This window comes from Trichosurus vulpecula, chromosome 2 (genome assembly GCF_011100635.1).
Source record: "Trichosurus vulpecula isolate mTriVul1 chromosome 2, mTriVul1.pri, whole genome shotgun sequence".
Lineage (NCBI taxonomy): Eukaryota > Metazoa > Chordata > Mammalia > Diprotodontia > Phalangeridae > Trichosurus > Trichosurus vulpecula.
In genome coordinates this window covers 36,859,337-36,995,210 of record NC_050574.1, presented here as the reverse complement: position 1 = coordinate 36,995,210, position 135,874 = coordinate 36,859,337, and the positions used below count along the sequence as shown (strand labels likewise).

The window sequence follows — 135,874 nt, the reverse complement described above, 5'->3', positions numbered from 1 at the left end:
AATCTGAAATTATGGCAGAAAAAATCACTAAACAGTTTACGCCCTTTGACCCAGCGATTTCACGCTGAGCACATGGCTCAGTAAAGTTATCTTTCTTATTCAAAGAGGTCCAAAACGACATCATGATGTTGGGGTCAAAATACCATGTGTCCAACTGGGGCCGATCAGACCGACACCAGCTCATCCCCTTTGCCCACAAACTGAACTCTTTGCAACAAGGAGCACAGAGCTGGAGCACCATGACAGGAAAAAAGAGATGTTATCTGTATTTCTTTTGGACTTCTGAATGGAGTCAAGAGCTGCCCTGAACCCTGGGGACAACGGGGCAGCTAATGGGGCATGGGGAGAGGGGTAGGAGGGGGGAAAAGGAAAGGAGGTTATCGTTACCCACAAGATCATGGATCCAGAGTGGGAGGGGGTCTTGTGCGCTTTCTAGTCCATCCCACTCCCCACCCCCATTTTAAAGATGAGAAAACTGAAGCCCATGGACATGATATGATGTGACCTGCACAAGGTACACTCGTTGCAAGCATCCAAGGAAGGATTTGAACCTGAATCTCTAACTGGAGCATTCTTTAGTTGGAGAATAAGGAAAGTAAGTGGGTAAAAATACTGCTACGCTTGTGTGGGTGGGATAGCAGAAAGGCATAGTTTTGCTGGCTTCGCTCTCCCTCTTGTGGCCTAAAGCAATATTGCACCCTGATAAAAAGTGTCAATCTCTCCAAAGACACGCAGGCACCTACAGGGAGGAACAAGCTTGAGTCAAGCGCCATCTGGTGACTACCTCTGTTATTTCATCTTGAGTTGATTCAAACCCATTTCTTGAATTTTTACCTATGTATCAATGCCCATAAACCAATGCTCTAAGTTAGCACTTCTCAAGCTTTTTTGGTCTCAGTAACCCATTACTCTTAAAAATTGCTGAAGACTCAAAAGAACTTTTGTCTACGGGATATATATGTGTACATATACACATAAACACGTGTGCATGTGTGTGTGTGTGTCTCTGTGTGTGTAGTGGGTTACATTGTTGTTCAGTTGTTTCAGTTATGTCCGAGTCTCCATGACCCCATCGGGGGTTTTCTTGGCAAAGATATTGGAGTGGTTTGCCATTTCCTTCTGAAGCAAGCAGAGTTAGATGACTTGCCCAGGGTCACACAGTAGTAAGTGTCAGGCCGGATCCAAACTCATGAAGATGAGTCTTCCTTACTCCAGGCCCTGCTCTATCCACTTTGCCATCTAGGAAGATCAGTTTGACAACTGAGTTCTACTCAGCTGGATGGATTGGAATGGGGAGAGACTTGAGGGAGGGAAACCAACCCCAAAAACTATTGAAATAGTCCAGGATTGAGGCGATGAGGACCTGCACCAGAGTGACTGCGTTGTCAGAGAAGGAAAGCGGGTGACTGGAGAGATGCTATGAGGGTACACTCGGCAACTGACAGGATATGAGGAGTGAGAGAGGAGTCAAGTGAGGTTTGAGCCTGGATGACCAGAAAGATGGTGGTACCCTCAACAGTAATATGGAAATCAGGAAGAAGGGAAGGGTTGGGGGGGGGGGAGAAGATAATGAATTTAATTTTGGACATGGCCAGTTTAAAATGTCTACAAGATATCTGGTTCAAGATGTCTGAGAGGAAGTAGGAAAAGCAAGATTGGAGGTCAGAAGAGAGGTGAGGACTGAATCCATAGGTCTGACAAGAGATCTATTGAAGCTGATGATGGGAGGACTAAATGAGAGAAAGGGAGAAGAGAAGAGAGCCCAAGACAGAGCTTTGGGCAACGCTCACCATCATTGCATGTGACCTGGATGAAGATTCAGCAAAAGACCGAGAAGGAGCAATCAGGCAGGTAGAAGGAGAACCAGGAAGAGCATGAAAACCTAGAGATAATTCATATCAGAAGTGGCATCTGAAGCCATCTCTTCCAGACTCCCTGAGTACAACGCTCAATCCTATACACTCTGACTCTTTTCTGGAGAGCTCCTGCTCTGGATCTCACATCCCAGACTGAAAGCAATCTCCCCTCACTCACGGAATCAAAATTCAGAATCAGAAGAGTTTTAAAGGTTATCTAATCCACAACCTCCTTATTTTAAAGAAATTATCAGTATCTTTTTTTTACATCACCTCCATTTCCCAATATATCTCTTCCTCCTCTGGCCATCCTCCACAGCTATCAGCTTGGCAAAACCAACCTACTGTTTCAACAATCCAGGTAGCAGCTTCTGTGGTGGTATAAGATTCACCCACAGCCAGCACCCAGAAAGCTGCCAACAGCACAGGTTCTTTTGATCTGCTTAATTAAGGGAAGCAAGGTTGAAGGGGTTGACAAGCTTACTTTTAATTCAGCATTCAAATATTATTCAGTTAGTTCAGGGGAAAAAAAACACAGCACCCTGAACTTCAAAACAAAATGCAAACAAATTACAAATATCAACAGACTTTGTCTGATTCAATCCCAACACATAGTTACCAGAGTTCAACAAAGTTTCAACATCCGGGTTGACAAGCTGGAGGGCTCCTTAGCTACAGCTGCCCGGAGTCTCCTCATCAACACCATCTCCAAAGCCCCGCACCAATGGCTCTGTCCTCCCTTCTTATAGGGCTTCAGACATCAAACATCATCTGAATTACCAGAGCTCAAGCTCTGGTGATTGGTTCTTGAGTTGGCCCCTCCCCTCAGGACCCTGGGAGGTTCACATCCACATGGATTACATTAACACCTAATGGGGTTTGGGTCTGGGGCTTAGCACCTAGTAAAGCTCACTGAGATAAATTGAGTCGCTCAAAGAAAACAAAGGCCATTCTGGTTACACCTACACATCAATCGAGTTCACTCCCTCACTCCATCACTTCTGCACAGAAAGGAAGGGGGTCCATTGTTCTCTCCCATGTTTAAGCTTTACTGTTTTTCATTTATTTCAGTCATGTCCAACTCTTCATGACCCCTTTTGGGGAGGGGGTTCTTGACAAAGATACTGGAGTGATTTGCCATTTCCTTCTCCAGCTCATTTGACAGATGAGGAAACTGAGGCAAGCAAGGTTAAGTGACTTGCCCAGGGTCACACAGCTAGTAAATGTCTGAGGCTGGATTTGAACTCAGGAAGAGGAGTCTTCCTGATTCCCAGCCCAGTGTTCTATCCACTGCACCACCCAGCTGCCTAGAGCTTTACTGTTATACAGCATTTTTCCTGTGTTTGTTGCTGTTCTTTGCCTTTACATTGTTGTAGTCACTTTGTAAGACCTAAGGTTTACTGACCTCTATTTAGTTCATACTATTTCAGTTGACACGTCCTCCCATGACTCTCTTATGGTCTATATTCATCGCCTCTTCCCAGACAGTAGTATTCCATCTCATTCAGATATCACAACTTATATAACCATTCCCCAACCAATGGGCATCTACAGCATTTCCAGCTCTTGCTACTACAAAAAGGTCTTCTCTGAATATTTTGGGGGGATACTGGAGTTTTGACCTTCTTGGGATAGATGTCTAGCAACGGGATATCTGGGTCAAAGTCTATCATCACTCACTTAGCAAAATTGTTTCATTGTATTTTATCATCTGTGCCTGTAATATAATAGGAACTTAATAAATATTTGTCTATTAACTGGTCATTCCACATTGCTTTCCAGAATCATAGAAAAAATTCACAACTCCATCAGCAATGTATTGGTATGCCTGTCTTTCCACAGCCCCTGCAACATGAACTATTCTCATCCTTCATTGTCTTTGCCAATTTTCTGGCTGTGAAGAAAAAACTCAGAATTATTTAGATTTGCATTTCTCTTATCATTAGTGATTTAGAGTAGTCTTCCATAAAATTACTAATAGTTTGACTTTAAAAAAAATTTACGCATTTTCTTTGACCACTTATCCGCTGGAGAATACTTTTGTGTTGTGAAGTGGGTGAAATGACTTATGTGGATTCAGATCTCCCCCCCCCCACCCTGATCTCCACCAAATACTCTGGGTTCACATGGACTGGAGCTAACCAAAAGATGGTCAGTTTCTGTCTTTGGATCATTGCTTCCATCTGGAAATCTCAAGAAAAATCTCTAAATATTCTCACAGTGTAGCTTTAGAGCCAATAAGGCATAGAGGACAGAAAGCCAGCCTTAGAATCAGGAAGGCCTGAGTTCAAGTCCTCCACATACTGAGTCAGTGACACGGTGGAAGACAATTAACTTTTCAGAGCCCCCCAACCAACTCCCTAAGATTATAAATTGCTGAACAGTTGCTAATCTAAATTGAAAGAAGGAGGTTCTTCACCAGGAGTTCGTTGCATCGGTAAAATTACAGGTCTGGGCTTATTTATTTCCAAAATGAATGTAGCAAGTGTTCCCAAGTCCTTTACAGGCACTGAATGTCCTAGATGCGTGTCAGGTATAGGACAGCCTTTATTTGCTGTCCAAATAAAATATATAAAGTTGCAAAGGAATCACAAGAAGCTGTGAACACATAAACTCTATAAACACTATATAGCTAATGAATGTATAAAAGCACTAAAACATCCAGTTAGACTCCCTCCCCCTCCATGTGTGAACAAAAAGATCTTTATTAAATGCTCACTGTGTGTGCTAAGCTCAGAGATAAGGAATTCCAAAGTAAATAACCTGCCCATTCTAACAGGGGGAAGACAACTTATATAGGGGAGTGATAGCTAGGGAGATTTTGGTTCAGAAATTTAGAGATGGTGAGAGGTTCTATGAGGAAGCAGAATGACATACCCTTTCCGAAGGCAGTGACAGAGTAGATTCAGTTATGGTCCCAGAACTGCAATGCTTTGGGCTGGAGCAGGCAGCAGGTGAGAAGATGTCCCAAGCATGAAGAGAATCCCAGAGGGACCCTCGCACTATATGTAGTCAGTGACTAAGACAAACAGCAATCAGGGCAGCTGGTGCACAGGGCAGGAGTTCTGGGCATGAAAGGGTAGGGGTGGGGCTGCTGTACATGCCCTCCCCTTCACATCCGACCTGTACTGACAAAACAACTCATGGCAACAGCAGGGAGCCTCGGAGAGGTCCAGATCAGAGGTCCCCTTGGACACCAATGAATCGATTGACAATCAAGAAAGCATTTATGAAGTCCCTACTATGTGATCACTACCGAGCTGCTAAAGATACAAATACAAAACGAGGCAGTTCCTGCCCTCAAGAAGCTTCCATTCTCAAATAAATACACAGTGATGGGAGGAAACAAGAGGCAATAGAACCATTGGATGAATCAGGAAAGGCCTTTTTAAGGGTAGGGAAAAGAAATAAACATTTATCTAGTGCCTACTACATACCAGGCACTGCACTGAGCACTTTATAAATATCATCTCATTTGATCATCAAAACCACCCTGGGAGGTGGGTGCCATTACTATCCCATTTTACATTTAAGAAAACCAAGGTAAACAGAGGTTAAATGACTTGCCAAGGGTCACACCACTACTACCTGTCTGAGGCTAGATTTTTCTGACACTCTAACCACTGCCCCACCAGTTGCCCTTAAGCCAAGTCTAGAAGTGAGGTAGGGGTTACAAGAGGCACAGGTGATGAAGAAGAGGATGAATGACAGCCTTCTCAAAGGTGGGAGATAGACTGTCATGTATAAGGAATGACAAGTGTGTCTTGATGAGGAATGTCATCAACCTGGTAAAAGAAACTCTAGCCAGAGTGGGAAGGGTTTGAACCCTAATTCCAAGGACTTTCCACCTTATCCTATGGGCAGTGGGGAGCTACATGAGTTTCTAGAGGAAAAGAAGGGCATGGTCAGGAGTGTACTTCAGGAATGCCAATCTGGCAGCTTTGCAGAGGGCACATTGAAGAGAGGGAGAGACAGAGGCAAGTTCAGTTAGGAGGCCATTGCCAGAGTCCAGGCCTGCTGTGATCAAAAAGAGGGGACAAATGGAAAGGATGTTGAGGACTTATAAGATGTTGATTAGAGTCAAAAGCTGAAGATGAATCGGGAGTTCTGAGCATGGGTGACTAGAAGAGTGGTGGTGTCCTCAACAGCAATCAGGAAGGTACCTGGGAAGTGAGTTTAGGAAGATAGGTGATTCCAATGTCTTCTGGACTCACTGAGTTCATGTTGGTTCTCCCTCCAATGTCCTGGCCATCCAGTTCCTTAAGCACCTCAAATCCCATGACCTCCTCTTCTACACCACACAGGGATGGTCACACCCTAAACCTCATCATCAAACCCAAGTGCCCCACAGCCTTGATCAAAAATGCTGCCATTCTTCTCCCAATCAGAACTCCTTCTCCTTCTTTCTCTACCTGTGTGGGTCTCACCCCTCCCCAAAACCTATTCTCCTTTCCCATCCCTTCACTCCAAGGCATCTTCTCAATCCATATCCCTGCTCTGACGTCCCTCTCAACCCAAAGTTAACCAGGTCAACTCCCCACTGCCCTCCACTATGGAATCCTTCACTCCCTTATCCAAATACAACTAATCCATCCCTGTATGACTCCCACAACGGCCTCCTCCCCTCCTATTCACATTCTGTACCAAGCCAACAAATATTGCACAACTGTACTGACCAGATCAACTATAAATCCATGTTATCTCTTCTCCCTTCTTCCTTTACTGGAAAAAGAAATTTTGTCCAGTCACGATGACTCTTTAAGCCTTCTTCTCTATCTCACAACCCCTTGACCCCACCCCCAGTCTTTCCTGCTTTTCCAAGCCTCTAATATTGGGGTGGCCATTCCTGCCACGGCTAACCCCTCTACCTGTGTCTTTGATCCTGGCCCTTCCATCTGCTCCAGCCGACTACCTCCATAATCACCGGCAAGCTAATCACCAACCTCTATGTATGTTGCCTATAAGCATGTCCAACTCTCTACTAGCCTTTAAAAAAATCCTTACAGTAGACCCTGCCATCACCTCAAGCTACCAACCTATAACTCTCCTCCCCTTCTTAGCCAAAGTCCTTGAAAAAGCTGAATAAAAAAGCCTTGGGACTGGAGTCAAGAAGTTTTGAGTTCAAATGTAGCCTCACTCACTAGCTATGTTACCCTAGGCAAGTCACTTCACCCACTTGCCTCGGTTTCCTCAGATGTAAAATAGGGATAATAATAACACCTACCTCCCAGGGTGATTATGAGGACCAGATGTGATAATGTTTGTAAAATGCTTAGCACAGTGCCTGGCACATGGTAGCCTCTTAATTCCTGCCTCCTACCATCTACACCGTCTGTAGTTCCTCTTCTCTTGCTCACTCTTTACTCCTTTGCTTTGCACTTCATCATTCTGCTGAAACTGCTCCCCCCAAAAATCTCATCATTGTTAAATTTGATGGTCTTTTTTCAGTCCTCATCCTTCTTGACCTCCCTCTCTCTACTGCCTTTGACACTGACCACTTCCTCTTTTTCTCCTTTTGGGTTCTCTCTCTCTCTCTCTCTCTTTCTCTCTCTCTCTCTCTCTCTCTCTCTCTCTCTCTCTCTCTCTCTCTCTCTCTCTCTCTCCCCCCCCCTCTCTCTATTTCTCTACCTCCCTCCCTCTTCTGTTCTCTTCTTTTCTCTTTTTCTCTCCACTCTCTTTCCTTTCCTCTCTCACTGCTGACTTGTTTTCCCTCTCTCCCATTCCATTTCTCTCTTCTCTCTCTTTATCTCCTTCTCTTTCTCTTCCCCTCTCTTTTTTTCTCTCTACTCCTTTCTTTCTCTCCTCTCTTCTTCTCTCTTTCTCTTTCCCTCTATCTGTCTCTCTCCCTCCCCTTTTTTCTCCCTCTCCTTCTTTTCCTTCTCCTCCTTCTTCTTTCTCTTCCTCTATTTCTCTACCTTTCTCCCTCTTCTGTTCTCTTCTTCTTCTCTCTTTCTCTCTCCTTCTCTCTCTTTCCTCCCCTCTCTCCCTCTCTTTCTCTCTCTTTATCCCCCTCTCTCTTCTTCTCTCTCTCCTCTTCCTATTTTTCTCCCACTCTCTTTCTTTCTTCTCTCTCAGTCTCCTATCTCTTTTTCTCTCCCTCTCTCTTTTTTCTCTCTCTACCCCTCTCTTTCTTTCTCTCCTTTGCTTTTTGCTTCTTCTCTCTCTCTCACATACACACACATACACATACATATGCATATACATACAGTTGTGTACAGAAATAAATTTCATTCAACAGGGAAAAAACAGGGAAATTGGAGAGAGGAGGTGGAATTAGAGAAAGGGTAGATCAAGAGAGGGATTCATCTTAAGAAAAACAAAATCTAAAGATGCACAAAATTATTTCTAGATCCTTTGAGGTGGCAAAGAATGGGAATCTCATGGGATACCTATAAATTGAGAAATGGATTAACAAATTAATATATGTAAATGTGATAAATACTGTTGTCTTATAAGAAATAATAAAGGGGATGGTTTCAAAAAACTGGGATAATGTCTGTGTGTGTACATATATATGTATATTATATGTATATGTATAGAGAGAGACAGAGACAGAGAGACAACATGGTAAAGACAAACAATGTTGAAAGACTTGGGAATTCTGATCAGCATGAGGACCAGCCATGATTCCAGAGGAATAATGGTGAAACAAGCTGCCTACTTCCTCACAGAGAGGTTAAGGACTCAGAGTACAGAAAAAGACAAATATTGTTTTGGAACATGACCAGGGTGGAAATTGGTTTTGATGGATTGATTTGTCTTGATATGTGTTTGTAAGAGGGCTCGTTTTTAGTCTTCAAAAGGTCCTAGTTTTGGGGTGGGAAGGTGAGAAAGCAGATTTTTATTGATTGAAAAAAATGTGTAATTTAAAACCAACAAAGGGACCAGAAGGGCCTGGGACTGGAGCCCCAGAAGTTCAGGAGCTGGGCTCAGAGGCTGGATTTTATGCCAGGAGGCTGGGCAGGAAAAAGTCGTATTAAGCAGGGCTGAGTTGCTTCCAACACACACTTGTGGCCTCAGGTCTTGCAATGCTGCTCCTAATCTTTCTTTCTCTCCTGCTCTTTGTTCTGGCCCTTCATAGCAGGGGCTCAAAGGGCTCTTGCGGCCAGCTGCCCCCTGGCCCCACCATTGCTTGGAAACCTGCTACAGCTTGGCCTTTCCAGTCTGGACAAAAGACTCATGGAGGTAGGAGATAGCACCAGGAAGGCAAGAGATGGATTGCAAGGGGTCCCAGATAACGGGGACCTGAGGACAGATTCCTCTGAAAGGAAACAGGAAAACACCAAGTTAGGTGGAGCAGAGGCAGACACTGAAAGCCACGGAAACAGGAGAAGGAATATTTTAAGGGTCCTAGAAGTTGGGACTGGAAGACCCAGATCCAAGTGGGGGCAGGAATTGGAAAGTCAGGACATGGTAACCCCTGGGGAGTAGGATTGGAGATAGTGTTGTGGCGAAAAAAAAGCAAGCGAGACCAGGATATAAATTTAGATGTGGATTTATTGAAGAGCGCGACTGTTCGGAGTAATTACTCAAATCGAACAGCAGTGAGCAAAGGAAGAGAAAGGGTACTTAAAGGGAAAGAACACAATTAGATTTCCATGGAGATGGGGACACAAACAGTGGGACAAGCTGAGGCAGGATTATTTCCGTGGAGAAGGGAACACAAATAGTGGGGTCCATGGAGATGAGACTACAAACAGTGGGGTCCGTGGAGATGGGAGTAAAAACAGTGGGGTAAGCTGGGGCAAGATGGAGAAACTGAAAAAGGGGGGGGGTAGGGCATAACATTCCCCACTTTTTTTTCCAAAGTGTGTCAATTCTTTGACACATTCTCAGGGGATCTGTCACAAGAATCAGGGGGACTGGGATTTGCAAATCGGTAATGGAGATCCTTAACCAATAGCAGTTTAACAGAGTTTATGCGGGACTTGACAAATTGCAGAAAATGATTAATGAGGCAGGGGCCCACAACCAGAGCTATAATGAGGAGGAGGAGGGGGCCAGCCAGGGTCGTCACCAAGGTAGTGAGCCAAGGGGATCTACAGAACAGGGACTGATACCAGTTCTCAGAGTTTTCCAGGTCCCTTTGTCTACTGGCAATATTTTGGCATACCAACCTCAGGCTTTCCTGCACCACCCCAGAGTTGTTAGCATAGAAACAATAAGCCTCTCCCAGGGCCACACATAGACCACCCTGCTTGAGAAAAAAGAAGGTCAAGGCCTCTGCGGTTCTGGAGGGCCGCCTCTGCCAATGAGTCCATTTGCTTTTCTAGGACTGAGATGGACTGCTCTATGTGGGAGAGGTCAGTGTTTACCTGTGCACTTAAGGCCTTGTGGTTGAGATTCCCTTTGACTAGGGCTGCCGTTCCACTGGCGGCAGAGCCCACAAGCCCCACGCCCACTAAGATGGGGATGAGGAGTGGTATTGCTCGCCTTTGGTGGTAACTTGGTTGCCTTTTGGGGAAAAAGAGCGCCAGTCTTCCTCACCTGGGAGGTGGGAAACCCAGGGAATTGTGGCCACCAAGATGCACAGGGAGCCCTCTGGATGTTGTTAGTGTCTGAGGAACACAGTAGCAGAGGCGCACTGTGTAAGGCTGTCGGCTCACCAGGCTCCTCGAGGGGCTGGGAAGTAGTCTGAGCTGGAGGCCTGAATCTCCTGAGTTTGTTTGCAAATGGAGCCATACTTAGAACTGGATAAAGTGGTGTTAGATGATGTAGGGCAAAGGCCTGTTCCCTGCACATCCCCAAGGGTGAGCCGTGGTTGGCTCCACTCGCAGTTCTCCATGTTGGAGGTAGGGGTGATGGAGGCATTTGGTGCCACCACTACATAGTAAGGAGGCTGGGGTTTAGCGTAGATCCAACAATTTTTGCCCAGTATGTGGTTAGAGCTGTTAAGTGTCTTATGAACAGCCGATAAAAGGGCAAGCAAGGAAACCTAATAGGTGTGGGGTTCCTGAGTAATAGGTGTTGGGGCAGGGATGGCTAGGTTCCCTAACGGGGCAGGGATGGTCAGGTCCCCTATTGGGCCAATGGGATGGGGACCTGGTAAAGGCTTCTTGGTCGCAGTCAGGGTCATGTCTCTCCCACATGTGGCAACCCCATAGTCACCCAAGGGATAATAATGAGTCCCAGTACCCGAGAGACCAGGCTTCTCCAGGCAGGGTCGAAAGGATTGAGGACAGTAAGATCGGGTTTGGGGTGCCAGGGGTCAGACTTGATTGTATGGATACAGAGTAACAGGTCAAGGGTTGGTCCAAGCCCCTAATGCTGCCCGGTGGGACACACAGGGAGTCACTAAGGTCAGTTGAGGGGAGGTTGTAGGCCGTGATACAAGAGCAGGCACATGTGGTTGGGCATCTTGAAGTAGAACAGAGCAGGTAGCCTGAGTCTGCTGGTGGGCCCTCAAAAAGGGTATTGAGGGGGAGATGTAGGTCTTGGTGACTTTGGGAAGTCCAGGACTGTTTATTCCCTGTAGTGATTACCCAAGTAGAGCTTAACTTGGGGGCATGGGGATTGTGAGGGACCATGGAAGGGGTTAATAGGAAGATTAAGAAGGGGGGTCAGAACAGTCTAAGCTTTAGGGGGTCGTCGAGGGGCTCTGCCTTCCATTGTACAGATGTAGCTGCTTTCATACGGCTGTGGTGGAACCAGACAGGAATGGAGTTAACCTTGAATGCAGATGGTGTGGTCAGGATGACAGTGTAAGGGCCTTTCTACTTAGGCTTGAGACCAGAGGCTGTATGTTTTCGGACTAGGACAGAGTCCCCAGGTGGTCAGAAGTTGGAGTAGGCGGGGCTTCCTGGACAGATTTATGAAGCTGAGACCGGGTATGTTGCAGACCCTGTAGGAACTTAATGAGGGAAGCATTAATAGGAGGGGGCTGGCCAAAAAGAATTTCAGAGGGGGTTCAAACCTAGTTTATTAGGGGTACATCGGCTGCAGAGCAAGGTCAGAGGGAATAGAGTGACCCAGTTCTCCTGGGTTTCCAGGACAAGTTTAGACAGAAACTCTTTAAGGGTGCGATTTGCTCATTCAACCTGACCAGAGCTCTGGGACCATGGGCGCACCTTAAGATACTTTGGCAACAAAGCTAGGGCCATTATCTGAGCCAAAGCTAAGGGGAAGGCCGAAAAGGGGGATCAATTCATTCAAGAGTTTCTTTACAACCACCAGGGCTGTCTCTTTCTTTAGCAAAAACCAAGAGACATTTAAAACCTGCGGCTGGTGGTTTGACTTCAGCAAAATCCATTTCCCAATGTTTCCCTGGTTGCGCCCCTGGCAGCCCCACCCCCAGTGGAACTGTCTTTGTCTGTTTGGCGTTCACTTGGGCGCAGGACCGCATCTGGTGATTGTGCTGGTAAGGATGTTGTCTAAGTGGGGGATGTAATATCTGTCCCTGAGTAGCTTCCCCTGCCCTGGGGTCTGATCTGATGGAGTCTTCCCACCCAACCCCTCCCCAAGACCTCAGGAACAAAAGTTTGGCCATCTCCCAAAACCTCACCACCCAGACTCCTTCTTCCCCCCACCCTTTTTTTTTGGCCGCAAAGGAATCATCCAAGGGTGAATAGCAGGGAGGAGGGGTGGCAGAGGGGAGGGGGTCTGAAACAAGAAGAAGGGGGATGGCTTCCAAGAGGGGTGCTGCCCAGGCAGCAGCATCGGCTGCGCGGTTGCCAATTGCTTCAGGGGAGTCGCCAAGTTGATGGCCCAGGCAGTGGACAAGAGAAACTTGAGAGGGGAACCAAACAGAGTCTAGGAGGGTGAGGATCTCCCCCCTGCCTCCGACTGTCCTACCGAAAGATGTGAGGGGGCCATGTTCTTTGTAAATAGACAGAAAAATCGTCGGAGTCAGGAAGGAGCGTGGCAGGGTTAAAGGGCAGAAGACTTAGAAAGGGTAGGGCAGGGGCTGATCTGCCACAAAAAGATGAATGAGCTTAGTGATATTAGGGAGAGCAAACGAAGGGGCAGAGGCGAGGGTGCTTTGTAGGAGGTCAAGGGAGTTTTGTTCTGCCGGAGTCCAGACTAGAGGGCCAGACCCAGCAGGAGAAGAGTAAAGGGGTTTTAGCAAGGTCAGCAAACCCAAGGATCCAGCAGTTCACAGACCTGCTTCTCAGTAGAAGGAACAGGAATGTTTAGGATGGCCTGGATACCAGCTTGAGAGACAGCGATTTCTGGCCTCAAGGCGGTGCCCAAGGTAGGAAACAGAGGTGCTATAGATCTGCAGGGGAGCTGAGGGAATTTAAAAGAGACAGGAGAGAGTGAGTGGCTTGAAAGCAACCACCCTCGGTGGATGTAACTAACAAGAGATCATTAACATACTGAATGAGGGAGCAAGAAGGGTTAGATTGCCAGAAAGGCAAGAGATCACAGTGAAGGGCTTCATAAAAGAGGGTGGGAGAATTCTGAAACCCTGAGGCAACCTTGTTCAGGTCACCTGGCCAGAGAAGCCCGAAGAAGGGTTGACTCAGGTAAAAGTGAAAGGGGCTGACTTGCCAGAGCCAAAGGAATGGAGAAGAAAGCATCCTTAAGGTCCAAGACAGTGTACGCAGTGTGGGTGGGTGGCAAGAGGCTGAGGAGGGTGTAAGAATGGCTTATTGACCTCCCGAAGATCTTGCACTGGCCGAAAGACAGGAGTGCCAGGCTTTTTAACAGGAAGCAGAGGGGTGTTCCAGGGGGACCGGCGGGAAATATGGAGAGCTACTGAGGAAAGAGAACAGATCTGTCTGGAGGCTAGAAAAGCAGTTTTGGTCCTGGGGGAGGGTCACTGGAGGAGAGAAAAGGGGAGAGCTATGCCCTTGTGGGCTTCAGAAGATATGGGATACTGATGAATAGAAACCGGAGAGGCCATTGCTAGGAGCCAGGAGGGTTAGATTCAGCCCAAACCCCAGGGACCAGGAAAAAAGGTGGTCCAGGTGGGGGCTGGCAGAAGCTGACTCAGTTGGCTCACAAAGGAGGAACTCAGCATAAGAAGGGCAGGTCAGGAGCAGAGGGCATGGGGGGGGGGGGCGGCGGGGGAAGGTTGGGGCTAGGTCCAGGGAAGCTGACTCACCGTGGTCTTTGGGTATCACAACTTGACAATAGCAGTTTTTTTGACAAATACCTTTTCTTTTTAAAGCTTTTACCAGGACCTCACAATCAAATTTTAATTTTAAAAGAATATCCTAAAAGTCAATTATTAAAAATTAGTCCTACTGACTTTAAAAGCCAGGTTCAGAGGTCAGCTATTTTCTGACTCCACTGTTCTCTTTCAGTAAAAACTTCCACTTCCAGGCTTTTCCCAACTTATTGTACAAATAGGGATCCCAGTACTGCTGCTACAAAACCTGGAAGTTTATAACTTCTTAAATTAAACTTCTTTAAAAGACATGGTCATATGAAATGACTTAACAGTTTCCTAATCCATTCATTATTTTAACGGTACAATTGTCAATCTAACAACACTTAGAGAAATTGTTTCTCTAACAACACAGATGAACCTGACAGTTGTTACCAGGCAATATGAACTTCAATTGTTACCAGGCAATATAACAAAATTTTAGAAATACAACAATACCATAAACAGATGTAAACCTTTAGAATCATAATTAATTAATTACCAATCTGGCTGGATGTATTTCCACCTTCATCTTATCACCATTTACATAAACTTCACATCTCAGAAAATTCACATATGAAGCAATTCTATTTAACCTGAACGTTTGTTTTTGCCAATCAATATACTAAATACTTTTACACTTTAGAATACTATTACAATTTGGAATCACCTGTTATAACCAGGTCAGTTTAAAGTGACATACTGGACCAATATTCATGTTAAATTTAATAGAACCTACTCATAGATCTAGTCCAAAGGGTGGGTGGGCATAATCCCTTCCATCTCTCTATAACTTTATCTATTGGATTTTTAACTCAAGCTATCAAGCCTTTTACTCTAAGCTGCTTGCTCAAGATTTTAATTTACTAATCTTCCACTATTTATCACAGTCTCTCTTTTCCTTTTCCCATAAACTCTAGTGACAAGCAGTAAAATGAACTCTAATTTATCTTAAGCATTAAATTAGGAATGACACATCTTCACTTTTCACTTTTCACTTCCTTTCTGGTTGTGTCCCATTACACAAAAAACTTTTTCTCATTTATGTAGGCAGAAAAAGGGTTAAAATACTTCTCTAGCTGTTTCCCTTTTGATCTTTAGGGAAGAGTTGACCCTTCCTTATCTTGAAACTTTTTTAGTGCAGAGAAGTTCAAAGGAACTTTTCCCATGTACCTTTAAGTTTTTCTCCTGAGCGGTTACCTTTAAGTCTTTCTGTTCAGATAACTCTGCCTTTTTCTGAGCGAAGGTTATGCCAGAGCCCTGAGAACTCGGTCTTAACACTTATCAGGCTTTCTTTTCTCACATACCCTGTTTTCTCTGGTCTTCTATATAAATCAATCTCCCCCCACAACTTGACTTTAACTTGTGTGGTTTTTTTTCCTTATGATGTTAAACTTTAACCAGACTATGGACACATAGCCTGCTCTGCTCCCTCCTCAGGAATGCCAGTGTGATAGGGAGGGACAAGGGGGGAGTTTACTGCCCACTGCTGCAGCAGCTGACAGGCTACTCTAACTCATTCACAAATGGACACACACACACGCACAGGCACAAACAAACAGATAAAACACACAAACACAAAACAGAAAGACACCCCAGGACAGATACCAGAAACCAGAACAGGCAGAGGCTAGATGTCTCTAGCATGCCTGGGAGACTGTGCTTCTTCAGAAGGCCTGTCAGACTAATTAGGTCTGTCTCCCAGCCTTACTGACTGCTTAAGCCACGTCTGGCCCAGAATCTCCACCAGAACCAGAAGGGAATTCCCACCAGAAACCAGAAAACAGAAACCTGACTCAACTTACCCTCTGGGGCTCTGGAACGTCTGAGAGATTGATTCCCCTAAAGGTTTTTTGCTTTTTTTTTTTTTGATCCATAAAAGTCTGAATAGAGGGCAGGTCGGCATCGGGGGATGGGTTAGTTCTCCTCCCTCTCGAGCTCCAGGGGCTCTGAAACGTTTGGCCTAAAAGCCAATTATTAATGTCTCAGAGGCCAGCTCCCCTAGAAGTCGGGACAAGGAGACGCCCACTACCCGAGGACGAGACCCTACCTGGCCCAGGTGTCAGCGGTGGGGGGGGGGGGTACCACAGGCCACCCCCAAATCTTGCTAGGGTCTCCAGAAATGTTGTGCTGAAAAAAAGCGAGTGAGACCCGGATATAAATTTAGATGTGGATTTATTGAAGAGTGTGACTGTTAAGAGTAATTACTCAAATCGAACAGCAGTGATCAAGGGAAGAGAAAGGGTACTTAAAGGGAAAGAACACAATTAGATTTCCATGAAGATGGGGACACAAACAGTGGGACAAGCTGAGGCAGGATTATTTCCATGGAGAAGGGAACACAAACAGTGTTCGTGGAGATGGGAGTAAAAACAGTGGGGTGAGCCGGGGCAAGATGGAGAAACTGAACAGGGGGGGCAGGGCATAACAATAGCCATGAGGAATCAGGGTCCCACCCAGATAGCAGAATGGGAGGAGCTAGAAGACCCAGACTTCTTTGTCTCAGGACATGGGTTGCTTCCTAGAGGTCATACTGGTGGGGAGAGTCAAGGACTAGGCTGAGGGCTTGGCACATCCAGAGGCTGGATGCGAGTGAAGGCTGGGGTCTCCAACATTGAGGTATCAGGGGTCAGAAGGTTCCTGGGCAGCTAGGTGATGCCATAGTGTATAGAATGTAGGCCTGAAGTCAGGAAGATTCATCTGAGTTTGATCTGACACTTACTAACTGTGCTACCCTGGGCAAGTCACTTACTCTGTCTGCCCCAGTTCCGCAACTGTACAATGAGTTGGAAAAGAAAATGGCAAACCACTGCAAGTATCTCTGCCAAGAAAACCCCAGTTGGGGGGAATATGATTCCTAGAGGGGCTGTGGGGACTGGGTGCAGATAAGCTAGGGGCCCTCAGGCTGTAAGCTGGGAGTCTGATTCGGGTCCCTCTCCCTCCTGCAGCTGAGCAGGCACTTTGGATCCGTGTTCACAGTGCACTTGGGCCCACAGCCATTCGTGGTGGTGAGTGGAGCCAGCACTGTCAGGGAAGCTCTGCTTCTACAGGCAGACACCTTCAGTGGTCATGGTGCCATGGCCTCTTTTGACCACGGCACCCAAGGCAAAGGTGAGGGGGGTCGAGTCCAGAGCCTCCCTTCATGCTGAGTCCCTGGCCTCAGGTTTTCATCCCTCCCCATATCTCTCTGTTCCCCCTCCAAGAATCACAGTCTCTCTTGGGTCTTCGTGACTCACATCACCCCATTTCCCTCAGCCTCCATCTGTTTTCCACGTGCACATCTCCATGTCTCCATCTTTGCTGTACAGAGATTTTCTAAATCAAAGTCAGATTACAGGCCTGTGATAGGGACTTTGATTCTGCTCAGCCTTAGGAAACTTTTTAAAGACAGATTCAAATACCTGGGGACTCTACTTACCTGTCTGGGCTGGTCTGTGTTCTAAAGGAACTTGGCTCATAAGGCCAAGACTCTGGTAGTTGAGAGAACTCTTGCCTTAAGAAGGGAACTCTGTCTTCCCTAGTCTAAAGACTGGTTGCCTTTGCCTTGAAAAGAGCATACACAGCTTTTGGGTTTCAGAAAAAAAAATATGGCAGAGCTTCCATTTATGGGTATTTCCAATGGGGATATCTTGGTACCACACCCAAATGGCTCCAGAGGAAAAAGTGAGGCTGGTGACCTTGCACAGCCCTCTCTCATTTAAATCTGCTTTAACCTCTCTGATGTCATGGTCCTCTTGCAGAATGAAGGACAAACAACAATGCCCAATGGAAAGCCACAGAAGGGAGCAGGAGCAGTAGAAGCAGGGTGATAACATTGACAGAAGATGTCTTCATACCTTTAGCATTAATGGGCATGACTCCTGGCTAAATGTGCTTCCTATCTGTGTGCCCTGGCCTTGTGGTCCTCATGTGCATGCCTCTCCACAACTGCTGTTGGCCACATGTTTCCTCCAGATGTGTTCTCATTCATTGTCCTTACTTTGCTTTGAACTAATTGCATTCTCTGGATGACTAGTAAAGGGAAACACATCAGTGGAGGCTTCTCAGATTTGGCTCTTGAATATGGCCCCAGATAAATTACCAGGGGTAGTTTCTTTTGGAGACCTAAGTGTGGGATTGATGTATGTGCATTGATGCTGCATAGAGCTTCCTTCAGAATCTCCACCATCATTCACTCCTACCCCCTCCTCCCCTCTCCCCACCCTCAATGAGTAACCAACCCTTTGCTCAAACTCTGTGGTTTTATTGGATAAAAGACACAAGAGCTGGTGAGGTGGGGGAGTTGTGTGTGACAGATCCCCCCTTGGGCAGGGGCTCAACGGATCTTCAGGCAGAGCTCATAGGGTGGGGACAGGGTGAAACGCTGCAGGATGGTGGTGAGGAAGAGGAAGATCTCCATACGAGCCAGGCCTGCTCCTAGGCAGATGCACTTGGTGGACACCAGGCAGCATCTATCAGTGACACAGCCTGCCTGCCCCTTCCTTAAAATCCCTTCCCATCTTATTTCCCAGAATCGTCATCCTCTTATTCCTCAATTCTCCTTTACACCCTTGTGGATAGACATGCCCAATGTGGGCAATACAAAACTTACTTTTAAATCCTCTTCCCCATTAATGATAATAGTAGCTCACATTTATAAAACACTTTGAATCTTTCAAAGCATTTTTTGAAAATCTTCCTGTGAACTGATATGAAGAGGAGGAAACTGAGGTTCAGAGATTTTCCCATTGTCTAAGGTCACATATTTAGATCATTCTGTGACTCCTCTTCCACTTTCCCTAGAGATACTCATGTCCTTTGTCAGATTCTTTGCTCTTTCCCAATCTCTCCCACCTCTCCCCCACCCCACTGCCACCATCACCATGCCAACCCTGTTCCAACCTAGAGCAAAGGGCATGAAGGCTTCATTGTTTTGAAAGGCTCCCTTATCATCCAGGAAGTTGTTGGGGTTGAAGTTTTCTGGGTCCTTGAACTGGGTTGGGTCCCGATGTGCAGAGATCAGTAATGAAAGGATGGTGGTGCCCTGCGGGTAGGGTGTAGATATTGTAAGCCTTAGCAGATCCAGACTAGTTTGGGACATCAGGGGCACAAAGGCACTCCCATTCAGACTGGGTGGAGCTTGTGGGGATTGTTTGGAATCAGAGCATTCAGCTTTCTCCCTTCCCTCAGCAAACTGACTGCTACAAGACCCATCTATCAAGATGGGGACAGGTCTGGGATCCCAGGATGCCTGACTCCACCATATTGCCAATTCAGTCTCTTCCTGTCAGCCCTCTCTTCCTCCCTTCCACCAATAGAGTACAGATTTGAGCTGGGCACCTTGAGTAGGAAGTGGCCATGAAAGTGGGTGTCCTGGGTGAGAATGTGGGGAAGACCCATAGGAACCACACTGATGAAACGTTGGATCTCATGGATAACGGCATTTTTATAGGGTAGACTGTCTCTGTCTTGCAGGCAGGGAAGCCGTTCTCGACCCACCACAGTGTCTGGGAAAGTGGAGGGAGAAAGAGGAAGGCAATCCTCTGAAGGGGCCCCAATCCTCCTGTGGCCTCTGTTCCCACCATTATGTCATGGAATGTAGACCTGGAAAGACCTCCAACTCCTACCCCCTCCTTTCATATGTAAAGAAGCTTCAAAGCCTGGATAGGTTTTGCTGGTATATGTATATAGGATACTCCAGGAATGCGGCCATAAAAAGACAATAACCTGGCACCTCTGGGCTTAGTTTTGTTTCTGATCCCTTCCCTCTCCATATATATGTGTGTGTGTGTGTGTGTGTGTGTGTGTGTGTGTGTGTGTGTGTATAATGTATGTATGTGTGTGTATATATGTGTATGTGCATGTGTGTATATATGTACATGCATGTATATGTATGTATGTGTATATGTACATGCATGTATATGTATGTATATATGTATGTGTGTATGTATATATGTGTATATATGTGTATGTGTATACGTGTATTTTTGTGTATGCATGCACATAATGTATATATGTGTATATGTGTGTACATGTGTGTATATATGTGTATGTATATGTGTGTATGTGTGCATATATGTATATGTGTACACACACACACACACACAGGGAAAAGAAAGAGGGAAGGGAACAAGTACTTACCAAGTACCTACTATGTGCAAAGCACTGTGCTAAGCACTTTACAAATATTCTCCCATTTGATTCTCACAACAATCCCAGGAAAAATGCTATTATTAGTCCCATTTCACAGTTGAGGACACTAGGTAGATAGAGGTTAAGTGATCTGCCCAGGATCATAAAGCCATTAAGTGTTTGAGACCAGATTTGAACTCAGATCTTCCTGACTCCAGGTCTGACACTCTCTCCACTGAGACATCTAGCTACTTTGAGAGAGGAAAGGAGTTTTAGAATTGAGAAACTGGGAAATGCTAGAGCCCAAGAGCTCTACTCAGTTTTCCTATTTCAAGATATATAAGGAATTGAGTCAAATATAAAAGAATAAGAGCCATTCCTCAATAAATAAATGGTCAAAGTATACAGTCAATTTTCAAAGGAATAAATTCGAGCTATCAATAATTATATGAAAATATTATGAAATATCTAGGAATTAAAGAGGTACAAATTAAAACAATTCTGAGGTTCCAGGTCACACTTTTCCGGTTGGTAGAGATGACAAAAAACAAAGATGACAAATGCTGGAGGGGCTGTGGGAAAACAGGTACATTGATGCCCTGTTGGTGGAACTGTGTACTGGTCCAACCATTCTGGAAAACAATTTGGAATGATGCGCCCCAAATTACTAAGCTATGCCTACCCTTTGACCTAGCAATAGTGCTGTTAGTCATATATCCCAAGGAGATGAGAGGTAAAAGGAGGTAGGAAAGAACTGGAAACTAATGGAAAATCCGTCTATTGGGGAGTAGAGGAATAAATTTTGGTACATTAACATGATGGAACATTATTATGCCATAAAAAATGATGATGTGGATTGTTTCAATGAAACCTGGGAAAAGCTGAATGAACAGGTGCAAAGTGAAGTGAAAAGAGCCAGGAGAATAATTTACATCGTAACACATATTATAAAGAAAAACAGTTTAGAAAGATTTTAGAACTCTGATCAACACAATGACCAGCCATAATGCAAAGGGCCAAAGATGAAGTGTGTTACCCACCTCCTGACATAGAAGCAATGGAATTAGAATGCACTTGAAGAGATATGTTTTTGGACATGGCCAATGAATGAATTTGCTTACTTGATTATATATATTTGTTATGAAGCTTTCTTTGTCTTTTCTTTTTTGTTCAGTTTAGGTGAGAAGTGAGGAGAGAAAAAATGCTTGTTGTTTAAAAAAAAAAGTCTTCAAGGCTTTAAACCAAAGCAGTATTGGTACCTCCTACTCTTCTCCTGAAGAGTTAATACCACACCTGGGGAGTCCAGTTAAAGCTAGAAGGAGGGAATAGCTCTATGATCTCATAGATTATGCCCAGTAGAACACCTGAGGATGAGTAGGGAAAGGGGAAGAGATTACACATTCATATGGCGCTTATTCTGTGCCAGGCACTATGCCAAATGCCTTACAATTCTTAACTCATTTGATCCTCACAACAATCCTGGGAGGAAGGTGCTATTATTATCCCCATTTGAGGAAACTGAGGCAAACCAGAGGTTAAGTGACTTGCCCAGGTAGTAAGTCTCTGAGATCTGATTTGAACTCAGGTCTTCCTGACTCCAGGTCTAATGCTCTATGCACTAAGCCCCCAGATGAGATGCAATGCTGAACATGATCCCTTCAAAGCCATCAGGCAGCAACACCCAGAAACAACTAAGTATCCAACCAAGGCTACATGCTTTCCAGAGACTGCACAGTATAGGCATGGGTCTGGAGCAGTCCTGGGGGGAGAAGCAGAATGATATTATCAGAAGTCATCAGCAGCCCTGCATTGTCAAGAGTGATGAATTGACCCTTTGTGTGGGTGATCTAGCCAAGTCTTCCCTAGCTACACCTATTCCCCAAGTGTGTTCACTTTTTCTCCTGAGATCTATATTTTCAGGATAATGTGCTAAGTATGAGGAGAAAACGTTTTCTTGATACTTTTCTTACCATGTTATTTCATTAAAATGCCTCTGTTAGGAAGTAATTGTGTCCTCTGTCTATCTAGTAAAAGTAAACACATTGTTGGGGGCTCACAAGCTATTGTTTTGAATGGATACAGACACATAAAATACCTTGATCCTGGGACAAGTATGGGTGGTGGGGTGCCCCTAGGCAATATACCCATGGGGCTTAAGTGACTGCTGTGGTGTGGGTTAGGTGGTCTCAGGCTTTGGCATGGGGACTCTTGTGCCCTATAAATGGGAATATCTCTTCATAGTCCTTTTCTGAGAAAGGTGAAAGGAGGAAGAAGAAAGAAGAAAGAAGAAAGTTCTTTGAGGGCATCCTCTTTCTCCTACTCCCATGGTCCGCTGATTATTGCCCTGAGATTTGGAAGGACCCCTAGAGATCATCCCGATCAATCCCCTTCTTTTTTGAAAGTCCGAACCAGGCTCAGTAGTATGAAGTGATTTGCCCAAGGTTACATACCTGTCACACTGGAATATTTGAGGAGTCCATAATGGATGGTGGTACTCATGGTCTCGGTGCCACCAAAGAATAGGTTATGGGTTGTCATCACCAGGGTCTCCATGTAGAAGTGGCTCCTGGGGTCCTGCTTCTCCTAAGGCAGGAAAATGGGACCATAGCTTGTAAGAGAAGTGGCTATTTGGTGGAAGATCTGGGCCTTTTAGCATTTTTGTTGGGTATTTAGGGGTGAGGGCAGGGAAGATATAGGGAAGGGACCAACCCTTCTCCATTTGGTCCAGGAAGAAGTCAATGAAGTTTTAGTGCTCTTCAGGCTGTCTGTTCTCCTCATGTTTTTTGATCTCCTCAGAAATGAAAGCCTGTAACTTCTTGAAATTACTGAAGATGCGATGGTGGGGACCGGGGATCCAGTCCAGGAAGGAGGGGAAAATGTTGTACATCTGGGCAAGGGGATAGGAAAAAAGAAGATGAGGAATTGTAAACATAAGCAAAGTGAATTTTTTTTGTTGGTATCTTTGGGATTTTTGTTTTCCAGGATCCATTGCCACAACAATCTCATTCCTAGGTGTTAGATATGAGTTCTATGGTTTAAAACATCTCTACCACTACCTGTGTAGACCATAAGGGCTGGGTGTCACCTATTTAGATTGTAAAGGTCAGGACCCTGGAGCGGTGGAGTGTAAGTATAAAGCAGGTGGGCATTGGTCAGTGAGTGGGGAACCTTTAGGGTTGAAATGCACAAGCTAGGATGCTGTGTGTGCCTTGATTGGCCCCAATCAAGGCTCGGGGGGAATCTGTGTTTGCCTCAACTGGTCCCCATTGAGGCTTGAGGGGATTTAGGGGAATACACAAGTTGTCCCCGTCTCTATTGAACCCATTGAGAAGTAGGGGGAGTTGTTGTATTGGGGATCCTTGAAGAGTTTGGTTTTTGTTTCCTTTGATTAATTCAGTGTATTTCATTTCTTTTCTTACTAGGTGCTAAGCCCCAGACCCAAACCCCTATTAGGTGCTAAACCTATGTGGGTGTGAATTGGCAACTAAGGTGGGGCCAACTAAGGGAGGCCTGATTAGATCTTTGCTTCTAAGTTTGCCCCAAACCCCTAATTACTAGGTGCTAAGCCTATGTGGGTGTGAAGCTCCCAGGGTACTAAGGAGAGTTGCTAAGACCAGAGCCAATAGTAGGCACCTGAGTTCTGGTGGCTCAGATGACATTTGATGAGATCCAAAGACTGTATAAAAAGAGAGAACAGAGCTGTTTGCTGGAAGCTCTCACTCTTGGAGGTGTGGTGATAAGGAGACTCTGGGCAGCTGTAGTTAAGAGCCCTCCAGCTTATAAACCCGGATGTTGGGACTTTGTTAAACCCTAGTAACTATGCATTGAGATTTGAATCAGACAAGGTCTGTCTGTTGATGTTTGTAATTTGTTTGTATTTGCTCTGAAGTTCAGGGTGCTGGCTTTTTTCCCTGAACTAAGTGAATGATATTTGTATGCTGGATTAAACCCCTTAATGCTGCTTTCCTTAGTAAAGCTGATCAAAAGAACCTGCGCTGGCAGTGTTCTTGTTGTTGGGCTTGTGTTGGTCTTTCACCCCCACAGCAGCTGCTAGCCAAATTGTTGCAACAGCCAGGCAAAGGGAGATTAGGCCATGGAGCCTAAGAGGCTCCTCTTAGGCCGCCTCTGCTGCTGCTTTGGGATTCCTTCCCAGAGCATAAGTGACTAAATGTTGATTCTGAGATCAATGTTGTCTAACTTTGGAGGCAACACCGTGAGTCTGAGACGTTGGGAGATTCTGGGTCCTTTAGTCGAGGCATTAGAGAAGATGAAGGAGCCGAACCCTTGATCAGGCTTAGCAGAAGACACAGACCTGGAAAGAATTATTTAAATAGTACAGAGGTGAGATGAAATGTAAAATGCTTATTCAGCAGTTCCACATCATGTCTTGATAGTAAATATCAACCCCCAGGAGAGAATAAAAGTAGTTATTGTAGGCCATTATAAGTCTTTGTTAATATGTGTTTCTGAGAGTCTTTTGTGTTTAACATTTCTTTTGTGTGAAGGAAATAAATAGCTGTCTTATACCTGATTTATATTGTACTTTGAGTACCTTTCCATTCTTCTTTTGTGAAGATCCCAGACATGAGACAAAACCTAAGCTTCAAGTAATTTCCCTTGGGGCACTGGAATGGCATATGGGATAAAGAGCATGAGACAAAAGAGCCTGACCCCCTTTTCTTTGGATGGTCAGGCTCCCCCAGGGCAGTTAGGTGGCACAGTGTATAGAGTGCTGGCACTGGAGTCAGGAGGACCTGAGTTTAAATCCAGTCTCAGACACTTACTAGCTGTGTGACCCTGGGTAAGTCATTTAACCTGTTTGCCTCAGTTTCTCATCTGTAAAGTAAGCTGGAGAAGGAAATGGCAAATCACTCTAGTATCTCTGCCAAGAAAACCCCACATAGGGTCACAGAGAGGTGGGCATGACTGAAATGACTCAACCACAACAGGCTCCCCCAGGACTGAACCTCCTCACCAATCATGCTTGGGTCCAGAGCCAAGAGGGGCCCCTTAATGGAGAGGGGAAGGGTTTAGCACCAGAGCTCCCTCACTTTGGCAACAGTTGTTGTTAGATTAGAATCTTGACAGGCTGGGGAGTGTCATGGCCTCTATCTGGCAAGGGGTTGGATGGAGGGGGCTGCCTCCCCTGCCCTAAAGTGGAATGTGAAGGGAGCCCTTCCAAGCTTTTGGACTCTGGTATGCTTTGGGCTAACCCTCCTTTGGAGATTGAGGGTGGTAGCAGCAGAACCTTTGGGTCCACACTTGTATCCTCTCTGGAGATAAGTGAAGAGCATCTCAAAGCCAGGGAAGTTTGTTGCCAGTTACATTTGCATGTGAAAGTCAGAAATTTAGGTCAGAGGGTTTGAAGTAGGGGGCCTTGGAGGTGGGGAGTGAGGGAAGTCCTGGTGCCTCTGTACTATCTAAATAATTCTCTCCAGGTCTTTGTCTTCTGCTAAGCGTGGTCAAGGGTTCAGCTCCTTCATCTTCTCTAATGACTTCACTAAAGGACCCAGAATCTCCCAACCTCTCAAACTCATGGTGTTGCCTCCAAAGTTACACAACATTCATCTCAGAATCAACATTTAGTCATTTATGCTCTGGCAAGGAATCCCAAAGCAGCAGCAGAGGCAGCCAGATGCTCCATGGCCTAAGCTCCCTTTGCCTGGTCAAGTCTCTGCTCTTGCTGACACTTCAGAAAGAAGGTTGACCCCTACTCTCCCCCCAAAAATAGAGTTTAGAATAGTCCTGGCAGAATTTCCAGATGAGAAGAGGAGGGAATGAGAGCGGCTACATCACACTTTATTTTAAAGAGCCACCAAGTCAGTCCTGCTCAGCATCCAGTAAGAGAACTGTTATATCATCCCAAAAGCCTCCATTCTTTCAGCACTGAGTTTTTTCCCAGAAGTGACCAGCACACAGGCTCAGGGCTCTGTGGGGCAGCTCTATTCACTACCCCACCTAATGAATGTTGTCTAACTTTGGAGGCAACACTATGAGTTTGAGAGGTCATGAGTTTCTGATGAAGCAGCATGTGCAGATACACTGGGACCTGTAGTTACAATCCTGTACACAGGCAGCCCAGGCCATAGGGTCATCTTCTCACTGGAAGCAGCAGTGGAATTCAGCAGCTTCCTGGGTGAGCAGCCTTTCAAGGATTGCACTGCTCACCTCCTGATATGAGGAAAGGGCTAGAAAAGGTGCCATAAAAATTATCTGCTTGCCCAACCCTGGCCTGATTACCACAACAGGTGGAGATCCCACCTTTCAGTTGAAACACACACAAAAAAATGTACAAAAACTTCTACAAAGATGCTTCCACTCACCATCAGTACATGGAATGTGTGCACACTTATAGACAACACAAAATCCAGTAGACCTGAAAGGCCAGCAGTTCTTGTTGTGAGAGAACTCAGCAGGTATCACATCCAAATAGCAACCCTGAGTGAAGCAAGACTGACAAATGAAGGCCAGCTTACCAAAGTCAGAGATGGATACATGTTTTTCTGGAGTGGTCACAGTGAAAGGGAGCTCCATGAAGCTGGCATGGGTTTTGCAATCAAAACTAATCTCATCAAAAAGCTTGTATGCCTACCAAAAGGAATGAAGGACAAGCTCATGACAATTCAATTGCCACTTTCAAGAAAACGCCACACCACCATCATCAGTGCCTATACTCCCGCCACGACAAACCCTGATGAGGTCAAAGAAAAATTTTGTGAAGACCTGGAGACCTGGAGACCCTTATCATTATGTGCCAAAAGGGGACAAGCTCATAATTCTGGGTGACATTAATGCTAGAGTAGGCTCAGACTACCAGACTTGGCAGGGAGTTCTAGGGAGGAATGGAGTTGGAAACAGAAACAGCAATGGTCACTTCCTACTCAAGACTTGTGCATCTCATGACCTTCTCATCACCAACCCTATCTTCCATTTATCTAAACACAATAAACTTCATGGATGCACCCTTGCAGCAAACATTGGAATTTAATAGACTATGTGACAGTAAGAAGAAGAGATAGAAAAGATGTGAGAGTAACAAAGGCAATATGTGGCACAGAATGCTGGACTGATCATAGACTTATCCTCTCCAGGCTTTCACATTCACGTTCAACAAAAGTGGTGTCCCCAAAGCAAAATGACTACCAGAAGAATTAAGGTCAACAGATTAGAGAACTTCTCTGAGCAGAAACAGTGTTGCCAACTTGGAGGGAAAGGTGAGCCAACACACAGTTGGCAACAGTGGAGCAGAAAAGGAGTGGGCAGCTTTCAGAGATTTGGTGTGTAGCACTGCATTTACTCATCTGGGCCAGAACACTCAAAATCACCAAGACTGGTTTGATGAAAATAATGGAGAAATTCAGAAGCTGCTAAATGAAAACTGGAAACTCCACAAAGTTTACCAGGAGTATAGTTCATCAATCTCTAAGAAGGCAGCATTTAATTCCATCAAAAGTAAAGTACAAGCAAAGCTTAGAGAGATGCAGGATTCTTGGCTCAGTAAGAAGGCAAATGAAATTCAGTTTTAAGCTGATAGTAACAATCCAAAGTGCTTTTATGATGCCCTGAAGGCTATTTATGGACCAAAGGCTTATGGTGTATCTCAACTGCTTAGTGCTGATGGAGCCACATTGATTAGTGATAAGAACATGTTCCTAGAGAGATGGGCTGAACATTTCCAATAGTGTTCTCAACAGACCATCATCAATCAATGCTGAGGCCACTGACCTGGCCACTTTACCTCAGGTTGGAGTCAATCCCTCCCAGGTTAAGTTCCAACTGAAGAAGAGGTTTTGAATGCCATTAGGAATTCTTTTGCAAAGCACCTGGTGCTGATTCTATTCCAGCTGAGATTTACAAAGTAGGGGGTCCATTGCTCATTCAGAAGCTGACTAAAATATTCCAGGCTGTATGGCAAGAGGAGGTTATCCCCCAAGAGTTCAAGGATGCCTCCATTGTCCATCTCTATAAAGGTAAAGGAAATAGATTGTCCTGTGACAATCACAAGGGGGGTCTCTCTCTTAGTCATTGCTGGCAAGATTCTTCTCCTTAATAGACTGATCCTTCACCTGAAAGATGGCCATCTATGTGAGAGACAGTGTGGCTTCAGAAAGAGCCAAGGAATAGTTTGTTTGCTGCCCAACAACTCTAGGAGAAATGTCAGGAGCAGAACACAGATCTGTACACAACATTTATAGATCTGACCAAGGCCATCAGTCATGAGGGCTTACGGAAAATTATGTCAAAATTTGGTTGCCCAGAGAAGTTCATCAGCATTGTACCTCAATTTCATGGTAGCACTCTTGCCCAGGCTCTAGATAATGGACAATGCTCTCATGCCTTCCCACTCACCAATGGAGTGAAAACAAGGCTGTTTGCTTGCTCCCATGCTTTTTAGGAAGATGTTTTCAGCCACGTTGTCAAACGCCTTCAGTGAGGATGAACACGACATCAAAGTCAGCTACCATACTGATGGCGAATTCTTCAACTTGAAAAGACAACAAGCCAAGACCAAAATGGAGGGAGTGTTGGTACATGATTTTTTGTTCGCAGATGATTGTGCAATGGAGCCTCTGAAGCTGAGATGTAACAAAGTATGGATTGATTCTCTGCTGCTTGTCCTCATTTTGGCTTAATAATTAACACCAAGAAAACAGAGGTGCTCCATCAGCCAGCACCACACCATCCACACGTGGAACCATTGGTTACAGCAAATGGAGAAGTTTTGAATGCTGTGAATAAATTCACTTCCCTTGGCAGTGTACTTTCCAGGGATGTACACAGAGACTGAGACTAACATATGCATTGCCAGAGCTAGCTCAATGTTTGGGAGGCTCTGAAGGAAAGTGTGGGAGAGAAGAGGTATTAGGCTGCAAACTGAAGGTCTACAGAGAGCTGTTGTGCTGACCTCGTTGTTGTATGCCAGTGAAAGCTGGACGGTCTACCAGCACCATGCCAGAAAACTGAATCGCTTCCATCTGAATTGTCTTGGGAAGATTCCGAACATTACCTGGTAGGATAAGATTCCAGGCACGGAGGTGCTTTCTTGAACTAAACAGCCAAGCATACAAACTCTGCTTCAGAGATCACAACTCTGATGGGCTGGCCATGTTGTTTGAATGCCAAATGTATACTTGCCAAAAAGACTATTTTATGGAAAACTCATACAGGGGAAGTGCTCACATGGTGGTGAGAAAAAGTGATACAAGGACACTCTCAAAGTCTCTCTTAAGAACTTTGGCATTGATTGTGTGACATGGGAGACACTGGCACAGGACTGCTCAGCGTGGTGTGCCCACATCAGAGAAGGTGCTGTGCTCTATGAGCAACGCAGAAGTGAAGTAGTTCAAAAGAAATTTGAGATGTGCAAATTTAGTGAATCCACCCCAAATGTTCACATGGACTATTTGTGCCCAACCTGTGGTAGAGCATTCCGAGCTTATATAGGTCTGATCAGCCATAGTTGGACACATCGTACTTTGCCTCTAGCATAATGATGTCATTTTTGTCCTCTGAGAATGGACAAGAGCCCAGCCTACCCTCACTTTCTGTTATCAAAGCAAATAGACTGAGTGACTCAAAGTAGTTTATGTTTTTGTTAGTTAAAACAAACAGCTCTTTGGAAGTCAACTGCCCCATAGAGACCCCTCTTTATTGACCAAGTGTCCCAGTCCAACACAAAACATCTAGACTTATATACCCTTGCTGAAGTCTTTACAGGAAGCTCTAGAAATCCCTTTATGTTGTAGGATTTACATTACAGTTACAACCTGAAGACAGAATATTAATCAAATCAAAATGGAAAGGAGCTTATTATAGTTTCAAAAACTCCTGGGACAAGGTAGAGCTGCTGCAAATCTCAAAGATTCAAACAATTGTGGCCTTAGGAGGACAGACTGAATTTTGTCCAGTTACATAAAAATGTGAATCCTATCTTCTGATATCTTAAAAGCATTTTCATGTGAGCTATTTGGCTTTGATCAATAACTAGCAACTTTTAAATAAATGCTGATGATAATTTAGTTTTAACTCAGACTTATGCATAAATTAATTTGGTGGTTTGGGGGTTTTTTTTTGGAGGCAATTCAGGTTAAATAACTTGGCCAGGGTTACTTCATTTCAATTATCTATGAATTTCAGACCCAGATACTTTGCTTCCAAACTCTCCTGAATCTGATCTGATTTGGAGCTGACCAAGTTAAGGAACCGATACCTAGCTCCACATTCTCTGTCTCTCTGTGTCTCTATTTCTACTGTCATTCTACTGTCATTTCCCTGTCGTTCTACATCTCTGTTTTTTTCTCTCCTCTCTCCTCTGCCTCTATTTCCATCTCTGTCTCCACCTCTCTTACACTATCTCTATCTCCCTGTTTTTATGTGTCTGTCTGTCCCTCACCCTGGTCTTCCCTCCTCTCCTTTTCTCTCCCCTTCTCTCTCTCCCTTTTTCTCTCCTCTCTCCCACTCCTGGCTCCCCCACCTCTGCTTTTGTCTCTGTTTCTCTGTCTCTTTGTCTCAATCTCTGTCTCTCTCTCTCTGACTCTCTGTTTCTCTCTATCTGTTTGGCAGTTTCTGTGTGTCTATCCTTTTCCTTCTCCCTCTTTCCTCATTCTCTCTCCTCTCTCCTCTCTCTCTCTCTCTCTCTCTCTCTCTCTCTCTCTCTCCTCTCTCTTGCTCGCTCTCTCGCTCTCTCCCTCCCTCCCTCCCTCTCTTCCTCTCTTTCTCCTCCTCCTCCTTCTTTTTCTTCTTCTTGTCTTCTTCTTTCTCTCTCTCCCTTCCTACTTCCCTCTTCTTTCTTCTTCTTTCTCTCTCCCTCCCTCTTCTGTTCTCTTCTTCTTCCTCTTATCTCTCTCCCTCCCTCCCTCTCTCCCTCTCTTTCTCCTCCTTCTCCTCCTTCTACTTCTTCTTCTTCTTCTTTCTCTCTCCCTTTCTCTCTCTCCCTCCCTCCCTCTTCTGTTCTCTTCTTCCTTCTCTTCTCTTCTCTCTCTCTCTCTCTCTTTCTCTCTCTCTCTCTTCACTTTCTTTCAATGACCTCATCAGCTAATTTGGGTTTAATTATCTCCCATCCATCCCATCCTTGCGTGATCTTTGGTCCATATCATCAACTTTCTTTTGGACATTTCAAACTAGATGTCCTACGGATGTGTCAAACTCCACATGTCAAAACAGAACTCATTATCTTCCCCACCACCCTCCCCATCCCTGCTAACCTTCCCTTCTCCCAAATGTCCTCACTTCCATGAAAGGCAGGACCATACTTCCAGTCACTCACATTTGTAACCTTGGCTTTATCCCAGACTCCTCACTCACCCTCTGTGTCACCTATCCAGATATTTGCCAAATCCTGCCATTTCCACCATCATAACATTGGTCATGTCTGGCTCCTCTAACTCACGTGGACACTGCTTTGGTTCAGGGCCTCATCACCTCTTTCCTGGATCATTGAGACAGCCTCCTCATTGGTCTTCTTCCCTCTCGCCTGACCCCTGTCCCTCCTCCTCACAGCTTCCAAAGTGATTGTCCTTAAGTACATATCTGAATATGTAGCCCTCACTCAACTCCACTGGTTCCCTATCATCTCTAGGACAAAGTATCAACTCTCTTATTTAGCTTTTAAAGTCCTACCTGGCCCCAGTCTACACTTCCAGATTCAGTGTACATTACTGTGCAACCATATCCACATTCTACAACCCAGCAAAACTGGACTTCTCCTTAAATAAATGGGGCAGCTAAGTGGCATGTTGGACAGGGCTCAGAGCCAGAAGTCAGGAAGACCTGAGTTCAAATCCACCCTCAAACACTTACTAACTGTGTGACCCTAGGCAAGTCATTTAGCCCTGTTTGCCTCAGTTCCTCATCAATGAAATGAGCTGGAGAAGAAAATGGCAAACCACTCCAGTATCTTTGCCAAGGAAACCCCAAATGGGGTCACGAAGAGTTGGACATGACTGAAATGACTGAACAACACACATTACTTATACATAGCTGTTCGCATGTTATCTTCCCATTAGGCTGTGAGCTCCTTGAGAGCAAGGGCCATTTTTTGCCTTTCTCTCTGTCCCCTGCAAAGTGCCTGATACATAGGTCCAGCCCATAAGAGCCTGGCACTTGATTAATGCTCAGTGACTGACTGGCTGACAGAGTGTCCCCAATGCCAGTGCCCTCCTCAAACTACTTATATTTAACAACCTCATATATACTTATATTTATTCAGTATATGTTTATTTTGTTTACACACATGCACTTCTCCCCCAATAGAATGCCAGCTCCTTAAGAATAAACATTTTCCTTTTTTTGTTCTCATTTTCTTAGTTCCTGGCACATCGTAGATATTAATAAATATTGTTGATTGATTCAGTGAGTTTGAGAGACCTTAGGGGACTGTTAGACATCCAGTAAATAGAGCGCTGAACCTGGAATCAGGAAGACGTGAGTTCAAATCCAGCCTCCGAAACTCACAAATGACGTGATCCTGGGCAACTCAACTAGTCTTCCTCCATTTCCTTGGCTGTATAATGGAGATGATAAAAGCGCCGAGCTCCCAGGGTTGTTGAGAGGGTCATGTGAGAGGATTTATGTAAAGTACTTTGCAAACCTATGTAAATGTGAAATATTATTATTTTGGGACATCCAAGGGGAGGTGTCCTTAAGGGGTTGGAGACGTGGTGCTGGAGCTCGATTAAGATGAGAGATGGAAAGGTGGATTAAGGGAGGGGTGGGGGGAGGAGGAGGAGGAGGAGGAGGAGCAGAAAGAGAGAGATGGGAAGACGTCTGCTCAGAGACCATACTTAATTTCATGAGAAGCGATGAGATCCTTGAGAGAAAAGAGAGATGGAGGTGAGACCAGGGCTCAGGATAGAGCCCTTGGTTACACCCATATACAGAGAGAGGGCCTGGATCACGATGGCCAAATGGATAGGAGAATCACCGTGGGGATTATAATTGCCCAAACTGCAAGAAAAGCCACTGAGGCAGAGCTCTGAGTCAATGGCACTTTATTAAAGGGTCCATGGTCCCTTCTAATGAAGTGGACCTTAGCTCTTCCTCATGATCTGAGATGTCCCCTTCCTCCAGGGCCTTGTTTTTATAAGGTCTGATACCTGGACACTCTAAAAGGGCTACACAAAATACAGAATCCCATTGGTTGATAGACCTTGCTTTGAGGGCAAAAAATGATGTATCAGCCAAAAAATGGTCTTAGGTTGGACAAAGCACAGGGCATCTCTACTAACTAAGCGGTCATAAGATGGTCACTTGCTCATGTTGGACAATAGAGAATGGTCCGGAGGTTCAAAAATAAGTTGGGGGACTTTCCATGCAATTGAGTCAACTCTGCAATGCTGGGTTTGGACACCACAACAAGGAAAAACAAGAATGGAAGTCCTCTAGTTAGCTTCCTATGATCAAGCAAGTGAACTTACAACCTGCTCTGGGGTCTAATATACAGAACTTGTAATCACTACCCCTACAGAATCATATCAAACTTATTAATACTGATTGGAACAGAGTAGGGGTTCAAATAAATCATTTCTCATACCACAGCAGAGAAAACTAAGGAGGAGAGAGTGGGGAGGGAGGGGAATTGGCAGCATCAGGCACTACAGGAAGGTCAAGAAGTATAATGAGGAAAAGGCATTGGATTTTTAGCAAGAAAAAAAGAGATGGTTAGTTATATAAAGAATGAACACAAACATGTAAGACCAAAAGTCACTCCCCAGGGAGTTTGATTAAAGGTTCTACACAAACAGTTCTCAAGGGAAGAATTGAAAACTATTAATGACCAAATGAAAGATCGCTCTTAATCACATATAAGACAAAACAACTCCGGAAGGTTTTACCTCACACCCAGAAAATTGGCAAAGAGGAAAAAACATTGGAATAGTCAACGTGGGGGGTGGGGAGGACAGGCACATTAATATACTGTTAATAGAGATGTGAACTGATCTAGCCATTCTAGAAAGCAACTTCAAATTATGCCACTAAAAAACAGCTAAGATGTTCAAACTCTTTTACACAGAGATCCCATTGTTACTAGGCTCATACCCCAGTGCTGTCAAAGACAAAGAAGCCACATTTGCACCAAAATAAGGAACTTTGTGAACAGGTAAGTCAAGTGGATGCCTTGTGGATTGCCTTTTGCCTGAGAGCTTTGGGATGTTTTTAATAAAATGACTGTTTATTTGAACGTTTTGGTTCTGTGTGATCCTTTGCATTTGATGCTGAACCATCATTGGGAAAAAGTCCAAGAGGCTGAGTAGAGACGATAAACATTCCAGGCATAGGAACAGCTGGTGCAAAAACAGAAAGGATAAATAGAATGTCTTGTTTGAGAAAGGAGAGAGAAGGCCAGTTTGACTGGGCTCTGGGGTATGTGAAAGCAAGTAACGTGTGATGAAGTTGGAAAGGTGGGAAGGGGCTGAGGCCACGAAGAGGTTTTAAATGCCAAAAAGAGGATTTTATATTTGGTTCTGTATGTAACAGAGAGCCACTGGAAGTAATTGAGTAGGGGAATGATATGGTCAGACCTGCACTTCAGGAAGATTCCTTTAAAAGCTGTGTGGAGCATGGGTTGGAGTAGAGAGGAGGGGAAGAAGACCACATTGAAATAATCCAGCCAAGAGGTGATGATGCCCTGAACTAAGACATTTGCTCAAAAAAAACTCCAAAGCTCTGATCAACATGATCACCCACCACAATTTCAAAATACACAGGATAATAAGCTAGCATTTGCGTAGCTCCTTAAGATTTGCAAAGCACTTTACACATATTATTGCATTTTATCCTTACAATAACCTTCGGAAGGCATGTGTTATTATAATCCCTATTTAACAACTGAAGAAACTGAGACTGACGGAGATGAGGTGATTTGCATGAGGTCCTACAATTAGAAAATGACTAAGACTGAATTTGAACTCAGATCTTCTTGACCCCAAATTCAGAACTATATCAACTAGGCCACCTAGCTGCCTTTAGGCATGATGAAGCGTGCTACTCACCTCCTGATGCAGAAGTAATGGACTCAGTGGAGAGAGAGACAGAGAGAAGAGAGGAGGGGAGAGGAAGGGAGGGGAGGAGAAAGACAGAGAGAGAAAGAGACAGATAGAGAGACAGAAGAGGAGAGAGAAAGAGAAAGAGAAGAGGAGAGATACAGAAACAAAAACAGAGAGACAGAGAAAGAGACAGAGAGAAACAGAGAAAGAGTGTGAGAAAGAGAGATGAGGAGAGAGAAAGAGAAGAGGAGAGATACAGAGCCAGAGAGACAGAGAAAGAGACAGAGGGAGGGGGGAGGGAGGGAGGGAGAGAGAGATTTGAACAAGATCAATGTATTATTTGTTTTGCTTTATTACACATATTTGTTCCAAGAGTTTTGTTTTTCTTTAATTTTTCACACTGGGAGCAGAGGGGAGATGGGAAGAAGAGAAGGGGAACTTTTATTCGTTGAAAAAAATAAATTTAATTTAAAAAAAAAGATCGGATCTTTGATAACTTTGGAGAGAGTAGCTTCACTTAAGTGACGAGGCTGAAAGCTATACTGAAGAGGATTGAGCAAGAAGAGAAGGGGAAGCGGAAGCAACAAGTGTAGGCAGTGCATAGATAGCTTTTTTGAGGGGATGGCAGGGTCTAGTTAGAAGTATTTAAGGATGAGTGAGACTTGGGCATGTTTAAAGGCAGCAGGGAAGATGTCAACAGAAGTGGAGAATGACTCGGAGGGTGTGGGGGGAGTGATCTGCTGGAGGAGGTGAGAGGCACTGGGATTCAGGACACGTGTAAAGGCGTTGGCCTTGCCAAGGAGAAAAGCCACCTCTTTGTCAGAAACTAAGGAAAAGAAGAAGAGCATGAGAGAAGATGTCAACGTGTTGTGTAATGAAGAGAGTACAACAAGAAGCATGCTGTGAATGACCTCAATTTTCTCAGTAAAATGAAAGGTCTTCATTTGAGAGGGAGAGAGGTCAGGGAAAGGGGATGCCTGGGAGACTTGAGGGGAGAAAAGAAGGCCTGTAAAAGCCATTGTGATGAGAGGGATAGAGAAACAATTAGGGACGAATAGAAGGATTTCCCTGCTGCAGGTGGGGCCTGGTTGAGATTAAATACAGCTAGCCTCTGTGAGCACATATAATGAATCCCATGCAGTGGTTGCATGATGTAAATTCATACTGCACATTGCCATTGCACTGGAACCAGTTACCGTACTTTACGTGATCCTAACTTCAAATAGGGAGAACTTCAAGGGATTCCTCCTTTCTTATGTTATAGGCCTATCCATGACATAAATTCATGGCGGACCCAATCAACAGGATGGTGTGACTTTCTACAGCTCTGTTCAAAGTCAAAGTGGAGGAGGCAGCTTGTGGGAATAACCTAGCAGTGTTGTTTGGCAAGAAGAAAATGTGCCTGCCTCCCTTCACTCCTGGGGTGGGGAACACTGGGTGTGGGATAGCTCATGCCCTGTCAGACACAGTCCATATGTTGGCTAGCTTTGCCAAACTTCTTTTTAACCCTTGTTCGAGGGATGGTTCATTGAGTGAAAGAGAAAAGAGGAATATATTCAGAAAATAACATCATCTCCTATCAAAAACTATCAGTAGAAACAGACTAATTTTTTTTAAATAAAGCAATAATAAATAAATTTTTAAAAATAAAGCAATAAGAACAATTCTCAACTTCTAATAAAAGAACAAGATCTTTTTAAGTACCTGATGCTCTCAGGTCCCCTCTTCTCCAGGCTAAAAGTGCTTTCAGCTGACCTTCATTTGTTATGAACTCAAGGCCCTACATTGTCTGGTTGCCCTCTTCCGGACCCTCTCCAGCTAATCAATTTCCTTCCTATACCGACCTGAACACAATACTCCTGTTGAGGTTTAATGAGGATAGACTGCGGTAGGCCTCCTGCCTTCCTTTTCCTGGAAGCTGTCCTTCTTTTGATGCAGGAGTTGGGCTGGGACAGGGAGGGGAGATTTAGGGTCAAGTGAACTTTTTTTTTTTTTTAAGAATTGAAGACATCTAAGCATGTTTATAGGCAGCAAGGAAGGAGCCAGGAGATAAGGAGAGGCTGAAAATTAGGGCAAGATAGAAGTGACAATTGAAGGAGCAGGCATTTGGAGGACACAAGGAGGAGGGGGTGAACCCAAGGGCCTGGGTAAAGGGGCTTGTGGTTGGCAAGGAAACGGGTCACCTTACCCTCTAAGACTGGATCAAAAAGATGGGTTGTAGCCTACATGGCTTAAAATGTGGGACTGGGGAGGAAGGAGCTTGGGACAGATGAGTCCTCCATTTTTTCATAGAAGGATGAAGCTAGTTTTTCAGCTGAGAGAGATGGGGTAGGGGCAGGTATAGGGGACTTAAGAGATGAGAAGGTTTCTAGCAGCCACTGTGGGGAATACAATAAAGAATCATCATGGAAAGATAAGAGAGCTGTCACCAACCAGCAAAGGCCCAGCGGAGAGAGGAATGCCTACATTTATAGTTGACCGCATCCCAGAATCACAGAATTTGACAGTTAGCAGAAACTCATGTCCACCAGATCATGCCCCACAGTGGTCATTCAGCCTCTGCCTGAAGACCTCCAGTTCCTTCAACGAGTCTTCATGGACTCTTCAGGGACTCGAGAACCTTCACCAAGCTGATCATCATCCTCTGGACACTGTCCAGTTTATCAATGCCCTTAAACTGTACTCGTAGCTGAACACTATATTTCAGAAGATAAGGTCTCACAAAACCAGAGTAATAAGAAGAATGATAGGTAGCCATTATTTAGTACTTACTGTGTGCCAGGCACTCTGCTAAGCACTTTACAAATATTATCTCATTTGACCCTATCACCCCCCCATTGTTGAAAGTTGCGTCCCTTAATGGGACTCAAGACTGCACTAGCTTTTTTGCTGCTGCATACCACTGCTGACTCCCACTGAGCTTGTAGTCCACTGAAACCACCAGATCTTTTTCACAACAACTACTGTCTAGTTGCCTCTTCCCTACCTTAGACTAGTAATGTTGATTTTTTGCACCCAGTGTAAAACTTTACATTGTTCCCTGATGAATTTCATCTTGACAGATTCTATCCAATTTGGCCTATCCTTTGGATCCTGACCTCTGTCATCCACGGAATTAGCTGTCATGGGCACCCCATTTACTCTTTTATTCAAGACTCTTGATTGTTTGAAAGATATATATTAAACAGCATGGAGATCCCTGTGACCCTCCACTGGAGATGTCCTGATACACTGACGTTGAAACCTTAACAATTCTACTCTTTCACTCTGACCATCCAACTAGCTCTGAATCCATCTAATTGTTTTAGCATCTAGTCTGTTTCCATCTCTCCACAAGAAGAGCATGAGGTACTTTAGCAAAACCTTTGCTAAAATCTAAGTAAACTATCTCCTAATTTAGTGATCCAATCAAAAAGGGGAATAATGTTGGTCTGGCCTGACCTGTGCTTCCTAAAGGCAGGCTGGCTCTTTGTGACGTTCATCCACCATCTCTTTAGTGATCCGCTCTAGAATTTCCCCAACAGTCAAAGTCAAACTCCCTGCCCTATATTTTGCTGGCTCTGTTCTCTCCTTTTAAAAAATCAGAGAATTTGTCCTTCTCCCAATTTTTGGCACCTCTCCCACCTTTTCCATGATGTTTCAAATGTCACTTACCATGGTTCAGCCATCACATCCACCAGTTCTCTGAGGACCTAAAGACATAGTTCTTCCAGACCAGGTGACTTGAATTCATCCAGGCAGATAAGTGTCTCTTTCTAATGCCTTAATTATCTCGAACATCAGCTCCCTGTTAGTCACTTTCCTTTCATTGTTTCCAGTGTAAAGGTCATTCTCCTTTGCAGAAAATAGAACATAAGATTTAAAGCTTTGACTTCTCTAGGTTGTCATTTATCATCATCCCATCATCCACCCCAAGCAAATCCCCTCTCTCTCCAATGAGCCTCCTTTCTATAGCCAACAACAAACAAACAATGCTCTTTTGGTTTTCCTTTGCTCCGCTTCCTTGACAGGCTCAGCTCATTCCAAGCATTACCTTTTTCAACTGTGTTCTTACAGCATCATAATCTCATATTCATTTTGCTTTTGTTTTCTGTATCTTTGGGGTTTGGGGATCTAAGTTGGTTGGCCAGTCTCCCGTTCTAAAGGGACCACCATCACTTTCCTTTGTGGCTTCAGAATTTTATCTTTGGGCATCTCCCATCCTCCTGTACTGACTTCCCCAGTAACCTCTTCTTCCATGAGCTATAGGATAGAAAGAAGAGTGCAAAGGTTAAGGTCAGTGTCTTGGGACACGCCCAAAGTTAGTGGAAGTGATATGGATGAAGATGTGGCAAATGAAAGGGATTTGGGGAAAACGGGTAATCCAGTATTCCTAGAAGTGGAGTCATTTATTAATTGTCCTTAAGTGATCTGTGACTTTGTCCAAGTGGGTACTCCATCCCATAACACATATGTTGCTGTGGCTGAAAATATTAAGTCATCTGATTGCCAGCGTGGTGGTAAAGTTGGGCTCCTCAGGATAGATGCACAGTCACTGGGATCATCCTAAAAGCCTTTCTGAGCTCACTGGGACCTGCCTGAGCTTCTGTTCTGCTGGTATAGGTGTCTGATACTAAGGGTCCCTGCCATGCCACCACAAGGCATCAGTGAAGGGCTTTGATGCAGGGTAAATGTGTCCTTTATAAGACTCAAACCATGCCACAGATTTTCTGGGTGGCAGTGGGTGAGCCACCAATCTTTTGTGGGTCTCACGAGCACATGGTTGAAAAAGTTGTGAAATGGCCCAGCCATTCTGGAAAGCACTTTGGAACAATAACCCAAAAGTTACTTAAAAAAAAGGCATGTTCTTGACCCAGTTATACCACTACTAGGTCTCTACCCCAAAGAGATCAAAGAAAAAGGAAAAACACTTATATATACTAAATTATTTATAGTATTTCTTTTCATATTAGCCCAAACCTGAAAATTAGGAAGGAGTCCATCTATTGGGGAATGGCTAACAAACTGTGGTATATAAATGTAATGGAACACTACTGTGCCATGTTCTTGTCATTCAATCATGTCTGATTCTTCATAATCCCATTTGAGGTTTTCTTGGCAGAGGTACTGGAGTGGTTTGCATTTTCTTCTCTAGCTCATTTTATAGGTGATGAAACTGGGGCAAGCAGGGTGATGTGGCTCGCCCAAGGTCACACAGATAGTGTCTGAGGCCGGATTTGAATTTAGGAACATGAGTCTTCTCAGCTGCGCCATCCAGCTGCCCAACTATAACATAAGAAATGGAAAAATAGTGTCAGAGGAAACTGAGAAGATCTCTATGAAATGATACAGAGCAAAGTGATCAGAATTAGGAGAACAATTTATACAGTGATAACCACATTACAGAGAAAAACAAGTTTGAAAGACTTTGGAACTGTGACAAATCTGACAAAACATGAGTCCGAAGGACTGAAGATGAAACTAGACGTTTGTCTTCAGCCAGAAAGGTGAGGTTGAAATGCAAAAAGAGACATACATTTTTTAATATGGCCAATGGGAGGACTTTTCCTTTTTTGCCAGACTATGTATCTTTGTTATAAGGGTTTTACTTTTGCCTAATTGTTCAATTGGAAAGGGACAATGTGAGGGGGAGATAATAAATGCCTATAAAAATGAATGAATAAATAATTTGCAAAATATTATGCAACAACAACAACAAAGGTCCAGTAAATAATACTGAAGAGAAGCAGATGGAGAAATAGAAAAATAATGGGGAGAGAGAGGGACAGAGACAGAGAAATGGAGAGAGAGAGAGAAGAAAAGAGAAGAGAAGAGAAGGGAAGGGAAGAGAAGAACAAGAACAAGAAGAGGAGGAGGAAGAAGAGGAGGTGGAGGGGGAGAGGAGAGAAAGAAGAGAAGAGATGAGAGAGAAAAAAGAAGAGAGAAAGAAGAGGAGAGAGAGAAGGAAGAAGAGGAAGAAGAGGAGGAGGAGGAAGAGGAGGAGAAGTAAGAGGAGGAGGAGGAAGAGGAGGAGGAGGAAGAGGAGAGAGAAGAGGAGAGAAAGAAGAGAAGAGGCAAGAGAAAGAGAAGAGAGAAAGAAGAGGAGAGAGAGAGACACACAGAGAGAGAGACACAGAGAGAAAGAGAGAGACAAGGAGAGAGAGAGAGAGAGACAGGGAGAGAGAGAGAGAGAGAGAGAGAGAGAGAGAGAGAGAGAGAGAGAGAGAGAGAGAGACAGGGAGAGAGACAGGGAGAGAGAGACAGGGAGAGAGAAAGAGAATGTGGGGACAACCCAGAGAGAAGAAAGATGGTCAAAAGTGCCAGATGCTACAAGGAGATCCCAAAGCATAAGGATGGGGAAAGGCCACACCATTTGGTAGCAAAAAGATAATTGGTAAGTTAGAAGAGTAGTTTCAGTTAATGCTGAGTGAGGAAGCCAGCTTGCAGAGGGAGGGAGAATGAGAAGTGTGCTCAGGGACCATGTAGAGACTGGGTGGGTCCTGCCTCCTAAACCAGGAAAGACACCACCAGCAACACCATGAGTAGAGAAGCTGCCTCCAGGCAAAGATGGGCTATTACCCCCAGAGAAACCAAGAAAGCTGTGCAAAGACAAAAGCCTAGAGAGGCAGAGACACTGGTAAAGAAAGAGACTCAAAGCTAGGCATGGAGGCAAAGAGACAGAAAAAGGGAGAGACAGAAACAAAAATATGAGAAGCAGATAGGAATGTTTGGAGAGACATTTCTTTGAGGAAGCTGATGGAGCTGCAGAGACAGAGATGTGAGGCTGGAAGGAAGTGGCCAAGAACCTGCTGGGCCAGGGCCGCTGGGTGGTTCACTGGATAGAGCACCAGCCCCAGAGTCAGGAGAACCCACGTTGAAATCTGGCCTGTGACACTTCCTAGCTGTGTGACCCTGGGCAAGTCACTTAACCCTGATTGTCTTCCCTCACCCCCAAAAAAAACCCCAAAGAAACCAAATACATAAGAACCCTCTGGGTCTGGAGCTAGGGAACAGCAGGCTGTAGCCTGTGCCCTGCCCTGACTCCCTGTGTCACCTTTGAGTCCCTGCCCCTCTCTTTACCTCAGTTTCCCAGCAAATAAGGCTGACTTAGATAAGCCTGATAGTTCTAGAAGAAAGAGACCACAGAGAAAAGCTGACACTTGACTTCTCCTTCACCTTCCTGGCCTCTTCCAGTCCAAGGTAGAGGGAGCAGAGTCAGGATCCCAGGGATCCAGTGGAGGAGGAGTGAGCATTCCAGCTGTCCTCCCGCAGGCCAGGGCCTTCACTAGAAATATGGATGGAAGCGTTCCAGACCTCCCAGACCTAACCTAACTCCTTGGTTATTGTTTCTGCCAGAGAACAAGCCCAGAATGAGAGACCCAGGGCAGGACTCCCAGTACAGTCAAGGGTAGCTAGGACTGGTTAACAGAGATCAGGGTACAGAAGGGCCTGGCTCCCCCAGAGCAGGGATCAGGCTCAGAGGGGCGAACTCCCTCACAATGGGGGCCAGGCTCAAGGGGGCCAGGCTCAGAGGCCCCCAGGCTCCAGTGTCTGCTGCCAGGGGGCTGGGCAGGGAGGGGCCTTATAAGGCATGGGCAGGTTGTGTCTGACACACACTTTGGGGTTCAAATCTTGAAATGTTCCTACTTCTCTTACTCTGTCTCTTGCTCTTGACTCTGGCCCTCCGAAGCAGGAGCTCTCAGGGGTCTCAGGGCAAGCTGCCCCCTGGTCCCACACCACTACCGCTGCTTGGGAACCTGCTACAGCTTGGCTCTTCCAAGATGGACCAACGACTCATTGAGGTGGGAGGAGGTGGCAGTGGAGTGGGTGCTCAGTCCTGGGGCTAGGGGCTGGGAGGCCCAGATGCTAGGGTCCTGATGGCAAAGCTCACTGGAACAGAGAGACACCCTAAAGGTTGGAGAAACAGAGACAGAGACACATGGTGGGGGACAAAGCCAAGGCCAAACCATCCTGGAGCCCCAGAGATGACGGGGGTGGGGAGGCGGTGGCGGGGGGGGGGAAGAAAGAGACTAAACTCAGATGGACCTTAGAGCTAGAAAGGGCCTTTGAGGTCATCTAGTGTCCAATCTCCCCCTTTTTTACAGCTGGAGAAATTGAGGCCCAGGTAGGTGAAGAGACTTGCCCAGAGTCATATACAAAAGCCACAGAGGCAAATCCAAGTCTTTGAGCATTTTTTCCACTGTACCCCATTGGATTTAAGATCTGGTTTTGCCGATTGTCATCCTCCTGACAGTGGCAAGTCTCTTTCATTCTTTGGGTCTTGGTTTCCCCAATTGTAAAAAGAGGCTATTGGAGAAGCTCCTATCTGGTCTGCCAGAATGCAATTCTGGGTCCTGGACACAGGTGTCAAAGGATTAGTGGACTGGGATGTTGGGGCCTCATATGGACTGGGACCAGGATTCCAATGAAATATAATGTTTTTTCTGTCTCCCTGACTTCTAGCACAAGGCCTCGTCCACAGTAGGGACGTAATGAAAGCTTGTTGACTGGGACATCCGTGTCCTTCCAGAGTAGAGTGGGGAAAGGAAGGGGTTAAAGGGCCTGGGTGGAAGGAAGTTGGGAGCCCCAGAGACTGGGGTTTCAGGGGGTAGGGGCTGGCTTCCTGGAAGCAGTGAGGGAAGAGTGTGCATCTAAAGGGGTAATGGGGCCAGGACTGGGGGAGGGGAAGAACAGAGGATAGAGGAGACATGCAGGGGCTAGCAGTGTCCCAGAGTGAAGGAGTTGGCTGGAGGTGGGGGAAGGGAGGAATGAGGACTGGGCTAGGAGACCCCTGTTAGTGTCCCAGGGCTGAGAGCTGGGGGCTGGGGTCCTAGATACTGGGATCTCAGGACTCAGAGGCTGAACTGCAGAGGGTGATGAGAGAATGGGAAGGCAGGGGACACTCAGAGACCAAAATGCTTGAGTCTCCAGGATGAAAGTCAGAGGCCCAGGACTCCAACATCCCAGGAGGTGGGGGTTGTGGCCTCAGGGCTCAGGGACTGGGTTTCCAAAAGCTGGGCTGCAAAGAATGGGGGCCCCAGATGCTGAATTATAGGTAGGGTGCCTGACTCTCATTGGTCAGCATATCGGATGCCTGGATCCCTTCAGTTGAAGGGTCCAGGATCCCACTGTCCCAGGGAGTTGGAGCTGGAGCGCTCAGGGTCCATGGGTCTGGGTTGCAAGGGTGTGGTGGAGTAAAGTGCTTAGCTCCCATTGGTCAGGATGTGAGATGCCTGGATCCCTTCAGTTGGAGGGGGGTTCAGGATCCCATTGTCCCAGTTTTCAGAGTTCATGGGTCTGGGTTGCATCTGCAGATTCCTAGCTTTCACTGCTCAGGATGTGGGATGCCTGAATCCCCTCTACTGGAGGGAGGAGGGATCCAGGATCCCAGTGCATCTGGAGATGGAGATGCCTAACTCTCTTTGCTCAGGATGTGGGGTGCCTGGATCCCCGAAGTTCTAGGCTAGGGGTCCAGGCCCCCGTGTACTGGGGGGCGGGGGAGGTCCGGGGCTGGATACCGGCTCCCGCTAAGGCGGCGCTCCTGTCGCCCACCTTCCCTACCCTCCATCCCGCAGCTGAGCCCCCGCTACGGGCTGGTGTTCACCGTGCACCTGGGCCCACAGCCGGCGGTGGTGCTGAGTGGCTCGGCCGCGCTGCGGGAGGCGCTTCTGCTGCAGGGCGATGCTTTCAGCGGTCGCGGGGCCATGCCCACGTTCGAGCGTTTCACCCGGGGCAACGGTGAGCGAGCGAGCTAGGGAACGAGCTAAAGCGGGTGGCGAGTTGGGGGGGGGCCTTTGTCCCGCGTGTGTCTGTCCGTTCGTATCTGTCTCTCCACTCCTCGTGTCTCTGCTCCCGTCTGTGTCCCCAGCGTCTTTTCCCCATGTCTCTCTGCTCCTCCCTGTGTTCCTATGACTGTCTGTACCCCTGTTCGTACCGGTGTTACCCCCGCTACTCCCTGTCCTCGTGTATCTACCCGTTGTGTCTCCCTCCCCCTCTGTCCCTGTGTCTCCCCCGTCGCCGTCGCCCCCTGTGCTCCCGCCTGTGTTCCCCTTTCTGTTACCCCCGGTGCCCCTTCCCTCGTCTGACCTGCTCCCTCTTCCCCCGCCTCTCCATCGCCTCTTCCATCTGCTCCTCCTACTCCATCTGCTCCCCCTGTTCCCCCTGTTCGTCCTATGTCTGTTCCGCGTGCTGTCCTTCGTGTTAAGAGCCATCTGGGATCTTAGGGCCAAAGCAGACCCCTGGCCCCCAGTCGTTGCCGTCGCCGTCGTCGTCCCCCACCCGTTGTCCTAGTCTCCCAGTTCCCCATGTCTCTTGGCGTCTGTACATCCCCTTGGGCAGGGATCGCTTTCTCCAACGGCCCCCGATGGCACACGCTTCGAACGTTCACGATGAGCACCCTGAAGGACATGGGCCTGGGGACACGCAGCATAGAGGAGCGGATTCAGGAAGAAGCGGCCGCTCTCTGCAAAGAACTCGGCCAAGCCCGCGGTGCGGCTCCCCACCCCGCCCCAGGCCGGGACTGGAGACCGGAGAGGCCGGCGTGGGGGCGGGGGGAGCCTTAGAGTGTTCAGGGTGGGCTGGGAAACGGCCACACGGAGGGACATGGAGGGATAGGGGCAAGGCCCAGACACAGAATCGGGGTAGGGAGAGGGCCAGAGAGACATCGAGGGACAGGGGACGGGGGCAGGGCCCAGACACAGAATGGGGGTAGGGAGAGGGCCAGACACCCAGAGAGAAAGATCGGAAGAGACATTGGAGGGCAAAGACACCAAAGGATCGTTGGGGGAGGGTGGAGGGGCAGCGACACCCAGAAACAAGGACAGAGAGACACTGGGGACAAAGAAATAGAGAAACTGGAGGACAGGACAGGGGACAGAGACAGAATCTGGGTAGGAAGGACAGAGACAGGAAGAGACACCGGAGCAAAAACACTGAAAAACTGGAGGACTGGACAGGAGACAGAGACAGATATGGAGCCTCACAGAAAGACAGATACATGGTGGAACAGAGATGCTGAAGGACATTGGTGGCAAAAATATAGTCTGGAGGCAAGAGGGGATGGAGAGAGGCAGAGAAACAGTGAGACAGAGACATCCAGAGATAGAGAGACATGGGTGGGGGTAGACTCACAAACTGGGAGGGGAAGGGCAGAGAAACCCAGAGATAGAGAAAGGGAGAGACACTGGGGTAGGGGCAGAGACACTGGGAAGGGAAGGGACAGAGAAAGACAATGTGGTGGGCAGAGGCACGAGTGGACCCCAAAATGGACAGAAGAAGGGGACAAAGAGATATGGGGAGGGATGTGGTGGTGGGAGGGAGGCAGAGAGACGCAGAGGAGAGTGGACAGGGATCCAGGGCCGGCAGACGTGGGAGATAACACCAGAATCACGTTCCCTCCCCTGGGGAAGCCCTGGATTGACCCTCAACCTCCTCCATTTCCTCCAGATGCTCCCCTTAACCCCCGTCAGCTCCTAAGCAACGCCGTGGCCAATGTCATTTGTGCTGTGGTGTTTGGACACCGTTACAGTTATGACGACCCTGATTTCAAAACATTGCTGGATCTGCTGAATGACAACTTCAAGCTTATGAGTTCCCAATGGGGCCAGGTGAGCCCCCCACCCCTGGGCCCTCCCATGGCGGACCTCATCTAGGAGACATCACTAAATCAGGAGAGAAGCCAGGGCTGGGGGTTGGCCACCTAGGGGAGGTAGCATTTCTGGGGACCCAAACTGAAAGGGCATCTTAGAAAGGGATGGGACCCCAGCAGTCACATAGCCCACAGGGAGAATAGAAGGCCAGAACAAATGAGGCATCGAATGCCAAGGAGAAAGGTAAAAATGGGGATCCTGTGGGCTTCAGGGAACATGAGAAAGACCCTGAACTGGGGAAAGTGGAGCACAGGGCTGAGCTTTAGAGGCCTGGGCTCTAATCCTGCCTCTCTTACTTGGTAGCTGTGTCACCCTGGACAAGTCACTTAACCTCTCAGTTTCCTCATTTGCAAAATGGAGATAATTGTACCAGTAGTGCCTACCTCACAAGGTTTTTGTGAGGCCCAAAATGCCCCCTTCTCTGGGCTTCGTTGTTTTCACCTGCAAAATCTAAGATTTTTACAAGACAGCGATAACAGTTGTGATCACTAGGTAGCGCCATAGCGTGTGGAGCATTGGGCCTGGAGTCAGGAAGACTCATCTTCTTGAGTTCAAATCCAGCCTCAGACACTTACTAGCTGTGTGACCCTGGGCAAGTCACTTCACCCTGTTTGCCTCAGTTTCCTATCTGTAAAATGAGCTGGAGAAGGAAAGGGAAAACCAATCCGGTATCTCTTCCAAGAAAACCCGAAGTGGGGTCATGGAGAGTTGGACACAACCCGGGGAAAACAAAAAGTTAGAGAAAGGGAAGAACAAGAGCAAGCATTGATTAGTCCTCTAAGGCTTGCAAAGCATCTTAACCACTGTCATCTCATTTCATCTTTCCAAAACCCTGGGAGGTAGGGTTTGTTATCATTCCCATTTTAGAGATGAGGAAGCTGAGTCTGAGGTTAAGTGACTTAACTAGTGTTTGAGGCAGAATTAGAACTCAGCTTTTCCTGACTCTTAAGTCCCCAGTGCTGCCTCATGGCCAGTAGATAGTCATGCAGCGCTCCCTTCCTCCCCACCTGAGCCTCTTCCTTCCTGTCCCTCACTGCAGATGTACGACATGTGCCCCTCTGTTATGGACTGGGTTCCTGGTCCCCACCAGCGAATTTACCACAACTTTGAGTTGCTACGGGCCTTCATCTATGATCAGATTTGGAAACACCAGAAGAGTAGGAAGCCAGGAGAGCCGCGGGACTTCATTGACTGTTTCCTAGATCAGATAGAAAAGGTTGGGTCCCTTCCCCATGCCCATCCCTTCCCTGCCCTGTGCCTGATCTCACCACCTCCCCCCCATCTCCTGCCATAAGCAGCAGCTTCCTTCCTCTGCCACAGGAAAAGCAGGACCCCTGGAGTCATTTCTACATGGATACACTAGTGATGACGACCCACAATCTATTCTTCGGGGGCACTGAGACCACAAGTACCACCCTTCGCTACGGGCTGCTGATCTTGCTCAAGTATCCCGAAGTGACAAGTGGGTGCCCTTCACCTCCATGAGTCCCCCATCTGTAGGAGGGAGTTGGGGCCCACTGGAGGCTTCCCTAGGGGACATGGTACCATGGGAAAGCCCAAATCCCACCCCTGGCACTTGGCACCTGAGTGACCCCCGGGAACTTCATTTCTCTAGGCCTTGGTTTCCTTGTATGTAAAACAAAGGGTTGGACTGAATGGCCTCTGAGGTGCTTTCTATCCTGTGAGCTGAGGATGGGAACAAGAGAGGACAGTCTCCTCAGAGTCCTCTCTTCTTTCCTCTACTTCCCCAGAAAAAGCCCAAGAAGAGATAGACCGCGTAGTGGGCCGGGACAGGGCTCCTCGCCTGGAGGACAGAGAAAATCTGCCCTACACCAACGCAGTCCTGCATGAGATCCAGAGACTCATCAGTGTCTTACCCATGGCCCTGCCCCGAGCTGTCACACAGGACACCCATTTTCGTGGTTACATCCTGCCCAAGGTGCTCAGTTTGGATCCACACCATATATGGAGGGCTGGGGAGACCCAGTAGGACAGGCAGAAGGAGGAGGAAGATGCAGGTGATCTGAGGAGGAGAAGCCTGGCATCCTGGGATTCTAGACAGTCAACAATCATATATTAAGCTCTTACTATGTGCCAGGCACTGTGCTAAAGGCTGGGGCTATTTAAAAAAAAGTGAAATCTCCCAGGCTAATTGGGGAGACAACATGCAACCAACCATGTAGAGAGAGACAGACAGACAGAGACCCAAACACAGACAGGTAAGTGGGTAGGATAGATAGACAGACAGATGGAGGTAGGTAAGTAGATAGGGAGGGAGGGAGAGAGAGAGAGAGAGAGAGAAACAGATAGCTACATAGATAGATAGATAGATAGACAAATGAAAAGACAGATACATAGATAGAATGGAAATGGAAAGACAGAGAGATAGGTAGGTAGAAACACATATAGATGATAGACAGGCAGAAACACAGATAGATGATAGATAGACAAATAGATAGACAAATGGAAAGACAGATACATAGATAGAAACACAGATAGATGATAGATAGATAGATGGAAAGAGAGAGAGAGAGGCAGAAACACATATAGATAATAGACTGATAGAAACACAGATGATAGATAGACAGACAGACAAATGGAAAGACAGATAGATATGATAGGTAGGTAGGCAGGATAAATAGATACTGATATCTGTGTCACAAGCAAGACAAAAGGACCACAAAAGGCCTCTTGCTACCCAAGATTGGCTTTGATGTGAATACTGAAGGAAGACAGTGAAGCCAGGAGGCCAAACTGAGGAGGGAGAGCCTTCCAGGCATAGGGGACAACCAGGGGAAAGGCCTGGAGTTTGGGGGATGAGGGACAGTCCTTGTTCAAGGACCTGCAAGGCAGGCCAGCATTGCTGGATCATGGAGTATGCTGAGGAAAGGTAGGAGGGGGCCAGGTTGTGAAGTGTTTCCAAAGCAAAAAAGAGCACTTTCTATTTGATCCTGGAGGCAATGGGGAACCACCAGGGTTTATTGAGCAGAGGAGTAACACTCAAATTTACACTTGAGGAAGATCACTTTGACATCTCAGTCAAGGATAGATTGGAATTGGAGACAAGACCAATCAGAAGGCTCCAGCTGAGGCATGAGCTATTAAGGGCCTGCAGCCCTCTATCCTGAAAGCTGTTACCCTCTATCCCCTAGTATCCTCAATCACAAACCCTCTGCAATCTGGTTTCTGACCTCAACATTCAGCTAAAGTTGCTCTTTCTTCCTAATGGCCAAATCCAATGCCCTTTTCTCAATTCTCACTCTCCTTGATCTCTCAGCCACCTTTGACACTGTGGATCATCCTCTCCTCGCGGGCACTCTCCACTCTCTCCTGGTTCTCCTCCTGGGTCTGGAGTCACCAACACCTGCTCCTTCTCAGTCTCCTTGGCTGAACTCTCCTCCAGGTCATACCCTCTGACCCATCTTCCCAGGCTCAAAACCTCTATGTTAGACTCAACTCACTTCACCAATCCATTGCTGTCTTGTTATTTGTACCTTCACATCATCTCTCCTAATAGCTCCCCTTCTTTCCACTCGTACACTCACATAGCCAACCCCCTGGTACAGCCCCACATCACCTCTCACCTGGACCATTGAGTTAACCTTTCCATCGGTCTCCTGCCTCATCTCTTCCTACTCTGGGCCACCCTCCACTCAGCTGCCAAACCAATTTTCCTAAAGCACACGTCTCACCATGTCATCCACACCTCTTACTCAATAAATTCCAGTGGCTGCCTATTAACTCCAGGATCAATTCTCAAGAGTTTTCTTTGGCTTTTAAAGCCCATAATCCCTCTTCTTCATCAGCAACACCAGTTGACCCTCAAACACAACCCTCCCATCTCCCTCCTGACTTTTCACTGAAAGACACAGGAACATTGGTAGGCAGCAGGAAAGGAGACTGAAGATTAGAGAGAGTGGCAGTCATTTTCCCTGGTGGGTCCTCTTCCCTAGGATGCTCTCTCCTCCACTGGACTTCCCTATCTTCAAGATTCAGCTCGAATCCCACTTTCTGCAAGAGAACTTTTCTGCACCACCTACCTTGTTAACTGAGATAGACAGACAGAGACAGACATTGTTGTTTTTTGTCCTTCATCCTCAAGGAGGACCATGACATTAGGAAAATGATGCCATGATTTGCAAGTGAATTGAAGTGAGGGAGGGCTGTGCAAGGTCATCAGCTTTGCTTTCTCCTCCGGAGCCATCTGGGTCCAGTGGCCAGATGTAGATCAGGACTACTGGAGAGGGCCCCCACATAAACAGATAGGAAATGGCCTGAAGGTAGAGATACAACTTTGAGAACAGGTTAGATAATACTGAGTTTAGGTGAAGAGTTACGGATGGCACTGGGTGACTGAGAGAATGGTGGTAGCCTCAACAGTAAGAGCAAAATTTGGATCTAGTTTTGGGCCTGGAGTCACCAAGACTTGAATCCAATCCAGCCTCACATACTTTTAAGATCTGTAACCTTGGGCAAGTTAACCTAAGTCGCTCTGTCTGCCTCAGATTCTTCATCTCTAAAACGGGGGCAAATAGCATTTACTAGATTGCAGTGAGAATCCAACGAGATGGCTAGTGTAAAATGCTTTGAGAACCTCAAAGTGCTACATCACTGTTAGCTATTATTATTAGTTCTGATACAGACACGTTGAGTTTGAGGTGTTTATGTGGTACCCAGTTGGAAACGTCCAGGAGGCAGTTAGAGATGCAGTTCTCTAATGCCAAACGAAGGATCATCGAGAGTTTAGGGGCTAGCTAAGTTAGTTTGGGAATCAGCCGAGTGGGAAAGGAACTGAATCCGTGGAAGCTGATGAGAGCAGTCAGAGAAGTGGTATGGAAGGAGAAGAGAAGGGGGAGCTGGGCAGAGCCCTGGGAGACACCCACTGTCAGTGGACATGCTCTGCATGAGGATCCAGCGAAGGAGACTGGGGAGGAATCAGACACTTAAGAGGGAAACCGGGAGAGAAAAATTTATCAGAAGAGGGATGGACAGAGAAAAGGCCATCGCCCTTGACAATTAAGAGATGGCCGATGATGATGAAATGCAGTTTCAGGAGGATGACAGTTGAAAGTCAGACTGAAAAAGGTTTAGAATGGAGAGAAGGGACAGCACCTAGAACAGATAGCCCCTAGAACCAGATGGCTTTCTCCTGGAGGTTAGCCACAAAGAGGGAGGATGATAGCTAGTTGGGATGGTCAGATCAGTGAAGGATTGGGGGTGGGAGACATGGGAGATTAAAGATTAAAGTGGGGTTGATTGGTAAGACAGAATGGGACCAAGGATGCATGTTGAAGGGTTGCCTCTTCATGAGGCAGAGGTAGGTAGAGTCAATGGTGGAGGGAGTCATCTGATGTGAGATGCACAAGGGCATCTACTTTTCTTATGACATTTGAGGTTCTTGGCAGCATGGAAGAGGTGGTGGCATCATAGGAGGCTGGAGCAGGGATGAAAGGGAAGGTGATGCCACCTGAGAGGTGGTCGATGACTGCCCCGATGCAGCGAGGGCCCACAGGTTTCATGGTTTTCCTCTGGCTCCTAAGCTGGTCCTGGGGCTGCTGGACAGAGGACAGTCCATCTGCCAGCTCTTCACTCTGGCAACAGGACTCATTGAGGCTGGCACTAACTGTTTTCCCACTCCAATTAGGGCACCCATATCATCCCACTCCTGGTCTCCACACACCGGGACTCAATCCAGTTCAAGGACCCACAATGCTTTGACCCAACCAACTTTCTGGATGAGAAAGGGGCCTTCCGACCAAACAAGGCTTTCATGCCCTCCACTACAGGTAAGGGCCATCCAGGGCATGGTTACAGAGGTGATGGAGAGAATTGGGGAAGTGGAAAAATGCCAAATTTGAGTCACAGCTCTTCAGACTCCCATTACACCCTTAGAAGTAGGAGGCTTTGCATGGGCTCCCAGGAAGATGTGAGGGACATTAGCACTACCCAACCTGAGATCCAACCCTGGCAGCTCTCTGGCCAGGCCCCAGGGCCACCAACAGCCTCTGCCCTCCCTGCAGGGAAACGCATGTGCCTAGGGGCAAGCCTGGCCCGAATGGAGATCTTTCTCTTCCTCACCACCATCCTCCAGCGTTTCAAACTGAGCCCAGTGGATAAGCCTGAGGACATAGACCTGACCCCTCAGCTCACAGGCCTGGGAAACGTGCCCCCGACTTACGAGCTCCGCGTGCTGGCCCGCTGAGCTCCTGTCCAAGGGGACACCGGCGATCCCTCCCACCCCTACCCATGTCTTTTGTTGAATAAACCCCACCCCCAAAGGCACTGTGTGTGTGTGTATGAGCTGCTCATCGGGGTGCGGCGGGCAGGACAACAAAAGGCAGCACACACGGGATCTGAGGTAAACTTTATTTGGGGGTGGGCGGCAAGTCTGCAGCCAAGGCTCCGCTGAGCACCCCTACCCCCACAGGAGGCTCAGTCCAGAGGAGGCCAGGGCCAAGGTGGGGGGGCACTTCACATTCCAGGCTGGAGGGGGGGAGCCAGAGTCCCCCCTATCTTCCCACTGCCAGCAAGAGGCCATGACCCTCCCCACCCCCAACAATTCCAATCTTGTATCCTGGTTAGAGGGGGCAGTGCCGGAGGGGCCCGCTGTGGGGCAAGCCCATAGGAGGCTCACTCCTTACGGAGCTGGGGGAAGGGCCACGTGCATGGGATGCTGCCTGTCCCTGCCCAGCTCCTGTTGTGCCAGGAATGGGCACTCCTGCTCCTCTCCAGGGCTGGCAGTAACCCCTCCACCCACATGGGGAGGGGGAAGGCAGGCAGGCAAAGGCAGAAGCAGCAGTAGAGAGAACTCCAGGGTGTCAGGACAGCCCAGCCTGGCAGCCAGCAGAGCAGCACAGGGTGGGGGAGCCGGCAGCCCCACCCAGGGGCCGGCCATCTGGCTGGTTCCAAGTGCTCTCCACTAGGTAGGCTGGCCTGGCTGGGACACTGGCACCTGAATGCCCTTCTGGCCTGAGGCTAGAGAGACACAGAAATAAGCAGCTGTTAACTGGAGGCCAAGAATGAGTCACCTGACTGATCCCAGGGAAGGGAGGAAGGATGTGGTGGAGAGGAGGGGGCCAGGAGGCTGGAGGGAAGCGGAATGGCCACAAACTGAAGGAGAGAGAGGGGAGGCTGGGGAGAGGACAATGCAAGGGTGGGGCCATGGAAAGCCCCATGGGGCGGAGGACAGTGGGGGAGGGAATATCAGGGGCCCCACAGGATGACCAGGAAGCAGGTACCTAGTTGATACTTGTCCTTGGCTGCAGCCCGTTCCTTGGCATCAAAATACCAGACAGTGATGGCGTACCTGGGCACACAAAGAATGCCCACCGCGTGACCCCCTGGGGTCAGACTCTCTTGGGTCCTGGCTCTAAACAGGACCCAAGGGGGTACTGAGCTCCCATCCCCACAGCAGGGATGAGCCCCCAAACCCACACTTGAGCTGTTATGGACCAATCCTAGATCTAGAGATGAAAAAGAACTGAGAAGTCATCTAGCAAATGAGTAAAGGAAAGCCCGGGGAGGAGGGAGCGACTGGCCTGAGGTCACACACGGAGCCAGGATTCAAACCCTGGAGAGATTGCAGGGGTCTGGGCTTTGGCTATCTGCAGAGCTGGACTGAGACATACTGGGTTTCCTTGGGGCCCTGCACATTTTACTTGGTGCACCTGAGGCCACACATAAACGTCAGCACCCCTTCTCCCTGGAGAAGCAGGGGTCCGAGGGGCTGCCAGATTTGCCCAAGGTGCCCCTGTCCAGACCCAAGCAGCTGGAGGTGAGGGAGGAGGGTGGGCAAGGGCGCACCTGGTGGCGTAGGCTGGCTTCACCTCGTGGGGGTTCCTGCGGTCCGACCAGAAGATCAGCAGCCGATCAAACAGAGGCTCGATATTGGCCACCACAGGCCGACCCTCGGGGAAGATCTGCAGCAAGCCACCGTGGGTCTGTGCCCGGGAACAAGCCAGCCAAGTCAGACGCCAGAGCGAAACTGGCCCCACCTCCAGCCTCTGCATCCCCGTGGACTTCCCACTAGGGGGCGGGTGACACCCGGAGGGGTTTCCATGCTCCAGGACTTCCCACCAGGGGGCGCAGAACTCAGAGGTTGGGGATATTTACTGCCCCGCCCCACTCAGCTGCAGAAGGGGAGGGATGATATCCCATCCCCAAACCCGTTGCCATAGAGATGTCCAGGAAGCCACCAAAGACAGGAAGTGGGGGGGAAGGGAAGATGTTTATTACGGACCGAGGTGGACTGCACCAATCTGTGCATGGGGTAGGGGAGGAATGGAAGCTGCCAAGGGAGGGGGAAGCCAGGACAGAACTCGCCATTTCAGGTGTGGGAAGGAGGAGGGCCGGTGGACGGCACCATTCTGTGCACTGGGTGGGGGAGGCATGGAAGGGGCCATACGGAAGGAAGGGGAGGAGATGGGAAGGACTGCACCATCTTCACACGGAGGAATGCTGAACTAAACCACAGCTGGGCATACCCCCCCCAAGGGCAACCCCACATACATGCACCCCACTTCCCTCTCAGGGGCCCTACCTTGATGTCCCAGTTCTGGTTCAGGTAATAGATACAGGTGATGCAGCGCCCATCCCCGTGGGGGTTGTCCACATGCCGCACATAGCCCAGCCCGTTGCCAGGGTAACAAGCCACCATGGCCTGCGGGAGGCACAGAGGGGCAGGGCCGTCAGGAGGCACCTCCCTCCAGAAAACCAGGCAAGTTAAACGCAGGCTCGAGAAAGAAACTGGTGCCCAAGCCCAGGCCGTGCTGGCAGGGCTGTGGAAAGGCAGGCATCCCCGCGCCTGGGGCCTATTGAGCCTTAAGAAAACAGGGCCCACCTCTGAGCCATCCAAGCCCCGGGGGTCAAGGGCAGAGGGAGAGGCGCCTGCTGGAGGCAAAGAACTGTGAGGAAGGGTGGGTGCCCAGCTCTCAGGGAGTGTGAGAGCAATGCCATGTTCCAGGTTACTGCTGTTTATACAGCACTTTAAGATTGGCCACGTGCTTTACAAACACCACTGGATCCACACGACTCTGAGGGGCAGGTGCTGGTGTGACCCCATTTTACCGATGAGGAAACTGAGGCAGACTGAGGTTAAGGGACTTGCCCCAGGGTCACAACCAGTAAGAGCCTGAGGCAGGGTTTGAACTCAGGTTTTCCCAAAAGCAGGTCCAAGGATATATCCACTCTACCATCGAGTTTCCTTTTAGAAAATGTGATTTTTAAATTAAGATGAAGAAATGATGAACAGAAAGAATTCAGAGTAGCCTGAAAACTCATGTGAAGTGATTCTACAAAAATGGGCAGGGATTGGAATCGATGCTGAGCCTGGGGCCTCCCCGATGAGGCTGTTCCCTCCACAAAAGCAAGCCTGCCCTCTGCAGACACTTTAGGCTGAGAAGGCGGCCTACAAGGTGTCCCTGGCTCCTGGGCCAGGTGTCTGATTATAAAGACCACACCTGGCCCTGGACATGAATCACCAACTCCTTTCCAGAGAGAGGGGGACCATGGGTTGGTGAGGGTTGGCTGTCACAAGGGGCAGTTCTCTGGAGATGCAAAGAACATATTCTGAAAGTGGTAGAATAATGGAACTTTTTAAGTGACAAATATGAAGCAGCCTAGAAAGCAGGGTGGCCCAGTGGATAGAGCCTTGGACCAACCTGAGCTCAAATCTTTACCGTATGACCCTGAGTAAGTCACGTTATTCCTGCCTGCCTCCGTTTCTTCATCTGTAAACCAAACTTAACAATAAATCAAGCTAACAGGATTGTTGGGAGGGTCAAATGAGATCTATTTGTAAAGCACTATATAAATGCTGCTATTTTTAACCCAGGAAAACTTAGTCTAAGACAAACTACAGCTCCCCACTGACCACAAAAACAGGGCAACCACCCTGAATGACTTCCTGACTTGATCAAGCAGCATCTAAGCAGGGCTTCCAAGAGAGGTGAGAGGTGTGGACACGGGGAGCCAAGGGAAGTCTTGGCCCATGGGTGGCTGTCCTTAGGGGATGCTGAAGAGGGAGAGGGGGCTGTTGTGCCACAGTGACCCGATATGACCAAATTCAGATGGGGGAGGAGCGCCCCCATTCGACTCCACAAACACTTCTCAATAGCTCCACAAAGGTGGTGCTGGCCTAGGCACTGGCCCTACCCTCAGCCCTCCAGCTTCTTCAATCCAAGAATACCATCCCCCAGGCCCGGTCCCACTGACCCTCCCACCACCTCAGCTGGCAGGTCCATTTCCCACCAACTCACTCAACTCAGAGAAGCCCAACACCCCCCAACCATCAGCAGGTGAGAGTGGTCCTCTACAGGCCCCTGGCCTGCCTGGGCTAAGAGATGCTCTGATTCAGAACATCATCTCTTCCCACCCCCAGGGACAACTTCTCTGACTTTGGTACTCATTTCACACTTTGTACATGTATCCCCAGTGCCTAGCATCGTGCTTAGGACACAGTAGGTGACTAATAAATACTTGGTGCTTGACTGCTTGGTTCCCTGCGCCTTTGCCAAATCTCCATTTCCTGGCTGCTCAGCGGTTCCCAATCAAAGACAGGTGGAAAGGTCCAGGGCCTAGTTCTGAGATGCCTGTCTGTCCAGACCCACTCCTGCTCTGCCTGCCTCCAGGATTCCTTAAGAACAGGAAGCATTTAGAGAATGCTTGGAGGCTTGCAAAGCACTTGACAATGGCTACCTCATCTGATCCTCATAACCACCTTGGCAAGTAGGCGTTATCATCTTCATTTTAAAAAGGAGGAAAACTGGGGCTGAGATAGGTCAAGTGACTTGCTGGGGACGCCACAAGGAATGTCTTCTTGATGCCAGGTGCAGGGCTCTAACCACTGGGCCACCTTGGTTTCCTTGAATGTCAAATGGGGGTGTTTGGGAGGTGTCACATATGACATGGTGAAGATTAAGCTGAAGGTGGATCCAGAAAAGGATAAAGGAACTGGGAATATGCCATCCTTCAGCCCCTTACATCAGTTCCATCCAGGCTCAGCATACAGACGGTGCCCACCTTGTGACCCTGGACATCTGGCCATGGGACATGCCAAATTCACTGACAACCCTGGGGCCTGGGGGTAGCCACAACTGAGAGACCAGCTATCCTCACCGCACCTACCACCACAGCTCCTCTGGAGAACTGCCCACATGCCCTGACCTCTCTCCCTGGCACTGCCTGGCTCCCAGGTCTGCTGCCTCTTCAGCTCCCTGGCACCTGAGCCCTCACCACCTCCAGCACAGAATCTCAAGAGTCGGCAGGGGCAGAAGAGACCGCCACACTTGGTTGCCATCTCCCTCCTCGATGAGGACACCACCTCCATGCCCTAAAGGATTCCACCCATATGACAACTCCTAACCCTGTCAGGGATCTCTTCAGAGGCCATCTAACCCAACACATGAGAAGGCAGCAAGGGGAGCCCACGGTTAGCTGCTGAGTGTCAGAGGCAGATCTGGCACCTCTGACTCCACCAGGCCCCAGAACGTGGGAGCTGCCTGGGGCCGCCGTACCCAGGTGCTCACTAACTCCAAGGCCATGGCCAAATCACAGCACCTCTCTGTTTCCCCATCTGTCATATAGGGAAAATGCCTGCACCCTAGAGCTCAGAGCTGCTGCCCACTTTAGAAGAGTCTGCTGCCTTGAGAATTCCCTCCCTCAAGCTAATTGCTGAGGGTTAAAGGTGGGATATGAACCAGGCCTTCCTGACTCCCAGCCCTCTCCATAAAGGAACTCTGTCTTCAAGGGGAAATCTCATTGTACCCCAACTGAGGCCAGTACAAATTGAAACCAGGGGCCTCCCTCATTAGACTGTGAGCTTCCTGGAAAGCATGGCCTGCCTTCTGCCGTTCTCTGGATCCCCAATGATTAGCACTGTGCCTGGCACACAGTGAGCACTTAATAAATGCTTCCTCAGAGGTAGAGCTCATGTCTTAAAGATAGAACTAGAACGCTAGAGCTGGAACAGGCCTATGAAACCATCAGGTCCAACCCTGTTTTACAAATAGAGAAACTGAGGCCCAGAGAAAGACCAAACAGCTGATAATCAACAGCAGAGTCAGATCTGGCTCCAACTTGGGTCTGGGACTCTTCAGACCAGGTCAGGGTCCGGCCCACGGGGACACGGACACAGATAACCCTCCTCTACTTCCAAAAGGCCTTCAAGCCTCAGCCTCCCCTTGTGCCACATAAGGAGGTAAAGGATGGACTGGGAAGGTCCCCCCCACCCCACCCCGCTCTGGTGAGGATGAGGCTGTCTCACACATGGTCCCCCCGACTAAAGTACAAGGTGGGCAGGCAGCTCTACCACTTCCCTACACTTCCCATCCCAGACCTGGCACCACGCAGGGGAGTAAAGAGGGCCTTCCTGTGGCACGCCAACCTTGCCAACCTTGGAAAGGGCCTGATCCAGGGCTTCAGACTCTGGGGAAATCTGATTTCCTGCTCCTGACCCCAGTAGCTTGGACAGGGCCTTGGGCATAAGGTAAGAAGGCCCCTCTCCCAGGTCACCCCCAGCCCTAGGCTGACTGGGAGCCAAATGTCCAGAAAGGAAAGAGTTAAGGGCCTCCTAGAGACTAGGGCCAAAGGCAGTGATGGTAGGCCCCACCCACTGAGAGCTCTTAAGAAAGTATCCAAGGAACCTGGGTCCCTCTGGCCCAGCCTCACGCCCACAGTGACAGCCCGAGCAGAAGGCTCAGGGGTACACACAGGGATCGGGGGAGGGAGGAGAGGGGCAGGACACTCACAGGAAGAAGCCCAGGACAGACCAACCAACATCTGCCCTTTCGGTGCCCTCTCTGCTAGCCACACCGGGTCAGTCTCTTGCCTCCTGAGAGCTTGGAGAGACACCCCCAGCCCCACCCTCAGCCCCTCCCCCAGCGAGTGCCCTTTTAAGCCAGGAAAAGCCCACAGATGCTGTCTCTGGGGAAAGGAGGAGGGCCTGGGAGGGGCCAGTGGCCCATCCTAGCCTATCCTCTCCCCTCCCTCATTCCTACAAGGTGGATTCTTACACCTGGTCAAGAAAAGGCCCCTAGAGATGGCCAAGAAAAGCTCCCCTCTCCACACCCCTCCCGACCTCCATGAGCATCTATCCTTCCCAGGTATAGTGCTGAGAGCACCTAAGTTTAACCCTCTTATCTGACAGATAAGAAAACTGAGTCTCAAGAGGGTAAGGGACTGGCCCAAGGTCACTTGACACCTGAAGAGTCAGGATTGGCACAGACTCCAAATGAGGGCCACTGATGTCCTGAGCCTTGTCATCCCCATCTGACAGAGGAGGCCCAGAGACTGAGGACACACAGCTTGGGGCTGGTTCCAAGGGGCAGAGGGTAGGGTCAGCCAGGATCCATCCACTAGCTGGGGCCAGTCCAAGGGAGGGACGGGCCAGGCGCTATCAAGTAACAGGAGGGACCAGGAAGAGAAAGAAGCCTTCAAGGCCTGGCCCAGGTGGGGGTTGGGGAGCAGCCTTCACCTCCCCAGCAGGGGTTCCCAGTTACATAACCCCTGCCCAGGGAGAGTTACAGAGGGAGGGAAGGGGAGAGACGGGAAGAGAGATGTGAAGGAGGGGAGGAGAAGGAGGAATACAGGGTTATGAGAAGAAAGATGAAGAAACAGGAAAGAGGGAGAATGAAATGGGAGGAAAGAAGGCAGAGAGATGGGCAGTGTGGGAGGGAGAGGAAACAGAGTCAAAGAGGGAGAGAGAGAAGGAAGAACAAACCCCTAAGAGGAAAGAGAGAGCCAGTGGGGGCCAGACACACACACATGCACAGGCACAAATGCTCCTCAAATCCCAGGATTCCAAATTTTTACAGAGAGGAAAAGAAACAAGTCACAAACCCGCCGGGGGCCACAGTGCCCAGCTGGCTCCAACAAGGCAGAATCTGCCTTGTGCCCACCAAGCCCCCTAAGGCCACCATGGAAAAGGAGAAGAGCCTCGGAGCCCCGAAGAGCTGGGCAGCCCCTGGGCCTGGGCCTCACCTTGGTCCGGCCATTGATGACGTAGCTGCCCAGGCGCCCAGCACAGTGCAGGATCACCTCGTCCACGTGGGCCATCAGGGCCCCAATGCTCTCGCAGCCAGGCTCACGGCCCTCCACCCAGGCGATCTGGTCTCCCCGGATGCTACGCGAGGGGATGGCCCGCTGGCTCACAAGCTGTCCATCCCGAAAGCGCCCGTCTCGGTTCAAGGCCTCCACCTCCGCCAGCACTTGGCCACCCAAGGCTGCCCCAAGGAAACCGTCCTTCACACAGATGCCATAGCACCGCATGCAAGGCACGATGTAGTCCACAGCCAGCCTCTCGGCGGCAGAGACCACAGCCTCCCTCTGCACCGACGTCTCACTGCCCTCCTCCGCCCAGCGCCGCTTGCCTGGTGGAGAGTCACCACCACTCTCGGCCCGCTTCCTCTTGGGGGCCTCGGGCTGGGCCCCCCGGGCGGCCAGCAGTGGGCACTCCTTGGTGATCAGCACAGCAGCTCCCTCACTCTGCAGGGGTCGAAGCTCCCCTCCCCCCTGCCCACTGCGCCCCTCGGGCATGGGGCTGGCTGCAGCTGAGGGGATGCCGGCTCCTGGGGGCAGAGGGCCACCCCCACTGCTGCTGGGGCCAGCCGAAGCCTCGCAAGGAGCAGACAGGTGGAAGGAGGGCTGCGAAGGACAGGACACATAGCTCTCCAAGCCCATCCTGGCAAGGCTGTGCCCAGGGGTGTCCACAGTGGGCAGCTGAGGGAGACTCCTGCTCAGGAGGTCAGATTGGCATGGACTGTCCATGGCAGCGTTTTCATCCCCCAGGCACGGAGGACACTGCCTGGGCCCATGGTGCCAGCCTCCTCCTCCTCTCACTGCAGCTGTGGATAACAGTGGCAGAGCCTGGCACAGGACTGAATGGGACTGGGCAGGCAGCTCTTCTCATAGCCCAGGAACCTCGGACATGATTCCTCGTTGTCCTTGGGCCTTTGTGAGGCAGCAATGGGCCAAGCAGATGACCAACGGGGGCTAGAGAGAGAGACAGAGGGAGGTGTGAGATCCAGAGGCCCCGGGAAAAGAGGGCAGCTGGGGGAGGGAAAACTGGGAAGAGAAGGCAGAGGGGGTGGGGGGCAACTCAAGGCCCAAAGGGAAAAGCCGCGGCTTTTGGTGGAAGGGGATCCCGGGACTGTACGGGAGAAGAGGGGGCAAGGGTCTTGGCAAAGTGAGGGGGAAGAGGAAGTGGGACCCTGGATGGGGAGCAAGGCAGGGGCACTGGGAGGCCCAGGGGTGAGCGGATGGAGAGGGGGAGGGCAGGAAGACCCCAGTCAGGGAGAAGAAAAGGAGCTAAGGGGGTGCTGGAGGAGGGCAGTAAAGGAGGGAGGTGATGGGGGATCCTCACAAGAGAAGGGGGAAGAGGGAGAGGGTTGTGAGGAAGACAATGGGCAGAACGGGACCCAGGCCCAGAATGGGGGAGAGGAACCGGGACCTGGGCCAGACAAGAATGGGGACACAGAGGTGGAAAGGGAGGGGGGAGGACCCACTGACAGGCTGAGAGGGGATCCAAGAATGCCAGAGGGGAAGATGGAGGAGAAGGGGGAGGGCCAGCGGGCACCGGACAGGAGGATGGAAGCGGGGCTGAGGAATCTGGGAAAGAAAAGTGGGGAACAAAAAGGGCCCCTAGAAGAGGGATGGAAGAAAGTGGGGCCTGAGGGGCAGAAGGGAAAAGGGAAGGACTCAGGCCTGAGAAGGGGGCAGAGAGAGGGGGCTCTTGGACTGGCAAGGAAGAAGGGCAAGTGGCCTGGGGGGCAAGAGGAGAGGAAGTGGGTGCAGCATAGGGGGGAGAGGGGGAAAGGGCTTGGGGAGAGAGAGTTTGGAGGAGGGAGAGCAGACCCAGAAATAGGAAGTGAGGAGGAGGAGGGAGGGCCTGAGGGGTGGGAAGGATGGGACAGGAGGGATCATGGGGAGTCTGTGAGGTCAGGGTGCAAAAAGGGGCTGTAGGAGGTGAGGGAAGAGATGAGAGGAGGTCCAAGAATGAGAGGGGAAGAGGAGAGAAAGACTGGGGGGCAGGTGGGGGAGAAGGGAGACCAAGAAGTGAAAAAGGGGGAGAAGCAGCCTGAGGGGGAGAAAGTGGAGGGGAGAAGGGAGTCTGGGGGATGGAATGGTGGGGAGAGGGAGTCTGGGGGATGGGTGGTGGAGAGGAAGAAGGAGCAAGAAGTAGGAGGGGTGAAGAAAGGGTCTCAGGTGAAGATGAGGTAAGGGAAAGGGGACCCAGAAGCGGGAAGGGAGGAGGAGGAGAAGCCTGGGAGGTAGAGGAAGGAGAAAAGAAGGCCAGAAAGGGTAGGGAGGGAGAAGGATCCCGGGGTGCGGATAGGGGTGGAGAGAAAGGACTAAGAGGTGGGAGAGGGGGAGAGGAAGGGATGTGGGGTGTGGATGGGGGAGGGGAGGGAGAACGCAGAGGTGGGAGAGGAGAGGAAGGGGTATGGGGTGTGGATGGGGGGGGGGAGGGAGGTCCCAGAGGTGGAAGGGGACGAAGGGGGGGTTCCTGGGGGGTCGAGGGGAGAAGAGACGGGGGAGCCAGAAGTGGCAGGGGGGGAGAGGAAGGAGGACCCTGAGTGGGGAGGGGGATAAGGGAGGGGGCGTGGGGGGCGGAAGGTGGACCCAGGAGTGCAGAGAGGTAGGCGAGCTAGGGAGACGGGCCAGGTGAGCGCCCCTCCCCAGCCCCGGATTCCCCCTTCCCCACCCCCTCCCAGCGGGGCAGAGCCGACACGGCAGCGGTTGGGGGTGGGGAGCTGGGGGGGAGGAGCGGCGCGCGCCCCTCGCCTCCCCCAACGGCCGCCCCGCCCGGTCCCGCGGGGGCCCCTGCTTTCCCCCTCCACCTCCGCGAGGCAGCCCCCCGCCCGGGCGCCCCCCTCCCCCCCCACTCACCGGGGTTTTTCCTCCGGCCCCGGCGCCGCCGCCTGTGCCAGCCGCCCCGCGCAGCGCCGCGCGCCATCCCCCGCCCCCGGCCGCCCCCAGACCCCGCCCCGGGGCCCCGCCCCTGCACGTGACCGTGAGGAGCCGGCGGGGGAGGGGAGGGGGAGGAGGGGGAGGAGTAAGTGCGCGCGTGCGCAAGAACCGAAAGGAGGGGGGAGGGGAGGGCAGGGCCTGGCCCAGGAGGGGAAGGAACTGGGGACCCCACCCCCACCCCAGGCCCCTCCCCCAGGGACCTCTCCCCACCGTGTTTCTCGGTCACCCTCCTCCCCTGGCCCCCAAGAGCCTTTCCCACGTCTCTCTCTGCCTCTCCCTGCCCCTGCGCCCACAGCACCCCATTGACACCCCCCCGGTCCCCTCCACGTACTGCCTCCCAGTGACCCCTCCCCCAGGATCCTCTCGCTCTCCCCCCCAGTCCTTGTGCCCCATGTCTCTTCCAGTGCCCCCTTGCCAGGGTCGCAGATTCCAGGCTGTAAGGAACCCAGAAGTCAGGTCGTCCAAAGGCCCCTAATTTTACAGATGAGGAAACCGAGGTCGAGAGAAGGGGTTAGCCCAAGGTGACCCAAAGTAGTGCTCAGAGGCTACATTTGACCCGTCAAACCCAGCGCTCCCCTAGCGACCCCTCCTCCCAAAAGCCTCTCCCTCAGGGTCCCCTCTTGTTCACTCCCTCCCTCCCTCAATCCTTCTGGCCCCTCTCCCCATTTTTAGATCCCTGGGCCTGGGCTGGCCATTCCTGGCCTCCAGCCCCTGATGCCCCTTCCCACAGAGGACATCTCCCAGAAGAAGTGAGGCTGGAGGAAGGAGGACACCAGGGTCTGAGGGAATAGTAACCAAGCATTTATTAAGCACCTGCTAGGCACCAGCCATTGTGCTAAGGCTGGAGACACAAGAAAGGCAAAATCAGGGTCCCTGCCCTCAAGGAGCTCACATGCAAACAGCTCTGGCCTTGTAAGATCTGTATCTACAGGGAAACCAGAGGCAATCTCAGAGGGTGGGGGGACGGGATGTCAGCCTGCTATCCCTGGAAGGGGGATTTGCAGGACACTATAAATACCCCCTCCTGTGCCCTCCACTCACCCCCTTCCCTGGCAAGACTATCCCACAGGGACAGGGACGTGGGGTACGTGACCCAGGCAGCCAGGGGGCGAGGAGGGAGGCACACATTCCACACTCCCTCCCCACCCCCCACCCCCCAGAACAGGTGGAAGGGGGCTGGGAGCCTTCCAGGAACTGCCCAGGCCTGGATGCTTCGACAGTTGGGGCTGAGATGTGTTCTGGGAGACCCGGGCCTTGGGGAACCCCAGGAAGGGGACTAAGGACACCACTTGCCCCTCTCTTCCCTATCCCCCCACCCCAAATGGAATTTTTCTGTCCTGAGCTGATGGGCCTCTCCTGATGGGACAAAGCAAAGTATTTGTCATGTGTCTGAGGAAGGGAGTGGGGAACCCTACCCCCCAACCCCCCCCAGATTCCCACAGGCCTTTTATCCCAGTCTCCATTCTGGACCTCCAACTCTGCAGGCCCAACCTTTCTGCCTTCTGGGCTCCGGTGACCTCTCCCCCCCAAGTCCCCAACCTAATCTTTGAACCCCACCCATCCACCCAACCCCCTCCCCTTTCCTAATTCCCATCCTGGGTCTGGGACCTTGCCCAGGCTCCTCCCTTCCAAGCCTCACCCCTGACCTTGGCTCCCACTCCACAGTCCTCAGACCTCACCCAGGCCAGGCCACCCCACCCCAGCCATGACCTCGGGCTCTGTGTATTCACCTATGTGTAGTACCCGTACCAGCCACTGGAGCCTGCCCACCCTCTAAGTCCCAAAGTTATCATTCTAGAGTTCCCACCCCTTTTCCTGAATTTCCCTGACCATGACTAAGGAAACTGACACAGAGTTGGAAAAGAAAACATCATTTTATATATCAATATATATAATGTGTGTGCGTGTGTATGTGGAAACAGACTTGGTGATGGTCCCCTCCCCACCTTAATGCCCCCCCAGTCTAATAAATACCATTTACAAGGGTCAGCAGGGCCCTGGGGGGTTCTGGGAGGGAAGAGACTGGCGGGGGCTCATGCCCCTGGTCCCAGAGTTTAGATAATGGAAAAGGTCATAAGGTTGGTGACAAGCCAGGTATAGCCACCCCAAGGCTCAGGGTTGTAGATGGGGGGGCATTCCCCCTAGCTCTGCCCCCAATGGCTCAGACATGGGTCCCTCCCAGTCCCCCCTGGAGTACAGAGGGAGCCCACTCTGTGCTTAATGCCCTCTCAGAGAAACTGGGGCAGGATGGGAGAGGGAGGACTGTGGGCCAAACCAGGCAAAGAAAGGGAACAGAATGGGGAAAAGGTGTTGGATACAGCTGGTCCCCAGGTCCCCGATCCACAGCTTCTCTCTGGCATCCCAGAGTGGGGGCAGATGTCCAATCCTCAAAGCCACAAGGGAGAGAGGAAAGTCAGCAGCCACACTGCTGTCTGCTCTGGGCCTGAGTACCCCGGGGCTGGCGAAGCTGGCGTAAGGAGGCGTCGCCATACTGGATGCCCGAACCCATCCTCTCTGGGTCCAGTTCACCTAGGGGGAAAAGAGACAAGGGAGAGGGAAAGAGGTATGGGATGTGACAGACCCAGAGAGAAAGGCCCACTGGGAAACTGATTCTGACAGCAACACAAAGATGCACAGAGACAGGCACACAGATGGAGATAAAGAGGGCCCTGTGTGCCTCCCCGGCCCCATGTCCCCAGACCTCTCCCTGGCCGCCCATGGGACCTCACCCGAGTCGATCTTGTTCAGGATGGTTCGGGCACACTTGAGAAAAGCTTCTTCTACATTCTCCCCTGTTAGGGCGCTGGTCTCCAGGAACATCAGCTCTGTAGGAATCGAGGAACCAGTTGACCCCCAGAGGATCAGAGTGGGAGAGATGGCATCTACTCTCCCTTCCCTCAACCTCTAGAACACTGAGTATCAGAGAGGGGCAGAACCCATATGGCACTTAGACCACAGAATGTTATTAATGAATATTGAGCAACTGTCACCCCAAGACAGAAGAACCTTGGGGCAGGCTAGAACAGTGTATCATAAGGTAGATAGAGCCTTTGGAGCAGCCCAGAACACAATGTCAGAAGTGGACAGAACCCTTGGAGCAGCATAAACAGAGCATCACAAGTGGACAGAGCTCTTGGGATATCCTAGAACACAAAATGTCCCAAGTGGACAGAGTCCTTGGGGTATCATAGAACACAAGAGTGTCCCAAGTGGATGGAACCATTAAGGCATCCTTAGAATAGAAAATATCCTAAGTGGACAGAGACTTTAGGATATCCCAGGACACAGTGTCATGAGTAGAACCCCTGCGGCATCCTTAGAATACAGTATCTTCAGTAGACAGAACCACTGGGGTATCCTAGAACATGAGAATGTCACAAATGGATGGAATCTTTGGGGGATCCTTAGAACACAGAGTATTATAAGTGGCCACAGCCCTTGGGGTATCCTGGAACACAGAGCGTCACAAGGAGACAGAACTCTGGGGGCATCCTTAGAACATAGAGTACCATAACTAGACAGAATCATTGGGCATTCTAGAATACAAGAGTGTCCCAAGTGGATGGAACCATTAGGGCATCCTTAGAATAAAGAAAATCATAAGTGGACAGAGCCTTTAGGATATCCTAGAACACAGTGTCATGAGTAGAACCCTTGGAGCATCCTTAGAATACGATATTCTAAGGAGACAGAACCCTTGGGGTATCCTAGAACACAAGTGTGTCACAAGTGGATGGAATCATTGGGGCATCCTCAGAACAGAGTATCACAAGTGGACAGAATCCTTAGGCATTCTAGAACAGTGTCACAAGTTCAGAGAGCCCTTTGGGCATCCTTAGAACACAGAATTATCCTAAGCAGCGGACAGTTTTTGGGATATCCCAAAACACAGAGTATCACAGGTCGATGGAACCCTGGGGGAATCCTAGAACACAGCATCACAAATAGAACCTTTGGAGCAGCCTTAGAACAGGGAGCATCCGCTTGGGATAACCTTGACACATAATATGTTGCCCAGACACAGAGTTCTCAGGGCAGCTCGAGTCTCCCAGTCCAGGTGGCTGCTTCCTGCCCCAACCCGCCCGGGGGGTGTGACTGGGAGCTCACCATTCTCCTGGGCAAATCGGGAGGCCTCCAGGAAGGTGACCTCGCGCTCCGAGTCCAAATCCTTCTTGTTCCCACACAGGATGACCACGATGTTGGGGCTAGCCAGTGTCCGTGCATCCGTGAGCCAGTTGGTCAGGGAGTTGTAGGTTTCCCGGCTGGGTAGCAGAGGGGAGGCAGCAGAGACTCAGTGGCGTGTCCCCCCTCCCGCTCGGGCCTCCGGCCAGGTCCCCAGTCACCCACCTGGTAATATCATAGACCAGCAGCGCTCCGGCCGCTCCCCGATAGTAACTCCTCGTCACTGACCTGCAAAGAGCGGCGGATGTGTCCCATGCCCGGTCACCCGAAGGTGCGGTCTCTGGCATAGACCCCTGCCCGGTTCCTCCCTGCAGCCCCCCAGGCGCCCACACCTGAAGCGCTCCTGGCCGGCCGTGTCCCAGATCTGCAGCTTCACGGTCTTCCCCCCGACGTTGACCACCCTGGAGCCGAACTCCACGCCGATGGTGTGATTAGAATCCTGCTTGACTGGGGAGGGCAGGGGGAGTCAGCGCCCGCGCAGGGACCCGAGCTACACACACACACACACACACACACACACACACACACACACACCCGCGCAGCCCTGCTCCCACGAGCCCTTCCCCAGACAGGACCACGGACGCGGGTGGGGGGGTCCTTACACACACACACACACACACACACACACACACACACACACCCGCGCAGCCCTGCTCCCACGAGCCCTTCCCCAGACAGGACCACGGACGCGGGTGGGGGGGTCCTTACACTTGTTCTCGATAAACTGGTGGAGGAGGCATGACTTGCCGGTGCCGGCGCTGCCGATCACCAGGAACTTGAAGAGGAAATCTGCAGAGACCAAGGCAGAGATGGGGATGGGGATGGGGATGGGGATGGGGATGGGGATGGGGATGGGGATGGGGATGGGGATGGAGATGGAGATGGAGATGGAGATGGAGAGGGAGAGGCGCGCGGGGCCCAGAGAGGGCAGCGCCCAGTCCGGCGTCACACAGCAGCTCTGGGGGGAGGGGGAGCCCGGGGTCCCGCCCCGCCCCGGCCCGGACCCGGCCCCCCCTCACCGTACGTCTCGGCCATGTCTGGCCGCGGCGGCCGCTGCGGCTGAGGATCCGGCTCCTGCTCCGGCCCCCGCGCCTCCTTCTTCCGGCTCCGCGCCGCTGCCCCGGCCCCGCTGCGGCCTCTGAAGACACGCCCCCTCCTGGAGGGGGCGGAGCCGCGGCCCGGGCAAGCGATTGGTTTCGAGGCCGGCGCGGGGTGGGGGCGTGGGGGGGGGGGGGCCCGAGGCTGCGGGGAAAGACCCGCGGAAAGGGTCCGGGGAAAGACCCGCGGAAAGGGTCCGGAGAAAGTGGGCAGGGTCCTGATCGCAGCGCTTGATTAGTCCTGGACACGGAAGGGGGAAGGGGGGACGCCGTGGATTGGCAGAGCTAGCAAGGGAGGGTTGGAGACCAGAGCCGGGAGGGTCTTGGATGGGGAGGGAGGAATCTGGGCCCACGATTGGTCAGAAGGGAGAAGGAGGAGGGCTCTGGGATAGGAGGCGGGGCCGTGAAAGGGAAGGTATTGAGAGCGCCGGAGGAGGGGCCCGACGCGGCCCGGGATAGACCAGGGACGAATCAAAGGGGTCGAGAGGACGTCCGGGGATCGGCGAAGAGGAAAGGACTGGGAAGCCGGAGCCTGGAATCAGCAGAGAAGGGTACGAAGGGGACGAGAACAGGGCCGGGGCTAGCCCAGAGGGCGCAGGAGACCAGGAGCGGCGACGAAAGCAGAGAAAAGGGCAACAGGATCGCCCCACCCTCTGATGACTGATCAAGAATCATCGCGGACCCCCGAGTGCAACGAGAGCAGCGGCCGCTCGTCTAGAGATTTTCCTGATTGGCTCGACGATTCCCAAGAGGCTTCTTATTGAGTGATGGCGACCCTGCCTCGCAACTTGATTGGCCTGTTCCCATTGGGACCCCTCCCACTTCGGCATCCATTGAGTTAGTTCTCCTAAATCTCTTCCCTTATGGCTCCTCCCTCCACTCTGGACTAGCCACACCTCCTCCTTCTCATAGGCTTATTTCCGATGCTCCGCTGGAAGGAGGCAAGAATAGCCGGGTCCTCGGAGCCCTCTAGAAGAGAACGTCTACCTGGCAACTAGTGACGGTCACAAAGCCGGCTTTGTGGATAACCCGAATCCGAGACTCAGGTGTCCCCCAAACCCTGCACCTACTAGACTCGCTCACGCGCACACACACACACATACAAAATCACCACCACCGGGCTCTTTGCTGCACACGGGTGTTATTGGCACAAAACTGGGCAAGGGGCGCAGTGGAAAGGGCGGGAAGAAGACGTCCTGGGGCTCGGGGTCAGCATCTGCTTCTCCAGCCGGGCAGAGGCAGGGGCAGGGGCAGCGGCGGCCTGGACTCATTGGCAGTAAAAGTCCCACTTCTGTAAAGAGACCGGGGGTGGGGGAGGGGGGATGGGCAAAGAGGGCACAATCTGCGGGCGGGAATCCCGGGGGCTAGAGGGGAGTAGGATGCAGCGAGACGGGGAAGTAACCGTTTGGAGGAGGATGAGCGTCCCCAAAATGCCAGTCCCCTGCCAGAGAAACAAATATTTCTACAAAAACCTGAGGACCCAGGGAATCTCAGGGCAAGCAGGTCTCAGAAGAGATTAACTATAAAAAATAATAAAGGTTTTAGGATTATTTAATTCAACCCTTCTCAGATTTGCAGGTGAGGAAACTGAGGAAACAAAAAGGTCACCTGTTCAGTCCGAGGTTCTCAGTCAACAGCTGGGGAAACTGAGGCCCAAGGAAGGTAACAGGGCTTGCTTGCCTCACCATCGATTGTCAGGTGGTAGGTCAGGGATCAGAACGCAGGGTTTGACCATTCAGGGGGCAGAAAGAGCGGGAAGGGCAGTGACAAAGGCTACTAGACACTTACGTCTGTTTTCACTTCCACCTTTCCTGGCTTCAGGACATGGTCCTCTCGAAGAATGCTGCTTGGGAAGTAGCCCAAGCGTGCAGGCTGGGACCCATAGTACTCCCCCTGAACCTGGTGTGTGTTGGGGAGGTGGTAAGGGCTGGCAAGCCAGAACCACCCCAGACCATCCCAACAGCCCTGGGGAATAAGCCTGCAGGCTGATGTGATTTGCCCAGAGCCATACAGCTAGCAAGTATCTGAGCCTGGCTTTGAATTCCACCTTCCTGACTCCAGGTCCACAGCTCTACTGACTATCCCACCTAGATGCCTTTTTTTTGTTTAAATAGGGTGTTCAGGATCCCTTTCCACCACATCGCTTTTCTTCTCCCCCCCCCAACTCCCAGAAAGCATCATTCCTGGCATCCCTCCCCAATTTCAGGCCCCAGCCAAGACTCACACTGCCTCCCCAAAAAAGGCGACCTCGGCCCATCAGCTTAGAGTAGACAAAGACGACCTGGCCCTGTTGCACGGATAGAAAGCGGCAGTCTGGGGCCGAATAGTCTTGAAGGGCAATGGCCTGAGAGATGGGGTCTGGGGGAGAAAGGATTGATGGGGGTACACAGGAAGCCATTTCATGAACGTCCCTCCACTCCAGAGCATTCACAGGAAAACCCAGTACTGCTCAGACCCAATCCTGGCACCATCCTGGAAGACCCAGAGGTAGCACAGTACCACACTTGTTCCCTTTTCCAGGATAACATAAGGTGCCCATCACAGGCCCTTCCTGCCATGAAGTCCCTCTCTTCCTAGCCAAAAGCCCCAGTCTTCCCCCTCCAGCACCTGATGCACCACACCCCCTGCCCCAAAACCTCACAGCTGCACTCTTCATCCGCACACAGCTTCCTGGATGCCAGTTTAGCCATTTGTCGTCCCCCAAAGCCTAGACTGAGGAGGCTGCTGAGGACGATGGCAGCAAGGAGCAGAGATGCAGGGGTCCGGATCATGGTGTGTGGGGAGTCTGGATCTGTGTGAGGTCTAAGGGATAGACTGAGGCTACCAGACCTGGGGGTCTGCCTGTCAATTCTGTAGTTACCATTCCCTCCCGGAGTCCTTTTCACCTTTTAAGCTACCAACCCCTCACCAATCCAGGCAGATTCAAGTCTTAGAGTGGTCAAGGGAACTGCTACTAAGCCCTCTCTTGGGGACCCAGTCTGGAATTTCCTACCCTCCTGGTAATGCTGAAAAAGGACCCTGTTCTCAAGACACCCCAGGACCTACCAAGCATCAAATCTCACCCTCCCGCTCTGCCTCCTGGCCCCACAACCAGAAAAATCACAGGAAAGGAAGGCAGGGCCTGGAATCCTGCGGAGAATTTCCTGTGGGCAAGGAAACAAGGAGGCTCTTGAGGAGAGTGGGTGGAGAGGGAGCCGCCTCTTAGCCTGCCCCATCCCCTGGCGACCTCCCTCCCAACTGGCTCCAACAAGCTTCCCAATGCAGTCAGACAGAATGGCAGACATCTCAACCCTGGGGGAGATAGTAGTGAGAGGCTCCAGGTAGACCAACCCCATTATTTCAGAACGACTAGCTAAAGGGCAGAGGCTCAGAGGACTGAGAAGTGGAAAGGCCCTTGGAAGGCACCTGACCCAACCACCACATTTTACAGAGCTGAGGCCTGTAAAGGGGAAGGACCCCCAAGGTCACCAGAGAGGAAATAGCAGGGCTGACTCCAGCATTCTGAATCCACTTCTGTTTTCCCCAAACCACAAAGAACCTAGGGGCCTGAAATCTATCATTTTGCAGGTGGAGAGATGACACACTCCGAGGGGAAAGACAAGGTGGAGTCACAGACTCTAATTGACAAAGGACTTCATTAGGGTCCGTCCTCCAGCCTGCATCAGAGCAGGCACCTGTCCTATAGTATCCTTGACCAGGGGTCATCCAATTGAGAACCTCCAATGCTAAGGAACTCAATACATCTACCTCTCAGGGAAGCTGACTTCATTTCTGGACCCATTGTGCTGAAGTTTACCTCTTCCATCATTCTTCACTGCTCCTACTTTCTGCACTGGGATGCCAAGCAGTCAGCAATTATTAAGCACTATGTGCCAGGGACTGACTATAAAGAGGAAAAAAAGGCTGGGGAGAGGGAGGGGTAAAAACTGCCTGAGCCTTTAAGGAGCTCATGAACCTTGTCTCACAGGAAGCCAGACATTCTTCCTGTCTCATTTCTGCTGCTACGAAGCCATCCTTTGTGCCTCATAATCCCCGTCATCCTTTGAGCAACACTAGAAGGCCAAAAAACATTCACTGGATCCCCTGGTTCTCATCCCACCCTCTTCCAGCTCTGTGGAAATGAAATCTGGCATGACTGGATGGAGGTTTCTTCACGTCAGCTGAAGTCTTTCCATTTCTCTAAGTGCAACAGGATTCACCCAGGTACAAGTAGTGGATTTGGAAGGGCAGCTAGGTGGCACTGTGAGTACAGCACTGGACCTGGAGTCAGGAGGACGTGAGTTCAAATACAGCCTCAGACACTTCATACATGTACTAGCTGTGTGACCTTGGGCAAGTCACTTAACCCCAATTGCCCTGCCTTCCCCCCTCCAAAAAAAAAAAAAACCAAAAAAAACAAACATGTGCATTTGGAGTCTCCTCCAGTTCCCTCCCAGGACTTCATACTCATCATATGGTTTCCCCAAGCTTTGGGTGTCCCCAAAGCTTCCCTTCAACCATTGCCTATTAGCTACTTCTTACCCATTACTGACTCTTCTACCCACAAATGGACTCAGGTCTCCTCCCACATTTAAAAAATTGACTTAACCCTGCCTCCAGCTGGTCCATTGCTCCCTCTTTTCTCAGCCAAACTCTTTGGCAAGTTTGACATTGCCAACCACCTTCTCCCTGACACTACTCCTTTGCATGGGTCCAAAGCAGGGGTATGTCATCCCACAGGCTCTCTCCTCAATTCTCTGCAATCTCAGGTGCTACATGGGCTCAACTTATGGCTTTACAAAGATGACCCCCCAAATCTTGATATACTCCCGCTTCTACTTCTTTTCTGCACGTATCTATTTCTCATGGGTGCCTGCATGCTGCCCATCACCATCTCCTCATAGAAGGTATGCCAAATTTGGCACATCTAAAATATAATTCACCTTTCCCCTAAAATCCTGTGCCACCTTCTGGGAATCACCCACATTCACCACTTTGGCTTTGGCTTTCCTCCCACTCCCCATGGCCAGTTCCCAAGAGCCACTGCTTCTTTCCCCATCTCTCCCGACTCACATGGCTTCTGCCCAAGCTAAGGTCCCTAATTGCTTTCCATTCCCTTTCCACCACCACCCTTGACCCAACCCATCTTCCAGTTACCTTAATATCCTTAAATCTCAGGTTGGAACATGTCACTCCTGAGTAAAAATCTTCAGTCTCTTGCCTCCACACCCATAAGAAATACAAACTCCTTTGTCTGGCACAAGCTGCTTCTTCCCACCCAGCCCACCACCCAGAAGGCTGTGTGGCCAGAAGGCTGGCCTTAAGCCAGAAAGACCCGAGTACTAAAGCTGCCTTTGGCACTGCTAGGTAGTCCATGGAATGCTGGACAAGCATGATGAACCCTATTGGGCAACTCAGAGATAGTACTGACCTTCCTCACTGAGAACCATCAAGGAAATCTCAGGTCTTGTCCTCTCAGGGTTCCAGCCAAACTGGGTGAGAATCCTCCCTTCCTATTTCCATCCCTTCTCCTCACCTTTTTTTTGAGGCAATCACAGTTCAGTGACTCACCCAGGGTCACACAGCTACTAAGTGTTCAGGGCCAGATTTGAACTTGGGTCCTCCTGACTCAGGGGCCAATGCTCTATCCACTTCACCTCCTAGCTGCTCTGCCCAGTTTATGGGAAGGAACACCCAGCTGAAAATCTTACTAAGCTATTTTATTTCATGCCTTGTTTTGAAATAACTGCATTCTCTGAGAAGAGGAAAAACCACAGCAGCGGGGGCTCACTGCTAAGTGGACATGGGCCCTAAGTTAACTTGGAATCCTAGAAAAGAGCACCCTGTGATGAAAAGCAGGGTGGGACTTTCCCATGAGGGAGCTGCCCAAGGTGCTAGGGAATACCACTGTCCACACCAAGAAGGCCCAGGTCCCACACCACCTCCTCCATGCCACCCCCATGGTCACCATCCCGGAACAGACTTTCTCCCTCCAAAGTGCTTCACACTTTCCTTGTACATAGACTCAATTCCATATTTCACTCCCAAAGGGAAATACAAGTGTTGTCCCACTGCTTGCCCTCCCCCACCCCCAGCAGTGCCTCACACTGAACAAGTAATGGAGTTTTCTTTTTCCCACAGCTGTTTGTCTGCATGTCATTTCTGCCATCAAAGGAGCAGAGATTGAGGGCTAGAATGGTCCTCCACATTTGGTTCTTCAGTCATCTCAGTATCAGTCTCGTGATTTCATTTGAGGTTTTCTTGGCAGATACTGGAGTGGTTTGCCATTCCCTTCTCTGGCTCATTTTTCAGATGAGGAAACTGAGGCAAACAGCATTCAGTGACTTGCACAGGGTCACACAGCTACTAAGTGTCTGAGGCCAGATGTGAACTCAGGTCTTTATGACTCCAGGCCTGGAGAACTATGCACTATGGTGCCACCTAGCTGCCCTCACACCCATCTTACACAGGGTTAACTGAGGCTCAGGAGGTCAAAAGATTTGGCCTCCCTCCCTGCCAATTCATGTGGCAAATGAAAGGGCCTGAGATTCAAAGCCCTGCACTGGCTCCAGATGCAGGTTTGCATCGCAGCCTACAACAGGAGAGAAAGAATGAACCTGCTGGTGATCCAGGACCCAAGCAGCAGATTGGGGAAGAGAAGCACAGCTGGAAGGCAGGTACCCAGGAACCCCAGCACTGGAACCCGGCCCTGAAGCAGGGGAGCACCCTCTAGACAGAGGCTACAAAATCCACAAACATCCTCATGGACAGGGGGGAGAGAGAGCGAGAGCACGCCCATATGCATGCGCGTGTCCATGCATGTGTGCGTGCATGTACGTGTATGCATGAGCATGCGTGCACATGTGTGCACTGTATGCCCATCACCTGGACCCAGGGCCTCACATACAGCTATCTAGTGCTGACTGAGCTGGCCCAGGCTTAGATTGTCCCAATGCCCATATGGCCAGAAGGGTGCATGAGGATCCATAAACCCACACTACATACAAGGAGAAGCCTGGCACAGGGGCCAAGGGGAGCAGAGGCAAGCCTTGGTGGTGCTGACTGGACAGAGTATTCCCAGCCCAGCATCACAGCAGGTGGCGGGTGAGTCTCAGGACTCTGCAGCCCCCAAAGAGGGCTTGTGTGCTTGAGCCACTTGGCCAAGAAAGTGAACTGAGGACACCAGTGTTGTGAAAAAACCTAAGCCACCAACCTTTTATTTTCGCCCCCAGCTCCAGGTGCAATGTCTGAAGGGCAGACTCTGGGTACAATGCTGAGGCAGAGGCACACTCACACTCCAGGTTAAGAGCAGGGAGCAGGGACTTACCTTCAGGGTACGACAGCCCCGAGCAGAGGAGCGGGGGAGGGCCACCCTGGAAGGAGGGGGAGGAGAGGGGGGACAGGGAGGAATGGGGTGGGGCTATTTCTTGGCAAAAGAGATCTTCATGGCATTGTTCTGGGTGATCTTGAAGCCCTGAAGGGCATCTCGGGCAGCTCCGGCCTGCACCTCATTGTCAAACTCCACAAAAGCAATGTCGTGGCGCCCAGGGACCAGACGTACCTCCTTGAAGCCAGGGAACCTAGCGGGGAGATCCAGGGCTCTCAGCATGAAAGGTCCTAGAGAGGAGCTCAGGAGCCCCCACTTCTGACACAGGGGAAACTGAGGCCAAAGCGGAAAAGAAATGCAGCCAACAAACCCAAGGCATCCACCTCCACTAGGAACCATGGAGGTGATGACACCAGAACTCTCAAGGAATCCTATACTCTCAGACTGCCAGAAACAGCAGGGACCTTGGAGGTCCATCCAGTCTGACTCAATTTCACACAAAAGTGAAACTAAGGCCCCAAGGGGTCTCATGACCTGGCCATGAACTACAAATTGGCTCAGACTCCCTGATGCAGCCAGGAAACAGATGGGAAGAGAAAGAGACATGTCACCCAAGGCAGAACTAAAGCAAGTGTTGGCCCAGGCCCCAGCTGTGGCTGAGCAAGAAGAGAGGAAAGACAGCTCAGATCATCAGGGGTTGAGGAGCGGGACTGCTCCAAAGAGAGGGCTGATGGTCTGCACTGGCCATACCCATGACCCCGAGTCTCCTTGTCCCATCCCACCAGACTTACTGATTGAAGAGCATGGACAGCATGAGCTCATTGGTCTCCTCTGGCAGGTTGGTGAGGAACAAGATATGGTTGGGCGGGTTTTCAGACAACTATGAAGGAAGAAAGAGCCAGCCATGAGGGAGAGATTCCCAGGCTGAATCCTCCCCTCACGGCAGCTAAAAAGCACAAAGCTGGGCTCACCGGCTGGGCAGGCGGCATCTGTCCAGGCATCATCTGTTGTGGGGGCATGGCGCCAGGCGGGATCTGTCCAGGAGCCAGGCCAGGTGGCGGGATCATCCCTGGGGGGGGCATATATGGTGGCTGCCCTGGAAGATGGTGCATGATGCGGGGTGCCTGGGTCATGGGTGGCATCCCCTTGGAAAGAGAAACAAAGAATCAGAATCACAGGAGAAACTATGATAGAAAATCAGGGTGAAAAGGTGATTCATGGGGAGGAGGCAGGACACAATGACCAAGTCACAGTCATCAAACTGTGAGGAGACTGAATCCAACACAAGGAGACTAAGAAGCTCTCGAGTCAGTCCAAGGACGGATGGGCGTGTGCAGATGTGTAAGTACGTGGGCGTGCACGTGCCTGTCCCAATGTGGGAGGGCCACAGGACACCGCACCCACAAACTCAGCTGTGTACAAGCCAGGAGACACTCACCGGGACAGGCTGGACAGCGGCCACGACCGGGGCAGCCGCCCCACCTGGAACAGCCTTCTTGACTGCAGGTGTTTCTTGACCCTTGGGTTTTCTCTTCTCCCGCTTCCGGTCACGCTCCACGTAAGTACCCTTCATCTTGGCAATGATGTCCGAGTCCGACTTGGCGTACTGGATTCTCTGAATCACCCAGAAAGATGAGTGGGCAACGGGCTCCCCCTCCACCCACCCTCCCTGATAGATGCAGAGCAGCTCTGAGGGCCCTGGGTGGGTGGGGTGGGGGGGCGGGGCAGGACTGGGCAGTGATGAGAGAAGGGGAGGCAGCAGCTAACCAAAACCCTCCAACAAGGTCCAGGAGGCCCTTGGAGACCCGCCCCACCCCCCCCCCAAATCCAAACCTTTGCTTTTCTGTAAATAGGGCCTGTCAACACTCAGGGGCAAAGACTGGAACTCAAAGCTGCTGAACCAACTCAAGCCTGGCTTTTTCAGATAGAACTCACAGATCCTTTCCACTCAAAATAAGCAAGAACTTCAGCAATCTAAGCTAGGAAGTAGTAAAACGAGCTCTTCCTATGGAGATAATGAGCTCCCCATCACCTGTCCTGACGGTACCAAGACACAGCTGGTCAGGTGATCAGGCTTTGCAGATTCCATTTATTTCTGCATGAGGCCCAGGGCCCACACCACATAACTCCCACTTTCCTAAGGCTCAAAAAGCATTTTCCTCTTTCACTAAAATGAGCATTCATCAAGCGCCTGCTATGTGCTAGACACATCCTCAGTCGGTCCTCACAACTAGACTGCGAGGTGGATGCTGTTATCATGCTACTTTATAGTAAACTGAGGCAAACAGGGTGAAGTGACATGCAAGAAGTATCTGAGGCTGGATTTGAACTCAGGTCTTCCTGAGTCCAGGCCCAGCGCTCTATCCATTAGCCCCCTTGCTTGTCCAAAGTTGTCTGCATGTCTTCATCTGATCGTGAGCTCCTTGGGGGACGGTCTTGCACCCCCAGCATTTCGCATACAGTAGGTGTTAAATGTTAGCTGAGTGACCACTGGCTCCATGAGATAGGTAGTTCAAATACAGTATTCCCATTTCATGAAAAGGATACTTAACTCCCAGAATAACTGACTTGCCCAGTGGGACAATACAGATAGAATCATAACTGGGCCTGGAACCTAGATCTTCTACCAAGGATGGCTCCTGAGGGGCCATGTTAGAATGGTTCTGTGATGGAGAAGAGGTTGGGCCTACAGGGCCTCTGATCCAGGCAGCTACTGGGGATGAGGAGGGGGCAGACGCAGGGAAGATGGGCCAGCCACCTCCTCCCCTACAATGACACGTCCCCAATGCCCAAAGGCCCAGCACAAAGCTAGCTCCCTGGCTGGCCCTTGGTGGCCCCAGCAACTCTCACACGGAGGGGAGCCAGCGTTGGGAAAGACCACTACGGCTAGGGCCACAGGACTTGCATTCAAACCATCTTTGATGGCCACCAGGATAGTTAAGAGCTGAACAGCTGGCTTAGCTGTACTGTTTGTTTTTGGGAAGACCCCAGCAGGGGGTCAGAGAGGTTTTTGGGATGGCGAGGCTCCACGTTGTAATATTACATATGGAATGTTTTACTGCTGATAGATTGGGTAAATGGCTTGTGGGGACATGGTTCCCTGGTGTCTGAATAAATGGTTTACCTCTTCTACCTTCTGTGTGGAGTCTCATATACTTTCCGATACAGAACCACATACACATTTTGACAAGTATCATCTACAGCGTTACTGCTGCCTTACTGATACACTATATATTCTAGCTGTGTGACCTCAGACAACTCATTTAACCTCACTGGGCCTGTCTCCTCCTCTGTAAGATAAGAGAGCTGGAGCAGACGCCTCTCTTAGGTCTATGAGCCCGTTAAATGTGGGGTGAGGTGCAAGTTAAGCCCTTCCCCAGAGCTCTGACATCTGCAATGCACAGGCAGAGGTCCTTATTCACAGACACCTGAGACAGCCTCCCAAGCCTTGGGGGTCTCTGCCCTCTCCCAGGCAGCCTTCTAAGCCTGCTGTGAGGATCCCAAGCAGGTGGGCCCATGCTGCTCCCCTGCTCAAAACCCTCGAGGGCAGAGGAGCCAAACTTGGGACCCTATGCATGAGCCAGGTTAAAATGGGATTGAGGAATATTTAACAATACAATAGAACATAGATAATGTTAATAATATGTGGTTTTCTAGGTGGGAGGTGTTCCACATTCCATGCTTTAATGGATTCCCAATAGCTTTAGGCTGAACTACAAAGTCCTCCCTGTTAGAATGTGGACCCTGTATTTCTTCAGCTAAGCGCTACACACAGTAGGAGTTATGCCTTTTCATTCCATTCGTAGCTCTCCATAACCCTACACTCATCTCTCCCATTAGTCTCCATCCCCACACGCATCAAACACAGCATTGGGCCAGTCAGGATGACCTGCTATCCCCTTACCAGCTTCGGTCCAGCCTCTCCTCTGACACACACGAGACAGGCTCACCATGCCCAGAACGTGCCTATTCCCAATCTCCAGCTGCTGAGGCCCTGCTCCAGCCTACCTCCCAAACCCAAAGAGATCCAGTCTTTGCCCCACCACGTCCAGCTTCCTGTTATGCTTCTTGACATGTGTTCTATCTCTACCCCCAGGAGGTTACCTCTTCAAATGAGGGATCATGCCCTTTTTGAGATGCCTGACCCACTTGTGGGGGTCTCGGAATGTTCATCAATGTTTAAAAGGAGCTGAATTTGTTAAAGTGCTAACCATGGGCTTGTCATAGAAGGGAAAACCCTGCATGGAACGCAGGGCGTTGGTGGCACTGCTGATCTCTTTGAAGATGACAAATGCTTGGCCCCTCATCTTCAGGCTCCTTGATACTAGGATGTCCAGAATCTGGCCAAACTGGGAGAAGATGGCATAGAGGGATTTCTTCAGTTCTGGGGAAAGAAAGCCCCAAGATGGGACTGTCAGGCAGGAGCCTCCCTCAGGGAGAAGAGACCCCAGCTGTCACACTCCCTGAGCCAGACCAAGGTCAAGCCTTCATTCTCAGGCTTCGGATGGGCTTCCCCAAGGGTGGGGGCGGGGGGAGGAGTCAGGGGAAGGAAAGGGCCTCACACACTCACCATCCTTCTTTATCTTCTCATTGAGGTTATTAATGTAAATTGTGTGGTTGGGACGTGACTCGGGCACTGCCATGGTGGAAAACTCTTGAGTTTAGCCTGAAAGAATGGTGGGCCTGAATTAGTTTGGCTTGAGGCCTCCTTCAGCTGCTTCCTCCCAAAAATCCCAGGGCCACTGCCTATGTCCACAGGCAAGACAGCAAGAGGTCTTTCTTGCTCCAACATCTCTGGGAAGAGAAGCATCTGCCGTAACACCTCGTGAAGCAGCCCTTGGGGCCCTGGGACACTTCTGAGCATTCACAAGTTGGCCAAAATCTGCCAATTCTAGTCCTGCCTTCTAGCCTCAAGCAGCGAAAGTCTGACTCCTCTTCCCTTCCTGACCTATCTCCCGTGAACTTCCCAAAGAGAGTGGTGCAGCAGGAGGGAAGAAGCCTCACCAACCCAGTCCTAGACACCTTCCTAGCGGCAAGATGTAGAGCACCCAGGAAATGCTTACTGAACTGAATCTCATGTATGGCCACAACGAAGCAAGCTCTCAATTCAGTTCAATTAATGCTTGTTGGAACCAAAGAACACGGGAATATCATTAACACTACAAGGGGCACCAAGGGCCATGTGTATGCCATGACCAAGCAGTAAAGGAACTACAGGAGAGGAAGGTCACTGGGCTTGGCACTGAGGCTCAAGGGGAAGCCTACGGAAACTGAGTCCTGCCTCAGACACATATTGCCTGGGGGGCCCTTGGGGAGGAGCTCAGTGACACAAGCAAGCGGATGAGCCACTGATCTGACTAGATCTGGGGAAACTCCCACCCGGACAAAACCAGAGGCCAAACCAAACATGAAGTTCTTTGGATATGGTGCTTTCAAATACTTTGTCATGTCCTATCATCCCAACAACTCTGCGTAGTAAGGAGGGACGCCACTACATCCATTTTTAGATGAGGAAGCGGAAACACAAGAGATAAACAGAGGACTCAAAGTCACACAGCTCAGTGATAATAAGATTCAAAGGTGGCAAGCAGTTAGATGGTGAAGTGGACAGAACACCAGCCCTAGCGTCGGGAGGACTCCAGCCTCAAACACGTACTAGCTGTGTGACCCTGGACAACTCAACCCCAATCTGACCTTCCTCCAAGATTCAAAGCTGGGTGGTGATGCCAAGTTTAGGGCTCTTTCAATTACACAGGTACCTCTCCAAAGCACATCAACCCCTATGCTCAAAAACCTTAATAATCCCTTGTTGCCTTCATGTGGCATTCTAGGCCCTCCAAGATGGCCCCAGCCCAACTATCTCCCAAACTTCTTGCCCAGCCTGTGGTTCAAGCCAACATCCATCCATTTCAATCAAGCTGATCACCACTTATTTCAGCTTGCTATGTGCTGGGCCCAGTTCAAATAGTCCCTGCTCTCAAAGAACTCCAATTCTGATGGGGGAGAAATAGCACAAGTCCAGGCCAAGAAAAGCACATGCCAGGTAACATGAGGAGGAGAGTATGAGCTACTGTAACTGAGAGAAGGTTTCATATGAGGTTTGGACAGCATTACAGCCCAGGCCAGAGGGGTGCTCAAGAGATGGAGGAAAGAAGGGAGCAAATTGCCAGCAGGACATAAAGGTTAATACAATTACCCCAGGCCAGTGGCAGCCCATTGGATCGAGAGAGGATGAAGCCTGTGGAATAGGCTGTGGCGTAACAACGGACAGGGCTTTATAACTGACAGGATACAGAGGAATGAAGGCAAGTGAAGAGCTGAGGGGGACTGTGAGGGGCTGACCTCATGTGATGATTGGACAGATGGTGGCACCCTCTGTGAAACTAAAGAACAATGGCTTCAGGATGGAAAGACACAGAATTCCACTTTGGATACAGTGACTTCGCCATGTGGAAGGGATACACCCAAGAAGCAGCAGAGCTCTGAAGAAAGATGAGGGCTGGATATACAGACTGGAGAACACTAACAAGGCCTGGACAGTTGGGAGGTGAAGATGACAAAGCAAACTAAGAGGTGCTTGTGAAGGCAAAGGCCAAAAGACAGTGATACCCAGGGAATCAAGGGGAAAAACATATCTGGGAGGAAAGATTGATGGGCAGAGCAAACGGCATTCAAAGCTGAGCCCGGATGGAAAGTAAGTCTTCTAAGGCGGCCCAGCTGAAAAACGTGTTAGGTAAAAAGGCCATTTTAGACGGTCCAATTTAAACAATCAAGGGCCCTTCGTTTGGATGAGAAAAGTGAGGTCGCTAAAGACCACGGTGCCCAGGTTCATACCGCTGGATCTGAATGCAGGTCTTCTAGACTCTCAAGCCCTACGCTGCTATTCACCCTGCCACCGAGGGGAACCTTCCAAAGTTGGTCTTGGCCAACTCAACAAGTATTAATTATGCGACTAGCCTATGCGGTGCCGGGACACGCACACTAACAAAAAGCCAGGTTTTTTTGGTTTACACCCTAACGGGGAAGCGGTAAGGAAGGGTAAAGTGTAAGCGAGGTGCCCCCCCCACCACCACCACTTGCCCGATTCACACGGGAACCAGTGACGTGTACGCGCCCGACTCTAGGTCCAAATCCAGGGCTCCGGCCACCGCACCACCCGAACGGCTGATCCAAGAGCAGCGGCGTTCCCGGGTCCCCACGGAACCACGGAGGCTGGGTCTGCGAGAGAGGAGGGGGGAGTAGGGAGGGTCGCAGCTAAGGCCACTGCCAAGCTCCGGCCTCGCGCGATCCCACGCGCGCTCCCGGCCACGTGTCCGAGGCCCAGACCGCCGCGCCGCCATAGGCGGACATTCGCATAGCCCCGCCCCTCACCGGGAGACAAGAGCCCGTAAGTAGGGGACCGGTAGGGGATGGAGGGGGCAGAATGGGGAGTGGGGTCGTCGAGGGGGACTCCCGAGCACCGGAGGCTGGAGGCCAGGGGCGGAGGAACGTACAGTGCCGTGCGCCCCGCCTGCCCAGGCCCGATGACGGCCGCCTGCGGAGAATACTTACTAATGGCGTTCGTCCGCGAGTCCTGCCGGCGGCAATCTGATGGGCCCCTCCTCCTCGGGGCTCAGCAGCGCTAGGCCCCGCCTTCCATCGTTAGGAGAACCAATCCAGACGCGGAATTTCCGGACGTCTGGCCAACCAGAGATATCCCCGCCCCACCTGCGCACTCTTCGCCAATCAGAATGCACCTTGGACTCCCGCCTCGTCTCGGAATGGACAAGAAGAGTGGGGAAGGTCTTGTAGTCTCGTTTCCCTCGCCACTCCCTAGTGTGCTGCGCGTGACCTTTACGCGGCTCGAATATCATGGGGTCTCATTGGGGGCGGGGATGAAAGCTGATGGGGAATAGGAGGAGGGGCAATCTGTCACGTGATTCGGCGGCCGCCGCCATCTTGAGAAGGTGCTGGTTTGGGGGCGTGGGCGGGAGCGTGGAAACTTCGACCTCTGTAGCCTTCTTTTCGCCCTACTCCTTGCGCTTCCTGCCCTTTGGACCTCAGCCCTGTAGCTCATTTCTTTTCCCGACATCCAACTTTTGCCGGCATTTAGACTGGGCTCGACTTGACCTTTGCCCTTTAACCTCCCCGTTGTTCCAGAGGCTGTCCCCAGCTCTCATGAGCCCCAGACTTGGGCTTGTTTGCTCAAAATAGCCTTCCCCCGGACCTACTCTAGGCCCCTACCCCTACGACGCCCACCTTTCCTGGGCTCCCACTCTCTTTGTTGCCCCGATCCCTGACCCCCACCGTTTTCACCCCTGACATTCCCTTCCCGGGGCTCTTGGAGACCCTGACCCTCTATTCTGCCTCTTCTGGTGCCCCCCGTCGGCCTGAGCCCCCAGACCCTCCTCCTGCTCCGGCCCGGACCACCCCACACCCACCCTCGGAGGTTCTGGGCCCCCAGATGGCTGCCGTAGGCTGCCCCCCGCCCCCTCCTGTGCCCCCGCCCCCAGCCTCCACTGCAGCCCCCCCACATGTCTTCGGCCTCGAGAAGAGCCAGCTCCTGAAGGAAGCCCTGGCGAGGTCGGACCCGGGGCTGGGGGCTCGGGAGGACGTCAGACGGCTCCTGAGGCTCCGCAGAGACCGGTAGGGCCCGACCCCGGCCCAGGCCAGCGCCCACGCTTGGGACCGGCGACTCCGCCCCCCAGGGTCACAAACTTGGGGGGGGGTCAGCTGCACCCTTTAGTGACCATGTAATCCAACTTCCATTTCACAGACGGGGAAACTGAGTCCCGAGCAGGGGAAGGGTTTGTCCGAGGTCACCCAGCTGGGAAGGGGCCAAGCTCCGTCTGTCCTCCCTTGGCTGGTCCCAGATGCTCAGCGGGACCTTGGCTTTCTCAGCCCACAACGAAGAGGACCCTCTGATGGTCTGCCCTCGGTGGGGAGGCACCTGGGGGAGGATGGCTTGGCCCGGGGTCCGTGCCATGGGTGTGCCCTGTGCCAGGCGGATTTGTGACTAGAAGACCCGAGTTTAGATGGGACCTCAGACGCCTACTGGCTGCGTCACTTGGATATGCCTTTGTTTTCCTCATCTGTACGATAGCACCTGCCTTCCAGGGCTTTTGTGAGGCTCTAATGAGATAAGTGCCAAGGGCCCAGCACACAGTAGGTGCTATCAAGGTCAGTCACTGTTTGCACCACCTACCGCCTAGGGTGGTTGTGACAAAATGCTCTGTGACCCTGAACCTTGTAGTGGGTGCCTGGGAAAGCACCAAGCTGGGCCACGCCTCTGTCCCGAGTGGCTGAGGGTGACCGTCTCTGGCCATGCCTCTTTTACTGAAAACATAAAATATGAGTCATTGGAGGCTGCCTGTCCCTGTGTGGAGAAGAATGAGATGAGGACAGCACCCTGAGATAACACGTTCACCCCTTCTGGTCATCTCTCTGGGAGTATCCCCGACTGGTGGAATATGGCTTCCGAGGGACTCTGGGCAATGACGTGTCTTCATCTAGTTTCAGGAGTGATTTGAAGTGGATTCTCTTCTGTTCGGACGTGCCGTCCCTCATCCAAGAAGGGCCTCAGTAGGTAGCCCTCACCCCCTCTCCACCACTCTCAGACTCTCCTGGGGTGGGGCAGGGAAGAGAGATCCTTAATACTAAGTCCATCCACCCTTGAGAACTGAGATGGGCCCAGTAAGATGTTTGCTGGGAAGAACCAAGAGTCAGAAGGTGCCTTAGCAAGAGCTCCCGGGGAAGGGCCGGGTCAGGATTGTGTGCTGTAGTCGAGGGGGCCACTGAGCTGGGATTCCCGAACCCTGGGTTTGGCCAGCCTTGCCCCGCTGACTCACTGTGTGGCCTTGGCCTATTCCTCTGGGCCCCAGTCTTCCTGTCTGGTAGGTGAGCACAATCACTCCTGTCCTGATTCCCTTGAGGCTCGGATAAGATTAGGATGCGTGAAGCACCATGAGTCCTTCAGGCATCCCTGGGACAAGCCCGGCTTGTAAATATTAGTTGTTTCATAGCCAAGAGCACTGAGAGAGGCCCACAGCCAGTATCCAAGTGCAGGTGCCCAGGGCTGCCCATACCCAGCGGGTACCATGGAAAGAGGCACTGGCTGTTTGAATTCCATCTCAATCTCTCCATTTCTTCATCTATAAAGTAAAGGCTTTAGGCTAATCCAGAAACGTCCTTTCCAGCTCCAGGCTCCTCATCGAGGGGTCTGGACAAGGGGGGCCAGCCCTCCTCACTGACTCGAATTGGTGCTGGCACCATGCCGGGAATGAGAGGAGAGTCCACAAACAGGATGTTCTCTGTGGGATCCCAGTTCCCCCAGCCCAGCCAGGCTGCTCTGGTCCCCAGGCTGATGCAAGCCAGAATACTTTCCCAGCCTTCTCAGCCCCTCCATCCTGCTAAACCTTACTGGGCCCTCTCCCCATTTTCAAGAAGGCATTAGGGCCTAGGATTTCTTCTCACACCTCTGTCTGCTTCCCCAGCCTCCCAGGATGAGCCCCCAACTCTAGCCCTGGGTTTCCTTTTGGTCTGGAAAATTCTCCTTAGTCTCTTCAGAGAGCTACCTGTATGGAAGTCCCTTCTCTTCCTGTCCTGGGCTGGCCTTCCTCTGGTTCTCCCATGGCCTGGGAACATGCTGGGGGTTGGGAAGGAGCCTCAGGGTTGGGGTGACATTGGTTTGCCTACATCTCCTCTCAGGTGTGGGCTGGTGGCGCTGTGGATGGCGGGCTCTGTGTTGGCTCTCCCCCAGAACATCCCCTTGGAGAGGATTGTGGCCGTGGCTCTGGAGAGAGGGTACACGGCTCAAGGAGAGATGTTTTCAGGTCAGTGGAAGCCGAGGAGGTGGCCAGAGGCCTGAGGCTGGCTGGACCATCTCCCCCTTTCCCGCCCCCCCCCCATCTGTGATCTAACCAGGCCGGGGTGGGACTGCTGGGTCTGCCTATGACTGACACCTTGTCCCCCTTCATTGCAGCAGCCAACATGGCCAGGCTGGCCCAGGAGGTCTTTGGATGCCAGGTGGAACTGCTCTCTGGGGGCCTGGATGAGCCCAATCGATGCCGCGTTCTCCAGCACCTCATCTCAGGCTGCCCACTGCTGGTCCCGTATCCTTTGCCTGCCAAGGCAGTGGGTATTCTTTAGGGTAGTATGGATCAAGAGAGGGACTCGTGTCTCCTTGCCCTCCAGCCCTTGGCCTTGACTGCCCCTGCCCAGCTATGATGAAGACTATAACCACGAGCCCTGTAAGAAGAGGGGGCACAAGGCCCACTGGGCAGTCAGTGCAGGTAACTCTCGGTCAGGTTGGAGGTGAGGGTCACTTTCCCTTGGGCCTCAGCACAGAGCACCACTTTAATGGGGATTGGCCTGCAGCAGACGCCTCCCCTCAGTGCCTGAGGCTTAGTGCTGGGCACCCAGGTACTGGGGCAGTGGCTGGGGGCCCTGGCCAGGGTCAGGATGAACCCTCAGCATCAGGTTCATCATCTTTGGAAGGAATGGGATAGGACTCCCCCCACCTTGGACTGGACCCCACGTTTCCTGGGGAAAGGCCAAGGAGAAGAGCCTTAATAATAAGTAAGCCATCTGTAGCACCTACTATGTGCCACGCCCTGTGCTAAGCACTTTACAAATATTATCTCCTTTGATCCTTTTACAACCCTGGGGAGTGGTGTGTTATCTCCATTTCACTGGTGAGACTGAAGCTGGGAGAAGGAAAGTGACAGGGTCACACAGGCAGGAAGTGTGTTAGGCCACATCCGAACTCAGCTCTGCTTGACCTCTGCCCGCTGCTGGGGATCCAAGCAAAATCACCTCCCTTCCCTCCCCCTCTTCCACAGGCCTTCTGCTTGGGGTTCCTGGTCCAACACTGAGTCCAGATTATGAGGAGGACTCAGAGCTGAAGGGCCTATTCTATCCAGCACCTGACAAGCCCCCCTGCCTCCCGGAAGACCCTCCTGAGGCCATCTACCTCCTCTCTAAGCAGGGCAAGAGCTGGCATTACCAGCTCTGGGATTACGAGCAGCTTTGTGAGAGTAACCTACAGCTGACTGAGCTGGCCCCCATCAGGACCACAGACGGCAAGGTCTACGTGGTGCCTCCTGGCGGGCTGCACGCAGGGCTCTGTGGTCAGAGCCTGCTGCTCCGACCCTAGGACTCAGGCCTTCCCTGGAAGCCAGGCCTGCTGCGTGTGCACCAGTGTTATGCTGGGGTCCTCAGTTTCCCCATCCATCCTTTGTCCTGCCTGGCCCACGGAGATACTGAGAAGCCCGAATGAGCTACGATGGTGGTAGAGTGAGGAACATCGGACCTGGAGACCAGAGGCTGAGTCCTAGTCCTGGCCCTCTGGGCTATTATTTTTCCCTGGGACTCAGTTCCCCCTTTATGCAGTGGGGTGTGGTGATGGGATATAAGGTCTCATAAAAGGCCATGCTGATGTGAGAAGAGCATCCTGGTATCATCATTCTTCTGCCAACTCTCGCATCCTTGAGACTCCCCCTCTGAAGATAACTCACCAGAGCCCAAAACTTGTGGAAAATAATCTCACCAGGCTTTATTTAAGGGAGTGGAGAGGCCCCTGCCTCATCCCATCCCTTCCAGCATCAGCCCACTCTATAAATAAGTAGAAAGCGCATATCCCCCCCCTTCTCTCTCCATCCCCCACCCCCCAGGCCAGGAAAGGAAGCTTCATTAAGGCTAGAACTCTTGGGAGGCAGCTGGTATGTAGTGAAAAGACAGCAGTGGGGAGTGGTGGGGGTCTGGCCTTGAACCCCCAGCTCTGCCACTTCCCATAGCTCTGGGTTGAGAATGAGATGTGGACTAAATCATTCCCTAAAGCCTCTTCAAGTTCCTGGGTTAATCCAGGCCCCTCCCCAACTCCTCCTTGGGGAGAAGGAAGACAAGGGACCAGGGTCTTCTCCCCTGTGCCTCCCTCACCCTCAAGGTGCATGGATGGAGTAGTCTTTGGTTCTTGTGCTCAGAGAGGGCAAGAGTTGGCACTGTATGCTGCCAGCATGTACACTGTACACATGCCATGTGCTCCCCACTCCATGCCCTGGGAACTTATAGGCAGTGGTAGTCACACCTTTTACTATTGGGGGGAGGGCAGAGAACCTTCCCAGAGGAGGCTCTCTTGGCTATCCCCCCTCTGTCAGCTTCTGCCCTCCAGTTTGAAGCTGGGAAGGGCAGACCTCTGGGAGGAAGAGCAGGATACAACCCTGGCAGAAGCAGAACCCTGAAGGGCTGGCCCCCAGAACCAGGAAGGTTAGGTCACACCACCGGGGGTTGAGAGGGTGAGGAAGACAGTCGAAATCACAGTGTTAACATTAGCCCTGACACTCCCCCCACAAAGCTGGTGCTGGTAGTGGGGTGAAAGCACCTTCTCTGCCCATGAGTCACCCCACGGCACAGTAAGCAACCTGTCTTAGGGCTCTAGCGTCTCGTACACAGATACAGGCTCTCAGGGGGGATACTTAGCAGACCTGAACTCACCCATCATGCCTTGGCACTGAGTCTCAGCTCCCCTGCCCAGTGTGGGTCCCCCTGCTTGGAGCTGGGGTCACTAGGGATGGGCACATCCTGTTTCAGATGCCACCCCTAGCAGTCTTCATTTTAGTTCTGCCCCCTTCCTGTCTCAACAGCTTAAATACCTTAAAATAAATAAATCCCAAGGTGGGAGCTAGGGGCTATTCCTTTCCAGTCCCCAATTCAGTCCTGCCCCAGAATCCCTGGCTCAACTCCAAGCCAAGCTGTCCAGAAGTTGGATGACGTTGTCCAGACCCCACAGGTAGCCATCCTCATGGTTGCCCTCTTCCCAAGGCAGCCGGTGGCTGAGGGTCTGAGATGCAGGCAGAGGAACGGTCTTGCCAAAGTCGATCATCCAGACCTTAGCCAGGCCAGTCTGGTCATGGACAAAGAGAAGTGAGCTGCCCACCACCTAGGGGAGAAACATGACAGGAAGGGCAGGAGAGAGAGGAGGCCAAGCAGGCAGGCCAGCACCTCCTCCCATCCCAAAGACCCAGCCATCAGAGAGATGAACAAGTAGGGGAAACTGAGGCACAGGTAACCAGCCCTCTTTCCTAGGAGCTGTTGCACTCCAGTCTCTAGAAGAAAGCCCTGCAGAAGGGCCTCATGGTGCTGAGGACAGGGCACAGGAACAGCATGCACACGGCAGCCTAGAAGACCAGCCCCTCCCCCCCACCGCAGCTCAGGTCCAGGATGCAGTTCCCAAGAGGGTCCAATGCTTACCTCATGAGTCCGGAAAAAGGCGGAGTTTTCCAGAGTTCCTCGAAGCTCTTCCAGGCGCTTCACATACTTCCTCTGTGGAAATGGGGAAGCTGTCAACTTCTCAGGACTAGAGGCATGTCTTCATTCCTCCCTGTCCTACTCCCCCAAACTCAGGATGTCTGCCTCTAAAGATGGCCTCCCAAAGGAGAACCCCAGGATTCTGAGCTCATCCAGTCAGGACCAGAGCTCTAGAAGCCACTGAGTTCAACCTACTTAGCAGACAGGGAAACGGAGGCCCATAAATGTGCTAGGACCCGCCTCAATGAGATGGTGGGTTTGAACCAGGATTTGAACCCAGGTCCTCTGGCTCCTGAGGGATCAAAGGGTTTGAAATGAGTGGGAAGGAGGCTATTTCACTCACCAGGAGGTTCCGGTCACCATCCACAAAGTCCTCCAGGACTCTGGTGACCTGCTCTGTTCCTTGGGTCTTCTTGAAGTTAGTGTTGCAGGTGCCATCCGCCTTCTGAGGGAGCATGGAGGTGTGGCGGGGTCAAGGACGGTACCTCCCCTGCACCAGGGTCACCCCTTACACCCCAAGCAGACCCTCCCACCTGGGGCCAGGAGCACTGGCCTCACGTGGGAAGGTCTGAACTTGGGGGACGATTTTTGTTTCACTACTTGGATAAATGAATTTCAATATGAATTGGTCTCCTTTGTAACCTCATGTTTTATGCTTTTAAAAATAATCCGAGAAAGGATCCAAGACACAAAAACTTTAAGGACCCATCTGGTCAGAGAAAAGGAACCCTGCCCCCTCCCCCATTTAGCATCCCTCAAATTAAAGTTTGCAAAGATACAAAATGCAAGTATAAAGCCCCATTTCAAAGATGAAGCGAATAGCTGCAGGCTCTGAAGTGGAGGGAAACTCAGGTTCCTCCGGATTGATCCTGCCTCTGGGGCACCCGGGCCCCACCCCCACTCTCACCCAGAGCCCACCTCACCTTGATGCCTTCGATCCGGAAGCCCAGTGTGGCCGTGGAGCTCACAGTCTCCCGCCACTGCATGTAGCGCGGCTTGGTGACAGCACCCTGGGCGTGTTCCTCCGGGGTGGGTGCACTGGGGTCCACGGCCACCATCTTTTCATACATGTCCCTTCGAGGCCGGGGACGCTCTCGGGCCTTGGCTAGCTCTTCCTCCAGGTATGTCCTTGGGGGAAGATGCCAGGGGGAGGGAGGGCTTCAGAGACCACCACCCTCCACGTTGCACAGGCTAAGAGCCTCAAACAACTATGTACCTTCCTCAGATCCCAGAGTCCCCCCAGATGCCCCTAGGGTTCCCCAGAGTCCCCCCAGCTCTCTCCTGTGCCCTCTATGCTTATTGCCCACCAGTCATTTCCCCAAAGCTACCCTGTGCCCACCTGAGATGATTCAGTGCTAAGGAGACCACCCAGCAGCCCTGTAGATCCTGTCAAAGCCCACCTCGTGCCCATCTTGCAGTCCATGATGGAAGGTGTGCTAAAGTCAGCCAGCAGGTCCTCCATCTGGTTGAAGGCTTCTCCGTCCTGCTCCACCACCCCATAATAGGTCGGCACAAAAGGACGAAGAGTGTCACCCATCAGCTGTTCCAGGCTCCGCCGTTCACTCTCACAGAACCTTTTCAGGATCCGCCCATCCTCCCCAGCCTGGAAGTTCCCTGGAAGCAAAGCAGCAACTTTCTGAGGGGGCCAGAACTGGGGCAGAGAGAGACCCCGCCTTCCTCCACACACCAGGCGCAGAGCTTGGGATCCTGGCAGCCCTGTCCTGCAGCCACCTCATTTCTGGGCCAGAGCAGCTCCATACCTCCCATGCCCAAACCCAGCCCGTACCCTTGTGTCCTGAGAGCTGGACCCAGGGATAGTGCTTTCTGAAAGACACAACAAAGGGTGCACAGTGCACAGTCGTCTTCAGCTTCCTCCAGGACACGTTCTGATTGAGAGAGAGCAGAATGGCATTTAAACGGGTGGGGGGAGGGGAGGGAAGGGGAGGTGCAGGCAGGAGGGCTCCCCAGGCCTAAGAGACAAGGCAACCCCTCCCCCCAGGGGTGGCCCCACTGACAAAGGTGGGAAGAGGGATGAGGGAACCCCGCCCAGGGCTGGCCCCACTGACAAGGTGGGGGAGAGGCCAGAGGGATGAGGGAACCCCTCCCCCCAGGGATGGCCCCACTGACAAAGGTTGGACTACACTCTGTGGTTGGATCAGCCCTTCTCAATAAGGCTTAGGGGAGAAAGGGAAAAGGGCAGGGAGAAAGAGCTGGGGAGGGAGGACAGAAAGGCCAAAATGGAGAGACTGACAAGGAGACAGAGACAGAGGGAGACAAAAGAGGGGGAGGAAGATGGGCAGATGACAAAGGGAAAGGGGACTAGAAGGAACTTGGGAAGATGGGCAGCGATGCTAAGACAGCCACCTTCCTGGGATGCCCCCCCAACTCCCATTGTGGGGATGCGGCCAGGAGCACGAGGTAGGAGGCTCCAATCAAGCCCTCCTGGAGCTGCTAAAGGAGCAGCTCCATGGGCTGCAGGAGAGGTGGGAAAATAAATGGGTGATGTCCCAGACAAATGTAATTGGGGTATACCAATGGGAAAGGCTCAGAGGCCTCAGAGGTGGGATACCTAAGACTTTCCTCGCTGACTCACGGGGTGGCACTGGGACATTCCCCTCCCCCTTGGAGCCTCAGTCTTCCCATCTATAAAATGGACTGGGGCCTACAAGGTCCTTCCCAACTCTGAGAGATGGAGGGGAGACAACGACGGTGAGTCTGAGACACAAAGAGTAACATAACATAGCACATGATTACATGTGCCAGCCTCCCTTATGCACATGCATGTCTCAACTTATCCTTTTCATGTGTCTATTTACATTCTCCTGGCCTACTGTACCTTCATGCCTATGCATGAATTTGGATTTCCTTTGCACTTCCTGCCCTAATGGAGTGGGGGGGGGGGAGGGCGGGGTCTCAGCTGAAGCTTGTTCCCAGCATTCCTTCTTCCAAGAAGCCCCCTCCTAGACTGAGAGAGGTTGGGTGTGGGGCAGCCACAGCTGGCATCCTCACAGAGCCTGGTAGCTTGCCCCAACCCCCAGGTGTCTGACCAAAGAATTCCTGCTCCATCACTCACACACCTGGCCCACGGTCCTTCCAAACCAGCCTGGTGAGGGCAGGCTGAGCCCTGACTCATGGGCCCCACCCCATGTTTTTGAGGGGATGTGGAATGGGGCAAGGAGTAAGAACAAGTTGAGTGAAGACCCTCATTAAGAAGAAAGAGCAAGGCCAGTGGAGGTGAGGGAGGACAGACCAGGGCCAGTGGAGGTGAGGGAGGACAGACCAGGGCCAGTGGAGGTGAGGGAGGACAGACCAGGGCCAGTGGGGGTGAGGGAGGAGAGACCAGGGCCAGTGGGGGTGAGGGAGGACAGACCAGGGTCAGTGGGGGTGAGGGAGGACAGACCAGGGCCAGTGGGGGTGAGGGAGGACAGACCAGGGCCAGTGGGGGTGAGGGAGGACAGACCAGGGCCAGTGGGGGTGAGGGAGGACAGACCAGGGCCAGTGGGGGTGAGGGAGGACAGACCAGGGCCAGTGGGGGTGAGGGAGGTGAGTAAGAATGTTCTGGGGAAGGGTGTGGGGAAACAAGGGACAGGTGGGATGGCCAGGACTCTATTCACCCTGGGACCCTCCTCAGGATCACTGCTGCCTCCACCCCCGATGACCACATCATCCTCAGACTCATCAAAGGAAGAAGCAGATGACAGGCCTCCGCTGCCGCCAGGGCCTCTGGCTGGGGACCCCACAGGATGGGGGAAAGGGCCTTCTTGCTCTCGGCCCAGCAGTCCCATTCCAGGCTCAGAGGTGATGATCACCCGGGGCACAGGCCCCTGCGGACCCCTGGAGAGCAGGTGGTGGCATCGTTCTTCCAGTAGAAGGAATTCTAGGGTCTCCCCTGGGCCCTCCACCTCCAGCTGCCCCACAGCGAAGCTGCTGTCCAGAGTAGCCAGGGGTCCATCTAGGCCCAGCCTGGGTTCAGAGTCATCTCTGGCCAAATGACCAGGCTTCTCTCTACTGAGCCCGATCTCAGGGCTTCCTCTGTCCAGCTGCCTCACAGTGCCAACGTCTCTGTCCCTCGGCCCCCAGAGGCCATCTTGCTCTGTCCTCACCAGGGGGCCATCTCTATTTGGATGCCCCAGAGTGACCTTGCTGTCCAGCTGCTCCAGCAGACCCCCACCTCCTGGCTGTAGCTCAGGGCCATATCCGTAAGACTGTGCCCAGGTAGTGGGTCTCTCTGCCCTTACCAAGGAGTTATCCCTGTCTGCCAATAACTGGGAGCTGTCTCTGTCCAAGTGTCCCATGAGGACATCTTTACCCAGCTGTCCCCAGAAGTCAGCTTTCTCTGGTACTGTAGGAGGTCCGTGTCCACTGGCCTGATGGTTGGGGACATCACCAGCCTGTTTCCCCAGAGGACCCTCATTCCCTGGTCTGTGTCCTCCTGGACAGCCCGGCCATCCCCAGAGGCCGTCTTTCTCAGACCTCACTGCTGGGCAGTCTCTAACTGGCTGCCCCTGGGAAATGCCACCGTCTAGCCTCCCCAGAGGACATCCCTCACTGTCCGGCTGTGGCACACAGGAGTGTCTGTCCAGCTGTCCCTCTGACTGTGACTCTGATTTGTCTCTCTTGGGCTGCCCAAGAGTGATCTTAATGTCCAGCCTTCCCAGGAGATCCTCTCCAATTGGCCGAAATGCAAGGCCCTCTCCATCCAGCTGGCCCCAAAGGTTGTCCCTCTCTGGACCATCTCCATCCAGCCAGCCTTGGAGGGTGTCTCTGTTCAGTGCCCAAAAGGCATCTCTCTCTGCACTGGGCTGGGAGATGCTTCCATCTGGCTGTGCTTCTGAGTAGTGTCTGTCCAACTGCCTGCAGAGACCAGCTTTCCCTGGCCTTAACTGGGGGATATCTTTGTCTGGCTGTCCCCAGAGGCTTGCTCTCTCAGTCTCAGGCTTTGGGGTATCTTTTTCTGGCTGCCCTGGAGTGGAATGGTGCTGGTCAGTGCATTTTGTTTGATGGTCATTTGTACCCAGTTGTTCCCCAAGGCCAGCTTCCTCTGGCCTTACCAGGGAGACTACTCTGCTGTGTCTCCCTTGGGGACCATCTTTGTCCCAGTGATCCCAGGGGCCAGCTTTGTCCATCTGTCCCTGAGGGCTGTCTCTGTCCAGCTGAGCCACAGAACTGTCTCCCTCCTTCCATCCGCAGGGCCCAGCTCTGCCAGGAATCACCTGGTGGCTGTCTTTGTTTGGCTGGTCCCCAGAGCTCTCCCACTCCAGCCTTGTTCTATGGCTGTCTCTGAAGGGCCCTCCCCGGGGGCCTGCTCTGTCCTGCAACTCCCAAGGGCCAGCCCTCTCTGGCCATCCTGGAGAGCCTCCTCCTTCCAGCTCAGGCTTGGGGATGTCTATGTCAGGTTGTCCCCAGGGCTCAGTCCCAGCCGGCTGACTCTGGGACCTGGTGGTGACCAGCATCCTCAGAAGCCCGGCTCTGGTCACCTGATCCTGGGGCTCAATGGTGTCCAGCGGCCCCTGGGGCCCAGCTCTGCTCTGCTGAGCCTGTATCCCAGCAGTATCCACTCGGGCCTTGGTAGTGTCCAGTGGCCCCTGCGGCCCGTCTCTGCCCCGCTGACCTTGGGTCCCCCCGAGGCGAAGCTGAGGTTCCAGATCCTGTGTGTGCAGCCGATCTCTGGCCAAAGCAGTGTTCGGCGGATCCCCAGCCATGTCCAGCGTCCCCCGGAGCCCCGCAGTGTCCGGCGGATCCACAGCCGTTTCCGGCGTCCCCCAGGGTCCTGCGGTGTCCGGCGGATCCCTAGCCGTGTCCGGCGTCCGCCGGGGCCCCGCAGTGTCTGGCTGATCACCAGCCGTGTCCGGCGTCCCCCGGGTCCCCGCAGTGTCCGGCGGATCCCTAGCTGTGTCCAGCATCCCCCGGGCACCGGTGGCGTCCGGTCGATCCCGCGGCGGAGGAAGCCCGCCCCCCTCGGGCCCTGGACCCCGGCTCCGCCGTCTCCGCGCCTCCGTGGCCGGCGGCGCCCGGCAGGGACAGCGTCTCATATCCTCCCGCAGGCCGCTGTGCTTGGCTCCGGCCGGCCCGGCCCGGCCCGAGATCTGCCTCGGGCCCCTTTAAAGCCGGGGGTGTGGTCGGCCCCGGGCGCCGCGGTTCCGGGTTTCCCTCCCTCCGCAGCAGCCGCTTCCTTCCGGCCCGACGACGGCCACCAAGGGGTTAACGAAAGCCCCGCCTCCTCCCGGTCCCGCCCCCTCCCCTCGGGGAAGCCCTGAGCCCCGCCCCAGGACGTGCGTGAGGTGACGCGCCAGGGGGGAGGGAATCCCTGGCTCCGCCCCCCCCGCCCCCCAGACCGAAACCGGCTGGTCCAGGGAGCCTCTCCAAGCGTCTTCCAAACATCCGGGGAGTGGCCCAGCTGAGGCCCGAAAACTGGACTCGGATTCTACAAGACCCCAGGCCTCCGCATTAGTCATCTTGGCCTTTCTGAGCTCCCTCCGTGTCCTAATCTAGAAAAAGTGACCTCCTTTCAGCCTCAGTCTCCTCGTCTGTTAAATGGAGGATCTGATGAGTTAACACGTGTAAATGCTTTTCCAACCGATACTAGCTATTACTGTGGTTCTTGCTGAAAGGGGATTTTGGGGAGAAAATAACTGATACTCCATTTTGTCCTGCATTTGCCATTTTTCCTTCCGTGGGATGATGCCTCTTTGACTTGTGCAGAACAAGTCTCTTTCTATAGTTCCCTTTCTTTAATCTCTTCAAGCCCACCCTAGAAAACTTGAGAGGATCTCCAGAGTTCAAAGTCGTCAACCTCTTTATCCGGGAGATAAAGGACTTTGGTAGGGCCTTAACAATGCTAATTGATGGGCGGATTGTAAAGAAGGTCCCAGGTCCTTTGGTCTTGTGTAAATGGACATGCTAAAAGTGACCTTCTTTCCTTTGTAACAATTTAAGCCTCCTCTTCAGTTTTAATAAGTACTTGTCTGGTCTGGACGCCCAACACGCTACTTAACCCTACTCCTAGGTAAGAAAAACCCCTTTTCTCTTTTGTTATTCTCTGGATGGGTCACGTAGCTAGGAGGAGAGAAATTATATATTCGTAGAAACATAAGTATATGTCATCCTTGGAATTGAGACTTACGGAAGGCGCGTGTCACCATCTTGAGTGAACCAACTTCAGTTTACTCTTTTGGGGAGTAGCTAGTACAGACTCTGAAAATAATTGCAGCGGCATCATCGTCTTTATTATTATGTATTGTTATTTTTATTGGATAACAATTCCTGCAGTCTATATCACACAGGGCTGTTTCAAGCCTCCTGTGAAATACGTGGAAAGCGATTTACCAGCCTTAAAGCTAAGTACAAAGGTTAATGATTATTATTGTAAAAGACACCGAATGCACAGGTCCTTCAGTTAGGTCAAAAGGCAATATACTCAAGCAATAAGCATTTATTAAGCTCTTACTATGTATCAGGCACTGTGTTAAGAGCTGGAGTAACAACACGTGAGTAACAATGTTCATACAAGATAGATACAGTGTGTGCGTATCACTGTGAGGTAATTTCAAAGGCAAGGCAGAGTGTGTGGTGGAGGTGAGGGAGCTGGGGACAAAGGACAGGCACCTAAGTCCCCTTGTAATGGGAGATTCCGGGCGTCTGGGTCCAGATGTCTGTATCTAGATAGGACCTGTCACCAGCCCACCACCTGACTCAGAAGTCGATGCCTCACCACAGCAAAGTGTGAGGGATGGTGAGAACATAGAGGGGACTTTCAGCTGAAACTGAGTCACTCCGAGGGGTTGGGGTCAGGTGCAACCTAGAGTGAGTCACAAGGTAACTGGCTGAAAGTAAGGAGGTTTCTGGGGCTCCATTCTCTAGCCCTCTAGGGAGAATGAGACCAGGAAGAAATGACAGGTGCTGGGATGAGTCAGCTATACTCACTCCTGGGCTGTGTGTGTGGAGACTGGAATTCTCCCAGGCCCTCCCACCTGGTGGCCCAATTTCTTCCCCCTCCCCACCCCCACCCGCACCTCGGATTTCCTAAAATGTCAGAGCTGACTCAGGTGCCCACCGCTCTGCATCTCATTCTCATTAATATCCAGGGCACAGCACCCTCCCCCTCCCCCAGGTTCTCCCCACGTCCTCAAACCTGAGAAACAGGAGGGAGGGAGGAGGGAAGTATGGAGAGAGGCGAAAGAAGCCCTGGTGGAACTAAGCCTGAGGATGTCTGTGGATGTGAATAGCGTTTCCTACAGTGCTTCCAGAAGAGGAAGGAAAGCTGGGTGAGGGAGGCAGAAGACAGGGACAATGCAACAGGAGAGCGGAAGTGGGGGGCCGTACAAAAGAGGGGGGAGCAGAAGTGGGGGGCCATGCAAAGAGGGAAGCAGAAGCGGGGGTCGTGAAAAGGAGGGAGAAGTGGGGGGCCGTGCAAAGGATGGAGGAGCGGAAGTGGGGGGCCATGCAAAGAGGGAAGCAGAAGCGGGGGGTCGTGAAAAGGAGGGAGAAGTGGGGGGCCGTACAAAGGAGGGGGGAGAAGTGGGGGGCCATGCAAAGAGGGAAGCAGAAGTGGGGGGTCGTGAAAAGGAGGAAGTGGGGGGCCGTGCAAAGGATGGAGGAGCGGAAGTAGGGGGCCATGCAAAGAGGGAAGCAGAAGCGGGGGGTCGTGAAAAGGAGGGAGAAGTGGGGGGGCGTGCAAAGGAGGGGGTTGCAGAAAATGGGGAGCCTGCAAAGGAGGGGGAAACAGGAGTGGGGGGCCTGCAAGGAAAGGGTAGCAGAAGTGGGGGGCCGTGCAAAGAAGGGGAGAGAAGAAGTGGGAACGCCTGTTATGGAAGAGGAGGGAAAGTGTGCAGAGTGGGAAGGGGGCGTCAGAGGGCAGCGAGGGACAGAAGAGGCGCACGCAGCGCGACGCACAGCCACGCCCCTAGTCCCGCCCCGAGGCCCTATCCCCGCCCCCCGCCTCTACACGCGCACCAGCTCCAGTCCAACCCTCCTCCCTTGAGGCTTGGCTCCCGTCAGTCAGCGCGGCAGCCCGCTCTGTCATTGGCCAGGATCGAGCAGCGGGGGGGGGGGGGGGGGGGGGGGCCGCATATCCCGGAAGTTGGGGGGCAGTGCTGAATTTACGGACGGGCCTTGGAGTAAGGGGGACCTTGCATGAGGAGGAGCTGTGGGTGCCTAGCAACGGAGGGGGGGGGGAGCGGAACGATGCTGGGCTGGGGGAACAGAGAAGGAGGAGGAGCAGAGAGGGGGAGGAGGGGCAGAGAGGGGGAGGAGGGGGGAGTCAGGGAGAGAAAATGGGGAGGGGGTAGAGAAGGCCCAGAGAGGTAGAGGAGGAGGATCAGGGGAGAGAAGGGGGGATCAGGGGAGAGGGAGATAGGGGAGCGAGTGGAGGAGAGACTGGCTAGAGAGAGGGAAGGGGAGGCCAAGGGGGAGAGAGAAGGAGGAGGGGACCAGGAGAGAGAGGCCAGAGAGAGAAGGGGGATCGGGTGGAGCAGAGAGGGTCTAGAGACACAGAGGAGGAGGGGTGGGGGGGGGGAGGAGGCCAGGACAGAGGGGTCAGATAGAGAAGGGGGAGTGGGTGGAGGAGAGGGGGGCCAGAGAGATCAGGAGAGAGAGAGAAGGGGAAGGGGGTGGAGGAGAGAGGGGCCAGAGAGACAGAGGAGGGAGATGGGCTAGAGAGTAGGAAGAGGAGGCCAAGGGGGAAAGAAAAGGGGGAGGGGGTCAGGAGAGAGAGAGAGGAGGAGGAGATGGGGGGAGAGGAAGGAAGAGTGCTGAGGAGGGGGAGGGGCAGTAGAAAAGAACCCTGGAGAGAAAGGGAAGGCCAAAAGAAGGGGCAAAGAAAAGAGAATGGAGAAAGAAGGCAAAAGGAAGATGTGGGGAGCGGGGGAGGCAAATAACCCTGAGCCCACAAAAGGGAAGAGGAAAGGGAGAGGGGCCCCTAGTCATGTTGAAGGGAAGAGCTCAGACCCCTCCTCTCCTCTCTCCCTTAGGCGATGTGGTCTGAACGCTTAAGAGGCAGTGCCCAGAGACTGGGTCAGGCTTTGCACCCCTCCACTATCCCAAGAAGGAATTGTCAGTGGCCCTCAGCCTCGCCTTCGCACCCATGTGATGCCTCCTCGGCCAGGACTCAGAACCGTGAGGGGCTAGCCGAAGCCTCTGGGCTGAGCAAAGAAGACATCCAGAGAGCCCGGGAAGCAGCCCGGCCCAAAGTGGGGCAGAGGCCCCAGGTAATGCCTCCCCTGTGCCCACACCATCTGTCCAATGACCTTGCCCCTTACAGTACTCTCTATGCTATCTCCTGACCGATGGCTCCCACTGGCTCAACCCCGGCCCCTTCCCCACAGTGCCCCTCCCCAGGCCTCACTAGTCAACTACCCCGATTTCTCCCCTCCATTTCCCCAGCTGAGTGAGCGTGCCCGGGAGCGAAAGGTGCCTGCTTCTCGGATCAGTCGCCTGGCCAACTTTGGGGGTAGGTACCACCCTGTGCAGCTGGAGGCAAGATGTCTCCAGGGGCACAGACCATACAATCTGACACCTCAGAAGGTAGCAGGTGTTCCCATCCCTGGAGCTGTTCAAGGGACCAGGGAAATGGGGATGGGGGATCACTTGACAGGCATTACTGTTCAGCCACAGGTTGGACACCATTATTTCTCATCCCTTTTAGTACCAGGCTTCCATGATTTGTGACAGTGGAATCAGGTGAGGGAGACAAGCCAGGCAAGGAGAAACAGAGCCCATGTCAGAGAGACTGAGAGCAGGGTGGCTGGTCCACAAGTATTAAGGGTAAAGGCTGGGGTTACAAAGACAGGCCAAAGACAGCCCCTGCCCTCTAGGAGCTTAACAATCTAACAGAGGAGACAACACATAAACAAATCTATACAAAGCTATCTCAGGATAAATAGGAGATAATTAAGGCTCTGTAATGAAGGGGGGCGGGGCGGCTAGGGAAGGCTTCCTGGAGGAGGAGGAGAGATTTTAAAGTTGGGACTTTGGAAGCTTTGGAGGTCAGTAGTTAGAGTGGAGGAGGGGGCTGGCCTGGGGTGGGCATGGAGCAGCCCGAGACAATGCCGGGAGGCAAAAGATAGGAATCCAGGACTGAGGAGAACTCATCTGGAAGTTGGGTGTAAGAACATGGGAAGGGGAGGAAAGGGCTTTGAACGACAAACAGAAGATTTTGTATCTGCTCCTGAAGGTGATAGGGAGCCCCTGGAGTTTACAGAGTAGGGCGTGGCATGATCAGACAGGCCTGCACTTTAGGACCATCCCTTTGGTGGCTGAATGAAGGGGGATCGGAGTGGGGAGAGACCCAGCAGCTACTGGAGTGGTCCAGTGGGGAGGGGATGAGGGCCTGCACCAGGGTAGGGGCCATATCTGGGGCAGAAGGGGGCGTGTCCAAGAGATGCTGCAGAGGTGGTAGCAGCTGGCCTTGGCCTCAGCTTGGTTAGGGGATAGGGCCATGGTGGGAAGGGTGACAGATAACTCCTAGGTTAGGAACCTGAGTGCCAGGGAGGAGGAGGACTTGGGGGCGGGGGGAATGAGTTCCATATTGGACATGTTGAGTTTCAGATGTCTACTGGACCTCCAGGTAGAGATGTCTGAGAGGCAGTGGGAGAGGGGAGATGGGAGGTCAGCAGAGACTGGGGTGGGGAAGGTAGATGTGAGAGTTGTCAGCCTAGAGAGGTCATTGGATCCATGAGAGCTGATGAGACCCCCCCCCCAGGTGATGTCCTTTGGAGGGAGAAGAGAAGAGGGCCCGGAACAAAGCGCTGAGCGGCACGGGAGTCAGAGGGCAAGATCAGGAGAAGGAGCCAGCACTCCCCTCCTGGGACAGAGTGCAGGCCATTCTTACCATCCCCCTAACTGGGGGGAACAGGATAAACACATATGCAGAGCCAGATCTCAGTTACCTCACTTGTTCCTTACAACAGCGCTGATTGATAGGCGCTGTGATCCTTACCGTTTTACAGTTGAGGAAATTAAGACGGAGGTTAAATGACTCGCCCAGAGTCCCCCAGCTAGTAGGCCTCTGAGGCTGGATTTGAATTCAGATCTTCCTGACTCCAGGCCCAGAGAGAGGGAAGCCCCACCTTCACTGACTACCATGGGTTAAACCTACCACTCAACATGTCTCCAGTGGAGCTCATTGTCTTCACCCATCATGGCCAACCTCCATCTGCCTGCTGAGGGCACTGCCATCCCTCCTGGCACCCAGTCTCAGCCAGAATGGGCCCCCACTCCTCGGCCTCTCTCGCCAACCAGGTGGTTGCTAGATCTTGTCGATCCTATTTCCATCACGTGTGTCTCCTGCTTAGAGTGCCTGCCCTCATCGCTTTCCTGATGGGTCATCACCCACATCCAGCCTCCACACTGATTTTCCTAAAGCACAAATCTGACCTTGTCATGCCTCTACAGCCCCCCAGATAAAAAATCCTCAACAGCTTCCTGTTGCCTCCGGGATCAAATACAAACTCCCGAAGTTGTCATTTCAAGCTTTCCAGTGTCTGTCCTGCATCTTTCTTTCCAGTGTTCTTTTGGGTCCTCAGTCAGATTGGCCAGCTGGCTGGTTTCTGTATGGAACCTTCAATCTCCCATCTCCAAGCCTTTGCCCAAGCAGGACACCCCCCTACACACACACACACTCACTCACACTCCCTCCCTTGTTCCCTCCCTTCCTCTCCCCTTGCAATCCCTCTCTCCTCACTTGGCCCTTCCCTACCATAGGATCATGAGGACCTTCCCAGCCAATTCCTGGAAATCCCTTTGGCACTGTTCTGTACTTAGTTGTGTAGCTGTGGGGCTGCCCTGACAGACTGGAAGCCCCTTCGGGGCAGGGGCTGTTCCAGTTTCGTCTCTGTATCTGCAACCACGATGCCTGGCACACAGTGGATGCTTAACGAATACTCTTCGAATCTTACTTGATAAACAAGTATTTGGAAGTACTGTAGAAATAAATTGATAAAGTTTAAGGGAGAGAGTGCTAACAACTGTAAGAGAGAACCTCTGTGCTGAGCCCAGAAGGAGGGTCAGGATTATCAGGGGTGAACAGCCTAGGCAAAGGTACGGAGGTGGGAGATAGAATGTGAAGTTGGGGAAAGAGCACATGAATCCATAGAGCCCAGAAGGGAGGAGATGGGAAATCAGGTCAGAAAGAGAAGCAGGGCAGGGAGGGGCGGTACACGGGAGTAGGAGAGGTGGGGTCAAAGCAGGGGAGCTGAGAAAAAGGCTATGCCAGTTAGTATTGTGTGACCTGGGATGGATTGCTTAACCTTTCTGGGACTCAGTTTCCTTATCTGTAAACTGAGGGGTTAGACTAGACAGCCTCTGAAATCCCTTCTTGTTTGAAAGCTTTGAGCCTGTGACTAAAACACAGTAAAAGGCAGCTTGAGAGGCACGTGCTAGTAAAACAGCAAGAAGAGCGCTGGAGCTAACAGTGCGAGTGGCACAGAAGTGGGCCAGGCCACCTAGGGAGGCCCTCCAGTGGGCAGCGCTCACTGGCCTTCGTGTGACTTCCAAAATGTGTGATGTGACAGATGATGGGAGGGAATTAGGCTGGAGAGATCGGAACCAAAGGGAAAGATGGAGCGAGCGTGAGGGGCTTGATGACTGAGAGAGGACAAGAAAAGGGAGGCATGGGGGTCAGGGCCCGGAACAGTGCCTGACTTTGCCTCCCACTGCAGGACTAGCAGTGGGCCTGAGCCTTGGCGCCCTGGTCGAAGTGGCCAAGACATCGCTGTCAGGAGGGCAGACGCATGGGGGTAAGTGAGGACACCTGAGGGGCTGGGGGAGCTGCCCTGGCTGCAGGTGCTCCATCCATTCCACTTGCACCATTCCTTCCCTAGAAGGTGGCCCTGTTCTGGGCCCCAGCCCCTTCCTCTCTGAAGCCAATGCTGAGCGGATAGTGAAGACCCTGTGCACAGTCCGAGGAGCAGCACTCAAGGTTGGCCAGATGTTAAGCATCCAGGGTACGGACCCCCGGCCCCTCCAGTTAGCCCAGTCCTAATAGCCTCTCACCCTCCCGGACACTGACCCCCGGCTCCAGGGCCCTGGACACACTCTTGAGCCCTTCAGCTCTGGCCCCCTGGGCTCCTCCTTCCCTGACCCTCCCACCCTTTCCTGCCATCCCCAGACAACAGTTTCATCAGCCCCCAGCTGCAGCGCATCTTTGAGAGGGTCCGGCAGAGCGCTGACTTCATGCCCCGATGGCAGATGATGGTGAGTGGCTGGGGTGCTGCCTTGGACAGCTCCCGAGGGGTGGTTCTAGGGCTGCCCTCCTGACTGCCCAATGGCCTGCCTCTGCTGCAGAGAGTCCTGGAGGAAGAACTCGGCAGGAACTGGCAGACTAAGATGGCCTCCCTGGAAGAGAGGCCCTTTGCCGCTGCCTCCATCGGTCAGGTGCACCAGGGCATCCTGCAGGACGGGACCGAGGTGGCTGTGAAGATCCAGGTGAGCCACAGGTCCAGGTGAGAGGAGCGAGGCATCCAGTCCTGAAGCGGTGTCAAGGGTCCCAGTGGCACATGTTCCCTTTCCCCACAGTACCCAGGTGTGTCCCAGAGCATCCGGAGTGACGTGGAGAATCTGCTAGCCGTGTTGAAGATGAGCGTGACCTTGCCCGAAGGTGAGCCTGGAATCCTTGGCCCCCAGGTCATGACACAACCTGAAGCCTCCATTTCCTTCTCTGTAAAATGGAGATGAGAATAGCACCTCCCTCCCAGCTCAGTCAGATCAGCTTTGTACCCTTTAAGGCCTGGTGCAGGCTGGTAGTGATGCCCTTTCTCACAGGCCTCTTTGCTGAGCAGAGTCTTCAGGCCTTGCAGCGGGAGCTGGCTTGGGAGTGTGACTATCGCCGGGAGGCTGCCTGCGCCCGTACTTTCAGGTGAGCAGTGGGCATTCAGTGCTGCCTGAGCCCTGACCAGGCTGCCCTCCCCCACTGTGGCCCCACACTTGGCCCTGGCTGGGCAGTGACAGGCAAGGCTCAGACCTGTGGCCAGCCCTGAATGACCCAAGCCACAACCTAGTAGATAGAAGGGTGATGAGTGTCTCACTCCATAGACATACGCACATGCATGCTTACACATGTGCACATATACATACATATATACACATGCACGCACACATACACACGTGCACATACATACACACACCCCAGAACTTCCAAGAACAAGGAAGCCCCTCATCTGTTCCACATCTGTCTGGCGCTGTGTGTCCACTTCTGGCCACCACATCCTAAAATAGACATTGCTAAGCTAGACAGTGTCCAGAGGAGGGCAGCCAGGTCAGGGGGGGCCTTGAGTCTGTGTCACCTGACAAACACTTGGAGATTTTTTGGCTGGAGAAGGAAGGCTCAGGAGGGTCATGATTGCAGCCCTTTGGAGGGCTTAGCTTCGTCCTTTTTCACCTCAGAAAACAGTGGGTTGGAATTCCAGAGGGGTCAGTCGAGGCTGACTGTCTGGGAATGCCTCTTGATGGTCAGAGCTGGTCTGAAGTAAATGTGAGCCTCCCTCTGCCTCAGTGGTCTTCAGGCAGAGAACTGAGGCTCTCCTTAGCTCTGGCCTTCTAGGGCTGGGAGCCTCAGCCAGGGAGGGGCCAGCACGCTTACTGTTCTAGAGGGGAGGTCACAGGTGAAGGATTCACTCAGAGGACCCCAGATTTAGTCCTGGAGATGCATAAGAGGCCGAGTCCATCCAGAAGGCAGAGCCCTCAGCGGCTTCATTCAGTCACAAAGTCGATGGGTGCTTGAGGCAAGATTCCAGTCCAGGACATGCTGACTGGAGTTCATCTCGCCAAGCATGGCTATATTTATTCCACACATCTGGATGGATAATAGAGCCAGAATTTCTCCAGTATTCCTCCCATCTTCCCTCCCAGAGGAACAAATCATAGAATATAGAACAAAGAATGGATTTTGAAGGAAAAAAGAGAGAAAACCAGCAAAGCTTCTCAGTACGTCAATTAAGCCTGATGTCCTCTGCCATGTCCCACACCCCAGGACCCTCCACTCCCGACAGAGGAGTGGGGAGGGGCTCGCTCCTAGCTTTTCTACACCTAGCACTTATAAAGCACCTACCGTGTGCTGGGCACATGGTCAGGAAGGTCTGGATTTCACCCTTCCATGCCAGTGACAAGTCTAAGACTATGACCTCAAGGTTGGTGCCCCAGGAAATCCCAGGCATTATTATGGACCCTGACCTCAAGAGGCTTCCATTCTATTGAGAGGAAGCCAGATAAGACACACCATCATGTCCAGAGAGGAGGCTTTGGCTCCTGAGGGAGGGATCAGGAGAGTTCTTAGGGAGGAGATGGGCTTTGAAGGGAGGCACCTGGGGGACAAGCAGAGCCTGGGCCTCTGGCTGCCAGGTCTCTGGGGGCAAAGCCAGAAGGAGATCACTAAGCTTCCTGTTTAAAGCCTTATTTTATCAGTGAGGGAGGTCCTTGCCCAGGTCACACAGCTTCTTAGGAGAGCAGGCCCAGAGGGGGCCGGGCCCCTTCCTCTTCCCACCTCCTGTCCCTGTGACCCGCAGGCAGCTCCTGGAAGGGGATCGTTTTTTCCGGGTGCCTGCTGTGATCGAGGAGCTGAGCACAAGTCGGGTATTGGCCATGGAGTTGGCCAGCGGGGTACCCCTGGACCAGTGCCAGGGCCTGAGCCAAGATGTCCGGAACCAGGTAAGGGGCACTCGGGCTAGAAGAGGAATCAGAGAACCTGCTTTGGAGAGGCAGGCGAAAACCTGCAAGAACCATTCAACCCATCTTGTTTAGAGTCCTTGGCAATGGTCAGCTCTGGGATCCCCTGAGGCAGGAGGGGATGTGTGAATCTGGCAGGGATGGGGGGTAACCATAGGGCGAGGGCAGAATCCCTACGGTCATTCCCCCCACCCCAATCTTGCCCCCCAGATCTGCCGTGAGCTCCTGCGGCTCTGCCTTCAGGAACTGTTTGAGTTCCGATTCATGCAGACGGACCCCAACTGGGCCAACTTCCTGTATGATCTCTCTAGCCACAAGGTGGGTGCCTCAACACCTGGCTCACCCATATGGGAGGGGGGCACCAGGGCCCATGTCATTTATCAATCCCTAGCCTCTGCTTCTGCCCCCATAGGTGACCCTGCTGGACTTCGGGGCGAGCCGGGAGTTTAGGTCAGAGTTCACAGACCACTACATCGAGGTGAGGTTCTGATCCTTGGGTGGAGGGCCCCCACCTCTGCTCTCTACCCTTCCCCCCTCAAGTTCTTTCTCACCGGATCTTCTGGTTAGTCTGCCCTTTAGGACAGACCTCTAGGATGGGCTCAGCCTGGGCCTGGACACCTCCCAGAGAGGCAGTTCTGATTGTTAGAAAGTCTTGTTATGTTGAGCCAAACATTGCCTCCAGGTGCTGCCCTTGGTAAACCAAGGCCCCCTGAGCCTGCCAGCACGAGAGCTAATCTCTCCTCTCTGTGGCACTGAGCATCTGTTTGCCAGCTCGAGGCTTCACCCCTTCAGGCTGCACAGCCTCCACTTCCTGGCTTGCTCGCCCAGCCTTCAGCTGCTGCCCCAGAAAGCTTGGGCAGCTGGTCACCCCTTGTTGCCCTTGACCCAGATGTGGATAAGTGTGGGGCTGTGAGTGGGTCCTGCAGGGCTCAGGGGAAGGAAGTAGGGGGTCCTGGCCCAAATAAGAGAGGGCTGGCTCGCTCCTTCAAGAACATGACCAATAGCTTATGGAAGAGGGGGTAGACCTGCCCTGTTTGACCCAGAGGGCAGAACTAGACATTGCATTGAAAAGCACCGAGCAGCCACTAGTGGGCGCCACTGTAGGTAGAGCCCTGCCCCAGCCTGGAGTCAGGATGACCTGAGTTCAAATGCAACCTCAGACACTTTGAAGCGGTGTGGCCCTGTGCAAGTGACTCACCTTCGGTGTACCTTGGTTTCCTCTTCTGTAAAACAGCGATCATAGCAGCACCTATGCCCCCACTCCCAAGTCATTTCCAGCCCCACCTTAGGCTCCTGACCTGGATTCTCAGGATGCCATGTATGAGACCTTACATTGATCTCATGGAAGGAGACCACCCTTCTGCAGCCCCCAGGTTGCCAAGGCCTTGTTATCATCTACCATAGGCTCTACTGGAGCTGACGGGTGAAGCCCAGGCAGACAGCCAGGGACCTCCCCGGGAACCCCAAAGAGCTCAGAAGGAAGCGAGCAGCCTCCAGCAGAGCGGCTCAGCTCGCTCTGTGTGAGCTTCTTGGGGGCCAGCCTGGCCATCATAAGAGGACACCACAGAGCAGCCAGCCAGTCAGTGTTTACCAAGTTCCTCCTGCTCAGCCCTCAGGACACAGGGAGAGGCAAGAGACTGGCTAGGAAACTACCAGTGCAGAGGAGGGAGGGATGGAAAACAGGAACTAGACTTTACAGAAGGGGAAACTGAGGCAGGTCAAGTACCTGCCCAAGGACACATAAGTAGCGAGTGACAGAGACAAGATTTGAACCCAGGTCACCGCCTCCAACAGCTGGCATGCCAACGAGGCCTTCAGCCAAAGAACTGATTCAGCTGCCAACTAGCCAGGGCCAAGCCCAGACCCCCAGGCTTCCTTAGTTCCGCATGGCTGCCCAGCCAGTCCTGAGTCTCCTGTGTCACCCAGGATGGCCACCGAGTGCGCGCCATCTTATCCATTAGAATGACGCAAGCGGCCTTGGCACTCCTGGGCTAGTTTCGCAGCCTCCCTCCTTTGCCCACTTTGACAGGCTTGTGTTTGCCCTTCTCTAGTCCTCTGGTCCCTCTGCTGTTCTCCTTGGTCTCTCAAAGGTCACCAACAGTGCCTCAGCCATCCCATCTGCCACCTCCTCCATTTTCTGATGGTGGAGATCACATGGGCCTGGTGCCCTGACTCCCTGCTGCCTATTTTCATCCTGTCCTTTTCCATCAGAAGATCCTTCTCCTGGGCAGAGAAAATAGAAGTGACAGGAGCCTGAACCACCCAGGCCTCTCTCCCTGGTCACGGGCCTGGTCACAGTCCAGGCGGACCCAGGCAGCAGTGCCAACCCTGGTTAAGGTCTCTGCTTTTCCTTCCTTGTCATCCTTAGCTTTCCTCACCACCGTCCCCTTGTTCTTGAGGGTGGGAATCTGACTGGCCCACACAATGCTAGCCGACCCCAGCCTCCTCTGCTGACCCCCTGCCTTGTAGAAAATCTGCTTCTAGCCTTTCACCTCTGTCCACTTCATCCCCTCCCCCTGCTCCCAGCCAGTCAGGCCTTCCCTGTCTCGGGACCTCTGGAATTCTCATTCTGTCCTTAAATTTCCTACTTCTCCTCATGCTCTTTCTGGCCCCTCACACTCACAGAAGTCTGCCTTGTCCCAGAAAACGCCACGGCCCTGGCCACCCCAATCCCAGCCACAGAGTGGGAGGAGGACGAGGCAGGCAGTGAGCAAGCACTTGGATGAGGCTTCAGGGTGTTTGCGGAGGTGCTTGGCCTCTGCTGCTCATTTGGGGCTCACAGCAGCCTGGGGGCTGGGGGCTGCTGTTATTACCACCTTATAGCTGTAGAAACTGAGGTGGAAGGATGTGAAATGACTTGGCCAGGGTCACACAGCTAGGAAGTGTCTGAGGCCACATTTGATGCCCAGAGCTCCAGAGCTACCTGGCCACCTAAAAAGCAAAGCAAGGGCATAGGTGATTTGGTCAGTGCTATAGCTAAGTGTTGGAGGCAGCATTCAAACAAAGCCTGGTTCAGCCCCGGCTAGCTGCTGCTTGTCACATCCTTCCTCCCTCATCTTCCTCATCTTCCTCCTCCCTTTCTTACCTCATCCTCCTCTCCTCTCCCCCATTTCCTCCCCCTCCTCTCCCTTCTCTCTCAGCCCAGTGTATCTGGCTCACTTCTCAGCCTTCCTCTCCTGCCCCACACCTACCCTTCTATATCAGGACTTCAGTGGCCCATGTCCCGCTCCCTGGAGCCCGGGACTGCCAGATCATTGATCTCCTGAAGGCCCAGCCTGACCTTCCTCTCCCCATCCTCAGTCACACCCTGCCTGCCCCCTCCCCGCTGACATACACCACTTGGAGCCCAGGCTCCCTGTGCCCTCTGCCTCTGGGCCCCCCTTGGCCTCCCTGCTCTCCCCTTTTGGCACTCCGGTAACCAACCCCATAGCATCATGTCCCCTTGTTGCTCAGACCTTCCTAGACATCTCCCTGAATGATGCCCATGCTGGCCCTCACTGCTGGTGGCTGGTCCCGACTTCTTGTCTGTGCCCTCATCCTTCCCTGACCTCTCACCTCCAGATCCTGAATTCCATCTCCACTCTGATGAGGAGGTGGCCTTCCTGCCGAGGCCAGAGATCAGCCTCTTTGCCCAGGCCTCTGACACCAGGAGCCCGCCCCTCTACTCATTCACTCTCTTTCTTCCATCTCCACATTTTCTTTTTCTCCTGCCACCCCTTAACGTCATCCTGTATCCCTGAGCCAGATGCCTAGAAAAAGGCAGGGGGTTCACGTTACCTCCCCCTCCTCACCTTCCCCTAATTCTAACCCTTTGTACTCCAGCTTCTGATCTCATTATCCAGCAGAAATCTGGGATCTCTTAACTGCTGTGTCCAGAGGACCTTTTTCTGGATGGCCTCAGAAGGTCTGACCATTCTTCCATCTCCTTTGCTGGATCCTTTGCCCTAGTCCGTGCCTGTGGGCGTCCTCCACAGCCCTCATCTTGGGGCTGCCCCTCCTGCTGATCTCCTCAGCTCCCCTGGGCTCAAGCATGTTCTCTGTGAGATCTCAGGATCTAGCTCTGGTCTCCCCAGCCCAGCATCACCACCTTCTTCCAGTGTATCTTCACCTGGCTGTCCCTTTCCCAAAGTAGAATTCTTCCTCCTCTTCCATCTTGAACCCGCCTCTCCTCCACGCTCCCTCTCCTTCCAGACCTCCCCTCAGTTTGATATTTCCCAGTGTTCATCTCTGACCCCTTGCTCTCCTTCACCTCTTAATCCAATCAGTTGCCACATGGTGTCCATTCTTCCTCCACCCTGTCTCATATCCGTACCCTTCCCACTCACAGTCATCGCTCAGTTCAGGCCTGAACTATCACCTTTGCCTGGACTACCATCATTTTCACCCACCTGAAAAGAGAGTCTTCCTAAGGCAAGGGTGTGATCACTTACTCCCCTGTTTGCCTCCAAAATAAAGAGAAAAAGAGGGGAAAAAGTCAGCAAAATCAATATAGACCTCTAAAAAAATCTAACATTATATTGCAGGGAAAATGATTTATTATATTGTTTAAATCTGACTCTGTGCGATAAAAGGTTGTCCATGGCCAGAATGTCACCAGACCCCACCCAGCTCCTGGGTCTGCCCAGATCATTCTTGTGTGTGGTGACCACATGCAGGACGATGGCCCCACCTGAGCTTGTGTTTTGGCTGCGCCCAAATTCTACCTGATGCCTACATTTCTCATCCCGTTTCCATCTCTTTTTCGTTCACATTGCCGCCTTGGCAGCTTCCGTGTGGCTGCGGCTCTCCCAGAGAAGGGGCCTCCCCTCCTCATGCAAGGAGCTCATTCGTGTCTTTCTAACACTCAGATTGGGGGAGGGGGAGGGGGTCTGTTCTCACAGCATTCTGCATCCGTGCACCCCTGCCTGGGCACAGGTGGCTGGGCCAGCGGTGCTCCTCCGAGCTTGCCTCTGAGTCCCAGCCAGCTCATTCAGTCACTCTGTGGGGGGTGTTGTTTGCACGTACGTCATTGTCGCCATCCAGGCTCTGCTCCCTGCAGTCTGCATCAGTTCATGTTAAGTGTTTCCAGGCTTTTCTGCATCCATCTCGTTGTCATCTCTTACTGCACCACCATGTTCCATCTTACAGACCAGTTTGCTTAACCATTCCCCAGTCAATGGGCATTGACTTTTTCTTTGTAAGTATCACGGTCTCCATGGCACCTGGTTTTTTGTCAGTGACCTAGCAGAGGAATCTCTGGATCAAAGCCTGTGGACATTTTAGGCACTCTAATTACATAATTCCACGTTGCTTTATGTTTGTACCTCATGAGTCACAGCTCCACCAGCAATGCCCTAGTGTGCCCACCTTCCCACAGCCTCTCCACCACTGACCAACATTTCTATCTTTGGTCATCTCTGTCAATGTGCAGAAGGTGTGTTGAAACCCAGTTTAGCTTTGCACTTAGTAATAGCTACAATTCTTTTGATATTGGTTTGCTCATATCCTTTGACCACTTTTCTGTTGGAGAATCCATCTTCCCTTTACAATCTAACGTTTTCAGTAGGTTTCTGTTGGGGCCACATGGTTCTTTTTGGCTGTCACTTTCTTGGCCACATTGGAGTTTCTCTCTGTGTCTCCAGAAGTTCATTCTTGAGAGCTTGCCGTCCCTCCTGGTGGGGACTTCTACAGGATTATGGTCTGTAAGACGCTTCCTTGCCTTTCCCTGAACCTTGTGTAGTCTCTTCCAGGAGGTACCTGATGCTCTGCTTTCCCACTCTCTCTCAAAACCTGTACAATAGAGTGGGCCTTTCCTAGGCCCCTCCCTGTGCTTGGGAATTGAAAGCTTTGGAGGTTTTCCCTAGGGGCTGCCTCCACCATTTTCAGGATGGAGTCATTGTCAAGGCCAGGAAAGGAGTTCCTGGTGCCTTGTTTTTGACAGCGAGAATGCCCCTATGGGTCCCACTCTCTCAGGCCTCAGTCCCAGCTTTGTGCTGAACTTGCCTCAGCCTCCCCTTGCTGCCCAGGTGGTCTGTGCCACAGCTGCCTTTTCTGCCTCCTTGGCTCTGGGCCCAGATGCCCTGTACCCTGTTCCACCTTTTCTTCCCTGGGTTTCCTGTCACTCTGTGATGGTCTCCTTGCCCACCTCCTCCCCATTCCTGAGCTTTCTCCCTCTGGACCCCAAGTCCATTCATGGGACTCCATGACTGACAAGGTCCCATTTGCCTCCTGTTTTCAGATAGCTGGCTCACCTCTCGTTAGCTTTCCTGTAGGTGTCTGGGCCTGGAAATCTGAAGGCAGGTGTTCTGTTGAGGGAACCTTTCTTGGAGTTTGTGTCCTGTTAAATTCTGAATGTCTGTGGCACCAGAGATGACCATGGGGCAGTACAAAATGTTTCTTCTCCACCCTTCCTTTCCAGGTTCTGGGCCCTTTAATTTAATTTGCTCCAGGAACCCCTTGTTAGGTATATCTAGTTCAGCGGCTGCTGTGTTCCTGGCCCTGTGCTCGGCACTGGGGATGTGAGAGCTGTCAGAGAGCATACATGGAGGGGGGGAGGAAGGGGAGGGCGGAGACAGATGAGTAAGAACATCAGTAGCTGGTATTGAGGGTTGATGGGTCTCAGTTTCCTCCGCTGTAAAATGAGTGCAGATTAATGATGCCTTTGGGCAGTCTGGCTGGGCATGGACTGCTTCCTCAGCCCCCCAAGAGCAGGGATCCCTCTTCAGAAGCCAGAGTGGGTCAGCAGGGGCTGTGCCGAGGGATGAGAGGGCAATCACAAGCGCTTTATAAATATGATTCAACTTGACCCTTGCAACAGCCTAGGGAGGCAGGTGAGTAGAATCTCATGTGATCCTAGGAGGGAAGTGCTATTGTAACCTCAATCTACAGTTGGAGAAACTGAGGCTGAGGGAGATCAAGTGGCCTGCCCATGGTCACCCAGTTAGCAGGGATCTGAGATGGGAGAACTTGAACTTGGATCTTGGTACCTCGCAGCCCAGCACTCTCCACCAGGCCGCCTGCTGCCCAGACCATCCCTTGGTGACTGAGAACTCGAAGCTCTTAGGGGTAAAGGCCTTCTGGAAGGGGGGGGGGCACCTGCGGGTTCCTCCAGAGGGTGGAGATGGCAGGGCCATGTCTGTTGAGAGCCGCTCTGAATCACAGCATCTTCAGAAACAGCAACAGTGCCCTTTGGGCTGCAGCTTTGACACATGAGGAAAGACAGGCCGGAACCAGGTTGGGAAGGTCTCGGGGCCAAACCTGGGAGGGGTAGTCTGGCCCAGAAGCAAGAGGCAGGGGGTCACTGAGCTCAGCTTTGGGTAGAGGAATCTGTCAGCGAGCTTGTGTGGAGTTCAGTCTGGAGAGGGAAGAACCTGGGAGCAGGGAAGCCAGTTAGGAGACGCACTGACTCTGGGCAAGGTGCAAGCGGAAAAGGCGCAAGGGGCGTGAGGGCATTGTCCAGGTCACAGGGAGGATGAAGAACAGCGATAGTGTGAAGGCAGAGAAGGACTCCCTGTCAGGGGCTGGAAGGATGCTCACCCAGGGGAAGGGTCCAAGCAGCAAGGGGCAGAGGACGAGGTGCGTGGGGTTTTTTTTGGGGGGGGGGGTGGAGTAGGTCCTTGTTGAGGCTCACCGAGGTCACTTTTGGTGAGTTTGATAACCACAAGAAAGAGGTCCAGCGTCTAAGATATAAGATCTGAGAAGACATGCTAGCCGGACATCCGGAGGAGGAGAGGACATGGTTGGAGAGTCTTTGGGAGTCACATGCATAGAGCGGGGAAATGGCAAGGAGAGGGCCAAGAGGGCAAAGGCTCCCCACAGCCCACCAGAAACAAGGTCTGAATTCAGAATAAGCATTCATTAAGCGCCCACTGGGAAGCTTTGGGGGTGGCTGGCATGGTGGGTGGAGGCCCTGGCCACAAGTTCAATTAGAGGAGTCTGGGAAGAAAGCTGCATGAGCAGGCAGGGACCTGAGTAGAGAGTTGGAAGCTAGGGGGCATCATAGTGCACAGGGCACTGGGCCTGCAGGCAGGAACACATCTTCCTCAGACACTGGCTGTGTGACCCTGGGCAAATCACTCCACGCTGTCTGCCTCAGTCCCCTCATCCGTAAATGAGCTGGAGAAGGAAATGGCAAGCCGCTCCAGTATCTGCCAAGAAAACCCCAAATGGGGTCACGGAGAGTCAGACGTGACTCAACAGCACAGCAGAGTGGGGATGGCAGTACAGACTGCAGTGGTAGACATCATCCAGAACTTCGTTAATAAAGAGGAAGAGGGGATGGGGCGGAAGGATGACAGACTCAGAAGGGCTGTCATTTCATCTTGTTTTCTAGATGGGGAAACTGAGGCACAGGTATATGTGGGTGGCCCTGCTGGAATTTGAACCCACGTCCTCTGCCTTCCTGTTCTGTGTCATCTACGTGTGTGACAAGCCTTTACCCAAAGAATTAGCACAGCTGTTGAGGGGCCTGGGCCCCCGCTTGATGCTCTCTTTGGCCCCCCAGGACCTGGTGGCAGAGCTCAGACGGTAGCCTGGGGCCTCTCTCCACATGGGTGTGCCTTTCCCTCTCCCTAAGGGATGATGCACTCTCTGTAGGCAGAGGGAAGCAGTGGGTGCTGGGAACCAAGTGTGGAGGAGTCCATGAGAGGGCAGTCAAGGCAGTTCCCATCAGCCGGCCTTCCAAGTGGGAGGCTAAATCATGAGCTCTGAGCGTGATGTTTGGGGTATGGGTTGGGCTTGAGAGTGGCTGTGGAGGGGGACACATATAAGAATAGAGTGGTTCCCCCACCCCTACAGGCTTCCTAGGGGTCCCTGTCTGGCCTCGGAGGCCTTAACAGGGGACCGGCTTCCACACCTCTGAAATGCAGCTTTGGTTCTCTGGAAGGGGGCAGGGGGAGAAGTACAGATTCAAGTCAGAGGCCCAGGGTTCAGATCCCACTGCCAAAGTTTTCTTGCCTGAATGACCTTGGCCAAGTCCGGCCTCAGTTTCCTGCTCCGTAAAATGAGGGGGTTGGAGTGATTCCCTCTAAGGCCCTTTGTTCTGGATCAATGATGATTCTGCACTTATCTGACCTCTCTTGGAATTTGGGCAATCTGGCTGGAGAGGAGCTGCTTCCCGGGTCCCTTCTCCCCTGGAAAGCCAGAGAAGGTGAGCAGGGGCAGTGCCCTAGGGAGAAGAGAGTGACCCTCAGGCCCTCCTGAAGAAAGGACCCCTGGCTGGGAGTCTCTTGAGTGAGGGGCTCGGAAGCCCCAGGTACGATTTGCCCAGAGTGAGCAGAGGCCCTTGCCCCAGTCCTGACCCCTCTGACCATGGTTTGGTTGTTCTTTCCAAATCCCCAGGTGGTAAAGGCTGCTGCAGACGGTGACCGGGCTGGGGTCCTAAAGAAATCCCAGGACCTGAAGTTCCTGACGGGTTTTGAGACCAAGGTGAGGGTAATTGGGAGAAGCGGGGGGAAGGGAATGGCTGGCCCTCAAAGCCTTCCTAACTCCTCTTCCCCACTCCCCTAGGCATTTTCAGAGGCCCATGTGGAGGCTGTCATGATCCTAGGGGAGCCCTTCGCTAGTACCAGCCCCTACGATTTTGGGGCAGGTGACACAGCACGCAGGGTGCAGGACCTGATCCCCATAATGCTTCGACATCGGCTGTGCCCCCCACCAGAGGAGACCTACGCCCTTCACCGAAAGCTGGCAGGGGCTTTCCTGGCCTGTGCCCGACTTGGGGCCAACATCTCCTGTGGGGACTTGTTCCATGAGGTCTATGAGAGTTACTGGGCTCCCCGACCTTCAGGCTAACTCTGACCCTCCAGGGAATCACTGGCCAGCCCTCACTCCAGTACCCAAGGACTTCATGCAGGAGCCCTCAGGGTCCCTTCAGTGACTCACTCCAAGAGCTCCCAGAGACCTCCAGGGAGCCGCTTACCAGATCGGAGACTCATCTCCTGTCCCTGCTGGTCCGCTGGGCTTCCAGCAACTGTGCTAGTCCAGGGGGACCCATCAGGGGCCTCCCCCACACACATACCCCCTGGAACTTAGTGACCATCCTCTCTCCCTCTTGTTCTGAGCCCCAACCCAGCCCCCATCTAGGGGAGTGGAGTTCCAGATGGCCTGTATGCCTGGGTCCTCCCCCCCCCCACCAGCTGTCTTCAGGCCCAATGGGCAGTGCATTCAATGATACCCTAAATAAAGGGGAACCACCCTCCCTCTCTCCTACCCCTTCTCGTTTTCTGGGTTTGGGGGTGGAGTGGGGCTGAAAAGATGGGCGAGGCTTCTGGGAGTGGGGACTCCAGGTGCAGATGGCCTGGCTGGGCTTGCCCCTCCCCCTTCCCCCCAGTCCTGAAAAGCCCAAGCCCCCAACCATCTGTTGCCAAAGGGACAACCTCCCTGCCCCCCACGTGCTGGCCACCTGCTCTGCCAGCTGACAGCCTGGCCCCTACCCCGCCCCCCCCCCCAATATCCCAGCTTCCTCTGGTGGGGCTGGGGGACACCCAGGGGGCACAGCTGGGCCTTGAGGACTAGAGAAGAGCAAGAGGGTTGGGGGTGTAATGAGAGGCGAATAAGGCAGGGTCCCTTCTCTGTTCCTCTCTGTTGCCCAAAGGGAGCTTGGTTGAACTGACTGGTCTGCTAATGGATCTTAATGCCCAGGTCTGGCGGCAGTTGCCAAGCCCATGGGATAAGGGGGAGGGGGGGGTCGCCCTGGAGCTGCCGAAAACAACCCCACCCACTTCCCAAAGACTCATAGTTGCCTTTCCCAGGCATATTCCTCCTCAACCAAGGTTCTCCCAAGCACCAAGGGGCTGCAGAAGGGGGTGAGGACCCTAAGAACAGGCTTGGCCAGAAAGATTCCCAGAACCCTGATCCACCCCGCCATCTAAAAATGTGTCAAGTCTCCCGGTCCCCCCAAGTTGGGGGTTTGGAGTTAGAAGATGGACAAGATAAGCTATTGTGGGCTCCCGGACTCAGGGGTCCTGGAGCGAAAAGGCACCATAGAGCGGAACCCGGGTATTGGCTGGGCAAGGCCTGGGAGAAGCAACTGTTACTGACAAACATTTTCGGGGGGCGGCCCAGGGCGGGGTCTAGGAGCGCACGAGGAGGAGGGGCTGTTTTGCATATTGAGCAGGCGCTGGGCCAATGGGCGGTGTCTTTTACATACTGAGTGGGCGGTGGGCCAGTGGTGGGGGGAGGTGGGCTCAGTTGGGGATATTGAGCGGGCAGTGGGCCAATGTGGGGGGCACGGGGCGTGGCCAGGCGGCCGGGTCGGACGTGGCGGCGGGGAGGGCTTAGGTCCTCTTTTGCATATGGAGCGGGCGGCGGGCCAATGGGCGGGGACGGGGGCGGGGCTTTGAGGGCGAAGGGGGCGCTGTGAGGGGGAGTCGGGGCTGGGGCGGGGGGGTGGCCCCCCCAATGGAATCCTCCCGGGAGCCGAGCAGGCGCGTGCGTGTGCGGCCCCCACCATCCCCCGGCCTCCGTCCCTGTGCCCGGACTCCATCAGTCGGCTCCGCTGCTGCAGAGCTGTCCCGGGGCCGGGCCGGGACTGGAGGGAAGCCGGACCCGCCGGGGTCCGCGGAAGGCGGGGGCGCCGGGGCCCCTGGATGTCCCGGAGTGCGGCGGCAGCCTCCGAGAGGAGCGGAGCGAGCGCAGTAAGCGGCCTGCGCGGTGGGGTGGGCCGGGATGGGATGGGATGGGAGGAGAGGGGATGGGATGGGGGGACCCGGGGACCAAGGGACCCAAGGAGAGCTCGGAGAAGGGGAGACTCGAGGACGGGGATGCCGCGAGGGGACCCGGGGATGGGAGGAGGGCTCTGCAAGGACAGCGCCCTTTGCCCCGTCCAGCCCCCGCCCCTTTGTCCCCACCCTGGCTGTCCTCGGCCTCAGCCCAGCTGTTGTGGAGGCGATTGCCTGAGGGCCCCGCCCGCGGACAATGCGGGCCTGCCTCCCCCCCACCCCACCCCCGCGCCCCCATCCAGTCCGATCCCGGATCCGACCCGACCCGACCCAGGAGGCCTGTGGAGAGAAGGGGCCGGGGTGTCTCCCTGTCACCTGTCACCTTCACCGTCACTAGCCCCCTGCCCTCAGAGCCAGCTGTGCAGGACGGATGTTCCTGCCTGCTCTTAGATGTCCCTGTGTGATAGTCCTCGTGTGTGTGGTGTGTGTGTATGACTTCGAGATAGGTTGGGGGACTCGTGTGTGTCTATGGAGGGTGCTTGTGCGTCTATGCCCCTGTGTGTGTGTTTGTCTGGCTGTGAGACGGGTTGTGACTTTGCAGGTTGTGTGTGTGTGTCTTCCATGGCTGTAGTTGTGTGTTTGTGTGGCTGGGATGGTGTCTGTACCTCTGTGGGTATGGTGCTCTCTCCCCGGGCCTGTGTGTGTGAGGGATAACATGTGATTGGTGTATGCTCTGTGGCTATCATTGTAGATTTCTGTGATTGTCTCTGTGTTCCGCCTGCAGGAGTCTCTGCTTGTATGTTTGTGTGTCTGCGATCATGTGTGGCTAATGGCTAAGGCTACATGTTGGTGTGGTTGTAGCCTACAGGCCTCGAAGCCTGTCTGGGTGCTGGGTTTGTGTGCCTGCCTGTCTGTGTGGGACTGTGGGTGCCTGTGGGATTGCAGCTCTCACCCAGAGCTGTCCCTCTGGTAGAGAGTCTGTCTTGCTCAGGGTGTGTCTTAGTTGAAACAGACCTAGGCCTTCCCTCTGTACCCCCAAATCTCCTAGCCCCTTCCTTTCCCCTAAGTGGCTGAACTGTGCTCATTTCTGGGCCCACACCCTATCTAATATATAAACTAAGTGAGCCACTATCAGCCAGGCCCACGGAAAGGGGTGTCCCTGGGAGATATCTGGGATTACTAGGAGGGTACTTCACCCCCACCCCCTCATTCCTGGGGCCTCATAACCATGGGAATGGTCTCCCTGGTAACTGTTGCTATAGCAACCAGGGCAGGAGTCAGGCAGGCCAAGGCAGAAGGGGCAGGAGTCCTTCGTCCCTTCCAGGGGCCTATGCCAAAGGTCACAGAGGTGGAGCAGGGATCAGTTTGTTACAGGCAAGGGGAGCCCCGTGAGATAGGGGAACCCCAGGCCCTCACAATTCGGTCCTGTGTCTGGACAGGAAAGGCCCAGACGGGCCAATCAGCGTTTGTCCTCAGCCCCTCCTCGCCTGGCCCTGGGGCCCCCCCAAACCTTCAGGACGGAGCCCGGTGAGTGAATGCAACAGAGTCTAGTGGGGAGGTGGTCTTGGGGAAAGCCCATGGGCCCATGGGGCCAGGGAGACTAAGGGAGGTAACTTAGGAGGGAGCTGGGAGGGAGGCAAAGTCTGTAGGGAAGAACTCCCATGGAAAAGCTCATAGCCTACCTGGGGAAGGCTAGAGCCCAGTTAGGAGTAGAAGTAATAAATAGTATCTGAGCCCCTCAGCTGCTTCCCCGTGGACCTTGGGCAGATGCAGCCACAGGAAGCCACATGCTCAGAACTAAAACCCACACACATTCCACAACCACCACCCCACCCCCATTTCACCAACACCGCTGCTCCAATCCCTGGCCCTTGACCCTGAGGACCCTCCTTGCCCCCAGACGGCGCTGGCACCATGAACAAGCTGCGTCAGAGCCTACGGCGCAGGAAGCCAGCCTATGTCCCCGAGGCTTCCCGCCCGCACCAATGGCAAGCCGATGAGGACGCTGTTCGGAAGGGCAAGTGCAGCTTCCCAGTCAGGGTGAGAGTGGGGGGCACCAGGGTGGGGCCCTGGGCAAGAGCTCTGGTGGGCAAGAGCTCTAGTGGGCAAGAGCTCTAGTGGGCAAGAGCTCTAGCGGGCAAGAGCTCTGGACTCCCAGGGGAGCTGGGAGAAAAATGCTCTAGTCCCTGTCCTGTGTGCGTCAGGCCCTGGGCAAATTTCCTCTCTCTGTTAGACCTCAGTTTCTCCTTATATAAAATGAGGGCATTGGGCTGGATGGCTTCAGGGTCCTTGCTAGTTCTGACAATCTGCAACTCAGGATGAGGTTATGTCCAGGATAAGACGAGGGACGAAGACATGGGGGATGAAGGGAGTGAGGAGATGCAAGATGAAGGGGTGGAGACATAAAGGATGGGGGAGAGAGATGAAAGACTGGGGATCTGGGGAATGAAGGGTGGAGAGATGGGATGGAAGGATGGAGAGAGAAGAATGGATGGATGGAGAAAGGAGGAATGAAGAAATGGAGAGAAGAGAGATGGGAGATAGATGAGAATGAAGAAATGGAGAATGAAAGATGGAGAGATGGGGATGGGGGGATGGAGGGATGGAGAGAGGAGGAATGAAGAAATGGAGAGAAGAGAGATGGGAGATGCAAATGGACAGATGAAGAATGAAGGGCTGGAGGCTGGAGGGAGGAAGGGAGGAGAGCTGGGGATCATTGCTCTCCATGACATTTGCATAGCTCATTCAGCGAAGTGTTACATACGTTATCTCATTTGATCCTCAATAGCTTTGTGAGATCGGAGGTGTTGTGATCATGCCCATTTTACAAATGAGGAAACTGAGTTTGAAAGCAGTCAAGCCGCCTGCCCGGGGTCACAGAGCTAGTTAGAATCTCAGGTAGAATTGGAAGCCGGGTCTTCCACGATCTAATGGGGACGGATGGCGGGGTGAAGAGGAAGGGGAAGAGAAAATAGGGAGGCAGAGGTGAGAGGCAAGATGGACCAGGAGGGGACAGAGGAGTGGGCAGACGTACCGAGTCAGTTCGCCCTCCTCTCCCTCCCCCAGTACCTTGGTCACGTCGAGGTGGAGGAGTCCCGGGGCATGCACGTGTGCGAAGATGCCGTAAAGAAGCTGAAGGCGGTCAGTGAGAATCCCTGATTAGCATGCCTGGCTTCTTTGGAGACTACGCTCAGTCACCATCTGGTCCCTGACACCCCCCCCCCTCCCCACTCCTGCCCGGCTCTTGGAACCTCCCCTCATTGTTATCTCTATCTGCTTTGTATCCCTACTTTTTATAGCTGTCCATATACATATGTACATATATATGAATATATGTGTATGTGTGTGTATGTGTGTGTGTGTATGTATAGGGGTATATGTATATGTGTATACACATAAATGCATGTCATCTCCTGCCATAGAAGGTAAAGTCTGTGAGGGCAGGGGCTCTCTCACTTTTGTCCTTTTCCCCAGGGCCTAGCAGAATCCTTGGCACACAGTAGGTGCTTAATACTTGCTTAGTGAGTGGGTGAGAACTCATGGCCTGGAGCAGGGCTGGGAGAGCTGTGCCCCACCCCCCTCCAATATTCCCCTCATCCTGGTCTCCCCTTCCTTCCCCCAGACTGGGCGGAAATCCGTGAAATCTGTGCTGTGGGTGTCGGCAGATGGGCTACGTGTGGTGGATGACAAGACCAAGGTATCTCCCTCCTGCCCCATTCCTATCGCCATCCCCATCTCAGGCCCTAATGCCACAGGCCCAGAAAGCATTCCCTCCCCGAGCCTTTCCAGCTGATACCTGTCTCATCTCCTACACTCATCTTTCTGCTTAGTGGAAAGAGGCCTGGACAGTAAGTGGGTCTTCTGTCTCCAATTCAGCCTGACTCTGTGACCTTGGATGTCTCTTTCCTCCTCTAGGTCTTAATTTCTCCACCTGTAAAATGCAGGGGTTGTATTCTGGTTGCTAAGGCCCCTTCCAGCCCTGACATTTAAAATAAAATTGTTCTAAGGGCCTCTCTTACTTTAGAGAGTAAGTTTGTTCTAAAAAAAAGTTCTTATAAAAAAAACTTTTTTATTAATTAATTAATTTTTTTTTAGTTTACAATACTTAATTCCACAAGTTTTTGAGTTCCAGATTTTCTCCCCCTCCCTCTCCTCCCCCCTACCCCCCCAAGATGGCATGTGATCAATATAGGTTCTATATATACCTTCACATTAAACTTATTTTCCCTGTAATCAAGTTGTAAAGAAGATATAACCAATGAAATGAACCATGAGAAAGATGAAACAAAACCAAAAATGAAATTAAAAAATGAGATAGCAAACAGTTTGCCTCAGTCTGCATTCAGATTCCGTAATTCTTTCTCTGGATGTGGATAGCATTTTCCATCATGAGTCTTTTGGAGCTGTCTTAGAACCTTGCATTGTTGAGAAGAGCCAAGTCTATCAAAGTTAGTCATCACAGAAGCAATGTGTCTGTGGTTGTGTACAATGTTCTCCTGGTTCTGCTCCCTTCACTCAGCATCAGATCATATAAGTTCCTCCAGGTTCTTACGAAGTCCATCTGCTCCTCATTTCTTATAGCACAATAGTATTCCATTACATTCATATACCACAATTTGTTTAGCCATTCTGCAATTGATGGGCATCCCCTCGATTTCCAATTCTTTGCCACCACAAAAATTGCTGCTGTAAATATTTTTGTACATATGGGTCCTTTTCCCCCTTGTATGATCTCTTTGGGGTACAGCCCTAGAAGTGGTATTGCTGGGTCAAAGAGTATGCACATAAAAAATGTTCTTAAAAAAGATCTATTCTAAAGGCTTCTCTCGCTCCAATGCCCTGTGTCCGCTGCTCTGAGGTTCTTCCAGCCCTGACAACATTCCTCTCTTCCTCTCTCACCCTCCTAGGACCTGCTGGTGGACCAGACCATTGAGAAGGTCTCATTCTGTGCCCCTGATCGAAACCTAGACAAAGCCTTCTCCTACATTTGCAGGGATGGCACCACCCGACGTTGGATCTGCCATTGTTTTCTGGCACTCAAGGACTCGGTCAGTGGCCCTGGAACCAGAAAAGACCAGCCAGGTCCCCCTGAAATCCCAGTTGAATTTTCTGGACATTTATTAAGCGCCTACTGCATATAAGGCACTGTGTTATCTGCTGGAGGGAGAGACAAGGACAAAAAAAGTCCCTGTCCTCAGGCAGCTTCCAGCCTTCCTAGAGGGACTCAATGAGTACACAGATAAGTCAATACAGACCATACAAAGTAATCTCTGGAGAGAAGGGACATTAACTCAAAAGGGGGAGGAACAGAAAAGACATCATTGGGACCTGAAGAATGCCTTAGAGGCCACTAGGTAGCACAGTGGAACCAGCCTGGCTAAGGCCTTTGACCTCTGACTCAGTTTACTCAACTGTTGTTATGAGGATCAAATGAGCTAATATTTGTAAAGTGCTGAGCATAATGCCTAGAACACAGTAGATGCTTAATAAATGTTTGTCTCTGACCCACCCCCAAGCTAGGAATTGCAAGAGGAGAGTGCGTGCCACACCACCTGTGTGAGTTGTCGAGTGTGGGGTACAGTGACTAGGCTCCTTTAGCTGGCATGGAGAAGGCACATAGGAGAATCCTGTAAGTTAACCTTGGAAATGGAGGTCAGCTCCTACGTTATGGGGGCTTTTACTGCTACCCTGAAGGCCGGCCTCCTCCAGGCAGCTGCAGTGAAGGATTGGCCAACTCTCACTCATTCACCTTCTCTTGTGCCTGGAGGGCTCTGCTCCCACCTCCAATTCCTGGAATCCTTTGGCTTCTCCAGACAGAGCTCAGCTCAAGGACTAGCTCTGGCCAAAATCCCATCCTTGGCCACCACTTGCCCAAGCAACCAATCCTCGTTCCCCTCCTCCAATTAATCACTTTCAATTATTTACAATAGATTGATAGTGTGTGTGAGAGAGAGAGATACAATATAACATGTAGAGATCGTGATACATGTATATATCTATCTATATTGTATATATATGTATAATCTATTTTATACATGTTCATATGTACACACATTATATGTATATAGATAGATAGATAGATAGATAGATAGATAGATAGATAGATAGACAGATAGATAGATATGGGGCAGCTAGGTGGCACCATAGTGCATAGAGCACCAGGCCTGGGGGCAGGAAAGGTTCATCTTCCCGAGTTCAAATCCAGCCTCAGACACTTACTGGCTGTGTGACCTTGGGCAAGTTACTTAACTCTGTTGGCCTCAGTTTCCTCATCTGTAAAATGAGCTGGAGAAGGGAAATGGCAAACCACTGCAGTATCTTTGGCAGGAAAACCCCAAATGGGGTCACGGGGTTGGACATGACTGAAAAATGACTGATGAACAACTATCTATCTATCTGTATGTATGTATGTATGTATGTATGTATATATGTATGTGTACGAGAGCCGGCCTTAGAGGCAGGCAAGCCTGGGTGGGAGTCCCCGTTTGATCATCTATTAGGCTAGACCTTTGATCTCTGGATCCTGACAGTTCTCCAAGCCCACCAATGTTACCAACACCTCCCCAGAAGCTGTGCACGCTGTTCTCCCCACTGCCTCACATAACGGAATGTCAAGCCCTGGGGGAGGGGTGGAAGGGCTGCTTTCTTCCGGTCCCTGCTTCCCAGCTCCCAGCCTAAGCATCTTCTGGGTGCAGATGGCACTAAGTGGCCCAGGGCTGGGTGCAGATGGCACTCAGTCGAGACACAAAGTCTCCATAAACTTCCAGTCCCTGCTCTGCCCTCTTGGGGCTCACAGCCCGGTAGGCTGCTGAGATATAAGCAGAGGTAACTGGATGAACACTCATGGTATGCAAAGTCCCAGGGGCCCTGGGGCAGGCTGCAGAGAGACAGCTGTGGCTCAGTGACTGGAGGGCCAGACCTGCATTCTAATTCTGCCTCAGGCATCTCAGTTTCCTCATCCATAAAGTGGGCTCGGACTTGGTGGCCTGTGAGGTGCTTCCAGCTCTGCATCCGTGTTTGTGTTTGAGTTGTTTTTCAAAGGATTCAGCCAGCTGAGGTTGGGGGTGTGGGGGACTGGAGTGTGGAGTGGGTAACATTCCTGGCAGGCCATAGGGAACAGTGTGAACCAAGATAGGAACACACAGTGCTCTTTTGGGGAACAAAATTCCAGTTTGACTGGAAGGAAGAGAGCGTAGAGGAGAGAGCAGTATGGGAAATAGAGTAGGGACAGATAGCAGAAGGCCTTGAGTGCCAGTCAAAAAAAAAGCCCTGAATGTCAGACCTTAGCCTACCCCCATGAGCAAGGCCCAGACTCTGTACCCCAGACTTTTCCCTGAGACACGCCTGATTCAGAGAAGTCCTTCCCACAGCCCTGTCCATTTTCATTATTCAGTTGGGTAAACTGAGGCCCTTACAGGAAACTCACCCGAGGTTGCTCAGATAGGTGTAAAGCCAGAGGGAACCTCAGTGGTCATGAAGTCTAATCTCATTTTACAGAAAGAGAAACTGAAGCCTAGGGAGGAAACAAGACTGGTCCAAAGTCACAAGGGTAACAAACATTTGAACAGAGGTCCCTCTGAATCAAACTCTGCCAAGCTGCTTCCTGGGTCATCCACCCATTCACCTTCCTCTTAGCACTGACCTGCTCCAGCACCAAAAAAGAATCAATGTAGAGTCTTCCATTGGACTTCCCAATATCCATTGCCCCAGTTCAGTATGGCTGGGGTATGGTTAGATAGCACTGCAGACTCACCCAGACTACAGACGCCATCCAGGTCAGCAGCTGGCTTCTGGACTCACCTGCAGTTTGGCATTCAGTGCTGAGGGCCCTGTTCTGCTTAGGCAGAACCTTGCCCCCTCCCCTCCCCACATACTCACCTCCCTGGCTCTCTCCTCTGGGCAGCAGGCTCCTCAGGATCAGTGCAAAGAATCAGGGCTGTTTGTCCAGGGGAAGAGAAGGCTGGGGGCAGGGCCCCCAAGACTGCTGTGTTCAAGGAGCCCCAAGTCTCAGGTTCTGCCTGGTCTTGAAGGGAAGGAAGAACGAGGAGTGATGGCTGGGCAATCAAAGGAGGCAACTTTTGGCTTAAGAGAAGGAAAAGCTTGGTAACCACTGGAGGTGTCTCCTAGGCTGCCTCCTGGCTAGTGGGCTTCTCCCAGGAAAGGCTTCAGGGGCTCTCACTTAGAATTTTGCAGAGAGGCATCTTGGTTGGGGCAGGGCTGGATGCAGTGGTGGCTGCAGAGGTCCCCCCAGTGCCAACGGGGCCATTGTGGGCCCTTGGCATCATGCTGACCCTGGTTCTCCCCATCTTCTCTGGGCCCCTGCAGGGTGAGCGGCTGAGCCATGCTGTAGGGTGTGCCTTCGCTGCCTGCCTGGAGAGGAAGCAGAGGAGGGAGAAGGAGTGTGGGGTCACAGCTGCCTTTGATGCCAGCCGCACCAGCTTTGCCCGGGAGGGCTCCTTCCGCCTCACTGGGGGTAGCCGGCCCACTGAGCGCCAGCTTCCAGAGAAGAAGAAAGGTGGGTGGCCCAGCCTGGGAAATGAACCAGGAATACTGGTGGGGTTGGGGTGGGGCTTTCTTGGGCGGGGAGTGGCAGAGATTTTCAGCAAGAGGGAGAAGCTGGGGGTCTTCCTGAGGAGGCAGCTGCTGAGCCCCACAGGCCAGGGGATATTGGAAGAGTTGAGAGCCAGGGAGGCGAGCATGTGGAGAAGGGAGGGGCTAAGGTTCTGCCTAAGCAGAGTCTCAGGGGTGCTGGCTATATGATCACTCCTACTCCCCTCTGCCTTGTGCCTATGACAGCAGAGGCAGCCGCTGTGCCCGCCGTGCCCACCCCAGGCCCTGCCCAGCCAGGTCACATGTCCCCTACCCCTGCGGCCACATCGCCTGGGGAGAAGGGAGAGGCAGGCGCTCCAGGGCCAGCTCCCCTCGGCCCCGCAGCTGCTGCCATCCCCCGGCGCCATGCGCCCCTGGAGCAGCTGGTGCGCCAAGGCTCTTTCCGGGGCTTCCCTGCCCTCAGTCAGAAGAACTCACCCTTCAAAAGGCAGCTGTCGCTCAGGCTTAATGAATTGCCCTCCACCCTCCAGCGGCGCACGGACTTCCAGGTGAAAGGCACAGGTGAGGGGGAGGATGTGCCCAGCAGAAAGGGGCACCGGGCTGGAAAGTGGTGGGCTGTGTGGCCAGGTGGCCAGGGGAGAGGGAGGATGTGCCCAGAAGAAAGGGGCACCGGACTAGGCACCGAGCTGGGCACCGGGCAGAGAAGTGGCAGGGTGTGTGGCCAGGTGGCCAGGGGAGAGGGAAGATGTGCCCAGCAGAAAGGGGCACCAGACTGGGCACCGAGCTGGGCACCGGGCAGAGAAGTGGCGGGTGTGTGGCCAGGGGGCCAGGGGAGAGGGAGGATGTGCCCAGCAGAAAGGGGCACCAGACTGGGCACCGAGCTGGGCACCGGGCAGAGAAGTGGCAGGGTATGTGGCCAGGGGGCAGGGGAGAGGGAGGATGTGCCCAGCAGAAAGGGGCACCAGGCTGGGCACCGAGCTGAACACGGGGCAGAGAAGTGGCAGGGTGTGTGGCCAGGGGGCCAGGGGAGAGGGAGGGATGTGCCCAGCAGAAAGGGGCACTGGACTGGGCACCAGGCAGAGAAGTGGCAGGGTGTGTGGCCAGGGGGCAAGGGGAGAGGGAGGATGTGCCCAGCAGAAAGGGGCACCGGACTGGGCACCGAGCTGGGCACTAGGCAGAGAAGTGGCAGGGTGTGTGGCCAGGGGGCCAGGGAGAGGCAGAGGCTGAGGGCCCCCGGGAATGAGGGAGGTTTCAGAGACAGGCAGCCACTGGCATAGACTTAAAGATCACCTGATTAATCCCCTCATTTTACAGATGAGGAAGCTTGAGGCCAAGAGAAGTTAAATGGGCCATATGCCTAGTCAAAGCAGCTAGGGGGTACCGTAGTGCACAGAGCACCAGACCTGGAGTCAGGAAGACCTGAGTTCAAATCCAACCTTAGACCCTTCCTAGCTGTGTGACCCTGGGCAAGTCACTTCACCCTGGTTGCCTCAGTTTCCTCAGCTGTAAAATGAGCTGGAGAAGGACATGGCAGGCCACTCCAATATCTCTGCCAAGAAAAATCGGGCCCCAGAATAGAGAATGTCAGAGCTAGGAGGGAAGCTGAGAGCTGCCCAAGGCCAACCCTGCCCTCTGTGTACAGATGAGTCAGTGGGGGCCCAGAGCAGGCAAGGGTCTTGGACCCTCAGGCTCCCGACGCCTGGACTGAGGCCCAGCTGTCCCTTGGGGATGCCAGGAGTCCTCTGGGTCCCCCATCTCTCTGCCCCATCTTGTCTGTGTCCCCAGCCTGGCACATTGCCTGGCACCTGGAAGGGGATCGATAGATGCTTGTTGAAAGACTGAATGTGTAACTGCCTCTCTCTGTGTCCCTGCCTGCCAGTGCTAGAGATGGAGCCCCCAGGGGCCAGCGACAGTGACAGTATCAATGCACTGTGCACACAGATCAGCTCATCCTTTGCCAGTGCAGGCGCCCCTTTGCCAGCACCCCAGCCCTCCACTGCAGGTAATGCCCAGCATCACCTGGGGGTGGGGTAGGGAGGCAGCCCCTGAGCCTTGCCACCCGTGTGCCCATCTGTCTTCTCCCCTCCTTCCCCAGGGACCTCAGCCTGGACTGAGCCAAGTCTGCCCGCACCACCATCGGGGCACAAGAGGACACCTTCAGAGGCCGAGCGGTGGTTGGAGGAGGTGGCCCAGGTGGCCAAGGCACAGCAGCAGCAACAGCAGCAGCAGCAGCAGGGGCTGCCAGGGCCTAGGGCACCTGCTGCACCTGCGTCCTTGCCACCAGCTCTCCAGCCCTTCCCCGCTGCACCTGCCCCCATGGCAGTTTTTCTGCCTGCCCCCCACATGCAGCCTGCCTTTGTGCCCACCTACCCAGGCCTGGGCTACCAACCAGTGCCCCGAGTGCCCGTGGTGGGCATCACACCTTCCCAAATGGTCGCCAATGCTTTCTGCTCTGCTGCTGCCCCCTCGGCCACCCAGCCCCAGCCTGTGGCCCTGGCCGGCAAGGCTGCCCCCTGCCCCCCACCACCACCCCCTCGACCCAATGGGGCTCCCTGGCCCCCTGAGCCTGGGCCATCCCCAGCCCCAGAGGCAGACCCCTTTGAGGCTCAGTGGGCAGCACTTGAGGGGAAGCCCCAGCCTGAGCGACCATCAAACCCTTTTTCCGGAGACCTCCATAAGACTTTTGAGATTGAACTGTAGTCTGGGGGGCCTAAGCCTGTGGGCACCCTTGTCTCCAGCCCCAGTATCTCTGTACATCTCTCCCCTCCATCCGCCCAGCTCCATGTCCCCTCCCACCCTTATCCTCTCCTCTCCCTTCTCCCCACGTTTTTCCAAAGGGAAGAGTTCATATTCGGGTCGTGGATGGTGAAGGGGGTGTAATTCAGGGATGGACCCATGTCACTGCCCCTTAGAACACAAAATTGGCCTAGCACTGCCTTCCCTGTTCTCTTCTGATGACTGGGGGAATGGGGGCTATGTCTCTCTCCTCCCTTTGCTCCCCTCACAGGTAAGAGTTATTTTCTTCTGCCTGCTCCCCTGGCCTGGGGGTGGAGGGGTGGTGTGTGTGAGGGGAAAGATGCCTGCCCCTGGGGTCCATGCCTGAGCACAAGACAGGGGGCTCCCCCCAGCCCACCCCACTGCCACTGCCAATGCCTAGGCGATGTCCAGGTCTCCCCCTCTTGCCCAGGACTGGGGGTGAGGGACAGGGAGAGATGAAATGAGTATGGGGCCTGCACAGAGCCTGGGCGGGTTGGGGAAAGCTGCTGTTACCTCACTCCCATGCCCGCCACTGAGGGAAGAGGGGAGCAGGGAATGGATGCCTGGCGGGCACAGGGGCTGCGCCCATCACCGCCTGGACTTTTCTATCTTTTATCTCCAGATTTTTTTTTTGTATCTAAACCTGCAGATTTGTATTATACAATGAGAGCCAATAAAGAAGGAATATAAAGGAGCCTTGGGGGGCGGGGGGTCCTGTCTGTATGTGTCCAAGCTGGGGGGCAGGGAGGAAAGTTGAGATGGCAACCATGCCTTGACTGCCCAAGTGCAGAGGGTCTACTTCACAGTGCATGGCATGGTGGAAGAAGGCCTGAATGGAGATCCAGAAGTGTCTGGGTGAAGCTGCTGGGGCCCAGAGGGTCGGGGAGAGGTAGGAAGCATCTCTTTACCATTTGCCAGGCACTGTGTCAGGGGCTGGGAGTGTCAAGAACCTTACATTTTATCAGAGGAGGCCGCTGTACACCCATCAATAAACACATGGGAGGTCACTGAAGAGGGGAGAAAAGGGGCAGAAGAGGGGAGAAGGGTTCATGTAGGAGTTGTCCCTGTAGGTGTGGATGCAGCCTCCCTCAGAGTAACCCTGGGAGATAGGTTGCCATCATAATTCCCATCTAACAGGTGAGGAAACTTGGCTGATGAAGGTTAAGTGATTGCCCCAGGGTCACCAGAGCTAGTAAAGGTCTGAGGCTGGTTTTGAACTTGGGTTCTTCTGCCTGGAAAGCCAAGGTGCTGTCCCCTGTACCACCTAGGAAAGAACCCTGAAAGAAGCCCCTTCCAAAGAGGGGTCCAATCCCTGCCTTTCACCCTACTGAGGGGCCTGGGAAGAAATCCTCTGCAGATCAACAGAGTGAACCTCCCCGAGGGCCCCCACGCCCCCCACCTCCACAGCCTCAGTTCCCTTGTCTGAAAAACTCCAGTTGGATGAAAAAAGGTCTCCCAGTTCTAAATCGCTTTGGACCATCGGTCCTTTCCATGTAGGCTTTATAAATATGGTAAACCCCATTTTGTCCTGGAGAGCTTGGATGCCCTTACGAGGGTGGGTCAGTGCTTTGGAAGAGGAGGTACAGTGCTTACAGTGCCAGCCTCAGATACAAAGGACCTGAGTTCAGATCTGCCCACCAAGGCTTGCTGCCTCTATGACTTCAGCCAAATCGATTACCCTCCCTGCCTCAGTTCCTTCATTTGCAAAATGGACTAGCTGGGCTCCTCGCTGAGGGCCCTTGTGGCTCCAGGTCTGTCTCACCTCGTAAATGACAGCTTGTGGTTTAAGGAGGACTTTACATAGGACTTTATCACTGGGGCATCACAACAACCTGGGAGGTAAGTGCCCTCATGATCCCTGTTTTACAAGGGCAGACACTGAGGTTGAGGTTAATTGACAGTCTCGGGGTCAAGCAGCTAGTCCTGGGGGCCGGATGGGAGGCCAGGGCCTCCTGAATCCAGGACTGGTGCTCTGGCTGGTGTCAGGAGCACCCCCCTGGACCAGTCGCTCAGCCTCACTTAGCTCATCTGAAAAACCGGTGTAGCAATGCCTATCCTTCCGACCTCAGCTTTTTCTAGGATTCAATGAGAGCTTGGAAAGGGCCTTGCACACTGACATGTTTACAAGCCACTTCCCATTACAGTGGGCACTCTGCCTGTACTGTTTCTGTCTTTACGGGAGACGCTGTATGGGGGAGGAGGGAGAGACTATCTTTCTTTCCTTTCCTCTCCAGTGGCGGGGATAGCAGGCAGAGCCTGGATCCCAAGTCCAGAGCCCTGCCTCTTATTCCTTGGGTGAGTCACTGAGCCACATGGGGTCTCAGTTGCCTCATCTGTAAAACGTGGGGGTTGTGCTAGATCTGAGATCCCTTTGGGCTCTACATGGAGGAGCCTGAGGCCGTGCTGGCAGGCAGAGCCTTCCCTGGGGCTTGATTGGGGCTGTCACTCATTTACCCAGGGCGACTTCCAAAATATTTTGGTATTCCCTAAAGTGCCCGCACACGAGCCAGATGTGACGGCTCCCCCTGCCTCCAGAGGCCGTGGCCACTTCTCCTCCAGATGCTGCAAGACCCATTTTATGCAAGTGCCAAAGAAATCTGCGTTCTTGAAGGAAAGACCCCAATGCCCCCCCTACCAGGGAATGAATAACAAACCCCCTTTCTAGAGCTCCTTAAAGAAAAAAAATCCACATTTCCCTAGAACTCAAAGGTTTGCAGACCCGTTTCTTCATAGTCCCTCGATTTTAGAGTGGGAGGTACAGGGTCCCCCAGCTAGGAAGTTCCTCAGAGCCCAGCGCCCTCTCTGCTACCCCACATGGTGCCCCCCCAGGCAGCACTGTAGGTGGGGCAGGCAACATTAATCCCATTTGACCCAGAAGGAACCCGAGAGGGAGAGGGAGGGGTTTGCTCACAGTCACATACTTGGGTTCAGCCAGCATTAGCTTCTCTTGGACCTCACTGTCCAAGATTAGAGCTGGGATGAGGGACCAGGGGCCCTTTCTGGCCTTCCACCATGACTGGTATCCACACCACTTAGCACAGTGCCTGGCACATAGTAGGTACTTAATCAATGTTTGTTGACTGACTGACCACTTTTGTCATTAAGAAAATGAAAACTTACTGTTAATTCAACAAGCATTTATTAAGCTCCAAATGCCTACTATGTGCCAGGTGGGTAGTAGGTGCCAGCGATACAAAAAAGGGAAAAAAAAGAAAGTGCCTGCCCTCATGGAGGCTACAGTTTACCTAGAGGTAGCCAGGTGAAGTGATCCAGATGATCCATCAATAGGCTTAAAGTCAGGAAGAGCAGAGTTCAGTGCTGGCCTCAGATACTACTGGCTGTGTGACCTTGGGCAAATCACTTAACTTCTCTCAGACTCAGTTACCCCAACTGTAAAATTATTAAATGGCCCCTGCCTCCGGGGATTTTTGTAAGGATCAAATGAGATCATATAAGCACTGGGCACATAGCGGGCGCTAGCTCCGATGGAAAATAGCATGTATACAGATAAATGCAAAATCATTCCAAGAGGGAGGAATTGTCCACAAAATGGGAGGGTCAGGAAAGATCCACACAGATGGGGAAACTGAGGTTTACAGAAGAATAGATCCCCTCCCAAAGCACAGGGAATCGGGAGAAGAGCTGGTTAGAGAACAGAGGGCTCCTGACTTCCTGTCTAGGGTTCTTCTTCAAACCCCTTACTCACCGAGGAAGAAAGAACCCAGAGACAGACAGACTTGCCTGAAGTCATTACACCATTTGAAGGTAGATAACTTTGGGGGAGGAGATAAGAAAGATCCGTTGGCCTCATTAAGCTCCTATCAGTAGGACTAGTCAAACTAGATGGAAATAGGGGTTGGAGGAGGAAGCCAATGGCCCACAAGTCCTGGTGCCTGTACCCAGCTTCCTGTCTTTCCTTTCTTTCCTTGTCCTCAGTGGAAATGAATTTGAGTGATTTGTTTGCTTTCCAAAATCTAACTTCCATTAGGGTGTGACATTTTTCTCCTTATAGCCAGGCCCTTTCCTAATGTTCCCTCAGACCTCAGTGAAACATTCCTTCCCCACCCTCCACCCCCACCCCAATCCCTTTGCTGTTCAGCTGTTTTTCAGTCATGTCAGACTCTTCATGATCCCATTTGGGGGTTTCTTGGCAAAGATGCCAGAGGGGTTTACCATTTGCCTTCTCCAGCTCATCTTACAGATGAGGAAAATGAAGCAAACGGGGTTAAGTGACTAGCCCAGGGTGACCAGCCCAGGCTAGTAAGTGTCTGAAGGCAGATTTGAACTCAGGACGATAAGTCTTCCTGATTCCAGACCCGGAACTCTATTCACTGCAGGACCTAGCTGCCCTACCTTTAGCCTCTCTTTAGCCTCATCATTTTCTAATGAGTCCAACTAAGTAGCACAGAGGATTAAGGGCTGGACCTTGGTGTCAAGACCTGAGTTCAAATCCAGCCTCAGACACTTAATAGCTGTCTGACCCTGAGCAAGTAACTTAGTCATCTGCCTCAGCTTTCTCATCTGTAAAATGAGGATAACACCTCCCTGAGTTGTTGTGAAGATAAACTGAGGTGCTTGTAAAAGTGCTTTGCAGATGCTAAGCGCTGCTATTATTATTAATTAACATTACTGGTGTCTCTTGGGGATGGACCTTGACCATGTCCCCCTAGTGGCTGTATCATTTCTTAATGTCTCCCACAAATGCGATGTGACACCCGCCCCCTACTTTCGGTGGTTTTGTCCTTTTCTAAGGCCCCATCAGGGCTCGGTGTGCCCCCCCCGCCCCGTGGCCTTTTCTAATGTCCCGTAAGAGCTCAGTATGACCCTTCATGCTGACGACCTGGTCCCTTTCTAAGCTCCTCAGGGAATAGGACTCTCCTCCCCCTCGGAACTGCCTGTCCCTCTCTGGTGGACGTGGGCCAGGTGCGAAGCTCCTTGGCAGGTGGGGGGTTTGGGGATGGGCCGCCTGGCACGTATTAGGTGCTTAATAAACGTTTGTAGAATGACTGTGGAAAGAGAAACAGCGGCCTGGGCTCCGAACTACCGAGAGCTCTGCTCAGCCTCGACCTACCCCTGCCCCACCTGGTTCCCCTCTGCCCACCCTCCCCATCTCCTCTTCCTCCTCTGCTCTCCTCTCCTCTGCTCTCCCTCCCCCCCACCCCAATCTGGGTTGAGCAGCAAGCACTTTGAGGGGGCGGGGAGGGAACTGCGCCCGGAGAGCTCTGAAGGAAGGAGCTAATTGTTCCCAGTGACGCGTCTCTCCTCCCCGCCCCCACCTTCCTGGGCGCCTGGAGCTAGTGTAGGCCGACGAGGGCTAGGTTAGTCCCGGGAGCCCCACCCCGCTCCCCGCCTCCGCCCCCCTCTACAGCCTCCCCCTGTAGATTTCATCTGGAAAGGAGGGGGCCCTTCCTCCTGGGAAGTCTGAGGGTCGGGGCATCTCTCCCTCCCCTCCCAAGACTGACACACAGCCGATCTTATTGGCAGAGAAACAGGCTCCGAGAAGAAAAGGGGCTTGCGCAGAATCCCACAGCAAGGCCAGCTCGAAAAGAGCTATGGGAAGAACCCAGGCTCCCAGGGGACCGTCCCCTTCAGTTTCCAATCGAATTGTAGTGCGCTCTTGAGCGTTTCTGAAAAGAGGGTACGCAGCCTCTCTCGACTACTTGAGGGATGGGGGCCGGCTCCGCTCATCTTTGGAGCTGGAAGGAGATCATCTCCACCAACCGGCTCATTTTACAGATGAGTAAACTGAGGCCTTCTGGTCCCTTTCGGG

General features: G+C 52.2%; 9 protein-coding genes across 19 annotated transcripts; 4 read left to right on the top strand and 5 right to left on the bottom strand.

Annotated features, from left to right (window-relative positions):
* The first annotated feature begins 42,658 nt into the window (after positions 1-42,658).
* LOC118839760 (cytochrome P450 2F5-like) lies at positions 42,659-52,950 on the top strand. 2 transcript variants are annotated; one of them, XM_036747282.1, is made up of 9 exons: positions 42,659-42,823; positions 44,597-44,759; positions 45,360-45,509; positions 46,467-46,627; positions 47,709-47,885; positions 47,990-48,131; positions 48,421-48,608; positions 52,314-52,455; positions 52,690-52,950. In XM_036747282.1, exons 1-9 carry the CDS (start codon positions 42,659-42,661, stop codon positions 52,869-52,871), a joined length of 1,470 nt encoding a protein of 489 aa, XP_036603177.1. In that variant the 3' UTR covers positions 52,872-52,950. The 2 variants fall into 2 exon arrangements, with proteins under 2 accessions (XP_036603177.1, XP_036603178.1); XM_036747283.1 differs by lacking the exons at positions 42,659-42,823; positions 44,597-44,759 and adding an exon at positions 44,770-44,999.
* Positions 52,951-53,021: 71 nt separating this feature from the next.
* Positions 53,022-63,631, bottom strand: EGLN2 (egl-9 family hypoxia inducible factor 2). The gene is made up of 6 exons (XM_036747536.1): positions 63,554-63,631; positions 60,647-61,657; positions 55,209-55,328; positions 54,473-54,609; positions 53,908-53,975; positions 53,022-53,644 (listed from the first exon to the last, which is right to left on the bottom strand). The coding sequence occupies exons 2-6, from the start codon at positions 61,430-61,432 to the stop codon at positions 53,589-53,591; spliced, it is 1,167 nt and encodes a 388-aa protein (XP_036603431.1). The 5' UTR covers positions 61,433-61,657; positions 63,554-63,631; the 3' UTR covers positions 53,022-53,588.
* Positions 63,632-65,491: 1,860 nt separating this feature from the next.
* RAB4B (RAB4B, member RAS oncogene family) lies at positions 65,492-68,950 on the bottom strand. 2 transcript variants are annotated; one of them, XM_036745164.1, is made up of 7 exons: positions 68,836-68,950; positions 68,525-68,605; positions 68,149-68,263; positions 67,982-68,044; positions 67,742-67,896; positions 66,364-66,459; positions 65,492-66,163 (listed from the first exon to the last, which is right to left on the bottom strand). In XM_036745164.1, exons 1-7 carry the CDS (start codon positions 68,849-68,851, stop codon positions 66,048-66,050), a joined length of 642 nt encoding a protein of 213 aa, XP_036601059.1. In that variant the 5' UTR covers positions 68,852-68,950; the 3' UTR covers positions 65,492-66,047. The 2 variants fall into 2 exon arrangements, with proteins under 2 accessions (XP_036601059.1, XP_036601058.1); XM_036745163.1 differs by having other exon boundaries at positions 65,493-66,459; positions 68,836-68,934.
* A 1,151-nt stretch (positions 68,951-70,101) lies between these two features.
* Positions 70,102-71,812, bottom strand: MIA (MIA SH3 domain containing). Its single transcript, XM_036747535.1, has 4 exons — positions 71,555-71,812; positions 71,138-71,271; positions 70,702-70,812; positions 70,102-70,204 (listed from the first exon to the last, which is right to left on the bottom strand). Exons 1-4 carry the CDS (start codon positions 71,682-71,684, stop codon positions 70,181-70,183), a joined length of 399 nt encoding a protein of 132 aa, XP_036603430.1. The 5' UTR covers positions 71,685-71,812; the 3' UTR covers positions 70,102-70,180.
* Positions 71,813-76,080: 4,268 nt separating this feature from the next.
* SNRPA (small nuclear ribonucleoprotein polypeptide A) lies at positions 76,081-83,808 on the bottom strand. Of its 3 annotated transcripts, none has more exons than XM_036742954.1 (8): positions 83,771-83,808; positions 83,300-83,437; positions 80,790-80,885; positions 80,431-80,603; positions 77,658-77,834; positions 77,191-77,364; positions 77,011-77,099; positions 76,081-76,472 (listed from the first exon to the last, which is right to left on the bottom strand). In XM_036742954.1, the coding sequence occupies exons 3-8, from the start codon at positions 80,860-80,862 to the stop codon at positions 76,313-76,315; spliced, it is 846 nt and encodes a 281-aa protein (XP_036598849.1). In that variant the 5' UTR covers positions 80,863-80,885; positions 83,300-83,437; positions 83,771-83,808; the 3' UTR covers positions 76,081-76,312. The 3 variants fall into 3 exon arrangements, with proteins under 3 accessions (XP_036598849.1, XP_036598850.1, XP_036598851.1); XM_036742955.1 differs by lacking the exon at positions 83,771-83,808 and adding an exon at positions 83,713-83,728; XM_036742956.1 differs by lacking the exons at positions 83,300-83,437; positions 83,771-83,808 and adding an exon at positions 82,562-82,688.
* A 56-nt stretch (positions 83,809-83,864) lies between these two features.
* On the top strand, positions 83,865-91,125 carry C2H19orf54 (chromosome 2 C19orf54 homolog). 4 transcript variants are annotated; one of them, XM_036742953.1, is made up of 6 exons: positions 83,865-84,844; positions 84,975-85,784; positions 86,906-87,030; positions 87,180-87,309; positions 87,419-87,489; positions 88,039-88,813. In XM_036742953.1, the coding sequence occupies exons 3-6, from the start codon at positions 86,928-86,930 to the stop codon at positions 88,350-88,352; spliced, it is 618 nt and encodes a 205-aa protein (XP_036598848.1). In that variant the 5' UTR covers positions 83,865-84,844; positions 84,975-85,784; positions 86,906-86,927; the 3' UTR covers positions 88,353-88,813. The 4 variants fall into 4 exon arrangements, with proteins under 4 accessions (XP_036598848.1, XP_036598845.1, XP_036598846.1 ...); XM_036742950.1 differs by having other exon boundaries at positions 84,135-84,844; positions 85,712-85,780; positions 88,039-91,125; XM_036742951.1 differs by having other exon boundaries at positions 84,782-84,844; positions 84,975-85,780.
* ITPKC (inositol-trisphosphate 3-kinase C) lies at positions 88,729-96,653 on the bottom strand. Of its 2 annotated transcripts, XM_036742945.1 has the most exons (7): positions 94,117-96,653; positions 92,289-92,388; positions 91,903-92,116; positions 91,426-91,630; positions 90,846-90,947; positions 90,446-90,517; positions 88,729-90,134 (listed from the first exon to the last, which is right to left on the bottom strand). In XM_036742945.1, the coding sequence occupies exons 1-7, from the start codon at positions 96,532-96,534 to the stop codon at positions 89,931-89,933; spliced, it is 3,315 nt and encodes a 1,104-aa protein (XP_036598840.1). In that variant the 5' UTR covers positions 96,535-96,653; the 3' UTR covers positions 88,729-89,930. The 2 variants fall into 2 exon arrangements, with proteins under 2 accessions (XP_036598840.1, XP_036598839.1); XM_036742944.1 differs by having other exon boundaries at positions 90,074-90,517; positions 94,117-96,640.
* A 786-nt stretch (positions 96,654-97,439) lies between these two features.
* On the top strand, positions 97,440-117,346 carry COQ8B (coenzyme Q8B). 3 transcript variants are annotated; one of them, XM_036742949.1, is made up of 14 exons: positions 97,440-97,508; positions 100,471-100,707; positions 100,883-100,949; positions 104,158-104,235; positions 104,320-104,442; positions 104,607-104,692; positions 104,783-104,923; positions 105,014-105,095; positions 105,260-105,353; positions 106,999-107,140; positions 107,369-107,476; positions 107,571-107,636; positions 116,477-116,563; positions 116,645-117,346. In XM_036742949.1, exons 2-14 carry the CDS (start codon positions 100,474-100,476, stop codon positions 116,927-116,929), a joined length of 1,593 nt encoding a protein of 530 aa, XP_036598844.1. In that variant the 5' UTR covers positions 97,440-97,508; positions 100,471-100,473; the 3' UTR covers positions 116,930-117,346. The 3 variants fall into 3 exon arrangements, with proteins under 3 accessions (XP_036598844.1, XP_036598843.1, XP_036598842.1); XM_036742948.1 differs by lacking the exon at positions 97,440-97,508 and adding an exon at positions 99,553-99,618; XM_036742947.1 differs by lacking the exon at positions 97,440-97,508 and adding an exon at positions 99,594-99,647.
* Positions 117,347-118,725: 1,379 nt separating this feature from the next.
* Positions 118,726-130,798, top strand: NUMBL (NUMB like endocytic adaptor protein). The gene is made up of 10 exons (XM_036742946.1): positions 118,726-118,753; positions 120,241-120,324; positions 120,698-120,837; positions 121,864-121,938; positions 122,420-122,494; positions 123,705-123,845; positions 127,123-127,312; positions 127,594-127,908; positions 129,227-129,349; positions 129,443-130,798. Exons 1-10 carry the CDS (start codon positions 118,726-118,728, stop codon positions 130,045-130,047), a joined length of 1,776 nt encoding a protein of 591 aa, XP_036598841.1. The 3' UTR covers positions 130,048-130,798.
* Positions 130,799-135,874: the final 5,076 nt, after the last annotated feature.

Bases quoted from the DNA above. Each gene is read 5' to 3' on its own strand.
- SNRPA (XM_036742954.1), bottom strand. From the start codon at position 80,862: ATGGCAGTGCCCGAGTCACGTCCCAACCACACAATTTACATTAATAAC. The intron at 80,604-80,789 runs GTGAGTGTGTGA...TTCTTTCCCCAG, and splicing joins TGAGAAGATAAAGAAGGATG to AACTGAAGAAATCCCTCTAT. The intron at 77,100-77,190 runs GTGAGCCCAGCT...CTTCCTTCATAG, and splicing joins AGATGCCGCCTGCCCAGCCG to TTGTCTGAAAACCCGCCCAA.
- RAB4B (XM_036745163.1), bottom strand. The intron at 68,264-68,524 runs GTAAGGACCCCC...TGCCCTCCCCAG, and splicing joins CCAGTTTATCGAGAACAAGT to TCAAGCAGGATTCTAATCAC. The intron at 68,045-68,148 runs GTGTGGGCGCCT...CGCTCTTTGCAG, and splicing joins GCCGGCCAGGAGCGCTTCAG to GTCAGTGACGAGGAGTTACT.
- C2H19orf54 (XM_036742950.1), top strand. From the start codon at position 84,663: ATGGCTGCCGTAGGCTGCCCCCCGCCCCCTCCTGTGCCCCCGCCCCCA. The intron at 85,781-86,905 runs GTAGGTAGCCCT...ATCTCCTCTCAG, and splicing joins CTCATCCAAGAAGGGCCTCA to GTGTGGGCTGGTGGCGCTGT. The intron at 87,310-87,418 runs GTATCCTTTGCC...GCCCCTGCCCAG, and splicing joins GGCTGCCCACTGCTGGTCCC to CTATGATGAAGACTATAACC.
- MIA (XM_036747535.1), bottom strand. From the start codon at position 71,684: ATGATCCGGACCCCTGCATCTCTGCTCCTTGCTGCCATCGTCCTCAGC. The intron at 71,272-71,554 runs GTGAGGTTTTGG...TTTCTCCCCCAG, and splicing joins TGCGGATGAAGAGTGCAGCT to ACCCCATCTCTCAGGCCATT. The intron at 70,813-71,137 runs GTGAGTCTTGGC...AACACACACCAG, and splicing joins GCCTTTTTTGGGGAGGCAGT to GTTCAGGGGGAGTACTATGG.
- COQ8B (XM_036742949.1), top strand. From the start codon at position 100,474: ATGTGGTCTGAACGCTTAAGAGGCAGTGCCCAGAGACTGGGTCAGGCT. The intron at 105,354-106,998 runs GTGAGCAGTGGG...TGTGACCCGCAG, and splicing joins GCCTGCGCCCGTACTTTCAG to GCAGCTCCTGGAAGGGGATC. The intron at 107,477-107,570 runs GTGGGTGCCTCA...CTGCCCCCATAG, and splicing joins ATGATCTCTCTAGCCACAAG to GTGACCCTGCTGGACTTCGG.
- NUMBL (XM_036742946.1), top strand. From the start codon at position 118,726: ATGTCCCGGAGTGCGGCGGCAGCCTCCG. The intron at 120,325-120,697 runs GTGAGTGAATGC...CCTTGCCCCCAG, and splicing joins AACCTTCAGGACGGAGCCCG to ACGGCGCTGGCACCATGAAC. The intron at 121,939-122,419 runs GTCAGTGAGAAT...TCCTTCCCCCAG, and splicing joins CCGTAAAGAAGCTGAAGGCG to ACTGGGCGGAAATCCGTGAA.
- EGLN2 (XM_036747536.1), bottom strand. From the start codon at position 61,432: ATGGACAGTCCATGCCAATCTGACCTCCTGAGCAGGAGTCTCCCTCAG. The intron at 55,329-60,646 runs GTGAGGCCCAGG...TGCCTCCCGCAG, and splicing joins TCATCAATGGCCGGACCAAG to GCCATGGTGGCTTGTTACCC. The intron at 53,976-54,472 runs GTGCGCCCTTGC...TTGTGTGCCCAG, and splicing joins AAGCCAGCCTACGCCACCAG to GTACGCCATCACTGTCTGGT.
- LOC118839760 (XM_036747282.1), top strand. From the start codon at position 42,659: ATGTTCCTACTTCTCTTACTCTGTCTCTTGCTCTTGACTCTGGCCCTC. The intron at 42,824-44,596 runs GTGGGAGGAGGT...TCCATCCCGCAG, and splicing joins TGGACCAACGACTCATTGAG to CTGAGCCCCCGCTACGGGCT. The intron at 46,628-47,708 runs GTGAGCCCCCCA...CCCTCACTGCAG, and splicing joins TGAGTTCCCAATGGGGCCAG to ATGTACGACATGTGCCCCTC.
- ITPKC (XM_036742944.1), bottom strand. From the start codon at position 96,534: ATGAGACGCTGTCCCTGCCGGGCGCCGCCGGCCACGGAGGCGCGGAGA. The intron at 92,117-92,288 runs GTACGGGCTGGG...CTTTGCTTCCAG, and splicing joins CCAGCTCTCAGGACACAAGG to GGAACTTCCAGGCTGGGGAG. The intron at 90,518-90,845 runs GTGAGTGAAATA...CCATTTCCACAG, and splicing joins ATGGTGACCGGAACCTCCTG to AGGAAGTATGTGAAGCGCCT.